This window comes from Myotis yumanensis, unplaced genomic scaffold (genome assembly GCF_028538775.1).
Source record: "Myotis yumanensis isolate MYYU_CA2020_CCGP unplaced genomic scaffold, mMyoYum1.0.hap1 SCAF_5, whole genome shotgun sequence".
Lineage (NCBI taxonomy): Eukaryota > Metazoa > Chordata > Mammalia > Chiroptera > Vespertilionidae > Myotis > Myotis yumanensis.
Window position 1 is genome coordinate 89,542,323 of NW_027223756.1, and position 133,728 is coordinate 89,676,050.

The following is a 133,728-nucleotide window of genomic DNA, read 5'->3' on the forward strand; positions in this document are numbered from 1 at the left end:
CCGATCGCCTCAGGCAAGGGCTGGACTAGCGCCTCCCCTGAGGACTGAAGTTTTCCCACAGCTGATTTCCACCGCCAGTCGGCCTGGTGGTCAAATCCCTCTAGTGTTAACTACAACAATTAAGGCTTGGCTAGAACAAGACTGCGCACAGAGACCACAAGGGGGTGCACCAAGAAAGCATAAAAGATGCGGAGACAAAAAAACATGACAGAAATGGAGGATATGGAGCTAAGAATCGCAATTTTGAGGGCTTGCCATAAATTTGTGCAGAGCCTCACGAAAACTAATGAGACCCTCGATGCTACGATAAAGAAATTAGAAAGTAAGCATACACGGACTGAAATAAAGAATATTATACCCAATAGCAGACCAGAGGAGCACAAGAACCAAACCAAAGATTCGACAAAAAACACCCAATTGGAAAAGCAAAATGAAAAAAGAATCCGAAAGTGTGAAGATAGTGTAAGGAGCCTCTGGGACAGCTTTAAGCGGACTAATATCAGAGTCATTGGAGTGCCAGAAGATGAGAGACAGCAAGATATTGAAAACCTATTTCAAGAAATAATGGCAGAAAACTTCCCCCACCTGGAGAAAGAAATGGACTTACAGGTCCAAGAAGCGCAGAGAACCCCAAACAAAAGGAATCCAAAGAGGACCACACCAAGACACATCATCATTAAAATGCCAAGAGCAAAAGACAAAGAGAAAATCTTAAAAGCAGCAAGAGAAAGAGGCTCAATTACCTACAAGGGAATACCCATACGACTGTCAGCTGATTTCTCAACAGAAACTTTGCAGGCCAGAAGGGAATGGCAAGAAATATTCAAAGTGCTGAATACCAAGAACCTATAACCAAGATTACTTTATCCAGCAAAGCTATCATTCAGAATTGAAGGTCAGATAAAGAGCTTCACAGATAAGGAAAAACTAAAGGAGTTCATCACCGCCAAACCAGTATTATATGAAATGCTGAAAGGTATCCTTTAAGAAGAGGAAGAAGAAGAAAAAGGTAAAGATACAAATTATGAACAACAAATATGCATCTATCAACAAATGAATCTAAGAATCAAGTGAATAAATAACCTGATGTACAGAATGAACTGGTGACTATAATGAATCAGGGACATAGAAAGGGAATGGACTGACTATTCTTGGGGGAAAAGGGGTGTGGGAGATGCGGGAAGTGACTGGACAAAAATCATGCACCTATGGATGAACTCAGTGGGTGGGGAGTGAGGGTGGAGGGTGGGGTGGGAGCTGGAAGGAGGGGAGTTATGGGGGGAAAAAAGAGGAACAAATGTAATAATCTGAACAATAAAGATTTAAAAAAATAAATAAATAAATAAATAAATTTAGAGGCATGGTCAAAAAAAAAAAAAAGACTCTGCCTCTAGACTGTCTTTTATTTTATTTTATTTTTATTTTTTTTAAAATATATTTTATTGATTTTTTACAGAGAGGAAGGGAGAGAGATAGAGTTAGAAACATCGATGAGAGAGAAACATCGATCAGCTGCCTCCTGCACATCTCCCACTGGGGATGTGCCTGCAACCCAGGTACATGCCCTTGACCGGAATCGAACCTGGGACCTTTCAGTCCGCAAGCCGACGCTCTATCCACTGAGCCAAACCGGTTTCGGCTAGACTGTCTTTTAAAGGGTGCCCCTGATTAGGTCGGGCCCACCCAACATAATCTCCCTTCTGATGAACTAACTCCTCATCAACTCATTTGAGACTGTAAATACACCTGCAAAATCCCTTCGCCTTTGCCATGGTGGCACAGCCTAACCTCAGGAGTGGCATGCGTTGTCCTCCCAGGCCCCACTCACCCTCCAGGACGGGGGATTCGGCAGGTACCAGGGTGCGCACAGCAGGGCCGAGAATCCCGGTGTCCAAATTGGAATTCTGCCACAACACGTGATTCTGGACTTTAGAGATTTGGGTCATAAAGTCTGCCACCTGGGAAGACTTAGATTAAAACAGGACCTTTTGATCTTGTCTTTTTTTAAAATATATTTTTATTGCCGAAACCGGTTTGGCTCAGTGGATAGAGCGTCGGCCTGCGGACTGAAAGGTCCCAGGTTCGATTCTGGTCAAGAGCATGTACCTGGGTTGTGGGCACATCCCCAGTGGGGGGTGTGCAGGAGACAGCTGATCGATGTTTCTCTCTCATCGATGTTTCTAACTCTCTATCTCTCTCCCTTCCTCTCTGTAAAAAATCAATAAAATATATTTTAAAAAAATATATATATATATTTTTATTGATTTCAGAGAGGAAGGGAGAGGGAGAGAGATAGAAACATCAATGATAAGGGAGAATCATTGATCGGCTGCCTCCTGCACACCTCACACTGGGGATTGAGCCTGCAACCTGGGCATGTGCCTTTGACTAGAATCGAACCTGGACCCTTTAGTTCCCAGGCTGACGCTCTATTCACTGAGCCAAACCAGCCAGGGTTGATCTTGTCTTCTTAACCTCGCCAAAATACTGTCTAAGGAAAGACCTACTTAAGAAACTTACCTTAATGTTAAATTTTACAACATGTAAGGAAATTTGTGTTCCAAAGCTGGTCTATCTAAACTGTCAACTCTAAGGTTTTCAACTTAATCTGTGTAGATGAAAATGGTGAAGAAAAATATTTAGCTTGGAAACTTGTTATGCTTTCTAAAAATAAGAATGACAAGATGTATGTGTACCATTGTCCACATGTTGACACATACACATACACATACACATACACATACACATACAGGTTCAGGAATAGCATGGGGGGCAGGAAATATTGCTGTGATCATTATGGGAAAATACCTCCTGCTACCCAGGGCACTTAACCTAATCTAGTGGGGGTTGAGGAAGGCCTCTTGGAGAAGGTGGCATTCTAGCTGAGTTCTGAAGGATGTATGCATGCACCAACATATACACACACACACACACACACACACACACACACCCCTAAGGTGGGACTGGCCTGTGGTTGCCTATTCTCCAAATGAGTGAGAGCTTCCTCTGACCATATGCCATCTATGAAAAGAATGGAAAATGAAAAGAGATCCTTAAATTTTGAATGGAATCGCAATCCTTGGAGGCAGGGAGTATTGTGTGAGGACTCTGTCAGCATGTCAGAAGTTTATACATGCCATTGGTTCTCCAGGACAGTGACTTGGTAATAGATTGCCAGGTGGCATTGGTGTGAAAAGGACTATCGGGGCATCTGGTGGCCCAGTCCACCTTAGCTGCTGTTCCTACAGGAATGTGCTGAAACCGTGCAGAATTCCTTTCTGGGCTGGGAGCCATGGGCTGCTTCCTTCGCCCTCAGCCCGACTTCCACCCAGCACCTTATCCTCTGTGTTTTACCTTCTAAATAGCACTCCCTTCCACTCCGTCCTCTCCACCTTCACTGCTCCCATCCTGGTCTAAGCCACCATCGTCCTTTGCCTAAGGCAGGGGTGGGGAACCCTTTTTTCTGCCCAGGGGCATTTGGATATTTTTAACATCATTCTCAGGCCATACAAAATCATCATCAACTTAAAAATCAGCCTGCTATATTTGGTCAAACATTTAATTAATTTACCCCTAATGCCTTGGCTGGGCCAGACCAAATGATTTCACGGGCCTTATAGGGCCCTCAGGCCTGGTGTTCCCCACCCCTGGCTAAAGGATGAAACAGCCTCTTTGCATTCACCCTCGAATCCCCTCCAATCACTTCCCTGCAGAGCAGCCAGAGTCCTTTGCTTCCAAATTCAAAGCTGCTCAAACACCTCTTTGCATAAGTTCCATGCACAATTTCTACCAGTGGGACATGCCAAGACCAAAATTCTTAACTCATCCCATCAGGATAAGCGGTCTGCCCCCTCTGGCCTCTTCCACACTTATCCTGCAGTCCCAAAACATCGGGGGCTTTTTTTTTTTTTTTTTAGTTCAAATGTGCCGCATTTCTTCCCATCTCAGGGCTTTGCACAGCTGTTCCCTCAGACCTTCATGGTGAAAGCCTACATCTTCAGAACTCAGCTAGCATGCCACTTCCTCTGGGAAGCTTTCTTCATCCCTTACTAGCCTGGGTTAAGTCCCTGCGGTGGCAGGGGATATTTTCCCCAAATGGCAAGATTTCCTGTCCCCCATGCTGTTCCAGACCCTGGCCACTCCCCAGCTTCTAGAATCTGTTTGTCCTTAACTTGCATTTGGGAGGGACTTTGTCATAGCCACTATGGAGAGACTGCAATGGAAATGATCCCGTGTGACCTGAAAGACTAGATCAGAAAAGGAGATATTGTCTACGGCTTCTACCTGGCTCAGTCGCTCCTCTCCTCAGTACGACTGTGCTGGGAACCCAGCTGCCATGTGGGGAAGCTCCGGCTGCATGGAGAGGCCACATGCGGGTGCTCCTTGCAGCAGCCCCAGTGGACAGCTAGCAGCAACTGACAGACAGGTGAGTGAGTAAACCTTCAGAGGACTCCAGCTCCAGCCTTCCAGCTACCCACCTGACACCAAACCTGCCCAAACTGCAATTATTGGAGAACAGAATAAATGTTGTAATTCTACATCCCTAACTCTTCAAGAAATGGGGTGGCTTGCCCTAGCCGGTTTGGCTCAGTGCATAGAGCATTGGCCTGCGGACTGAAGGGTCCCAGGTTCGATTCCAGTCAAGGCACAGGCCCGGGTTGTGGGTTCGATCCCCAGTAGGGGGCGTGCAGGAGGCAGCCAATCAATGAGTCCCTGTCATCATTGATGCTTCTATCTCTCTCCCTCTCCTTTCCTGAAATCAACAACAACAACAAATATATATATATATATGAAATGAGGTGGCTTGTTACACAGCCACAGTAACTGGAATATAGTAACTTATATTTGTACCTTCTCTTTAAAGTATCTGTTATAGTTGAGATTTTATGTGTGTGTGTGTGTGTGTTGTGTGTGTGTGTGTGTGTATGTGTGTGTGTTTGATTCCTATCCTTGAAAGGTTAAAAGCTTGAGGAGGGCAAAAGCCTTGTCAGTTTTGTTCACTTTTCTATTCCTGACACCTACACTCATTACCAATGTATTCTCAGCTTTCCCACACCTCTTCACGTATAAAAACAGATGCCATTTGGTCATTGATTGTATGCTCATTCATTTGATAAATGCTCACGGATGGGGCTCTGTGTCAGGAATTTATGATGAAGCATGAAAAGATGATGTCTATAAGGGACTATGACAGGGCAGAGAAGGAGTCAGTTCGATGGTGTTTTGAAGGATGCATAGGTGTTCTCTAGGTAATGAAGAGGTAGAACAAAGCTTCTGGCAAGGGAGATGGTATGTGCCAATGCATGGGGCCAGGAAGCAGGCAGGCATTAGCAGGAGGTTCTGCACACATAGAGTGTGGATGAAAAATTCTTCAGGAAATGGTTCGTAAGGGCCAGGTTCTGATGGCCTTCAATGCTGGGTGCAAATGCTTAGAATTCAACACACACACACACACACACACACACACACACAATAGGAAGACTTTGAAAGTTTGGAAGCAGCTGTAAAATTATCCCAGTTCTTGATAGCACCAGGACTGGGAAAACTGGTTAAGTGGCTCCTGAACTGGCCCAGTGGGGAAGTGATGGAGTTAGGACTAGGGAAATGAAGATAGGAGGAGAGGAACTATGGCAAAAGCCACTTAGCAAAATTCACCGCCTAGGGCCCTGTGTTAGGCGGCCGTGTCACAGTGTTACAGCAACCCGAGAAAGCAGGGGTCCACCAACATTTTTTTAGTAAATATATCAGGTTCTACAAACCTCAGGATCTGTCTCACCCACTTATCCTACTGCTGCAGCGCAAAAGCAGCCAGAGATGATAGCGTGCATGTGTGCCAATAAAACTACAGACATTGCAATATGAATTTCAGGATCTTCACGTGTCACGAAACAGTCTTCTCTTCTGGACTTTTTCCAACTTTTCCAAAATGTAAAAATCATTCTGAACTTGCTTGTGAAGTCGGGCAAAAGCAGGTGGCAGGGCTGCTTAGCACTTAGGTTTCAGGGCTAACAGCTTACACAGCGAGGCCCCGCCCTCCCTGGCACCCAGGCCACGCCCCCCATGGCGGGGCGGGGCGACGCATGCGCGTCCTGCCCGCGGGCGGGGGCGGGGCGGACGGCGGCTCTGACTTCCAACATGGCGCACGCTGGCGGCGGCGGCGGCGGCCCCGGGGGCCGGGGGCTGAGTGGCGCCCGCTGGGGTCGCTCGGGCTCCGCGGGCCACGAGAAGCTACCGGTGCACGTGAGTGGCGCCCTAGCCCTCCCTCGGGAACCCCGTCGTCCGGCCCCGCGCCCCCAACCTGGGCCCCGCCCGGCCCCACCTCGGCCCCTCCTCCGCGCGGCCCGGGACCCCAGACCCCTGACCCCTCCCCTGGGCCCCCTCGGAGGCCGGCCCGTCCCCCTCCCCGCCAGAGACTTGCGTCCCCAGTTCCCTGCACCGACCCGGGCCCATGGGGATCCTCCCCCACCCCTTCCCCTTCCTCGCAGGTGGAGGACGCCCTCACCTACCTGGACCAGGTGAAGATCCGCTTCGGGAGCGACCCTGCCACGTACAACGGCTTCCTGGAAATCATGAAGGAGTTCAAAAGCCAAAGGTACCTGCGGGCCCCTCCCCCCCCGGGGGGCGCCGTCGGTCGGCTGAGCCAGTGGCCGTGCCCCAGCTGCGTGACCTTGCGCAGGTTGCCGAACCTCTGGAAGCCTCAGTTTCTGCAAAAAAAAAAACACCAAAAAAAAAACAACGAGAGAGTAGAGTCTTCCTCTGTGGAGCTGCTATGGGGGTTCCTGGAAGGAGGGCAAGTATGGGGGTGAGGCGAGAGAGGCGAGTCCGACCAGCAAAGAGCCTTTCTGCAAAAGGTTGATTTTTTTTAAAAATGAATTTTGTTCATCCAGGACTTTAAAAAAATAATTTTAAAGCACTGCATTCAAATGTTACTTGTCTTGATTATTGACTGTTTGGGCGCCCTCTCCCCCTTAAATCTTGTCCCCAAGGGGAGTTGTCTCACTCACATCACCCCAGTCTCAGGCCTGTGAGGAAGTTATGCACATAAAATGCTTAGTAGGGGACCTGGCATTTTGGAAGGCATTTAAAACAGATTAGCCGCGTTTGTAGGCACAGAATCAGGAGGGTTAGAGGTCCGTGGGGGACCTCACAGCCATGCCCTTGTGTGACAGGAGGCCCGCGGAGGTTAGGGGACAGTGTCAGGATTAGAACTTGGGTCCTCTGAGTCTTAGGTTCTCGATGATCACATACCTGCCATGCTGCTTCTCTCTCTGAGGACACATGCAGGGCCTGGTTTCTTCCACCAAGGCCTTGATCCTAGCTGCAGCCACAGGGGAGACCCCATCCTGCCCCTCGAATTCTTAAGCGATTCCCATACGTGTAGGGCCGTTGGTATTTATGCATTGTAATCAGTTGCTGGGATCAGCTGCTATGTCATAGTTGATCCCCAATTCATTTAAAATAAGGGAATTTATCTCATCATTTAGGGGGCTTGAAGTCCAGGACTCACAGTCACTCTCCTGCCATTCTTAGCACTGAGTTACAGGTGCTTGGAGTGTTTTGGGGAGCTGTGCTGTGTGACTGTTCTGTGGTTCTCTCCAGGGGCACAGGGAGCCCAGGCCTGGCTGCTTTGGAAGTAGATCACTGTCAGCAGATTCACCCCAGTCACATTAGGGTGCTTTGTGGTCAGTGAGAAGCTGGTTACATGGCACTGTCATAGGAGTCTAGAATAGATTTTACTTTTGTTTCCCGGGACGCCTTTGCCCACTCATGATCTTTATTCCAGCATCGATACTCCTGGAGTCATCCGCCGAGTCTCACAGCTCTTCCACGAACACCCTGACCTCATTGTTGGATTCAACGCTTTCCTTCCCCTTGGGTACAGAATCGACATTCCCAAGAATGGCAAGTTAAACATACAGTCGCCTCTGTCCAGCCAGGTATGCTGCTGCAGTGGGTTGGGTCATCTTGGCCTTAACACAGCCTTCACTGGTTCTCCGGGACTCAGGTCGGACAGTACATCTTGTGTATTGTATTGCTGGAAAACCAGTGACAATCAGTCTTTTTCTAGACATGCTAATCCTAGCACAAATCAAAATAGAAACACCTATACAGGCAGCCTCTGCTTCCCAGATTGATCCATTTGGAGGGGCTGTGCTTGTGAATGTCTGGGAGACATTCTCTTATACTGTTTTATGTCTGGTCATAATAACCGCATCCTCATGGCCGAACTCTTGCCCTGAGGCCTTCCCTGTGAGGGCACCAGGCAGGTCATGCTTGTACTTAGGCATGTGGTCACTCTGATCACCCTGGGTGCCACCCACAAAAAGAAGCAGTTGAGATGTGGGTGTTAATGGCCATTTTTATAATTACCAGCAGAGTCATTGGCTCAGCTCAGGCTGTGGCTTTGGTCTCTTCTCTCGGGGACAGCTTGCTGTCTCCTTTATCTGGAATCCGAAAGCCTGTTTGAGCCTTACTTTTATAAAGTCATTATTGTTTTCCCTACCTCGGCCCTGTTGCCATATAAGGTATAACGTTTAGCTGTGGGTGGCGGGGGTAGGGGGGTGTCCAGAGCAGTGAGGGATGTTTAGTAGTGTCCCTGACTCTACTCACTAGGTCCTCACCCAGTGGAGATAGTCAGAAATATCACCAGACATTGCCAAGTGTCTCCTGAGAGTAAAATTGCCCCTGATGAGTATACTGGTCTAAGTGAACCTGCTCTTTCAACCTCCTCCATCGCTGTCCCGGGGGTTCTAATGGGGAAGGTAAAAATCTACTGTAGGAAAGCATTTTGCAGGTTTCTCCTCTGATGAAGGGGTGTCCTATTAAAGGAGGGAGTCCGATTTGAAAGGAGAACAGTGAGAGGCCTGCATAAGTTCCACCTTCAGTGTGTTGTCGTATTAAAGCTGCGGAGCACATCTCAGTTTTATAAAGGAACTTGGAAGCCTGTGGCTGCTGAATTCCAAAGAGCTTTCATTTCACATTTTCAAATGGAGCCGCAGGATCCAGATGTGGGACTCATGCCTCCAGACAGTAACAGCCTTGGCAGGATTGACCTTTGAAATAGTCACAGCTGGGGGAGGAACCCAAGCCCACTGGCAGTAGTGTGCACAGAGCACTGTGAGTCTGAAGTGCCCTATAAACTCAGGTGTCATTACCGTCATTGCTGAGAAAGAGCAGGATGGACGTTCTGAATCGTGCTCACTCTGTGGACACGGCCTTTCTCAGTCCCTGCCTGTGGGAGTCCCTCTGCTCTGGGGCTGGATCTCCACATGAACTGCCCAGCGGTGGCCCTGCCCAAATCGCCACGGGGCCCTGCTGTTCCACACTCCAGGGAGGGCTCTTGTAGAGAAAACAGACCAGATCAGTCTTGTCTCCCCCTGGCTCCCTCAGGAGACGAAGGTTCATTAACTTGAAGAAAGGCGGGAGAGAACTTAGTTAACAGCCACTTAAAGGGCTTTATAGTCTGGTTTCAGTGGGAAGAAGCCACATCCAGGGCCTGCTCCCTCAGCTGGAGAGGTGCATTCTGGAACACGCCAGCCCACACAGCTTCAGTCAACACTAAGGACCAGCAGGGTTGTTAGCCTCCTTTGTTGGTAGTCCTCAATGCCAGGCACAAATGACATGGCTTCCTGGAGTCCTTTGAAAGCTAGAATAGCTGGAGATCTTTACAGGATTCCCTATACACCAGTGCCCTGGTGACTTTTTAGAAATTGGTTTTTGTAGTCTTCGCTGTTTTGAAGTACAGCTTTATTCTTTTCATTTTTTACTTTTTCATGAATCCTGTCAACTACAGACAAGGAGAGAGTAGCTCTGAGGTGCTGAGGAAGAAAAACAAGAGTGCTCCAGCCTTTGGGGAGCCCTTCGTGTGGGGTTTCTCAGCCTTGGCACCATTGCCTTTGGGGCTGGATTATTCTTTCTCTTGGAGGCGTCCTGTGCATTGTAAGGCTCTGAACAGCATCTCTTCTCCACCCACCTGATGCCAGCAGCACTCCCTCCTCCGGTTTGACAGCTTAAAACCGTCTCCGGACATTGCCAAGTGTTCCGAGGGGCAGCATCACCCCAGCTGAGAACACTAGTCTATAGAGGAGGACTGACGGGCATGTGCCATGATGAGGGAAGCATGGCCAAAGGGGGCCAGGGACCGTGGTGGGAAGAACGTCCCCTTGCTGGGGCCACAGCCTGCTGAGTTGGCACCATTTTGGATCTGGTCATCTGGGCCTCATTTGTCACCTCACCTCTGCAGAGAGTCCCTCCACTGTCACCTCCAAGTCATTCTCACACCACACTTTTTTGTATATTTCAGAGTAGCAAAGGCAGGAAAAAAATTAAAAAGCCACTGTTTCTTGTTGATTTGCCTTCCCTGGAAAACTGGGAGTCCTCCTGGTCAGGCATGACCCTCGTCTGTCTGGTCATGACCGTGGCCTCCTTTTGGCACATGTTGTCGGGGGAGAAACGCTGTCAGTGGGTCCCCTTGAGGGCAGATCCTGTCATCTCAGAGCTGACTTTTATGCTTGGCTGGGATGAAAGCCAGCTAGGACAGAGACAAAAAGATAAACCTTTAGGTGCCGCTTGTAAGAAAGTGGCCCTATTGCATTCAAAGGGAGGCCTGCTTTCCACTTTCTGGGGAGAGTCATTTGGAAGTTCAGACACTTCCTGGCAGATCATCTCTGTGCTTAAGTCAGTCACAGAGTAAGTATAGACATCTCCTCTGTGTGAGGCCCTGAGGTTTATTGGAAGTTCTAGCTCTTGAGGTGCTTGCTGCGGTACAGATGGACAGATAGGATGTATGAGGGAGTTCAGCACTGTAGGCGAAAGGTGGCAGGGGCAGGGCTTGAGGAGGGCAGCAGGAGCCGTGCCTGTGTCTGGGTAGGGATGGGAGTCTCCCTGGTGGTAGGGGTGAAGGCCTGAGGTAGGAATGAGTGGGTGTGCTTGAGAAATGTCCAGAAACCCAGTGGGTTTGGGACATGAAGGCTAGAGGGTGGGCTAGAGAGACAGGAATGTGGGGAGTTGGTGGGGAGTTCAGGAAGGCTCATCAGGGTCTAGGAGGCGTTCTAACTGTGCCTAGACCAGGCCAACCCCAGCTGGCAGAGAAGAGAAAAGACTGGATTGTTCCAGAAGGTTCAGACCAAGAATTGGCAAACTATGGTCCTTGGGCCAAAGCCAGCTTGTTTTTGTATGGCCAGTGGTTTCTGCATTTTCTGAACGTTACATTTAAAAAATACTTTTAATTGTAATATATACAAAACAAAATTCATCATTATAACCATTTAAAAGTGTCCAGTGGTTTCTTAATATATTCACAATATCATACAACTACCACCAATTCCTGAACATTTCTGTCACTCCAAAAAGATACTATACCTCCCAATTCTTCCCTGGCAGCCACTAATCCACTCCTCTCCCTGTGGATTTGCCTGTTCTGGATATTTCATGAAAATGGGATCACACACTATATGATCTTTTGTGTCCGGCTTCCTTCACTCAACATGGCATTTTCAAGGTTCATCCATGTTGTACTGGATTGTCTATGAACCAGAGCTTCATTCCTTCTTAAGGCCGAATAATATTCCACCGTATGGATGGACCACATTTTGTTCATTCAGCTGACGGACACTTGGGTTGTTTCCACTATTGGTGATTTTGACACCTGTTTTCAGTTCTTTTGAGCTGATACCTCGGAGCAGAATTGCTGGGTCACATGGTAACTATGTTTAACTTACTAAAGAAATGCCAGACTGTTTGCTATAGCCACTGTACCGTTACTGTCTGGCCCATTTTTTGGAGCCCTCGTCTCTAGGGATGGTACTCTGTCTTGTCACAGCGGCTCACTCCAGGGGGGTGAAAGGGGAATGTGGTGCTTGAAAATGCCCCCTCGGAGTGGAGTCATGGGGAGCTTCAGGTGAGAGCACAGCCTTCTGTAAAGCAAACCCTGACCCAAGGCTGCTCCCTCTCCCTGCTCCTTCCATCTTCCACTAGGAGGTAATGAGGAGCACCCCCAGAGTGTCTTAGAATGAATTCCACTGCCCAGGAGAAGTGGTGTTTAGAATTGTGACTGCTCTGGATCTGTTGTGTGTCTGCTTTCCTCAGCTCAGACTTTCTAGAGTTGCCTCTGCACCCACTGTTAGGAGCTGTATTGTGTCCCCTTCCTAATTTCCTACATTGAAGGCCTAACCCTCAGTGTGTTAGAATGTGACTGTATTTGGAGATAGGGTTTTTACAGTGATAATGACCCCTAATCCAATCTGACTGATGTCCTGAGGAAATTTGGACACAGAGAGACCCAGGGTTGGGGGAGCATACAGAGAGACAACCATGTGAGGACACTGCGAGAAGGCGGCCATCTACAAGCTAAGAGGCCTCAGGAGAAACCAACCTCCAGACTTCCAGCCTCCAGAACTGTGAGGAATAAGTTCCTGTTATTGAAGGTGTCCAGTCTGCAGTATTTTTTTAAAATATATTTTGATTTGTTTACAGAGAAGAAGGGAGAGGGATAGAGAGCTAGAAACATCGATGAGAGAGAAACATCGATCAGCTGCCTCCCGCACACTCCCCACTGGGGATGTGCCCGCAACCAAGGCACATGCCCCTGACCGGAATCAAACCCGGGACCCTTCAGTCAGCAAGTCGACGCTCTATCCACTGAGCCAAGCCAGTTAGGGCCAGTTTGCGGTATTTTGTTATGGCATCTCCAGCAGATTAGTACACCCACCCAGCTGATGGGCAGTGTGCCCAACAGTCCCCATCCCGCTCCAGAGCCTTTTGGTCAGGGGTTGGTGCAGGTGGGGTGCTGGGTGCCTGGACGATGGGAACAGCAGACTCAGTTTGTTCCTTCACCTGTTCATCTGATCATTCCCCAGCAGTGGAGGAAGCCTGCTCTGTCCCAAGCTCTGTTCCAGGCACTGGGGATATAGTTGTGAACAAAGTAGAGTCTCTGTCTTCATGATGCTTGCCATCTGGTCAGGGTGGGCAGACAACAAAATAAGTACAATATGCTACAGTAAGAGAAAAACAGCAAGAAAGGGGCTCAGAGTGCTGGGAGACGGGCATTTAGTTGGGCACAGGATGGTTCCAGAAGACTGCCTGAGAGACAGCCCCTGCCTGCTGGGGACCTGCAGGATGCCGAGGGTCACTCCTGACGGCCCAGCTGCTGTCAGTGGCAGAGGGAGGCTGTCATCAGAACCACACCCAAAATTCCAGTTTAGAAACATAAATATCACCTTGGGCATCGGTCCTGTCCCACTAAGAACCAGGATTCGGAGTGCACAGGAGAGAGACGTGTGTGTCTGTTTTTATTTGTATTGATGGGAACACACAAATGAAGGGCATGCTTAATGACTGGTCAGGGCCCATCTCTGCTCTCAAGTGACTTGCCCTGGGCTTAATACCAAAAGTCCCGCAGTCCCATGTGGCCTGGACAGTGGGCCCCCCCTTACCGGCAGGGTCCCAGTTTTATACCTGCTAAGAGCAGGTGCTTTTACAACTGAAAACAATCTCACTGAAATGGGCTGACAAAAAGTGTAGGAAGATTTATTTTATAAAGAGGCCAAAAATCCACTCTGAAAAGGATTAAGCAATCCACATTTTATGCATTTCTTGCAAATGCTAATTTTTTAAGTGTAGAGTGTTTCTGAAACCTTCGTGTTCTCTGAATCAGTTGGAAAGGATCAGGCGGAGGCGAGTTCATAAGACTTGCCCAGGAGAGCACAGGCCCACAGAAGGCCCAGGAGGAGCCATCTGCTTGTTCTGTGGGCTCCCCCATCTGCATTCCTCCCCCCAGGCCCGCAGACAGCACCTTTTTTTCTGTATCTAATTGAAATACTTGGCTTTGTGCGAGGTTTTGCCTTTTCTCATACAGATAGTGGCGTTTGGTCTGGCGTTTGTCACAATCTGTTCCTGGTGTCAGGCCGGCAGTCACTTACTGTCATATTGTTGTCAGGAGAATTCGCACAACCACAGCGACTGTGCTGAGAACTTCAAACAGCAGCTGCTGTACAAGGAGGACAAACCCCAGGTGCCCTTGGAGTCGGATTCTGTGGAGTTCAACAACGCCATCAGCTATGTGAACAAGATTAAGACCCGCTTTCTGGACCACCCTGAGATCTACAGGTCATTCCTGGAGATACTGCATACTTACCAGGTAAGAGGCCTCAGGCCACATTTCTCTGCAGCCCTTCCCAGTGTAATCCAATGTCAGGTGCATTTTCTTGTCTGAATTCATGGAATTCTGTAAAAATCTGGTAAGCTCTTGTTTTTGCATTAATTTTTTTTACTGTGGTAAAATACAGATAATGTAAAACTTAGCATTTTAACCATGTTTAAGTGTCCAGTTCAGTGGCATTAAGTACATTCACATTGTTGTGCAGCCATCACTACTATCCTGCTCCAAAACTCTATTCATCTTGTAAAACTGAAACTCTGTTCCCATTAAACACTAACTCCTTATCCCCTTTTCCAGCCACTGGCACCCACCATTCTTTCTGTCTCCATGAATTTTTTTACTCCTCTAGGGACCTCACCTAGTGGGATCATAAGGCCGAATAATACTCCATTGTGTTGATGGAACAGATTTTGTTTATCCGTTCATCTTCTGGTGGACATTTGAGTTGCTTCTCCATTTTGGCTGCTTTGAACATGGATGTACAAATACCTATTGGAATTTGGTTTGGTTATGGTTTCAATATACTCCTCGAGGCAGCTCTGAACCCAAGGAAACATACATCAGAAGGATTAAAAGAGAACCTAAGGGGATGCTCTTGTTCTAAGACGACTTCGTTATTGTTTAGGCCACACAGCTTTTATTTCTGCTGAGTACAGCTGTGCGGGCACTGAGGCCGCAGAGGTGAATGGTTGCTGCTGCTTAGGAGTTCAGTCTAGAAGTGGGAGAAACTTAAGATGATGAGGGTGGAAAAAAGGGAAATGCAAAGAAGTATGTCAGGGTTAGTGGTTGCCAACCGTGTAAGGTCAGGGAGAAGATACTCAGGTTGAATCTTGACAAATGGGCCAGAACCATCGGATAGACAGGTATAGAGAAAGGATGGACTCTCCATGTTGGGAACAGCCCACGCAAAGGCCCAGGGGTCAGAAGGAGACTTAACAGGAAGCACAGGCAGGCAGCGGTGAGGGACATCTGTGTCATGTAAGGGCTTGGACGTCATCCTCTTCCAGACATGGAGTTTCTGACACCTTTTATTTTTCTAAGCAGCAGAACCCACTTTAAAAAATGAAATCTTTTTTTTTCTTTTTTTAAAAATTAAATCTTTATTGTTCAGATTATTACATTTGTTCCTCTTTTCCCCCCCCATAACTCCCCTCCACCCAGTTCCCACCCCACCCTCCACCCTCACTCCCCACCCACTGTCCTCATCCATAGGTGCACAATTTTTGTCCAGTCTCTTCCCGCATCCCCCTCACCCCTTTCCCTCCCAAGAATAGTCAGTCCACTCCCTTTCTATGCCCCTTATTCTATTATAATCACCAGTTCATTCTGTTCATCAGATTATTCACTTGATTTTTAGATTCACTTGTTGATAGATGTGTATTTGTTGTTCATAATTTGTATCTTTACCTTTTTCTTCTTCTTCCTCTTCTTAAAGGATACCTTTCAGCATTTCATATAATACTGGTTTGGCGGTGATGAACTCCTTTAGCTTTTTCTTATCTGTGAAGCTCTTTATCTGACCTTCAATTCTGAATGATAGCTTTGCTGGATAAAGTAATCTTGGTTGTAGGTTCTTGGCATTCATCACTTTGAATATTTCTTGCCACTCCCTTCTGGCCTGCAAAGTTTCTGTTGAGAAATCAGCTGACAGTCGTATGGGTACTCCCTTGTAGGTAACTGACTTTCTTTCTCTTGCTGCTTTTAGGATACTCTCTTTGTCTTTTGCTCTTGGCATTTTAATTATGATGTGTCTTGGTGTGGTCCTCTTTGGATTCCTTTTGTTTGGGGTTCTCTGTGCTTCCTGGACTTGTAAGTCTATTTCTTTCACCAGGTAGGGGAAGTTTTCTGTCATTATTTCTTCAAATAGGTTTTCAATATCTTGCTCTCTCTCTTCTTCTGGCACCCCTATAATTTGGATGTTGGTATGCTTGAAGCTCTCCCAGAGGCTCCTTTCACTATCTTCGTATTTTTGGATTCTTTTTTCATTTTGCTTTTCCAGTTGGATGTTTTTTGCTTCTTCGTATTTCAAATCGTTGGCTTGATTCTTGCGATCCTCTAGTCTGCTGGTGGGAGTCTGTATAATATCCTCCATTTCAGTCAGTGTATGCTTAATTTCCAGTTGGTCCTTTATCATAACATCGAGGGTCTGACTAGATTTCTTAAGGATCTCACTACATTTATCAGCGGTCTCACCAGTCTTTTCGAGGGTCTTATTAAATTTATCAGCAGCTTCTAGAAAGTTCTTGAAAAACCTTAAAAGTGTGGTTTTGAACTCTATATCCAGTCGTTTGCTTTCCTCCATTTCTGTCATTTGTGTCCTATTTCTTTGTCTCCGCATTTCTTGTGCTTCCCTGTGTTGATGGAGTGTCTTTCTGTGCTAGGTGTCACCCCCTTGTGGGCTGTGTGCGCAGTCTTGTTGTAGTGAAGCCTTGATTGTTGTAGGTATCACTGGGAGGAGTTGACCTCCAGGCCAATTGGCTGTGAGAATCAGCTGTGTCTGCAGTGGGAGAACTTCTGTGCTGGAGACACCCCTCCGGGGCAAGACTTGCTTCAGTGGGGCTTTGGTGCTCACTGAGTCTGCCCCCTGAGTGTGTCCCTTATGGGTCCGAGGGGTTGCAATCTGGATGGTCCCACTCTGGCCACGGGGTATACTGGCTCCTGGATCTTTCAGGAGGTGCTAATCTAGCCTTTGCCTGAGACTACTCAGCAGGAGCTCAGCTGTGAAGGAATGCAAGTTGCCCTGGGGCCTTGGGCCAGCTGCAAGTTTGTTAGGTAATTTTCAGATTGCAAAAGCCTCTGTGCACAGCTTGGGTGGGGCGGAGTCCCAGGGGATCATTAGGGCGGAGCAAACAGCTATGGCTGATCGTCAGTCCAGCCCTAAGAGGCTCCGAGTCTCAGTGTCCGGGTAATCGCTACAAGCACCTCTGAGAGAAAACCGCCCTCGAGATGCGAATGATGCCGGACAGTCTAGTCTCTCCCTGTATCAGTCAGGGTCCCCAGAGACTTGCCTGGAACTGCAGTTCAGAGCAGTCGGGAGTTTGAGACTCCCTCCCGATTGAAAAAGCCAACCATGTCCTCAGCCTCCAGCCCTTTCCGTGTCCGACTCCGTACCTGTGCACTTAACTTCCGCACTGCAGCTCCTCTGAGTCCCGGTATGCTTTTCTCTTTCCTTCTAGTTGTAGTATTTCCACTCAGCCAGCCTTCCTGTGGTTCTGGATGATGCCCGTTCTGTCTTTTAGTTGTATTCTTGAAGTGGTTGTGTGAGGCAGCAATCTCCGGTGTTTACCTATGCCGCCATCTTGGTTTCTCTCAAAAAATGAAATCTTCTGCACAACCTTGATAAGTGAAATAAAGAAGTGGGATTCTCTTTAGCATAAGTGTGTACGGTTAGGTAACGTTTGCTCCCTGAAAACCCAGCGGAGCTGTTTTGACACAACAAACTTTGGCCAAACTTTTGCTAGTGGTGCTGGCGGTGTGCATGACCCCATCTGGCTCATGTCTAGTGTGTAGTGCTTGTACTGCAGTAAGAACTTGCTTCTCACAGATGAGCGATTGCAGTGGCAGCTGTGAGCATTCGATTTGGGGGTGGGGGCAGTGATGTTTGGGCTCATAGGAGCTTATGGGTCCTTCACAGATTCCATGGTGTCATCACAGCTTAGGGGCTGGAAGAACCATTATAGAGAGGAGACTGGGAGGTGTCTGTTCTGTTGATGGTAATGGGGAGGCAGAGAAGTTAGTTTTATTTATCTAAGGTCATATTGATGGGGCACGGACTCATTCAGAGAAGACTCAATGGTGAAGGTACAGCTTGGTGTCCTCCAACCACAGCCACTGGGGGTTGGTGCCTGGAACTCATCCCAGAGTTATGACTCCTCACATCTGGCCCAGCATCTGCATTTCAAACAAGTCTCCTGATGACCCAGACCCGAGGCCGTCCATTTCTTCAAGAGGAGCTAGGAGCTGAATTTTTGTGTGAGTTATCTTGGTTTTAGAACATGGGCTTGGATTTTTAAAAGACACTGAGGCCCAACGCAAGCAGCTCTGGTAGATTTGGCAGTGTGTTCCTGAGTTTGATGTCTGTTAGGTCTTGGTTCAGATCTTAGCTCTGCCACCTGCACCCTCAGAACCCTTTCCCTCACACCCCTGAACCTCAGGTTCTAATCTGTAAAATGGCTGTAACACTGGTGGTGCTGACCCCTGGATTAAATGCAGCTTTAACTAAGGTCACCGACTCACAGTGCTTGCCTTGGGTTAGCTGTAGAGAGCTGGTCCCATCATCCACCTGCATACAGCTGTCCCGTGTGTACTGGGGGGAGCACAGCCAGTCCTGCCCCGATGTGACGCTTGACATTCCTAGAAGTGACCTTGCTCTGGAAATCGCACCCACCACAGGGCTTATGGGAAAACAGGGTCAGGGCACAACACTGGGAAACTGTTAGCAACACGTTAAAAAAAGGCACCTACTAAAAATGGTAGCACCATTGTAAACATTAAATGGCTAAGAATGACATAAATACCACAGCACTTGACCTTGGAAAGCCTTGTGGTTCACTCGTGGGTGTGGGAAGGTTGCAACCTGTACTGTGGGTCACTGTGAGATGTTGGGAGGAGGTTTCCTGAAATGGCACGGACATTGTAACTCCCGACGGGGATGGCCGGTTGCTCCGAACAGATGTTGAAGGGGGGCAGGTAGATTCCCACACTACTCAGATCAGCTCGGTACAATTATTCTGCTCTTGCCCAGGGCTTCTCCCACATAAGCAGTCGTAAAATCCACACTGCGCTCAGATGATTCCTTAGGACATGTGTCAAGCTCAAACAGATGCGTTTTCAAAACAAATGTTAGAACAGAACTGACCATTTCTGTGGGAACATTCCCAGAACGTGTGTCCCTAAGTCAGGGTGTGCGCCCGTAACGTGGTCATAGATAGCACCACGTTTCCCTGTGCCAGCCTTCCTCTCCGCCTTACGGTTCCCACGTCCTCATTGGAAAAACCAGTCCTCCTCATCTTTGTTGAACTGATGAGCGAAGTGGCACTGTTTGACGTTGTTTTTCTTTAAACATCACCTAGTGTGAACATGGTTTCATGTGTACAGAGGTGACTTAATTCTCTGAACTGAGTGGTCTTTGCCCATTTCCCCTTTGTCTTTCATGTGTCCTGGTGGCTTTGGTGGGGGCGAGGCAGTTATTTTTCCCCGTCTTAAACAGGTGCTACGGCTCAGGATTGAAAACCAGCTTCCCTCAGTGCAGCAGGCCGGGAGGAAGGGAGACATGGCTTGTTCCCCTTTGTAGCTGTTGAGTAGGCATACTGATGGGAATGCCCTTCGCTCTGGGAGGGCCCCGGCCTCAACACCTCTTACTTGGTCATATCCTCAGGTGTAGAGTTGACGGGAACTTATTTTTAATATTTGACTTGAGTTTTGCTCTCAGCTTCCTGCCCTCCCAACCCAGGTCCCTGCCGGTCTTTATGTTGTTACTTTGAGCTCTGAGTCAGGCCATCTTTCTCCAAGTGTGGTGACTCTGGTGAACCGTTTTGTTGGCCTTGAAGTGCCTTCCCTTCTCTTTACCCTCTTCCCTTGAATGCCCAGCACTAGTTCCACACTTCCCTGCCCAGCAAAACATGCTCCCTTGCCCTTGGGAGGGCGGGGACCATGTCCTTCCATGGCTGTGTCCCTGTCCACATCCCCCCACTCTCCTAGCACAGGCCCCATCCAAGGCCAGGGCTTAGGCTGTGCTGTGAACTGGGTTCAGACACAAGCACATAGCACTGTTCTCCAGGCAAGGGGGCCCGATACGGGGCACCCCAAGGTGGGCCCCTCTCTCCCAGCAGCCGTCCTTCTGTCTCCTCCACAGTGGTTTGCCTGAATGTCACAGCCTAAGTACCTGGTTCCTTGGCTAATGACTCATTTTCTTTCTCAACAATTGGCAGAAGGAGCAGCTGAGCACAAAGGGCCGGCCCTTCCGAGGCATGTCTGAAGAGGAGGTGTTCACCGAGGTGGCCAACCTCTTCCGGGGCCAGGAGGACCTGCTCTCAGAGTTTGGACAGTTCCTGCCCGAAGCCAAGCGGTCCCTGGTGAGTACAGAGCACCCACCCAGCCTGGGGGCACCTTCTCAGCCAGGGCTGCGTGCCTCAGTGCAGCCTCCAGAGCCAGGTCAGACTTGTCCAACCCCCGGACATACTGGCTTCCCCCAGGATACAGACTCCCAGGGAGGCTCCCATCACAGGCTCCACCTCCATGTCAAGTGGGAGTAGATCCTGAAGAGGGCTTCTCAGTGGACAGTGCCAGATGGCAAGGGCTGCTTTGGTAGGTGGAGACCAGAGGAGGGGACCTTGTATTCCTCCTGACCTTCAGTCCTGTGACAAGGACCGCAGAGCCACCTGCCTTGTAACCAGGGCTCTGTGGGCAGGTGCGGGGGCGGGGGGGGTGGGGGGGGGGGGCGGGTGAGGCTGAGTCTTAGCAATGACAGGAGGCAGAGAGCAGAGGAGGGACGGGGGACAGCGACTATGAGGATACAAACTGCATTGTTAGTCTGTCTCCCCCTGTTGTGGCCCGAGTTTTGCTGGACTGCCCTTTCCATTTCCTCTTTTTCATGAACATAAGGTGCTTGCTTTTGTTGTTGTTAATCCTCACCCGAGAATATTTTTCCATTGATTTTTTAAAAAAATAGATTTTTATTGACTTCAGAGAGATAGGCAGAGGAAGAGAGAGATAAAAACATCAGTGAGAGAGAATTGTTGATCAGCTGCCTCCTGCATGCCCTACACTGGGGATCGAGCCCGCAACCTGGGCATGTGCCTTGAAGAGGAATCTAGCCGTGACCTCCTGGTTCATAGATTGACGTTCAACCACTGAGCAGCACGGCCGGGCTCCTGTTTTTTTTGTTTGTCTTTTTAATTATAGCCTTCATGGTTGATGTGAAGTGCATCTCATTGTGGTTTTGATTTTTATTTCCGTGCTGGCTAATGATATTGAACTTTTTTTTTCCATGTACTTATTGGCCATTTGTGTATCTTCTTTGGAGAAATGTGCATTCAAGTCCTTTGCCCATATTTTAGTTTGTCTCTTTGTCGTTGAGTTGTAAGAGTTCTTTATATATTCTGAACACTAGATCCTTATTAGATATTTTCCTTCATTCTGCAGGTTGTCTTTTTTTTTTTTTTTTAGTGTCCTTTAATGCACATAAGTTTAAAGTTTGCTCAAGTCCAATTACCCATTTTTTCTTTTGTTGCTCATGCTTTTATTGTCAAATCTAAGAATCTATTGCCAACTCTTCTGAATTCAGGAAGGCTTTTCCGTGTGTTTTCTTTTAATAGTTTTAGCTCTTATATTTAGGTCGTTGATCCCTTTTGAGTTAGTATTTATATAGAGTGTGAGGTAAGGGCCCAACTTCATTCTTTTGCATGTGGAGATCCAGTCACCCCAGCACCATTTGTTGAAAAAACTATTCTTCTGTTCCCATTGAATGGGCTTGGCACCCTTGTTGAAAACCAGTTGGCCATGGTTGTATGAGTTTATTTATGAACTCTCTATTCTAATTCATTAATCTCCATGTCTTCCCTTATGCCAGCACCACACTGTCCTGTTTACTGTAGTTTTGTAATAAGTTTGAAAGCCTTAAGTGTGAGTCCTCTAGTTTTGTTCTTTTCTAAGAATGTTTTGGCTATTCAGGGCCCCTTGTAATTTGAAGATAAGCTTTTCCATTTCTATGAAAAAGGCCATTGGGATCTTGATAAGGATTGCAATGAATCTTTCAACGGTTTTGGGAAGTATAGCCATCTTAACAATAGTAAGCCTTCCAATCCACGAACATGAGCATCTTTCCATCTATTTAAATCTTCTTTAATTTCTTTCAGCAATGTTTTATAGTTTTCAATGTACATGTCTTACACTGCCCTGGTTAAACTTATTCCTAAGTATTACTATTTTTTGATACTAATGGACAGGAAATTTTCTTAATTGCATTTTTGATCGTTCATTGCTAGCATATAGAAACACCACTGCTTTCTTGTGTGTTGATTTTGTAACCTGTAGTTTTTCTGAATTCATTTATTCGCTTTGTTTCTGTGCATTTGCTAGGATTTTGTGTGTATCAGATCATGTCACCTGCTAATATAGTTTCCCTTCTTCCTTTTCAGTTTTAATCCCCTTTTCTTTTTTTTCTTTTTTTGGCCTAATTGCCCTGGTAGAACCTCCAGTACTGTGGTGGGAGCAAACATCTTTGTCTTGTTTATGATCTTAGAGCAAAAGATTTAAGTCTTTCACCATTGAGTGTGCCGTGAGCTGTGGATTTTTCATGAACGCCCTTTATTGGATTGAGGAAGTTCCCTTCTCTTCCTAGTTTGTTGACTTCCCCTTCCTCTTTTCATTTTTCCTCTCTGTCCTGATGACGACTTGGAGAGTGAGCACAGAAATAGTACACACACACTTCACACTTCATCACCACCTCACACACACACTCTTCATCACCACCTCTCGTGGTTTCTGCTTCTGAATGAAGATGCTGTGAGGGCGGTCTCAAAGGAAGGAGATCAGGGCAGGAGTCTGGGTTTGGATGCCTTGAAGATGCTTTGTCTAGTCAGGCAGACTTCCAGTACGTGGGCTGGGGCTAGTCGCACGTGCCGACCCCCCTCCCCCCGCCCGTGTCACTGTCTCCAGGACACTTAGTGATATCCCTAAGCAAGGATGCCACCAGGAAACACTTCCTGATTCCAAGTTGGAGGAGCTCTGTGCCTATCAGCGGGGCTGATATTAAGTGCTGGAGCTGCAGCCCATCCTTTCAACCTGCTTGGAGCCCAGTGCATCCTCACTGAACCCTGTGAACACAGCCTGGACCATGGCACTTGCTTAGCCTCCTTGGGCGCTGTAGGTGGGCTTGGCCAGTGCCTCCTGGGCCTTGTTTCCTTCCTGCCTCCTGCTCAGATGGGGACACGACAAACTGTTGTTCTTCAAGTGCCTTCTGCAAGGCCCGGCATATGCTCAATGCTCCATCTTTCTCTTCTCGGCAAAAGTCCCTCCTCTTCCTTCTGCATTCCTGGTAGTTCAAGCTGCATCCTGTCATACTCTGAAGCTCTGTCTTTCCCCCTTATATGCTTTGTAGACCCCTTGGGTCTCATCCTCTTGGATCTGGACCTTGCATCTCAGCCTTGGCAGCTTTTTCCTTGAATTCTATCTTCGCAGGGAGATTGACACACAGTAATGCCCTGACTGGCCTTCCCAGAGCCAGCCGGCCGCGCTGAGTGGTCCAGGGACAGCGTACCTTCCTGGGAAAGAAGGTCTGGCTGAGTCCCAGCCCACTTTCGCTACTCTGGCGGAGGTGAAGGGGCTAGCGATACGTCCTTCTCCACACCCCCGGGAGGCTCGAGAGAGCAGCCCTGCCTTAACCAGAGATAGTGGGTGCAGTGCCTGGAGCAACAAGGGCTCATGATTGCACACCTTGGTTCTAGTCTCACTTTGCCACCTTCTTGCTGTGGGAGCCTGGCAGGTCACTTTGGGAACCTCTAGGAAGTGACCCTCTCTTCCTGGCCAGAGTGAACCTGGGTCTTTGCTACTGAACCACCCTGGCAGTCAGTATAACGGGTGGAGAATGCTGTCCATTGGGGTTATGGGGGGCATTGCACAGCAGACAGTAGGTAATTGATAAAATTGTCTGTCTACACTGTTTGTTCCAACTCTTAGCAATTTTTGGGCAAGGGTGGTCTTAGTTCTCATGAAATTTCATCTTGATGATGATGCTTTAAGCACTGGTGGATGGCCAGTGAGTGGAGGAACCTCTTGTCCTCTCATGGATGTGGTTGCAGCACCCCCTGGTGAGCATGACTGGAAATTTACAAAATTAGGCATAGATAAAGCCCGTCCTAAAAAATTAAGCATTTCCCCCAGAAAACTGCCTGCCCATCCATTTTTTTTAAATGGCATTTGTTATCAATTCAGTTTTTTAGAGTGTACTAGGTGATTAGAGCTACCTTATATAGTTAGAAAGATTGAATCAATGTTTAAATGATTAAAAACACCCATGTACAATTTGTTATATAAAGTGAACTTTATATTATGGTCCTTTGTATTAATATTTGGATTTCTATTAAAATTTCGGGAAAAAGAAACCAAGATGAAATTTGATGTTGTCCTAATTAAACCTGACTGTTTGGCCTAGGTCAGAGCTGGCAGATGTTGTCCTGTGAAGGGCCAGATATCTTGGGCTTTGCAGGCCAGGCATCCTGTGTTGCAAAGACTCAGTTCTGCTACCCTTTGGTGTGCAGGCCGGCGCTCTATCAGGAAAGCAGCTTTGGACTGTATGTCAAGTGGGTGTGCCTGTGTGCTAATAAAACTTGATTTACAGAAACAGGCGAAGAAGCATGGTGAATATGCCAACCCCCAGCCAAATGGGCTTTGGGTCCATGTAGCTCAAGTGTTCATGAATTGGAACTGTTAACTAATGTTAGCTAATGTTGCCCTTCGGCTGGGCAAGCACTGGGTTTCCCCGTTGGCCCCCAATCTCCGTCCCACTCAGTGCATGTCATAGTGCCACTGCCGGTCTCCTTTAGGAATTGGTGTTTTCACCTATTCTTACAGCCACAAAAGAGATGAGAGAGAATTTTCCACTTAATATTCTTAAGAGTAACTGACTCTTTAGATGACTATTCTCCAAAGAAGTTTTTCCCCTAAGGGACAAGTGTAGCCTGTAGTTAACGATAAGATTTTATTACTGTCATTATAATTATTATAAAATAGGTGCTCATGAAAAAAATCAAGTATCAGTAAGAGTATCAAGTATGAAGAGTAAATTTCCCTTCCTCTCCTCAGTTCCCCAGTCACTGTCCTCAGAGGTCAGCACCCACAGTGCCTTACATTGAGTCCCTCTAGAAGTTCCCACTGCATGTGCAAACAGATGTTTATCCTTTTTTATTAATCCTCACCTTGAGGATATTTTTTCCATTGCTTTTCAGAGAAAGAGTAACAGGTAGGGAGGGAGAGAATGGGAGAGAGGGAGGGCATGGGAAAACATCGATGTGAGAGAGAGACATCGACTGGTTGCCTCCCACAGGCACCCTGACCAGGGCTGGGGAGCGAACCCATAACCGAAGTGTGAGGTACGTGTCCTTGACCTCTAGAGTTGAACGCATGACCCTTTGGTGCTCAGGCCGGTGCTCTAACCACTGAGAACACTGGCTAGGGCTATCCTTTTTTTTTATTTTTATTTTTTTAATGGCATCCTGTTTATTCTGCTTAGATTTTTTTTCTTTTCTGTTTTACGTAACAATGTATCATGTACGCTGTCTCAGGCAGAGACACACAGATGCAGAGCTCACTCTTACCTGGTAGATGCTGCTGGTTTTTTTTGGGTGCAGCATGATGTGCTCACCCAGCCCACACTGTGGTGTCTCCCCATCCAGGTCCCATGTTGGGGTGGGAATGACAATGTGGTGAGTGCCTTTGGAGTGCCTCCCCAGCCCTGCCCACATCCTGCAGGAAAGCTGCAGTCTGTCCACCTTCCTCCACCCACTCCAGCTTTCCAGCACATTCACATAGATGCAAGTTCTCCCAGAAGCGTTTTTTGTAAATGTTGTTAACCCCCAGTAGATACCCCACTTGGGAGAAACAGCCCTAACCTGTTCATTGATGGCTGGTGTAGAGCCTGCGAATACTGAGTGCTGACACTGCTCATTCATAGGAAAGAACACAGACTTGGCTGGAAACCCACCCCCATCCCCACCCCGTCCCCGCCCAGTGACCTGGAGGCTGTCAGCTGCTTCCTCTTGCTGTTGGGGCTCTGTGCGTGCCATTTCCCTTCTGGATGCACTTGAACACCAGACCCTCATTATTGGTGGTCCACTGGGTAAGCCCCACACCCAGGCCCAGCTCCCGTGTTTCACCCTAAGGCCTCCCTCGCCGGTCAGGACCCAGCCTCCATCGGTGCCTTCTGTGAGCCTTCTCCCAGCCTCATGGCGTTTGTCACACTGTCATGATCTGGGTACACGGGTCTCTCCCCAGTAAATGTGAGCATCTCGAGAGTTGGGATCACCTCACATGTGGACAGAGCCCCTGGCCCATGGCAAACAGTACTCTCTGGAGCTGAGGGCCGAGCTGAAGGCTGTTGCAGGCATGCGGACAAGTAGAGAACCAGCACTGATGGGCCCGGCCGTGTCCCCCCAACGCTAACCACCTCCTGTGTTTGTGTCCTTAGTTCACAGGAAATGGGCCCTGTGAAATGAACAGTGTCCAGAAGAGTGAGCACGAGAAGAACCTGGAACACAGCAAAAAGCGCTCCCGGCCCTCACTCCTCCGTCCTGTGTCAGCACCGGCCAAGGTAATCGCCAGCCTCGGGTGTGGATATACGTGTGTGGACACACGGCAGCCTTGCCTTCTCTGTACATGAACTGGGGAGCAGCATTCGCAGGCCCAACCAAGTAGGCCTGGGGCAGGAGGCTGAGTCTGGGCCCTGGTCTGGCTTGAAATGCCCTGGCGGTGGGACCTTGGGAAGTCAGCTCACCTCCAAGGGTGCTGCTCCTCTGTTTCCCTGGATCACAGATAGTTGTGAGGAGTGTCACCTCCTCCTCGAGAAACCAGAGGTAATGCTCACTCTGCTCCTGGGCACCGTCACGCCTCTTTGATGGGCAGGGCCCATGTACAATTGTGCAGGTTGGTCCCTGCATCAGGTGCCCTGCTGAGGGGTGGAAGGGACTGAGGTCTAGCTCCTGTTGCTCTCATCACCCATGATAGTGATGTTCTCATTCCATCATTGTTTGTGCATTTACTAGGTGACTCTCTACTGTAAGGAAGGACTTCCCTTTTCCCCTTTATTTAGTTACCTGTGTCAATATAAACTCCGGGTTATAATCCATAACTATTAGTTTATCTTGATGCCCAAACTGTCCCAAAATGGGTCAGTACAGCCCTTTCAGAGTGGCTCCTGTGTTCCCTTGACACGTTTCCATCATTCTTCAGGCATCGGAAGATGGTTTTGTAGCCTCAGGAGTGTAGCCAAGTTTAGGTCCTAGTCTAGCTTAGAGACAGAAGTCTTCCAGAGCCTTAAAACCTGGGCCTCTGTGGGATCCCACCAGTGCTGTTCTCTTCCTGTCCCTTTCCCATCACTGCATGGCTCACAGGATAAAACGGGCAGGGGAGGGGTTTCTGATACTGTGTCCAGTGGCATAGCTCCCTTGCTATTCCAACTTTATGATATTCCTGCCTGTTATCAAAAGCCCTAAGCTGTTGAGACTTAGATCCCAGATTATGTATGTCTGGGGCAGTCCTAGTCCTAGTCCTGTCACTAGGTCGTGGAGGTGAGTGGTTCTGAGACGGTCATCCACAGGAGTCCTGGGCAGACCTCATCCAGCACCCAGTGACAGTTCCTGTCAGAACTCAGTGCTGGCCGTGCTGACTCTGACAAAGATGGATGCACAGAGCACTGACAAAACGAATTTCTCTCCACAGAAGAAAATGAAACTGCGTGGTACCAAAGACCTGTCCATCGCTGCCGTGGGGAAGTACGGGACTCTGCAAGAGTTCTCCTTCTTTGACAAGGTGACTGGTGGGACTGGGGTTTGCAGAGCGAGAGCTTCTAGGAAGGGAGCAGGGGGAGGAGGGGAGCTCTTGAGTGGGTCTGGGAGGAGGGGCAGGCACCAGCTTTCACCGTGGAAGGGAGTGTGGGCCATCATTGAACAGATGGCAGGTGGTGCGCTGTAGGCGTCAGAGCTCGGGGCCGAGCGGATTTGAGAACACACATCTTCCACGCCCCAACTGTGTGACTTTTCTAAAGCAGAGCTCATGCCGGGGCTCCCATGGGGTCAGTGGCCTGAACCAGCGAGATGGCCCATGCTGTCTGAACTGTGAATGCTCACGGAGAGCGTTGCCATGCAGTCATTTTAGAGCAAGCCCATGTCGGTGACTCATGTACCTAGTGATGGCCAAGCCAAGTAGGCACAGGCCAGGGTTGGGCCCAGCCCGCAAAGCCTCCTGACGTACTCTCCCTGCAGGTGCGCAGGGTCCTGAAGAGCCAGGAGGTCTATGAGAACTTTCTTCGCTGCATCGCACTCTTCAACCAGGAGCTCGTGTCCGGCTCCGAGCTCCTCCAGCTCGTCAGCCCGTTTTTAGGGTGAGCAACACTGCGCAGGCTCTCCACAAGTTTTGCTTCTGTGAACTCTGTCCACCTTTCTTTGGGCTATTGTTTTGAAGATGATAGGTACTTTTTTTGATACTGTCTTTAAATGGAAATTGTTGTGGGGATTGTTATAGATTCACTGGCAGTAGTAAGAAAGAACACAGATCCTAGGACTGGTTCCCCCCATGGGAACCTCTGAAGTCAGCACCACAACCAGGATGGGCAACCCACCCATCTTTGCAGGTTTCCCTATTTCTAGTTCGTGTGTGTGTGTGTGTGTGTGTGTGTGTGTGTGTGTGTGTACAGTTCTATCACCTGGGAAGGGAGTGTGTCTCACTACAGTCACGATACTCAGTGGCTCCAGAATCACAAGGATACTGTGCTGACCTTTGATACCCAAGCCTGTGTCCCTCTTGCTTCCTGCTCCAGTCCCCGCCACAGCTCCTGACAACCATCTCTGTGCTCCATCTCTAACACCTACACGACAAAAATGTTATATAAATGGAATCAGGATCAGCTCTTTCTACCCAGCATAGAGCCCTGGAGAATCTCACTATGTAGGCTTTTAAAATTCTAACAATCAGAAATTGCAGGAAGAATGAAAGACTGACTAGCATCCCAGCCACCCAAAGAGAAACACTTAACCACCAGCTTCCAGCACATGCTGCTCAGTGTGTGGGCAGCCCCAGGTCCGGGCAGCCGCTGGGAAGGTGGGGATGTTCTAGGACAGCAGTCGCCAACCTTTTGGACCTCACAGACCACCGGTTGGTGACCGTTGTTCTAGGAGGTGGACACGAACGCCGAGTTTGTGCACAATGAGCGTTAGGAAAGGGGGTTGGCCAGGTCCCAGCATTGCCTCCCCCTCACCTGCCCTGTCACATTGGGCGGGTTTCTTCTTAGCCAGTCTGACCTCAGTTTTGGAAAGCTCCATGTGGGCTCTGCGCATAAGACCCTTCAAATAGAATTCATAATATGGTGAGTGTGCATTATAGACAGCTGTATTAGTGACCTATGTAGCCCCAGTGAAAACCCCAGGGGAGGAGCCTGCCTGGCTGTTATGGCAGGATCACTGTGCCAGCTGTCACAGTGACTGCACTCTCGCAGTAGGCCTTGACACTCATTTAAACATGAATCCAGGTGACATTGGGGTGGATTGCGTGAAAACCTATCAACATGCATGGTGGTTACATTATGACTTTTGAGAATGTGTCCATAGAGGGTGCTCCTAGGAGGAGGAACAGAGCTTGGCAGACTGATCTTCAAGGGCCAGGGGCTGGGACTCCCTACCCCACTCCGGCATTGTGCAAAAGAAGCCACAAGCAGTGTGTCAGGATGGACATCGCTGTGCCAGTAAAACTTGATTTACAAAGACAGGAGTGGGCAGGTTGGCCAACCCTGGCCTCTTCCAGTCAAGGAACGTTGCCGACCCAGCTTCTGCCAGTCTAGGTTGTCTTTTCCAGAGTGTGCAAGTGGTGGGCCTGACTGGTGACAAAGTTTTGGGGCAGATTCACTCCCAGGTGGGAACTTTATGCACATCTGGTGCTAGGTTCCGCCTCCTGCCTCTCTCCCTGAGCTTGCATTCTGACCATCTTTAACCACGGATGTCTATATGGAGCCATTCTGAAATCTCTAGATCACTCCCAGAAAGCCCTGGGGATGTCGACTTACCATTTGTTTTTATTTCTGAAGGAAATTTCCAGAACTTTTTGCACAATTCAAGTCCTTCCTGGGGGTGAAAGAACTGTCATTCGCCCCACCCATGAGCGACAGATCTGGGGATGGAATAAGCCGGGAAATCGACTATTCATCTTGTAAGCGCATTGGATCCAGCTATCGGGCGCTCCCCAAAACTTATCAGCAGCCCAAGTGCAGTGGGAGGACGGCCATCTGCAAGGAGGTAGATCCCTGGGGCTTAGGTTGGCTTGTGTGGTGCATATACCCCCTCCCGCCCCCTCCCCCCAAAAAAACACCCATCATTCTCATATATCAGATAAAAGACTGAATGTCAGCCCCCTAAATGTTGAGTAATGGATGTGCTGGGATGTGGCAAAACAAAATACCTGAGCAGAGGTGAGTTTCTTACCCTGTTGGCAGTTTTGGTAAGCCACGGAGCCCACGGCACCAGCGTAAGGTTGGCACATGCCATCATTTTGCTGAGCCTGCTCTGTCCTGGGTTCACTGCCCTCAGTATGTTTTTGTTTAGTGTGACAATTGAATACATCTTCAAGGTTAGAGGACAGCCTGTTACTGTATATCCAGAATTCAAGAGTGCCTGCTGGGTTCAGGGATCAGCAAGGAACCGCCTATGGGCCAAATCCCAGGCCAAAGCTGGTCGATTGGTTGTGTTTGTCAATAAAGTTTTATTGTCACACAGCTACGCCCATTAATTTGCATATTGCCTGTGACTACTTTACTAAGACTAAGGCAGAATTGAGTAGTCCCCGCAAAACTTGAAATATTTATTATCTGGCTTTTTAAAATATATATATATAAATATTTTTATTGATTTCAGAGAGGAAGGGAGAGGGAGAGAGAGAGAGAAACATCAATGATAAGAGAGAATCACTGATTGGCTGCCTCCTGCACGCCTCCTACTGAGAATTGAGCCAGCAACCCAAGCACGTGCCCTTGACTAGAATTGAACCTGGGACCCTTCAGTCCACAGGCCAAGGCTCTATCCACTGAGTCAAACCAGGTAGGGCTTTAATATATATTTTTATTGATTTTAGAGAGGAAAGGAGAGGGGAGAGAGATAGAAATATCAATGATGAGTGAGAATCATCGATCGGCTGCCTCCCACATGCCCCACTCTGGGCATCGAACCCACAACCCAGGCATGTGCCCTGACCAGGAATCGAACTGTGACCTCCCAATTCATAGGTCAACACTCAACCACTGAGCCACACTGGCTGGGCTCATTTTTACAATTATTAAGGCAGATTTCCATGTCTCAGGCGACTGAGAAATCACTGACAGTCTCCGGTCCCAGTAAGCATCTGGGCCAAAACGAGGTGGGAGCCCAGGCACGTGATGCCTGACTTGTGGCGTAGGCAGATTCATGGAGTGAGCCCATGGTTAGGTTAGAAGCTCTGATTCATAAATGCATTGTGCTGGGGGCATTGCCCTGAGAAGGTGTACTTACTGGAGGTGTAGTTCTCATTGGTATGTATGTGCATGACATGTCCCTCCTTCTCTGATCTTCCTGTCCCGACTCTGGTTCAGGATCAGTGGTTGCTTGGCACTTGCTTACTCTTTTATTAACTCTACTAGAGGCCCAGTGCACAAAATTCGTGCACTGAGGGTGGGGGTGGGGGGTCCTTCAGCCCGGTCTGCACCCTCTTGCAGTCCAGGAGCCCTTGGAGGATGTCCGACTGCCGTGGAGGCGGGAGAGGCTCCTGCCACCACCAATGTACTCGCCAGCTGTGAACCCGGCTTCTGGCTGAGCAGCGCTACCCTTGTGGGAGCACACTGACCACCAGGGGGCAGCTCTTGCATTGAGTGGTCAGTGCGCATCATAGCGACCGGTGGTTCTGCTGTTTGGTCGATTTGCATGTTAGCATTTTATTGTATAGGATGACTTGAGAAGCCAGTCCAGTGGGAGTGTGCATTATCTGGCTTTTTACAGAGAAAGTTTGCCAACCCCTGAAATACTATGATTTGTTCACTTGATCACATTTACTGTTTGTATGATAAGGGAATTTCCTGTAAAATCAAGGTGATATTTCTTCTTATATTTTCTACAATGAACAGTACTGTAAACAGTTCTGGCAGCCAGGGCTTGTTACCTGGGGTAACATCTCTTCTTGATGCAGGTGCTGAATGACACCTGGGTCTCATTCCCGTCTTGGTCAGAGGACTCCACCTTTGTCAGCTCTAAGAAGACACCCTACGAGGAACAGCTGCACCGCTGTGAGGACGAGCGTTTTGAGGTGTGTATGTTGGTGCTGCAGGGTCCTCTGGGTGGCCCTGAGTCCTGGCCAGGATGGTGGTGACATGGGGTGTGCCTTGTCCCCCATTCTCCATGGCACTATCTTCACTCTCCCCTGCTCATCTCCCTCTCCATCCTGGGATATATCCTGACCCTTTTTTTTTTTTAATTTTGTTTTAGTGCTTAAAGTATTACAAAGAGTATTACATATGTCTCCTTTTTTTTCTCCTTGACCTTCCCCAGTGTCTTGTGTCCATTGACTATGCTTATATGCATGCATACAAGTCCTTCAGTTGATCTCTTACCCCCCTCCCCACCCTCCCCGGCCTTCCCGCTGTAGTTTGACAGTCTGTTCGATGCTGCTCTGCCTCTGTATCTATTTTTCTTCATCAGTTTATAATGGTCTTTATTATCCATAAATAAGTGAGATCATGTGTTATTTTCTTTGATTGACTGGCTTATTTCACTTAGCATAATGTTCTCCAGTTCCATCCATGCTGTTGCAAATGGTCAGAATTCCTTCTTTTTTACAGCAGCATAGTATTCTATTGTGTAGATGTACCATAGTTTTCTAATCCATTCATCTGCTGATGGGCACTTAGGCTGTTTCCAAATCTTAGCTATGGTAAATTGTGCTGCTATGAACATAGGGGTGCATATATCCTTTCTGATTGGTGTTTCTGGTTTCTTGGGATATATTCCTAGAAGTGTGATCACTGGGTCAAATGGGAGTTCCATTTTTAACTTTTTGAGGAAACTCCATACTGTCTTCCATAGTGGCTGCACCAGTCTGCCCTGACCCTTCTTAACCTCCCCACTGCACCCCACCCCCATCTGCTCTTGAATATCAGGGATGCCAGCACTTTCCAACAGGGCAGGTCCTCACAGATCTCTTTTCTGCCTTGCTTTCCTTCAGGCTGGCTAGGCAATGTATTGAATTTAATTTCTTTAATTAAAATTAAGTTAGCTTGCCTGGCCGGTGTGGCTCAGTGGTTGAGTGTCAACCCAGGAACTGAGAGGTTGTGGGTTCAATTCCTGGTCGGGGCACATACCGGGTTTTGGGCTCAACTCCTTGAGGGGGGTGTACAAGAGGCAGCCAATTGATGATATTACTCTCTCGTCGATGTTTCTGTCTCTCTATCCCTCCCTTCCTCTCTCTCTAAAAATCAATAAGAACATATTTTAAAAATTTAGTTAGCTTAAGTTAATTTTTTGAAAATTTTGCTGACATGGAGGGTAAGAAATGACACAGCAATCAGGTTCCCTTCCCCAGTGGTAACAGCTCATAAGTCGCAGTCACAAAATCACAGCGAGGTCCGTGACATTGGCACCATTTGCCCCGTTGGACTGTATTTGTGTGTGCATATGTGGCGTGTGCATGTGTTGAATTGTGCATACATGTATATTCAGCTCTGCGTGTTCCCACCTTTGGTGGTTCCTGTGTTCACCACCACAGCCAAGATACTAAGCGGCTCCCTACCACTAGGACCCCTCCTTCTGCCCTTTATATCTGAACACCTCCCTCCCAGGCCCGCCCAGCCCTGACCCCTGGCAACACTGACCTGTGTTCATCTCTCACTGTGGCACAAATGGAGTCACATGGTATGTTCCCTTTGGGGATTGGCTCCCCCTGCACATGCCCTGAGGGTCATCCAGGGGCTAAGTACACCACAGGTCCGTTCCCCTTTTTTGCCAAGCAAAGCTTGCTCTCTATGCCTGTGCAGGGGGTCAGCCAGCAGTGAATGGCCAATGGCTCTCAGTCCCTCAGCACCAGGTCCTGCATTTGTGCCTCTCCTGACTGGATGCCAGCTCAGTAATCAGCCTCACTTGCTCAGGGCCCCACCTTCTAATGCCCGTCACACCCCTCAGACGTAGAGTTTGTTAGCTCTGTCCAAGCATCCCTTCTGCCAGCCCAGGCTCTTCCCTAGGGCCCCACTGACCCCTTCCCGCCTTCCTCTCCATAGTTAGACGTCGTCCTGGAGACCAACCTGGCCACCATTCGAGTGTTGGAAAGCGTGCAGAAAAAACTGTCCCGGATGGCACCGGAAGACCAGGATAAGTTCCGGCTGGACGACTGTCTGGGGGGCACGTCGGAGGTGATCCAGCGTCGCGCCATCCATCGCATCTATGGAGACAAGGCTCCTGAGATCATCGAGAGCCTCAAGAAAAACCCCGTCACTGCTGTCCCGGTCGTTCTCAAAAGGTTTCCTCAGCTCTGGCCCCTGGGCACTTGCTCATTAGTCTTGTTGGTCACAGATGCCATCACAAGGTGGGGAGGGGGGCGGGGGGGGGTCCCTGGGGCCTCAGGGTGCCTTACTGAGTGTCTCAGTCTTCCTTCGTTTTCCTGTTCCCCTCCCGAGAGGAAAGCATGGTTAACACTTGTCCTAGTCCTTTGGCCACCACACACATTATTAGGTCGAAACATGAAGAGTTGGACATGTATCACAGCTTGCCTTGTACTTAGTATTGTGTCTTAGGAACTTTTCCATGGTAGTGAACAGGTATGAAGTGCTGCCCTCAGTTGGGTGCTATGCTTGGCCCTGGGGTTGCAGAGCTGAGCGAGACCCACACAATCCCCTCATGGGGTTCACAGTTGAGCCAACAGCTACATGGAATACGGTCAGTGACAGAAGCCAGGACAGGGAGGAGGTTGGTTCTGTGGCAGCGACATTTGAGAAACCATAAAACTGTTCACATTGGTCCTCCAGGACCATGGCTCCCTCCTTCCCTCCTTTACTCAATACAGACAGGCCTGGCGCTGGCTGTCCCACTGTGGCACAGATGGAGTCACATGGTATGTCCCCTAGTGCATGGCTAGTCTGTGGATGGAAGACAGGCTGGTCCTAGTGCAGGGATGGCTCAGGCGGGTGTCACAGGCTGTTCCCATGCTGTCCTTGTGCTGAGCCCCTCTGGCCCCCACAGGCTGAAGGCCAAGGAGGAGGAGTGGCGGGAGGCCCAGCAGGGCTTCAACAAGATTTGGCGGGAGCAATACGAGAAGGCATACCTCAAGTCCCTGGACCACCAGGCCGTGAACTTCAAGCAGAACGACACCAAGGCCCTTCGCTCCAAGAGCTTGCTCAACGAGATTGAGAGTGTCTATGATGAGGTGAGGCCCTCCTCTGCGCCGGGTCTCTGCCTGTTTCCCAGCGTGTAGGCGGGCTTGGTGGCATTGCCCTCATGGCCGTGTAGGGGTGAGGATGGAGGTTCCTGCAGCACAGACCAGGGCTGGTCAGGGAGGACTGGGGCTCTTCCCTCCTCCTTCCCCCTGTGGGCCTTGATGGACCTTCCTTCAGATGCCTGATGCCAGCAGCTTTCCTTTCTCCACAGCCAGTGGGTACCAGATAGCATTTGAACCCCCAGAAGGAACATCCCATAGAACCCTTGCTCACACACCTTCCTATGCAGTGCTGTTATCCAAGTCTTAGTTTCCTCAGTGAGGAAATAGGCACATGACGTCACAGGAGACCAGAGCTCTGAGCCCTCGGGCTTCCCCTCCAGCAGCTGCACTGTGTCCTCTTGCCAGTCTTGGACCGTCTAGGCTCATGGGCCCAGAATCACACAACTGAGGCCGGGCTGGGCTCTCAGGCTCTGAGAATCTGGGCCTTTGAAAAATACATGTAAGAAGTGGCCTGGCAGGGGGGTGGAGGCCCTGGGGGGCAGTCAGGGATGTTGCGGGTGCTGCTCTCAGGCTGTGCCCAGGAGACAGGGACAGAGCAGCATCGATGGCTGAGCACTTGCCTGGGCAGGCGCACTTATTCCCTTTTATTCTTCACATAAGCAGCAAGCGTCGTACCTCCTCTCATCGTATGGAAATTAAGGACAGAAAAGCCAGGCCACTGGGGGTGTCTCCACATAACTGGAGACCACCCAGGGCTGCAGCCCTAAGACCCTGCCCTTCAACCTCCCTGCCTCTAGGGCACCCTCCCCCCTGCAGGTCCCAGCCCCTAGTCCCAGGCCCTACTCTTCAGCTTGTCTGATCTCCTCACTTGAGGAAGGACCTCGAAGCCTGCAACCTCTCCCCGCCAATGGGGGTCTGTGGTACATTGTCAACTTGGGGGTGATGATGTAGCCCAACAGACCCACCACTGACCACTGAGTTCCTGGCTCTTCCCTTGGGGGCAGAGGGGAAAAGGGTGTTTAGCTGATGAGGACCAGGGCACAGAGTGGAAGGCCCCATCTCCATTTCCTGCCAGTCACTAGTTCTGTTTGAGGAACAGCCTTTGCCTCCTCCCTCCCCCTGCCCTGCCCTCAGGAGGTCCCACCTACAGGGATGGCATCCACACTCGGTTTTTCCAAGAGCCTAGACGTCCCCCGTCCCCCACATGCTCAGGCGGTCTGGAGGAAGTAGTCATTGTCTAGGTTTTCTGGAAGAAAGATGATTAGCTAAAGACAGGAGAGGGGTGAACCCAGGGACGTGGTTCTCCAGGGAGAAAGAGTAAACAGGCTCATGCAAAGGTCCTGCACTCCTGAAGCCTCAGAGGAGGAAGCCATGTGTGCTCTGCAGGCCTGCATGCCAGGAGCTGGAGTCCTCTGCTGACCAGTGTGGGAGGGCCTGGTGGGGGTGGTAGAGTTGGCTGTGTTCCTGTCGCCATATTGTTCTAAACTGGGTGAGGAGAGTGGTTGGAGTGAGCAGGGAGGAGGCCTGTGCAGCAGGGTGATAGGAGAACTGTGGAGGGACTGGTGGTGGGTGGGAGGGGGGCAGAGGCAGGGTATGGGCCAGGTGTGAAAGGCTGAGGGAGAAGAGGCTGACATGTAAGTAGTCCCAGGTCTTCATGGTCTAGCCGAGCATCCATGAATGAATGATGGTGGGCAGAGAGGCCCGGGGTCCACCTTGAGCCTTCCTGACCCCCACAGAGAGCTTGGATTGGGCACCTCGGGTCAGCTGGAATTTGGTGACCAGAGCACTGCTCCCCTCAGATCCCCTGGCCCCTAGGCACTGCTGCAGGCAATGGTGGTGGGAGGGAGGTTGGCCCTGTTCTGGTCCTGGCGCTGAGCAATGTGACACTGTTAAAGCTGAGGGTGCAAATCTTGGGTTCTCCCCGCGGGTTGCTTTCTGCCTGACATTCATCCTGTTCCCAGCACCAGGAGCAGCACTCAGAGGGCCGCAGCGCCCCCTCCAGTGAGCCACACCTTATCTTCGTGTATGAGGACAAGCAGATCCTGGAGGATGCAGCCGCACTCATCAGCTACTATGTGAAGCGGCAGCCGGCCATCCAGAAGGAGGACCAGGGCACCATCCACCAGCTGGTGCACCAGTTTGTGCCCAGCCTCTTCTTCTCCCAGCACCTGGACCTAGGGGCGTCTGAGGACTCTGCTGACGAGGGCCGGGGGAGCCCCCAGGGGCAGAGTGTGGAACCTGGTGACCGGAAGAAGCCGGCGCCTGGGCCACAGAGCAGCCCCCCGGTGGAGAAGGGGCCCACTGGCGAGGGCACCACCCCTGAGCAGCAGCCACCGCCGCCACCACCACCACCACCGCCTTTACCACCACCACCACACAAGCCCATGGATGACGTCTACAGCCTCTTCTTCGCCAACAACAACTGGTACTTCTTCCTGCGTCTCCACCAGACCCTGTGCTCCCGGCTCCTGAAGATCTACCGCCAGGCTCAGAAGCAGCTCCTGGAGTATCGGACGGAGAAGGAGAGGGAGAAGCTGCTCTGCGAGGGCCGTCGGGAGAAGGGCAGTGACCCCGCCATGGAGCTGCGGCTGAAGCAGCCCAGTGAGTCCCCAGCCCCTGTCAGAGCCCACGGATGACATGCAGGTGCTGGGAGACGGGCAGTGGCACCAAGGGTTTCAGTTCACAGCTTATGATCGGAAATGTCCCCTTGTGTTTTTTTCTGGCTTTTCATTTTGAAATAATTACAGTATCTCAAATGAGAAGTCACAAAAATAGTAGAGTCTCGAACGCCCTTCCTAGCCTCCCCAAGCAGTAGCACTGCTTCTGGCTGTGGTGCCGTGGTAGGAGCAGGAAACCGGCATCGCCAGGCCACAGCCACAGCCACAGCCCTTCTTGCCTGCCTCCCAAGCTGGGCCTCGTGCAACTACTGCCAGTCAAGCTTCCATCCTGGAGTCGGGCCACCATTAAGAAGCCCGTGGTGGGAGGCAGACCGTGGGCTGCTTGATTCTATGGAGATTCTGGATTCGCCCTGGGGGAGTCTTGTGGGTACAGCCCTGTGTGACCTGTCTCCGCCCTTAGGTGAGGTGGAGCTGGAGGAGTACTACCCAGCCTTCCTGGACATGGTGCGCAGCCTGCTGGACGGCAGCATCGACCCCACGCAGTACGAGGACACGCTGCGCGAGATGTTCACCATCCACGCCTACGTCGGCTTCACCATGGACAAGCTGGTGCAGAGCATCGCACGCCAGGTGAGCGGGTGCAGGATGGGCAGCGAGCAGGGTGACAGGAGGCCTGACACACGGGGCGACAGCACCTCCTCAAGATTCCTCGCCAGTCCCCAGCTTTGAAAACCTGCCCTTCTATCACTCTCATGCTGTGTGGTTGGTCCCATGCCAGCATCTTTCCTTTTTTTTAACCAAGGTAGAATTCACATAACATAATGTTAATAACCATTTTATTTTATTTTTTTTACTTACTAGAGGCCTGGTGCACAAATTCATGCACCAGTGGGGTCCCTCGGCCTGGCCTGCAGGATCGGGAGAAACCAGCTTTCTGACATTCCCCGAGGGGTTCCAGATTGCAAGAGGGCACAGGCCAGGCTGAGGGACCCCACCGGTGCATGATAGGGGCCAGGGAGGGAGGTGGAAGGTTGGCCTGCCAGGGAGGGACAGTGGGAGGGCTCCAGGGCGTGTCCTTCCCATCTCGCTCAGCAGCAAGCTAACCTACGGGTCATAGAGACTAATCTACCAGTCAACTGTCTGCCCCCTGGTGGTCAGTGCACATCATAGCGAGCGGTTGAGTGGTCTTAGCATATCATTAGCATATTATGCTTCAATTGGTTGAATGGATGACCAGACACTTAGCATATTAGGCTTTTATTATATAGGATTTTTTAATTGATTTTAGAGAGGAAGGGATAGGGATAGAGAGATAGAAACATCAATGAGAATCATTGATCGGTTGCCTCCTGCACGTCCCCCACTGGTGGTCAAGCCCAAAACCTGGGCATGTGCTCCGATTGGAAATGGAGCCAGTGACCTCTCAGTTCATGGGTCAACGCTCAATCACTGAGCCACACCATCAGGGCATGTTAACCATTTTAAAGTGAATAATTCAATAGCATTTAGTACATTCACAGTGTTATATAATCTTCACCTCTGTCTAGTTCCAGGACATTTCTATCACCCCAAAAAGAGACCCTGTCCCCGTTAGCAGTCACTCTTCATTCCCCTTTGCCAGCTCCTCCTGACTACCACCAATCTGCTTTCTGTCTATGTGTTTACCCATTCTGGACATTTCATATACATGGAATCATACAGTATGTGGTCTGACTTCTCTTACTTGGCATGATGTTTTCAAGATTCATCCACATTGTATCATGTCAGTGCTTCATTCCTCTTTACCGCTGAGTAATATTCCATTGTAGAATGGACCACATTGTGTTCATTCATTCATCCATGGATGGGCACTTGCGTTGCTGCCACCTTTTGGCAATTGTGGATAATGCTGCTGTGAGCATGAATTTGAGTCCCTGCTAACAAACCTTTTGTGAGGGTGACTTGGCATTGTGTAAAGAATTTTGGCCCCCTTCAAGGGGTGTGGGGCGGATATCAGTGACGTTCCTCAGCACTCAGTGTCATTTATAGTAGCAAAACACTGGCAATAGCCAAATGTCAAGGAGAGGAAATGAGTCATAAAATATAAACAACAGCCCAGACAGGTTGGTGTGGTCCTGGGACATGTGTCCTCCTGGTGGTATTCTTCAGCTTGACTTTTGTTTCCTGATTACCAACTAAGGCTGTTCACTTAAAGTGGAAGAGAAGCCAGTAAAATAATGTTATTCCTCTCCCACCCAGATACAGTCATTGGGAACATTCTAGAAACGTCATTTCCTTCTAGGTTAGAAAAACTTCTCACTGAAGTAGAACACACAGGAAAGTGCCCAAATCCTAAGTGGGTGGCCCATGGGTCTTCACATGTGGATGCCCTCACCCACAACCCCTCCCAGCTACTCCTCACCGTGGGCACCCACTGCCCTGATTTCTGAAGCTGAGGTAGAGTTCCTGTCTTGAGCTGTGTGTAAATGGAAGTAGACCACCCGTCAGGCATCAGGCAGTGTGATTCTGCAGCATTCCTTCTTGCAGTTGTGGCTCCTTCATCCTGGCCTGCTCCAGGGAACAAACTCCCCTCTGGGCCCTTGGAGCAACACTGCTTGTCTCCTGGTGGACATCTGCGAGTTTCCTCCACTCCCATCGGTGGGGTGGAGGCAAGCCCGCCGGCTGCAGTGGAAGCTTTTGGTTTTCCAGTGGGTACTCTGTCCTGCCCAGAGCTGGGATTGGCGGCCTCTCACCTCTCCTGGGCTGAGGGGCAGCAGGATCTCATCGTGTTTTACATTGCATTTCCCTGGTGGCTCCTAAGGTTGGCACCTTTTCCTCCATCTGTGGCCATTTGGATGTCCAGTGATGGGGAAGCACGCATGGGACCTTGCACACAGCTCCAGGAGACAGTGGCTCGGGGGACACCATGGGCAAGCACTTCACCCCCCGAGCTGTGGCTTCATCAAACCCCACTGGACGCGCCCTGGGCCAGATATGCTCACAGGGCTCTCCCATGCTGACACCTGTAACTTACCTTAGCGGGGGTTCTCAACCTTCTGGCCCTTTAAATACAGTTCCTCATGTGGCGACCCAACCGTAAAATTATTTTCGTTGCTACTTCATAACTGTAATGTTGCTACTGTTATGAATCGTAATGTAAATATCTGATATGCAGGATGGTCTTAGGCGACCCCTGCGAAAGGGTCATTCGACCGCCAAAGGGGTCGTGACCCACAGGTTGAGAACCGCTGCCTTAGAGGGAACATACCCACACCCTTTGCCCTTTTTCCATTATTATTAGCGTTTCTTGTTTTCAGTAACAGCAACCACTATTTGGGGAACTTGCTGTGTGCCAGGCACCATATGAGATCCCTGATACTCGGGGCCGAACTCAAGGCCCTGCTGCAGCCAGTGGTGGCAGGGCTGACTCACACCAGCACCATCCGACCCTGTGCCTCCGCTATCTCTGTATTCATCTCTTCTTAAACCTTATGGTTTTAGATGTTTGTAGGAATTGAAGGCATTCATTGTGTTTATTGCTGAAAATTTAGGGAAAATAACCTTCCTCCATCCCACCACTTTCAGATAATTACGATCCCCATTTTGGAACATTTTCTTTCGCATTTATTCATCTGTTTCTCAAACCCAAGCAGGGTTTGCTGGTCTGGTCTAGTTTGAACTGGTCTGCTTGGCTCTGGACTGGTCTGCTCTTGTCTGTCCTAGTCTGATCTGGGCTAGTTTTTCTGCTCTGGTCTGCTCTGCGCCCTGTGCCGAGGTACTCGCTCTGCATGGCCCATCTGATCCTGGCCTTCATCCCCATTTCATGGACTTGACCATGTTGTCTTTGGGTGAGGTGGGGACTCCAGCAGGCAGTGTGCTCAGAAACTGCTCGCCCCTTCTGAGTGGCACACGCTCCAGGCACCCACCAGCTTTCCTCCCCACCAGCTGCACCACCTCGTGAGTGACGACATCTGCCTGAAGGTGGTGGAGCTCTACCTGAACGAGAAGAAGCGGGGCGCCGCCGGTGGGAACCTGTCCTCCCGCTGCGTCCGCGCCGCTAGGGAGACGAGCTACCAGTGGAAGGCTGAGCGGTGCATGGCTGATGAGAACTGCTTCAAGGTGAGAGACCAGCCATGTTCAGTCCCATATGAGGCTAGGGGTGCAAGGGGAATGCCCAAAACAGGAGGGGCCGGCCATTGTGTTCTGGCCTGGGGGGCGGGATTGGACTGAACATGGCTTTTTCAGCCAGTCTGATTACATGTACTTCCTTGACTGGGCCTCTGGATGCTGGTCCTGGCCTCAGGGGGCACCACGGGGCCCATGAGGTGGGTACCCAGCACCTGATCCCTGGAGGAAGGGTCTAGGCCCAGAGGCTGGCAAAGGTGGTTAATTGATGAGCTTTTGACCTCATCCTGTGTCAGCTTGGACTGTTCTGTGGCTCCAGGCATTGTCCCCCATCTTCCCCAGGTGATGTTCCTTCAGCGCAAAGGGCAGGTGATTATGACCATTGAGCTCCTGGACACCGAGGAAGCCCAGTCGGAGGACCCCGTGGAGGTCCAGGTGAGGACGACGGCCCTGTGCACACTATGGGCCAGGGGAGGCCATCGTCAGCATCGTGGAGTTCCCGCCCCACGGGCCGCGTGCACAAGCACAGGCCACAGGCCTCCATGGCAGCCGAGGGAGGGCCCGAGTTGCAGACAACCAACCCCTCAGGAGTCCAGGGTGTGTCCCAGGGCAGGACCCTGGGTCCTGATTCCTCCCACCTGCTGTCGACACTGAGCCATCCCAATTGAGCCTGCGGCCGGCGTGGTCACCTGAGCCGTGTGACCTCTGCACTCTGTGTATAAAGCTCAGGGCTCCGGGTCCCGAGCCTTAATCACCAGGAGAACATCCGCCCGGCCACGCTCTGAGTCACACATTCCACTAGACGAGACATTTCCCGTGTTGGTTTTCTGCTCTTACAAGGACACCAGGCATTGGGTTTAGGGCCCACCTTACTCCAGTGTGACCTCACCGTGATTACTCTGTTTCCAAATGAGGTCACACGAACAGGTGCCAGGGGCTAGGGCTTAGACATGTCTCTTTTGGGGACACAATTCAACCCACAATAGTGAACAGCTTGTCCCAGTTTACCTGGGACATTCCTGATTTTATCGCCAACGGATCACATTCCAGAAATTGCTTGTTCTCAGACAAACCACAGCGATTGGTCCCCTGACACGTAGCTGTGTCAGACCCTTGCTGGAGTCAAGCAGTATGTAACCAAATAAGTAAGGACGTCGAAAGGAATCATATTTCAAAAAGGTGTTGCTGCTTTTTTGACCTTGAGTCAAACAGCCAAGATCTGTGGACCAGGAGCTCTGGAGCATCATGTCCGCTCAGGAGCTCTGTCTGGAGAAATGGGGAGGTGCAGTGACACTCGGCGCCCTCACACCGGGCCGGTAAGCCCAGGCCTCCTTCCCAGAGCTGGGGGCTCACCAAAGCCGCAGGGGCTCCCCTCCCAGCATCCTCCCTGCCGACCTCAGGACTCCCCCACACAGGAAGCTCCAAGACGAGTGAGGGTGGAGGCCTGCATACCTTGTACCTTCCGGGAGTTTCCAGCAAATGCGGTTTTATTAAGCTCATGTCTGGAGGAGCCTCTGGCTTTGACAGGGCGGTGAGCAGATGGTCACTGGACACCACCATGCCCTACTGCACCTGGGTGGCCCCTCCCAGCCCCACGTCCTGTTCACTCCCACCTGTGACCTGGTCTTTCCCTCTTTCTGCTGCTCACATCCAGATGTCCATTCTGGACCTTGCATTCCTCCATGAGGGGGTCCCCGTTCCCTGTGTGAACTTGAATAGGTTGTTACACAGCAGGGACTTCTCCACTTCAGCACGGAATGCCGTAAAGTGTCTCATTGTAGCTGGTGTGCACGTCCCGCCCCAGCTGCAGCATGGTTTCAGTCACACATCAGGGTCTCCAACAGCCACCATCCCTAACACATCCCCAGGAGCCCTGAGCTCAGGGTCCTGGCTGAGGAGCCCTTACGCAGGAAGTCACGGCCATGTCTCCTCCTGTCCCCTCAGCACCTGGCTCGGTACATGGAGCAGTATGTGGGGACCGAGGGTGCGTCCAGCTCCCCCACCGAGGGCTTCCTCCTGAAGCCCGTGTTCCTGCAGAGGTGAGAGGAGCCACAAGGAAACCCTGTGTCTTTAATTGAGGCTAAAGAGTTTCCTTCGTCTGGAAACACTAATTGGGCACCTGATGTGAACAAGGTGTGGCTGTGTCCTCCTGAGGTCTGGGGTGAGCAGAGCAGTCGTGCAGTCATCCCGGGATGAGGGGGCTGCCCTGCCTAAGGGAGCAGAGGGGTTGGGAGGAGGGGGTGAGGCCCTGGAGGGAGAAGCTCCCGGAAATGGCAGCCATCAGGCCAGAGACGGGAGCGCCAGCATCATTAGACCCTGGGCCTGGGCCTGGGCCAGGCAGGGCCAGATCTCCCCTCAGGCCAAGCTCAATGGGGACTGTTGGTTGGTGTTTAGATGTGAGTGGGGACCCATTGCCAGGTGGGGGCCAGCCTGGGGGTGGGGTCCCAGGCCCACTGATAGGAGGGAGATGGGACCAGGTCTGGGAGGGTGGAGGTAGGGAAGGGGGTTCTGGGTGAGGGGCTCCCTGTTGGAGGTACATAGGAAGCAAGCGAGAGGAGCCAGCAGGGCTGGCCAGGCAGCCCCTCCCAGGGTTGCTAGCACCCCTGTGTGACTAGAGTTGGTTTTCTCTGGACTGAAGGGTTTGGGTAGTGGGTCTTTGCTTCTGTTTGCATCTCCCTTACATTTTTCCTGATCTGCAAATCCTCCTGTGACCCTCAGGAACCTCAAGAAATTCCGCAGGTGGCAGTGCGAGCAGGTGCGGGCCCTGCGTGGTGAGGCCAAGAGCTCCTGGAAGCGGTTGGTGGGGGTGGAGAGCGCCTGCAACGTGGACTGCCGCTTCAAGCTCAGCTCCCACAAGATGATGTTCATCGTCAACTCCGAGGACTACATGTACCGCCGGGGGACCCTTTGCCGAGCCAAACAGGTACGCCTCCCACTCTGCCCTGGGACCCTGGGTCAAGCCCACAGCCATGTATCAGTGCCCAGCTAGGGGCGCCCGGTCTCTTGACTCAACCCCACCCACCCCCTGCAGGTCCAGCCCCTGGTCCTGCTGCGGCACCACCAGCACTTTGAGGAATGGCACGGCCGCTGGCTGGAGGACAACGTGACCGTGGAGGCAGCTGGCCTGGTGCAGGACTGGCTGATGGGCGAAGAGGATGAGGACATGGTGCCCTGCAAGACACTCTGCGAGACGGCCCATGTGCATGGCCTGCCTGTGACCCGCTACCGCGTGCAGTACAGCCGCCGCCCTGCCTCCCCCTGATGCACCTGAGCAGCCATCGCAGCACAGTTTGGTGTGGTTGCTTCCTCAGGCCTAGGTGTCCGTCGAGACCATTTTCCTGAACCCCCCGAGGGAAGGAGAGCATCCCCCAGCCTTGCTGCTACAGGCTGCCGCTCCAGAGAAGGGGTTGTGTCAGCTTGTGGCCCCACGCTGCCATCACTCTCAGCTCCCCAGCCTCCTTTGGGCCAGTCCTGTGCCAAGCCTGAACCCCCTGCACTTGAACTTGGGGCTCAGTCCCCAGCAGAAAGGGGAGGATCCACCCACTGCCTGAGGAGCAAGCAATTATGTTCACACACCTGCTAGGCACTTACATCACCTGTGCCAAATCTCTGCTCGGGGCTGCGCTGGTCATTTTGTGCACAGGGCATCTGGGAAAGTCAGTGACCAGCCATGTGAGGGCGCACGTTTGGGAGGGGCCGGCATTCAAAGGCTCCCAGCGTAAAAGGAGCCGGGCAATGCCCAGATCTGACAGTGTGGGCATCAGCTTGGCCAAGCACCAGTGCTCGGATCCTCGTTATTTTATAAGCAGGAAGAGCCCTGTTAGCCAAACTGTGAGGTGTGGTGTGGGCAGGAGCATCAGAATGGCCCAGAAGACCCCACTCTGGAAAAAGGACTGCCAAACCCTGCATTGATCCAGCAGCCGGACTCTGGGTCTGTAGGGGACAGGGCTCGGCCCCACACCCACCAAGCGAGTGGCCCATGTGGGAGGGCTCCAGGGCGGATCGTGTACCAAGATGGACACTCCAGAAGACAGGTGCACACACCTATTTATTCCTCTACGCTCTCTCAGTGTTGGCACTTTCCAACAACCACGTCCCAAGGCTTCTAGGGACTGAGAGCCTCTTCATTCCCACCCGACACGGCTGTTCCTGCAGCTGCCACCTGGCGTGTGTGTGAGGGGCTGGGGCGACTGTCCCGTGGAGGCGTCCATGGCTTTCTGGGCCAAGAATGCCAGGCAGTTCAGGCTGGGGACCAGCTCCCTAGAACTCACTGCACACGAGAAGCCCGGGCCGGGCCCTGGGAACATCTTACCGAGCGGGATCCGCTGACAAGTGGGCCCGAAGCAGTCCCCGTGCAGCCTCTGCCACCGCAGCCCTCGCCCTCCTGCTGAGCTGTGCCAAGCCCACGGTTCCCGCACGTGGAGACGTGTTTCTAGAAGTTGCCTGTGGAGCTCAAGGTTTGTGAGGCCTTTGACTGTGGGCCAAGGCTTACTTATCCCTCCTGGGGTCTCCCTGCCCTGTTTCCTCAAGTGTAACCCAGGCACTTTGTCTGATCCCTTGTTTTATAAGAAGGGAACTTACCAGAACTGCACCAGCCCCGGGAGGCAGCCCCTCTGTGCCTCAGCGGGGGCCTGGGGTGTTTGCCAAACCCCTGATCCCCTACCCTGCATGCTTCTAAGGAGCTCTCTCGTTTTTGAAGAATTTCTCTTCTGGGGCTTGAACTTCCTTCGCAGCTGTTTTGAATGTAGTTTCCTTTTCTATTTATTTGCACATTAAAGTGAACAATTAAATATTGACCTGAAGCTGTGAGCTCCCATCCGTTGTTTCCTGTTAGTGAATCCCAGGCGGCTTTTCCCACACAGTGAATTCAGGCAGCGGGACCCACAGGGAGGTCTGCACCTGTGCACAGTGGTCCCCAGACCTCCCAGTTACGTTTCCCGCGGGGGGTTCTCCGTCCTCACACCAGAGCATTTTCTAGAACATTCCAGTTCAGTTGTTATGTTCAGTAGAAATGTGAAGTGTTTCCTTCTAATGTTGTGCATGCAAAAACCAATTACAACACCCGGTGTCTGCTCGGAGTTTTCTCTGCCTTGTGCGTCTGATGCCAAGTCCTGAGGCTCATGGGAGGTGAATGGGACATGGCGGGCGGGCGGCGGGGAGCGGGGGGCTTTGCTTCCCCAGCCCCACAAAACCACCCTCCATACTCTACCTCTGGGGCCACACCCTTCCACCTCTTGCTTCTTTCCCATCACTGTCCTCTGAACATCTCTAGGACCCCCTCCCACCTGGCTTGCTCCCACCCTCCAAGGATCAGGGGAGCCCACACCTCTGCTCAGGGGCCTTCCCGCTGCACCATGTACCTGCCTCCCCTCAGCCATGCCCAGTGCCTACCACCAGGTTCCTGAGCTCAGTTGGCACTGCCCTGCCCACCTGGCCAGTCCTCTCCCAGAAGTTGCCCACCTCCCTGAGTGGCTGTTGCTGCCTCCCAGGGGCCCCTCCACCCATGTGGGGCCCCTCATGGTCCCCACCTCCCCCTCCAGAATGTCAGGGGTAGCAGGCAACTTGGAGAAGGAGGCTCTACTAGCTTGGATTTGTGGCACCCACCATTCTACTTGCTGTCTCTGGATCTGACTAGGAACCGTGTAAGTGGAATCATACAGTATGTCCTTTTGTGTCTGGCTTATAGTGTCCTCAGCGTTTATCCATGTAGCATGTGTCAGAATTCCCTTCCTTTTTGAAGCTACCTTCCTGCTTTTTTAAAAACGTAAGTTTTTATGGAAAGTGACACATGTACAGAAAGTTCCAATAGTACAAAGAAGCACACGAAGGAGTCGGGGCCCAAGTCCCTCTCCCCAAAGGCAGCTGCCCCAGTCACTTACCGTCTCCTCCCCCTGTGCTCCAGCCGTCAGGACACGGGGGTCGGGGTGCCACCCTCAAGGCTGAATCCCAGGGCCAGGGGCCACAGCAGCAGGAGCGCTCACATGTGATCGGGCCGGGCGCTGGCTGCTCTGGGCTTCAGCCAACTGGCCTTGGGCTTCCTTCTGCTGGACCCCCACCCCCAGCTTCCTGATTGCAGGCAGAGGGCAGACACCTCTGCATCACTTGTCACCCAGTTGGGACAGGACAGCAGCCGACACCTCCCTGTCTGGGGTCCCTTCTTTCTGCTGGCACAGGGTTGTCTCCATGGTGGGGGGGAGGGGCCGTCAATGGGCAACCCCTCCCCCCCCACCCCTGCCCTGCCTTGCTGGTAATAGCCCCTGTACAGATACCTTCCTGCACACGTGTGTCTGCCATAAATTCCAAGACACGGAACTCCTGAGTCAGACCACCCTTCTGGGGGCTCCCAGTCTGCCCTGGCCCGGTGTCCCATCCCCAGCATTCCCTGCACAAGTTCCCTGGAGGGTGGCAGGGGTCCCCATCCTGGCTTTCCTGTGCTGAAGGCATCATCAGTTGTGCACCATCCAGAGACGTAGGCATGGGCTGAATTTGTTACTGGTGGAAACCACCCCGAATGGGAGAGCTCCTGGCTGAGGCCCTGGCCCAGTGGGAGTGCTCTAGGCCTCAGTCCCCCCTCACCCCGGGGCTGGGGGCAGGGACTCAGCATCTCAGCCTCTGGCCATGTCCAAACTGCTCAGTCACTTCCTGCTGGTCTCTGTGTCCCTGAGAGTGATGAGATTAGGGTGGCTGTGCCAAGACACCACATCTGACCCCCTCTACCACCCCCACTGCCCCTTGGGGTCCTCCTGCTCCCAGACACAGGCCCATGGCCCAGACCTGACCACACAGAACTGAGGGCCCCGAGGTCCTGGCTCCTCAGGCAGGACTGTTGGAGGCTTCTCTAGGCCCTGGAGGGGAGAGGGGGTGGGGGTTGGGTGCAGGAGAGAGGAATACGCTCCCTCTGAGCCTCAGTTTCTTCATCTGCACAGTGGCCCCATCAGAATACAGGAACATTGGGGGGGGGGGGGCGGCAGAGGAAGGAGGGTTCCTGGGAGATGGCTCCGGTGTCCCGACCTGGGCTGGCCTGCTGCCTCCCTTGGCCTCAGATGTGGATGTGTGTGACCATCTCTCCCAGTCAGGCTGGGGTGGGGCCAGGGCAGGAGCAAAAGACGCTTGGAGAACTCAGGACAGACATCGCCCAGAGGTGGCTGCGCCAGGCTCCCCTGGACACTCAGGGCAACACGACAACAGGGCTCACGCCTCCTCCGCTCTCCCCAGCAGACCCAACTCACAAGGCGCCTTCCCCTCTCCCCCTCTCGGCACCTCACTTGGCACATGCCCAGGCGGTCGTGCTGGGTAGTGGGTGAGGAGGCGAGAAGGCAGGGCAGACCTTATAGAGGACCTGGGGCTTGGGCACATGTGGTGGGACAGGGGGTTCACCTGCTCTGACCTATGACCTGAAAGACAGGACTCTAGTCTTGCCCACCAGAGAGAGACGAGGTTTCAGGAAGGCCAAGAGCTCCTGATGGAGGACGTGACCTGGAGGACTGGCTGCTGTGAGAACGGCGGCTGTGACTGGCCAGCAGGAAGTGACCACTTAGCCCACACAAGCTTCCTGGTCTGGACAGGGGGTGGTGGGGCTGCTGCAGCCTGAGACTTCCTCCCCATCTCACTGGCCCAGCACTCGTACCCCGTGAGGCACCTCTGCCAGACAAAGTGGCCCCAGCCACCAGGCCACTTAGGTCATCCGTGGGCCTCCCACAGGCTGGCTGAGGGCAGGGGCTGGTTTATCTCACTGGCCCTGTCCGCTCCCCCGCCTCCACTCAGGAAGCTGGGGGTGGGGGTCCAGCAGATAGGAAGCCCAAGGCCAGTTGGCTGAAGCCCAGAGCAGCCGGCGCCCGGCCCCGATAGCATGTGGGCGCTCCTGCTGCTAGGGCCCCTGGCCCTGGGATTCAGCCTTGAGGGTGGAACCCCAACCCCCAGTGTCTACGATGAAGGCTGGAGCACAGGGGAAGGAGATGGTGAGTGACTCCAGGTGCTGCCTCAGGACTGGGGGAGCATGATAGATGGGCGGAAGGACACGGGACTGGGGGGCCCTCCAGCTCAGCCCTGAGCCCATGGGGAAAGGGTTTCCATGTCCAACTCTGTCCCACCAACCTGGGGGGGCTCCTGTGAGCTGGGGCTTGGGCTGTAGCCCCTGTGGGGGGACCATCCAGCAGGAGGGCTGGTTGAAAGGCAGGAGATGACGCCTCCATCCCCGTTCCCTCCCCCAGATGGCCAGCTGGAACCTTGGACCAAACCCCAGGGGGCAACAATTTGCATGCCTCGCACCTTCCCCGGCAGGCCCTATGCCAACCGCAGCTACACTCTGGAGCTTTCGGAAAGTTCACGGGCGCTGCTGCTGGGCTGGGTGCCCACGAGGATGGTGCCCGCTCTCTATGGGCTGGTCCTGGTGGTGGGGCTGCCTGCCAACGGCCTGGCACTGTGGGTGCTGGCCACGCGAGTGCCTCGGCTGCCATCCACGGTGCTGCTCATGAACCTGGCAGCTGCTGACCTGCTGCTGGCCCTGACCTTGCCACCCCGCATTGTCTACCATCTTCGGGGCCAGCGCTGGCCCTTTGGCGAGGCCGCCTGCCGCCTGGACATAGCCGCACTCTATGGCCATATGTACTGTTCTGTGCTACTGCTGGCTGCCATCAGCCTGGACCGCTACCTGGCCGTAGTATACCCACTGCGGGCCCGTGCCCTGCGAGGCCCGCGCCTGGCCACTGGGCTTTGCACCTTGGCCTGGCTGGTGGCGGCCACCCTGGTGTTGCCCCTGGGGCTGCAGCGGCAGACCTACAATGTGTCACAATCGGATCATGTGCTGTGCCACGACGCACATCCCGTAGGTACCCAGGACTCCTACTGGCGACCCACCTTCGTCTGCCTGGCCGTGTTTGGCTGCCTCCTGCCCCTGCTGGCCATGCTGCTCTGCTACGGGGCTACCCTGTGTTCACTGGCCGCTGGAGGCCAGCGCTACAGCCACGCACTGAGGCTGACTGCGCTGGTGCTGGCCTCGGCCCTGGCCTTCTTCGCGCCCAGCAATGTGCTGCTGCTGCTGCACTACTCGGACCCAGGCTCAGAGACCTGGGGGAACCTGTACGCTGCCTACGTGCCCAGCCTGGCACTCAGCACCCTCAACAGCTGCGTGGACCCCTTCATCTACTATTACGTGTCGACTGAATTCAGGGACAAGGTGCGGGAAGGGTTGCTCCGCTGCTTGCCAAGTTCCACCACGGTCTCCAAGGAGAGGGGCAACCCGGGGACAGGCACCAGGTCCTCATCGCTCGTCTGACAGCCCCTCAGGAGGCAGAGCAACAAAGAGGGGTTGTACTGGGTTGAATGGGTCTCCCGCCAAATTCATGTCCCTCAGGAACCTCTAATGAGCTTGTTTGGAAATAGGGTCTGTGCAGGTGTAATTAGTTAAGATGAGGTCACATTGGGGTAGGATCAGCCCTAAACCTGTCATGACTAATCTATATATAAAAAAGTGTCCGACCGTCCGACGCACACTGACCACCAGGGGGCAGATGCTCAATGCAGGAGCTGCCGTGAGGCACACACAGAAACAGCACCACGGACCTGGTGCCCACAAAGCAACACTCGGCTTCCCCCAAGTGGGACACAGGCCCTGCCACCACCCCGGAGCAGCAGCCCACCAAATCACAGCCACTGCCGCCGAGACCCCATGGCGCAAAATGCAGCCCACAGCCCAGCCCAGCCCAGAAACATTACCGTGGGCGCCAGGTAATGAGGTCACATAGCAACACCCGGCTTCTCTCCCTAGCAGCTAACCTCCTGCAGTTTCTTCAGCCCAGGAACACGACTTGCTTTATAGCCAGGTGCAATCATTTTACACTGAAACCAAATGTCTGTGAAGAGTTTTCCTGTGCCTCATCTCATTTGATCCTCACAGAAGTCCTGGAATAGGTAGATGGGAGACTCGGTGGAATCCTATTTTCTTTTCATTAGCCGGAAAATGGAGATTTAGAAAGCTTAGAAACTTGACCCGACTGAAAAGAAGAAATGGTGGGCCTTGAAAACGAGGTCAGGTTTTCTCACTGCACAGAATATAGTCAAACACTGCTGCAGTTAAATAGTTTACCCTTTGTTCTCCCTGCATGATCTACAATAATAATCTGCTTCATGTTGATATTTACTGCTGGGTTGCTGAGGCCCGGTGCACAAAACTTTGTGCACTCGGGGGTTGAGGGGTCCTTCAGCCTGGCCTACGCCCTCTGGAAGTCCAGGACCTCTCAGGGGATGTCCACCTGCCGGCTTAGGCCTGCTCCCCGGGGGGGGATCAGGCCTAAGCTGGCAGTCAGACATCCCTCTGGCAGCCCGGGAGCCCTCGGGGGATGTCCAACTAATGGCTTAGGCCCGCTGGTTCCCATCATCACCGTTGTGCTGGCCAGCCATCAGCCGGCTTCTGGCTGAGCGGCACTCTCCCTGTGGAAGCACACTGACCACCAGGGGGCAGCTCCTGCGTTGAGCGTCTGGCACCTGGTGGTCAGTGCGCGTCATAGCAACCAGTTGTTCCTCATCATTCTGCTGTTAGGGTCAATTTGCATATTACTCTTTTATTATACAGGAAAAGGCTAAGTTGACTAGCACATGCACGATAGATATAAAGCTCTCGCTGGCGCCAATTGCACGCGTGTGTTTCGATCTGTCATTGTCAATTGTGAATTTGGTTGACACGTCTATTATACAGAAAGGGCAAATAGCTATATTAAAATATTTCTTCTAGCTGAACCAGTTTGGCTCAGTGGATAGAGTGTCAGCCTGTGGACTCAAGGGTCCTGGGTTCGATTCCGGTCAAGGGCATGTACCCTGGTTGCGGGCACATCCCCAGTAGGGGGCGAGCAGGAGGCAGCTGATCGATCTCTCTCATCAATGTTTCTAACTCTCTATCCCTCTCCCTTCTTCTCTGTAAAAAATCAATAAAATATATTTTTAAAAAATAAATAAATAAAAAATAAAAAAATAAAATATTTCTTCTAATTCATTTCCTTTTAATGTGCACAAATCCATGCACCGGGCCACTAGTGTCCTTCTAAGAAGACACAGAGACACAGGGAAGAAAGCTGTGTGACCATGGAGTCAGAGACTGTGGCCACAAGCTAAGCACAAGGGTTGCTGGCAGCCACCGAACCCGGGAGAGCAGCCTGGGAGGGACTCTCCCTCAGGCCCTCCAGAGGACCCAGCCTTGCCCACAACCCGATATTAGACTTCTGGCCTCCAGGATTGAGACAATAAATGTCTGTTGTTTTAAGTCACCTGGTTTGTGGTACTTGGTTCCAGCAGCCCCAGGAAACCAAAATGGGCAAAATGCAGATTCCCAGGCCCGCCAGCTCCCCCGTGTCCAGGTGGGGATGAGACAGGCTGATGGTGCCCTGGACCCATCCAAGAACCCCTCCAGGAGAAGGTTCAGACCCTCCCACCCTGGCGGCCCAGGCAGGGGGAACCTGGTTAGAGGTTCTTGTTCTCAGAAGCCCAGCTTCCAGCTCCAGGGTTCAGGGTGTCTCCTGAGCAATCACTGTGGAAACCGCCACTCTGCTCCCCAAAGCCTCATGCAACCCATCACTGGGAGCCACAGGCTCAGCCTCCTGCTGTCCCCTGGCTGCAAGATGTCACCTCTTCCCTTTCACCTGACTCCTGCTTTCTAACTCCTCATCGCCGGGACGAGGGGGGAGGGGAACTAAAGGGGGGACGCTGTGCACCTGGGGGCAGGGGGCTTCAGTCTCAGACCCCCACCCCCAGCTGTTCTGAACTGAGTGGGAGGGAGATGCCACACAGGAAAGGCAGCAGCCACTCTCCCCTTCTCTCCGGAGAGCAGCCTACGTTATCAGCAGCCACTGAGGTAGCAGCTGTGGGGTTAGCAAGCCTCCTAAGGCACAGGGGATGGGGGTCATCCTGGATTCACATTGGGCCTATGTCTCTGGTCTGGGGGACAAGGAGCTGGTGAGGGGGCAGCCCAAGGACACACGGACACACACACACACACACACACACACACACACTCTCTCTCTCACACCTGGGGAAGTGTAAGATCACCAGTAGCCTGGTGTGTGAAGTACTAGCTTTCTAAGATGTTACCACTGGGGGACTCTGGTGGGGGCACTAGGAACTCCGTATGGTGTCATTTCTTACAAATGCGGGGGAATCTTGGGGTGCACGTGTGCAGCACCCTCCCCCCACACCTGCTCTGGAAGGTTGGGCTGTGGATGAAGGAACAGAGGCCTGGGGGGCCAGATGGGAACTGCGGCTCAAGCTTTTGGGGCTGGCCCCCACGAGGCGACCATCGAAACGAGCTTTTATTATACCAGCAGCCTCTAGTGCGTGAAATACGGGGCTCGTCCAGTGAACTGTCCCTTGTAGATGGGCGGGGGCGGGGGGTCAGGGGCATGGGACAATCACTGCTGATGCTGCACCAGAGACCTCCTGGCGGGGCAGCCACCTCGGGCCCTGGAGGGGCTCTGTGCTGCTCTGAGGGTTGGTCTGAAATAAATACCACGTGGGGGTCGGGTGGGGGTGGGGAGGCAGGCGGATGGGAGAGGGTTACAGAAAGGAATCAGAGCCCAGCTGGAGTCCTGGCAGGAAGGTCTGAGCTTGCAGCTTCAGTGGGTTGTGGAGCTGGGGCGCCCCCCTCCCTGGGGCTGTGGAGGGGGATGGTCCTCCAGGTGGGGTGCCAGGGAACGTGGGGTTCAGGGGTGAGGCCTTGACAGCAGTAAGATCTAAGTGCATCTGCCCAAGACTAAACATCAGGCGCCCCTGAGGCCAGACTGGGCGGAGTGTGTGGGAACTGTGACCATCCTGGTACAAGCCGGGGTCTGGGGAGGTGCTCGGGGGGCCTGGGGGCCCGGGTTCCCCAAAGGGAGGCCAGGCTTTGCATTTTGGAGAAAGGCAGCCTGTTTCATTTCAAAGATGCCAAGGAGAGCACGGATGCGTCCTTGATTTATCCAGAGTCCTGTCCTCTCAGAAACAGCCCTTGGGCCATGAATTCTTCCCGGAAACATCCCTTCTCCCTGGAGCAGAATGTCCAGCTGAGGGAGCTGCTCTGGTCCGCAGAAAGGGGGCGTCAGCCTTGGGATGGAGGCTGGGTGCCCCGAGCTCCAGCTGCAGCTGTGGAGTTGGGGGACAACGGGCCTCCAGCCACCGCCCAAGGCCTTCCCTCTGGTGGAGGTGGGGGCTGGCCCCCCAGGAGGCCAGTCATCCATGGGGCAGTCAGGTCTCTGCGGTTGGGGTTAGAGGGTTCATTGGGAGGTGGGGCCACCTGGGCCGGCCCACCAGCCACCAGGCAATCAAGGGAGCTCTGCAGCCAGTGGCCTCCTTCCCGCGGGGTGGACAGGAACAGGAAGCAGCCAGATCCGGTCCAGCTCTGAGCATTAGGAAGAGAAGCCGCTCTGACTGGTGGGGAGAGAAGGAGAAAGAGTGTGGGCTGCCAGGTCTTGAGGGGCCCAGTGAGCTCTTCCCAGACCCGGCCTCCTCTGCAGGCCTCCACCTCCGCAGGCCTCCACCTCCGCAGGCCTCCACCTCTGCTGGCCTCCACCTCCACTGGCCTCCACCTCCACAGGCCTCCACCTCCACTGGCCTCCACCTCCACAGGCCTGCACGTGGCTCAGCCAGCTGCCCCGCCCATTGAGACAGCAGCACCTCCCATAGGGGGCCCAGCCCCACAGGCCCCTGCCCACCCAACCGGGCCACCAAGATGGGACAGGGCTTCACAAATCGAAAAGCCACCTGAGGGCCTCAACTCAGCAGTGAAAAGGAACTACTGACGCACAAAAACCACACGTTGGATGGAAAGGGAGCTCTGCTGAGTGAGAAAGCCAATCTCAAAAGGTTGCCTACTCTACAGCTCCGTTACATAGTATTCCCAAAATGGCAAAATTACAGAGGGAGAAACCGATGAGGCTGAGGAGGGGAGGTGGGGGCAGTGATGAGGGTGGCTGTGAAATGGGGGTCCTGGAGGTGTCAGCTGTTCTGTGTCCTGACTGGGGTCGTGGTTACACAAACCCACACATGAGGGGAACGTGCAGGCTCGGTTGCAAATGAGGGCACGTGGACATGGTGACAGAGCAGTAAGATGGGCGGGCTGGCCCTGGCCGGGTGACTCCGTTGGCTGGAGCATCATCCCACACACCGAAAGGTTGCGGGTTCGAGTCTCAGTCAGGGCACATACCTAGATTGCAAGTTCAATCCCCGGTTGGAGTGTGTGCAGGAGGCAACCGATCCAGGTTTCTCTCTCGCATCGATATTTCTCTCCCTCTCTTTTCCTCTCTCTCTCTAAAAAATCAATAAAAACATTTTTTAAAAAGTTGAACAAAAATCCCCTCTCCAAAACAGAAGTGAAAGCAGACCCCTTGGGAGGCACTGGAGAGAGGGGTCAGATCCGAAGGGGGTGCCAACACTGGGAGAGTTCAGTGTGTGTACAACAGCTACAGCCTGGAGGATGGGTGAGGACGAAAAATGGAGACACACACCTTCAAGGGTGATACATTTTTGGCAAAGCGGTACAATAGTCGCCCCAAGTATAATGAAAAGCTTAAGGATGTATATGGTAATCCCCACCCGGCCCCAGAGCTACCACTAACAAAAATAAGGCTAAAAGGACACTCGCTAAATTAAAATGGAATTCTAAAGAAATACTTAATTAATCCAAAAGAGAGCATGAAGGGAGGGACAGATGGGACAAAACAAAAATATTCCAGCAGTAGCTCTGAACCCAGCCTTGTCAATCATTACGTGGAACGCAGGTAGAATGACGCACCCCGGAAGCTCTTGCGGGCTTTGCTGAGTGGGGTCAGGAGCAGCCTTTGCCACTGGTGTGGGGCGGCTAAGACTCTCTTGGAGGAAGTCAGGGCTCAGAAGACAGAGCCTGAGGCCTGTTGGTGCACCAGCCCCAAGCACCTGACACATCGCTGAGCTACTGAGTTTGCTGTAAGTCACCCCAAAAGATAGGCCTCCTCCAGGAAGTCTGCTCAGGAGCCCCCTCCCAGCCTCACCCCACAGCACTCTCGGGTCTGACCACTTCCACTGGGGTGACAAAGGCTCCCTCCCTGACCAAACTCCACGCTGGCTCCTCTGGGCTCTTTTCCAACTAGGTCTCTGCTTTTGGACTGCTGTGTTCATCCCGGTTTTGTCCAATGGCAAGAATCCACTAAGTGGGTTTAGCCCGAATCCCCACCGTCCATATCGGATCACCCTCACACCGGTCAGGTGCCTCTCCCGCCCCATCCACACCCCAGGGGACAATGTCTGATAACCCGCCTGCCCTAAGCAAGAATTCTGTTGTGTTGGTTTAGCCAGATTCCCTCTTACCCCTGATGTTTCCTCTTAGTAATTTTCCATCCACTCACCCACCACCCTGCTCCCTGGCTATAAATCCCCACTTCCTGTATTCGGAGTTGGGTCCACTCTCTCTCCCCACCGCAAGACTCCCTCTACCTATCTCGATACCCACCCACCCCCCCCCCCCCCTTAAATAGAGCCTTCCTTGTGTTGTGAGTATTTTCTTTTTCTTTTATTTTTTAAAATATGTTTTTTATTTGAGAGAGAGAGAGAGAGAGAGACATCAATGATCCGCTGCCTCCTGCATGCCCCCCACTGGGGATGGAGCAGCAACCCGGGCATGTGCCCTGACCCCTGACTGGGAATGGAACTGGTGACCTCCCGCTCCATCCACTGAGCCACGCCAGCTGGGCATGAATATTTTCTTGGACAGGGTCCCAAGCCCAGTGGGTCTCAGGGACAGGTCTGTCCTGGTCTAGTCCTCCCTGGGAAGGGCTCTCTCAGCCTCACCCTGCACAGACAGGCTGTTCTCTGTGTGCTGGATGAACATGGGTGGGGGAGACAGGATCCCCCACTTATCCTGGAAACCCCAGAAGGCTGACCCCTCCATTGTCACTCCCATCTCTGCCTGGATCCAGGGCTAGTGGAGGAGGTGGGGGCAGACCCAGCGCTCACCTGTCCTCTGCCTCCCCCTCCAAGTCCAGGGCCTCCTGGCTGGCTGACAGGGGCCCAGAGTCCAGGGGGACCGGGCCATAGTTGTAGTTATAAGCAGAGGCTGGCATCGGCTGCTCTGGAAAGAGGGGGGACTCAGTAGGTAGAGGGTGCTGGATGGAGGGGGACTGAATGGCAGACAGCCCAGCGGGACAGGAGAGGAGATGCATGGCCCAGAGCAAGACAGGAGGTGAGAGGTCATGAGAAAGGGGAAGGGACACAGGTCAGAGGTGGGGAGATGCAGGAAGGGGCGGGGGAGGAGACTTAGCAAGACTGGGAAGGAGATTCGGAGGCCCAGAGGCTAAGGAACGAAGATGGGGGAGGACAGGAAGCCAAAGGGACAGAGAGATGGGGGGGAGGAGAGGGGGGAGATGGGGCCACAAATAAGGGGGAAAGTTGAAGGGAAGGGGGAGAGACAGAGGAGCCTGGTTCCGCAGGGGGAGGAGAGACACGGATCCATGCGGTGGGGGAGGGCGGGAAGTGAGGGACAAAGTAGGAAGCTGGGAAATGGAGAGGGGAAATAGGTAAGTGGGAGGAGGGGGCTCAGATGTGTGTGTGTGGGGGCGGGGGGGGGGGGGCTCAGACAAACAGGAACAAGGGAAAGAGAGGTCCTCGCCAAGGGAGTGGTAGCAGGGTCTGCTCAGCCAGGCAGTGACCAGAAGGGAACGGGAGGGGAGGGAAGGAGAGGGGGAGGGGATAGGAGTGAGTGATGCAGGACACGGGCGGACGGTGGACGAGGTGATGGAGAGAAGGGATAGGTGCTGGAGAGAAGGGGCAGGTGCTGGGGAGGAGGGGGAGGTGCTGGTGAGGAGGGGCAGGTGCTGGGGAGGAGGGGCGGGTGCTGGGAGGAGGGGCAGGTGCTGGGGAGGAGGGAGAGGTGCTGGGAGGAAGGGGAGGTGATACGGAGGAGGGGCGGGTGCTGGGGAGGAGGAGATGGAGAGAAGAGAGCGTGACAGGCATGGGGTGAGGCACTCCTGGGGGAGGCAGGATCCCCGAGGCCGGGCGCACGTGGGTCCTCACCGAGGGAGCAGCGGCCCGGGGGCGCGGGCTGCAGCCTCAGGCCCCTGCGGCAAGCGGCCTCCTGCAGGCGGCAGGCGCTGCTGTAGACCACGCCGTCGGAGCCGCACACCGGGTCCCAGCGGGCGCTACAGTCCCGGGTGCAGTCGCAGCGCGCGATGGTCGCCTCCTCCTTCGGGTCAGCCGCGGGGCCCCCGCTCGCCAGGAGACCAGCCTGGGGAACGAGGCCAAGTCGGCAGAGCCCAGGGCACCCCAACTCCCCACCGGCCTGCGTCTCCAGCGTGCCTGGGTAGGGGACGGGTCCCTGGGGGCAGGGCCACCCCTCTCCGCGTGTGGGGGCCGGTGCGCTGCAGTTACTGGGGGCTCTGAGCCTTAATCTAGTGTAATTTCGTTCAAATATTTGCATAGTGCTTACTAAAATAAATTTTAAAATTTAAAAGGTTTAAATTAAAACCAGTTCAAGACGTTTGGGACCTCCGGCCCCGCCCAGACCTTGTGGAGGAGCCGGAGGCAAGGGCTCTCCACCCGCCCTGGTCTCACCTCCCCGCTCAGCCCCGCCCCTCAGCCCACAACTCGCGCCTTTGACAAAGCTGGGGTGCTCCTGCCTCACCACGCCGACCCCCCTCTGCCAGGCCAGCCCCCTCCCCGCAGATCTCAGCTCCCAGCGGGCGGGGCCCCGCGCACTCACCAGGGCCCTGGGCCGCGGAGCGCTCCACTTCGTTGCACGCGGGCCCCGCGCACAGCTCCCGGGCCAGCGGGCTGTGCACGCTGACGTTGTAGAAACGCGTGGCCTCAAAGGCTGCGGGGCGAGGGGGATGGTGACCATGGGAGAGGGTGACAGGTGAGGGGCTGAGCCGGGGTGCGGGAGGGCAGCGGGCCTACCGGGCTCGTAGTAGTCGTACACGGAGATGGGCAGCGCGGACGTCCTGCCCACCACGTGCTCGCGGAGCGCCCGGAACTGCACGCAAGTCAGGCACTGGCTGGAGATCTGCGGGGCAGCGGGCGGCTCGGCTCGGGCTCGGGCTCAGGCTCGAGCTCGGCTGGGACCACTCGGCCCACGGCCTGAGCTCCGGCCTCCATGCTCCTTGGCACCCCAAAGCGTGGACCCAGACTAGCTGATTTCGGGGTACCCAGGAGAAGTGAAACAGAAACCTGGTCCCATTTCAGTTCGTGGGTCCTTTTATTCTCCAGGGAAATAAGTCTCAGCTGGCCTTTCAGCGCCCCAGTCCTGCAGCGGGCCCCCCTCGCTGTGTGTGACATTTAGTTCCTTCACAGCGTGTGTGACATCACCTCTGTCTACATCCAGAGCGTTCATCACCCTAAAGGCGACCCTGTCCCCAAAGCAGTCACTCCCCATCCTCCCCTTCCCTGTGCCCCTCCCTCATGCCCTGGCAACTGCCGCTCTGCTTCCTGTCTCTATGGGTCTGCCTGTTCTGCGCATCCTATAGAATAAAAGCGTAATATGCTAAGTGTCGACCACTCGACAAGGCGCTATGATTCACACTGACCACCAGGGGGCAGATGATCCAACCAGTAGGTTAGCTTGCTGCTGGGGTCTGGCTGATTGGGACTGGGTGAGAGGGCCGGACACGCCCTGGAGCCCTCTCTAGGTCCCTCCCCAGCTGGCCCCAATTGGGCTGGGCGAGATGGCCTCGCCAGCCAGGCCGAGGGACCCCACCCATGCACGAATTTGTGCACCAGGCCTCTGGTTTCATATAAATGGGATCACACACTATGTGGTTTTTTGTGCCCGGCCTCTCTCAGCATGTTTTTGAGGTTCATCTGCATTGTAGCCTGCGTTAGTGCTTCATTCTTTTTGTGGCTGAATACTATATTCCATCCACCCCCAACTTTTCCCACCAAACCAGCTGGCTGGGGCACACCATCAGCTACAGCAGCTGTGCCTGATTACTCTCCCGGTTTCTTTCTCATGGTATGAGATAGTTGGAGGAATCACACTGGACCGTGACCACTGTGCCCTCCCCAATGTGGGTGCTGAGGAGGCCTCTGCCCACCGCCCCAGCTGGCAGTACCTCATCAAAGTAGAAGAGAACTCTGCGTCCGGCCACCTCGTACCTCTTCAGTGCCACATGCTGGCCACGGAGCAGCTGGTGAGGAAGCCAGAGGTCAGGGTTCCCCCAGGCCCTCTGCCTGCAATGCTTGCTTCCTCCCCCATCTCTTTGGGGCCCAGTGTGGTCAGTGGGAGATAGGCCTGGGGAAGCCGGGGCCCCAGAGGCTGGGGAGGTTGCCCACTGTCATCAACAAGTCCCTATAGGCAGGGTCCAGGGGATGACAATGAGCACTCCCCAGGCCCTGGGGACCCCCCAGCCCAGGAGAGGGCACCCAAGGCAGCCCCTGTCCCTAGCGGTGCCTCACCTCTTACTGCAGCCTCTTCCCATCTGGCTCCAGCCCCGGGTCAGGTCTCCCTGTGGCTGAGCCCTGTCACCAGCTCCTGCCTCACCTGCACCATTTAACCCCCTCCCTCCAGCCCCCCTGCCCGGCCTGGGACCTCTTTTCAGTTTTTTTGTTTGTTTGTTTTTATTGATTTTAGAGAGGAAGGGAGAGGGAGAGAGAGAGAGAAACATCAATGATGAGAAGCCCATACCCAGATGGCACACATAGTGGGTTCTTTCTAACACTAGCACGCCCCACACTGGGGATCGAGCCTCCTGCATGCCCCACACTGGGGATCAAGCCTGCAACCCGGGCATGTGCCCTGATGGGGAAGCGAACCATGACCTCCTGGTTCATGGGTCAACACTCAACCACTGAGCCACCCCTGCCCCAGAGCCTCTGTGCTGGTCTCCTCCTTCCCCTGGCACTCCTTCCAGTCCCCCTGGTCACCCCCTCCCCACACTGTAGACCACCTTGGGCCCAGGCAAGACAGTCCCCCACTTTGTGCACCTCCCCTCCCCCACAAAAGAGGACATGAAACTGGTCTCTCTTAAAGCAAGTCTGCTGAAGCCCTCCACTGCATGGCCGGCCAGCCTGAGGGGAGACTCACCTAATCAGAGAGCCCCCCGCTTCCCACCGGCCCCTCAGCAAATGGCCAGCCCAAAAGCACCAACTCTGCCCAGAAAGTGGGGGAAAAAAACCCATCAACCAACCCATTTTAGGAAGTGCTGGGAATTGCCACTCTGGGCAGGACCACCAACAAGAGACCCCCTGGCCTCTGCCTACCAGAGCCGCCTTACCTGCTCCAGGCTCTCCATGTCCGCCCGCAAACCCGACAGCAAGGGCACCTCTAGGACAGCCATGTTGGAGGACCCTGCATGCAGCCACCTTCCGATAAGAGAACAGGCTCAAATTCAAGGCCCCTGGTGGAATTCACGGCCCCCTCCGCCCCCCACCACCCACGTGGCTGACGTCCTGGCCTGGTCCTCACTGGCAGGCCATCTGCACACACACGGTTTGCCAGTCACCCGTCAGCCCCTTTCATAGCTGAGACACGGAGGCCATAAGGAGGGGGCCTTGCTGAGGGTTCTGGGCCTGAGGGGAACCTAGTCACTCAGTGCCAGACCTCCGTTTCCCCTTCTTTGACACGGGATGTGGCTCTGGCCTCTGGGGCCTGCTCCCCTGTGCTGGGCGTTGGTGACAGGAGGGAGGCTGACATTCAGAGAGGAACCTGCAGACTGCGGGTCCGAGGGGACAGGGTGGCCACCACCCCTGGGAGGGTCGGGAGGCTCCCTGAGGATTCAGGCCTGAGCGAGCCCATACCCAGGTGGCACACATAGTGGGTTCTGACACTGGCAGGCTGGGGGCCCAGGTCAGGGCAGGTGCCACCACTGGGCTCCCAAATCATTGGTGTTTGCAGCCAATGCCATCTCTGTCAGGGGGCTGGGACTGACACAAGCACAGGGCAGAAGGCCTCACCTGGTGCACACCTCCAGGGTCACCTGGTACTCCTGGTGATGCAGGTCGGCTGCTGGGTCGTCATCATCAGCTGAGGATGCTGGTGCTGGGGGCCGGGGCCGCTCAGCCTCGGGCTCCTGGAGATTCACGAACAGCTGGAAGGACGGCTTGGCCACCGGGTCTGGCACATTGTAGCTGACATCAATCTGGGGTGGGTGAGAAGACGGAGTCTTAGGGCTCTGGGAATGGAGGTGGGGGCAAGGCAGGGACAGGTGGGAGAGGCCAGGATGACGATGACAGTGACATTAGCAACGGTTCTGGGGACTACGGTTACTCCATTTAGCCTTGAAATTCCCAAAGCTGTTTAAACAGACCATCATCCCTTTTTTACAGGCCTTAAGCCAGGTCTGCCCGCCTCCAGGACTCTCTCTTCTACCTCCGCTGAGACCACGGTGCCATCTGGGCTCCCATTTTAGAGATGGGAAGGCTGAGGCTGCAAAGGTCTCCAGACAGACTTGCCTTCTCCCCACTCTCCAGAGCCCGTGAGGCCATCCTGCCCCAGCCCAGAGCTCAGCTAAACCTCAGGACCTGGTGACAGAGGGACTATAGGGAGGGCCAGGGGGAACCCAGTCAAACGGATCTTTCTGGAGGGACCCGATATCCAAGGGGACACGTGGTCACCTTCGTTGGGCCCTGCATATGGGGTGCTGACAGTCTGTCCTGGAGTCTCTCTCACATACCCACCCCGCATGCTGAGCTCAGAGCTGTGGCCCACCCCTCCCAGGGTCCCGGGTTCCAGATGCCCCTGTGAGCACCCTCACCTGCATCAGGCAGCAGCCTTCGCCCTTGGCGCTCACAAACAGCCCGGTGGGGAGGCTGGGGATCTGGGGAGAGAGGACACCGTCATCCCCCCGCAGACACATGGGTGGGCAGGCAGCTGCCCCGACTCCCAGCCCTGGGAGCACCTACCACGGCTGTCTGCAGGACCTTCTGGTTGGCCCTGTGCAGCTCGAAGGTCTCCTGGTAGTCCAGGTTGGTGGAGGCCAGTGAGATGGTGAGGTTGACGCTGCCAGCGTAGGACAGGATGGCATACTCTGCCAAGGCCTGCAGAGCCACACAGGTGTCCTGGGGACAGAAGGGGAGGCTGCCCTCAGCGCCACGACCAGGCTGGCCAGCGGCCCCTCGGCTCCCCCTCCTGGACGGTGCTGACCCTGCCCAGACCCGAGCCCCTTTCTTGGCCCTGCCCAGCTCGCCTGAGTGGAGGAGAAGCCCCCGAGGGCGTTCCGCTGCTGGGACAGCCACTTCACCACGGGCAGGGCCGTGGCCACATCCCCCAGGAGGGTGTAGGTCAGCAGGGCGTAGGCCGTCATCTCCACATCCGCTGAGACCACTGCAACGGGAGAGGTGGCCGCCAGGACCCAAACCCCAGGGCCCACAGCAGGCAGCGGGGGAGGGGCTGGCAGTACCTGCCTGGGGGACCCCGTCGCTGAAGCTCATGAAGGTGTCCTTGCCCCGATCCTGGGAACCCGTCAGGCTCCAGTGGGTGACCCCGTCTGCAAGGCCAGGACGGATGAGGGCCACACCCCAGGGCGTTCAACCTGGCATCCCAGGGTGGGCAGCAGGGCACGTGGTCTCAAGAAGAGGCCCAAAGACTGGGTCCCAGTGGGGGGATGCGGGGACAGGAAGGGCCTTGGGGCTGTCTCAGATCTGGCAACTACGTGACAGACCCCGCCTTCCTGTACCCCTGGCGGCATCACTAACCAATGGCCTCCCTCCTGGCTAAGCCCTGATGTGTCCCAGGAAGCCACTCCCCACTTGCAAAGGCTCCGTCCTGTGAGCTGTAAAAGGCCCTCAAACCCTGAACAAACCAGGCACCCCCGCCCCCCATCCCTGCATTTAGTCCCAAGTAGACACCAAGGAGCCAGCTGGCTGCTCTCAGAGTTTTGCTTTCTAACTTTTTTCCCCTTAAGTAGCAAAAACAACTTTCCAGGGGATGTCTGGAGCAGAAAAGCCAGGGTGGAGGCTCAGCCCCAGTGCAGCTGCTGGGAATATGCGGGGAGGCGGGCGTGGGGGCAGTGACGGGGAGGGGACTCGGTGTGGGGGCGTTCAGAGAGGTCACAGTCAGTGGTGACTGGCACTCCCGGACACAGTGGGTAATCATTTTGTAGTTGGGGAGACTGACACCCTGAAGCTCACCCAGTGATGGGGGCGGGTGAAGACCAGCCCCTGCCAGGGGTGATTTAAGGAAGCCTGGGGGACCCTCTGCTGGGGATCCCTGAGCAGTGTCCTCCCTGGGGGGATGGGGGTCAGTGTTCCCTATTTCCTGGGGGGAGAAAGTGATGCTCCGGCTCAATCCACGTCATCAAATGACGCCACTAGGAGATGCAATAATAAGTGAATAATCCCACAAACAAAACCAAGTGAGCACGAGATGCCTCCTTATTCCGAACTGTTCCCTGGGCACAGTGGGTGGCCCCGCACAGCGGCCACTGGGGTGGCAGGCGCGGGACACCTACCCTGCGTGATGGCCAGGCTGCGGAGCTTCCGCAGGGCCACGGCGGCTGCCGGGCTGCGGAGCAGGGTCAGCGCGTAGGCAGTCAGGGCGCTGGTGTAGGGGTCCGAGGCCAGGGCTACGCTGGACTCCAGGAAGCGCCGCGCTCTGGCAATGGCGCCCCTCTCCTCCTGGGGGAGGGGGTGTGGAAAGTGCAGCCCTGAGAGATCACTCTGCCCCCACCCACCCCCCACCCAGCACCCCCACCTGCGTGCCAGGGGACAGCGCTGGATGGCTCACAGCCCCTTGCTTTTATGTTGGTGCCAGCATTTCCCGAATGAAGTCCGAGCACAGCAGATCAACCCAGAGGAGCTCTGGGGACACAGGCAGAGCGCTGGCCGCCCACCCACCTCCCCTCGTCGCCACGCTGGCCTCTGAGACCCACTGCTCGGCTTTTCTCAGCTTCAAGGCCTCGAATCAACAGTTGCCTCCTCCAGAGAGTCCACCAACCCTGCTCACACTCACCCCCCCACCCCCACCCCCCAGTGTGAGTTGCTGGAGGACGGAAACCTAGTTTATTGTCCAGTGATGGGCTAGGTTCAGGGAAACTGCCTCAAAATAATGGTTAAATGGAGAAATGAGTGATTGGAAGCATTTAAGGATTAGCAAATGAGCCACGTGTTCCCGCGGGCACCGGGGGAGCCGTGGAGTTAAGCTGACTCTGCTTTAGTGTCATGAAGATCGCAGAAGGCAGCTCCCCCCAAGCTTCCCATCTTCAGACCAGGACAGAGCGTGGGGCTGCTGTGAAGGTGTGGTGTCCAGATGCACCCTGTACCTTCCGGGGCAGGTGCCAGGGATGACACAGCAGGGGACCCAGACCCAGGCCTGGCCCGCACAGGCCAGCAGGGGAAACCCCTCCCCTGTTCCTCCCGCCTGATCTCTTGGGCCCCTGCGCTCACCTCCGAGGCCACATCCGTCTCCAGAAGCGCAGCCACCACATAGGCCGTCAGCGGGACTGTGCCATGGATCCCGCCCTGCAAGAGGATTCTCGGCTTCACTCCGACCAGAGGGGGCAGCCCTCACCGCACGGGCCGGCCCGGCAGCACCGGGAGCAGGCAGGGCAGGGCCAGGGACCGAAAGGAGGCCCGGAGGCCGCTCACCTGGATGTCCTTGTTCAGAATCCTGCCTGTGGCTGGGAAGGAGCCGTCCACCTGCTGCTGCCGCACGATCCAGCCCTTGGCGGCCGCCAGCTCCCGGGGGTCGATGAAGATGAAGCTTCGCGCCTGGGCAAAGGACTTCAGGACAAAGGCTGTGAGCCTGAAATAGGACCAAAGGGGCTGGGGGGTGCAGAGCAGGGTCGCCTCCCACGTGCCCGCTTAGGGACTGGGGCATGCTCACTTCCTCATTGGTTAGACAGGTGAGCCCAGTCTGCCCGTCCAGGGCTGCTGAGAGCACTCAGTGGAAGTGTGTAGGCACCCAGCTGGCCCAGCGATGGCGCCCACTCTCCTTGCCAGACCCTCTCTCTCCAGCACCCAAGCCTTCCTACAAACTGGTCCAGTCCCACCGCCCCTGCCATGTGCATCAATGGTGGCCTGGCACACAGGAGCACCCGCTAAGTGAGCAAGTGAATGAACGAAAGAATGAATGAACATGAAATGAATGCACGGGCGCACAGGAAACCATCTGTAACTGATCCCGGGTTTTAAGGCTTCGAGGCTGGATCCTCCCAGTCAAGTATTTAGGGAGAAGCACTAAGAGATTGTCCGTCCCGATGGATACCCGGCTCTGTGCTGAGCACGCCCACATCCTATCCCACTGTTTCTTGGATCCCGGTCCTGGATGTAGAGTGAGGAAACAGGCTCAGAGAGGTTGGGCACCTGGTCTAAGGGCACACAGTTCACAAGAGACACAGCCCCGTTTTCCCAGCTGCAGGTGGATGCTGCTGCCGCTGCCTGTGCTTCCTGTAGCCTCACCCTAAAGGGCTCTTCACAGGGGAGGGGGAGGGAGAGGCCTCTGAGTGTCACGTCGCAACCACAGTGGACCTGGCCTTGCTCACTGTGTGCGTGTCCACAGGGGAAGGTGTGTGATGAGTCACAGCTCACTGTTTCTGAACAGCAGAGGCCCCTGGGGGCTGCTGGGGCTTGGCCAGCTTCTGAAGAAGGAGTCAATGGCTCTGGCCACCCGGGGGCGGTGTTACCGTGGCTGTGCATCAAGGGCTTTCAGCAAGACAGGGCCCTGGGACCAGAACTGGGACAGTAGACAGGCTGCTGGGGGATGGGAGACTGGGCAGGTCACCAAGTGTGGGCCCCTCTGGAGCCACGTGGGCGACTCCGTCACCGCAGGGCTCAGCCAGGCGTGTCCCATTGCCCCGGGCCTAGGCACCGCGGTTGTGCAGTGGACGCTGTCGGCTTAAGGACAGGGCATCTCCACACCCAGGGCTGCTGCAGGTGCCACCAGGCTGGTGCTTTCGGAGGAGGGCCCCTGGGGACAGTTGGGGGTGCCCTACAGTCTCTGTAAGCCCCAAAGTGGCTGGGGCAAATCCACAGACTGTCATGGTCCGAGGATCCCAGGGAACAAGACCCGGGTCTGCCCAGCCCCCCACTGGGCCTGCCCTGGTCACTCCAAAAGTCAGAGGGAGCCCCTTGCCAGGGAAACCGGATGCCAGGCCACTCCTCCCGAGCACCTGACCCAGACCTCTCCAGCATCCCTTCCTGCTCGGGGTCCCCATCCTCAGGTCCAGGGGGCCCGAAGGAGGCCCAGAGCGCCCAGACCTGTTCCCAGGAGGCCAGAGAACCGGGGGTTCCAGGTCCCAGGGGCTCCGGGTCCCAGGGGCTGCAGCCACAGCAGCAAAAAGAGTAACAGTAGCTCCCACCACCCCCACCGCACCCAGGGCCAGGCAGAGTCTCCACTTGCCAAGCAAGCTCGTTGTCACCCTGGGGTCAGGCCCCGAGTCCTGGCCTCGCCGTGCTGGACGAGGCCCCCTGTGGCAGCGCCGGGCATGGGACTCACCACATGCTCCCTGAGGCGTCCCGCTCCCCGAAAGCACTGTAGGCGCCATCCCGGTGCTTATAGGTGAGCTGCCGCTGGTAGCCTGTGGGGAGAGCAGAGGTGACGGCATCCTCTGCTGAATGGCCTGGCCCGGGCCGGCCCATGTCCCACCCTGGGAGCCACAAACCATGCCACAGCCACATTGGGGATCCTTGAAACTGCCCGGTGACAGCAGGGCTGGCCAATATGCACCATCTCGGGGTGACGCCCTCTGTCCCCAGGAGTGGGGACTGTTCCGCCTGCCCGATGGAGGCGCCACAGTGACCAGAGCAGGAGAGTGATGGGGACAGGAGGGAGGGAGGGAGGGAGGGAAGTCAGGCAACTACGGGGGCCTCCAAGCTGGGCATCAGGTCTTATTGCGAGGCCAGCAGGGGGCATGGGCAGTGCAAGCCCTGCAAGCGATTACAAACTGAACAGATCATGAGACTCAGCAATTCCACTCCAGCGATCTTCCGCGTGTCTTTACCCAGCCCAGGAATGGGACCATGTGTGCAGCACCATCTAAAAGTCCCGAGCTGGAGACTGCCCCATGCCCATCAACACGCACATCGTGGTCCCTCTACACAGCAACGGGAGGTGAAAGGACCCCGCGTCCCCCAGCTCAGGGAGCGACTCTCTCTCTCTCTCTCTCTCTCTCTCTCTCACACACACACACACACACACACACACACACACACACACACACGGTGCAGGCAGGCACACGCTGTGGATGCCCTGGTCAGAGTGCCAAGAGCAGAAAACTAATCTGTGTTACTCAGGGCAGGAAAGTGAACCCAGGTCCAACTCCGATATTTTATAGGACTTTTTCTATTCTAAATGTTTTTTTATAATATTACTAGAGGTCCGGTGCATGAAATTCGTGCACAGGAGGGGTCCCTCAGCCCGGCCTGCACCCTCTTCAATCCAGGACCCCTCAGGGGATCTCCAACTGCCGGTTTAGGCCTGATCCTAACTGCTCACCTGCCTGCCCGCCTGATTGCCCCTAACCATTCTGCCTGCCTGCCAGATCACCCCCTACCTGCTCTCCCCTGCCAGCCAGATCACCCCTAACTGCCTCAGCCCCAGCCACTGTGGCTTTGTCTGGATGGACGTCTGGAAGACGTCCAGTCTACCCAGTCTAATTAGCATATTACCCTTTTATTAGTATAGATTATATTGCTCTTGTTGGTTAAAAAAAAATCTACATTTTTAAAAGATGCTGTTCTTTCCCCTGGCTGACTACCAGCACTCAGAGCCTTGTCCTCACAGGTGTGGCCCCAGCTCCTGCTGACAGTGGCCGATCAGGTCACCGGAGGGGCCTCACTCAGCCACTTCCTCCCCTCCCCCCATCTACTGTGCCTGGCGTTCGGGCCACCCCTGCAGTCATGGCTGCCTTCCTCCCCACACCCTCAACCTCGGCAGTTCCCCCAGTACCTTGTACCAGGTGATCAGTGGTCTCCCTCTCCACTTCGGGGCTGAGCTGCCGGGTTTTCTGAAGATACTTCAGGACAAAGACGTTGGGGGCAAAGTGGATCATGTTTTGCTCTCCACAGCCAGAGGGCAGCCGCAGGAGGCTGCTGAGGTGGCTCAGGGTGGGCCCCATGACGTCTCCTGGGGAGCAGGAAAGGAGAGCTGGGCTGGGGGCCGGCCTTGCCAGGGTCCTCGCTGTCTTTGGGGCAGCTTTGCAGAGATGGGAGCCCACCTGTGGCCTAACAGTGGCCACCCCCACCTCCGAATGCTAGTGCTGCCATTTGAAACTGGACTGCACCCTGTCCAGTCAGCCCACCTGACCTACCAGCTCTGCTGGCCACCTCATACACACCTCCCTGTGTTCCTTAGCTTGAACTCAGGTGTTCTTTCTCTGCCTTTTCATTACACTAAATGCTTTTTGCTTTCTGGTTTTTAAAACAGGTACATTCAAGGCTATGAATTTCCCTCAAAGTATGATTTTGCTGCACCTCACAAATAATAATGCATCAATACAGCCATTTAGAATTCTAAATCACTCTAAATATTTTTCTGACTTTTAATAAAAAAGGTGATTTTTAAAAATTGATTTTAGAGAGAGAGAGGAAAGGAGAGCAAGAGAAAATCAATTTATTTTTCCACTGATATATGTATTTATTTGTTGATTCTTTTTTTAAATATGCTTTTATTGATTTCAGAGAGAGGAAGAGAGATAGAAACATCAATGATGAGAGAGAATCATTGATCGGCTGCCTGCTGCACTCCTCTATTGGGGATCGAGCCTGCAACCCAGGTATGTGCCCTGACCGGGATTGAACTGTGACCTCCTGGTTCATAGGTCAACGCTCAACCACTGAGCCACACCAGCTGGGCCATTGGTTGATTCTTGTATGTGCCCTGACTGATGGAACCCACAACCCTGGCTTATGGGGATCCTGCTCTAACCAACTGTGCTACACGGCCAGGGCCGTATTGTTAATAAAAGTTTCCATACATGTGTGGCTTTGTTGGTGCATTTTAAATTATTTTTCTTTTATTTCTAGTCCTTATTCTCATCCCTTCAGCACTTCTTCTCTGCCCTCTGCCCTCTTGTGCGAAGGCACTGGCACGCGGGGCCAGCTTCCCCTCCTCTCCACCTCGGCCCACGTGCCTCCTCACCTACGCCCTTCACCTCCATTTGGGCCACTAACCCTCCCAGCCACCTCTAACTTAACCTTGTACTTCAGAAATCATCAACTCCAATACCTTCTGATCCAGCCACAACCACCAACCTCCCTGAGCCCCAGGGCTTCCACTCTCTGATGTCAGAGACCTAAGACCCCCTCAGTCAGGTCTGTCTGCCCCCAACTGGCCTCTCCCCCTCTCCCCACCCTTCCAGCTCCCAACATTAGATGGATCACACAGTGCCTACTTCCCACTCCCATGCCTGAGCTACAGAAGACAAGCCACAGCCCTAGAGACTCCGGTCACAGCCTCTTGCCCCTGTTCAGCCAACGTTCTAGATGCCAACAACCCCCCTCACCACGACCCCCACTCTCCTCCCTGTACCTGCCTGGTTTCACCTGGCTGTTTGGCCTTCTTTGCACATCGCCCCAGCTCCACTGCCCCTGGAGTTTATGGCCTGCCCCTTGGGGTCACCCCACACAGGGCTTGGACCGGGTAGGTTGGACCTGCCTTCTCGGCCAGACAAGGAGCTCCTCAAGGGTAGGGTTGGGATCACCTCTGGGACTGTCCCCAGAGCCCAGCATGGAGAAGGCACTAGAAACTACTTGTCAGGTGAGAGTGGGGGTGTGGCTGGAGGCCCCAGGGGCGCAGGTTCCCAGCAGAGCCCAGTGTGACCTGAGCCTGAAGTAGCCACCTGGCCCTCTGGGCTCCTGCCCCATCCTCCCGAGCCAGGCTGCGGAGCAGACACACCTATGAGGGAAGCGGCCGCCCGCTCCGAGCCAGGGATGGCGCTGTGTGGGACCCCCAGGGTGAAGGCCTCGCTGTAGCTCTCATCCACCTCCATCTTCCTCCAGAGGCGGAACTCGCCCATGGAGCCCCAGCCGGTGGAGAAGCCAATGAACTGGATGTCTGGGGCCTTGGGGAGGGTCCAGGTCATGATGACAGACTCGTTGGATGGCTCTGGACCATACCCAACCTGCAAGAAAGAGGCCAAGAGGTTATCCTATCCATTGAATGGCCAACAGAGACACAAGCATGGCATCCACAGGTTCTGAAGTGACCAGGCTCCCTGGAACCTCTGGGCCTTTGCACGTGCTGTTCCCTCTGCCAGGAACATCCTTCACCCTGGTTGGCCCAGTGGCCTATGTCCCTCCTCTAGGAAGCTGTGTTAGCTGTTCTTTTCCTATGGCCCCCCTCCTTGGATCAGAAAGTACCCTGAGCCCCTTTTGGACCTGTTCACATCCACTTTCTTTCTCCCTAACCACCCACCACCGCTCAGCTCCCAGTTCCCCAGGCGCTTCCTCTGCCGTAGCTCTTACCACAACTCCAGGAAGACTGTGAGAAACTCGAGGTGCCGCCCTGTGTCCACCCTCCCTCCTCCCCAGCCCTCCTCAGAGCCACACACAGAGCGGGAAGCAGTACAGGTCAAAGAACCACGCGGTTCCCATGCCCAGCCAGGCCAGCCCAGCCGTGCCTGGATGAGCCCGCCGTGCCAGCTGATCCAAAACGTTCGGAACTCATCCCAGGAGAGGATCTTGGCCGTGTGTGTGCCGGCCACGGGCTCGCCCATCTTGCTGGTGGAGATCCAGGACCTGGTGTTCTGGTGTCCCCCCAGGACGATCTCAACCATCCCCGCGGCGTCTTGGGGCCCGGGGGACAAGGCCACGCGGGCGTCGTTGTGGGCTCGCACGGCCAGGTCGAAACGAGTGAGGCGCTGGGGCCGCCGCACGTACTGGAACTCGTACTTGTTGGGCGTGGAGATATGAACTCTCTCTGGATGGAGGAAAGGAAGAGGGGGCATTGTGGGTCGCCTGAAGGCCCCCGCCTCCCTGTGCCTGCTCCTGGAGCCGAGAATTGGGACAATGGGGAGTGGGTCTCACTGTGGCTCGGCCAACAGCACAGGAAAGAAGAAGTGCTCTCAGGAATACTTCCTGCAAAAGATGCACAAGACCTGTGCCCTGGGAACTGGAAATGCTGCTGAAACTAAGGAAGACCCAAGTCAGTGGGGAGCCAGGTATGTTCGTGGGTCTGAAGACAATATTTCGAGATACTAATCTACAGATGTGATATCATCCCAACAAAACCCCAGCAGGGTCTTTGGAGAAATTGCAAAGCTGATTCTACATGGAAATGCAAGACCTAGAAGAAGCAAAACAACTTTAATAAGAAAGAATCGAGTTGGAGGACTCACCCCATACGACACTGAGACTCTAAAGCTACAGGAATAGCCCGGCTGGTGTGGCTCAGTGGTCGACCATCGCCCTCTGAACCAGGAAGTCATGGTTTGATTCCCAGTCAGGGCACATGCCTGGGTTGCAATCCCCCCGCCACCCAGTAGGGGGCATGCAGGAGGCGGCCGATCAATGATTCTCTCTCATCATCGACGATTCTCTTTCTCCCTTCCTCTCTGAAATCAATAAAAAAAAAATACGCCTCCTGCACACCCCCCACTGGGGATCGATCCCGCAACCCGGGCATGTGCCCTTGACTGGAATCGAACCCGGGACCCTTCAGTCCACAGACTGACGCTCTATCCACTGAGCCAAACCAGCTAGGGCAAAAATATATATATTTTTTTTAATTCTCAAAAAAATAAAATAAAGCTACAGGAATCACAAGAGTGTAGCTTTGCTGTCAACATAGACAAATCCTCAATGGAACAGAACAGGGAGTCCAGAAATAGACACACACACGTCTGAACAACTGACTTTCAACAAAGCTGTGAAGGCAATCCCACAGAGAAAGAAAAGTCTTTTCAAGAAATGGTGCTAGAGCCCTGGCCAGTAGCTCAGTGGGTTAGAGAGAGAGAGAAACTTACTTGTTGTTTCACTTATTTATACATTCATTGGTTGATTCTTGTACATGCTCTGACAAGGGATTGAACCCACAACCTTGGCATATCGGGATGGCGCTCTAACCAGGCATAATGCTAATTTAAGGGGCGTCAAGGTAGACCCAGACCCCCACCTTCTGGAACTCACTTTAATTTCCCATGTCCTCCTCTGCTGCGCCAAGGTCTGGGTCTCCCTAATTCCTCAGTGCCACTCTAACACCCCTTCCCTGGACCCGGGGCTCTACTCCTGCCCACAGCCACTTTTCTCGTTGGCATCGACAGCCTGCAATTGCGTACATTCACTTCCTGTGCGGCAGGTGCCCAGCCCTCACTCTGGTTTATGGTTGTCCCCAGACAGAACATCTCAGTTCTCTGCTGCTGGGTCCTCAGCCCCCAGGGAGGGGGCTGTCTACTTAGCAGCTGGAGAGCTGCAACACTGCAGGGGTAAGGGCCAAAGTCCTCAGCGGGGTGGGCCCGGGGACTCACCGTTGGGACAGAAGAAAGCACTGTAGGTGTACGTGCGGGGAGCTCCTTCGGGCTGAAACAGAGAAATGGGGAAACACTGTTGGGTGGCAGTCAGGAGAGGGTGCAGTGCCCTCCCAGGGCAGCGGCTCCAGCTCTGGACACTGCAGGGTGATGCCAACCTCACAGGCACACAGACAAGGACTGGGCTGTCCACCTCCCAGGCGCAGGTGGGGAAACTGAGGCTCCCGCCCCCTTCCCTGGGCTCTAGTCAAACAAACTCACCAACCAATCCTGGACTTGTCATGCTCCCCACACCCCCACTGGCCCTCCTGGCCACCCTCTTCCACCGGCTGCCAGCCCAGCGTCCCTCTCGGGGTGGGGAGCACTATGCCGTGAAGGCTGCCGTGACCTAAGGCCCCAGAAGGGGAGGCCTGCGTCTGCCAAGCACAGGTTCCCCTTCCCACTGTCTGTCCAAGCACCCCTTGTCTCCTGTCTCTCCCACCCGTGCTCCCCCTCTGCCCCTTCCCACACAGCTCCCATGTAGCGGGAGACAGCGTGAAAGGAGGCACCCAGAACTGAACCCAACAACATGCCCCTCAGAGTTCAGTGTGACCAGCACAGCCCGGTGGGCCTCTCAACTCTCAGCACCGCTTTTATTCCACAAAACTAGTAAGTTGGGGCCACGCTTCCCTAGAGAATCCCAGGCTGATTCGCCACAGCCTGCTCTGCGCCGCGGAGAGGGGCCCGATGCTGCAGCCTTCTGGCGAGGGGCCCCTCACCTGTCCAGGCCCCCAGGGCCCTGCTGAAAGAAACCAGGGAGTTCCTAGGGAGCCGAGCCCTGACCCGGTGCCCTGGGCGAGGGCGTGGGCTCACCTCCACGATCACGCTGCGCCGGATGTGGTCCCTCCCGGCGGGGACCCTGTCGGCGTAGCTCTCCTCGGCCTGTTTGCTGGGCTTCCCGTCCCGGCAGCAGCTTGTTTCTCCGTAAGCCAGGACTTTGGCTGCAGAGATCTGAGTGCTCAGTGCTGCTCTCAGAGCAGGGAGCTGTCCTTCCCCCCTTGTAGCATACATGCACATGTATGTGTGTGGGGGCACATGTGTGTCTGTGCATACGTGCGTTTGTGTGCATGCGTGTGTTTGTACATGCATGTGTGCACACGTGTGCTACATTGGTTTGGCGCCTTAAGAACCCGGCTCTAGCAGGTAAGGCCTCAAGCCCTACCCTCAGGGGCCGCCTCCCCCGTGTCCTGACCATTCCCTCTGGCCTGCCTCCCCAGCTGCTGTCCTGCCCCTCAAGAGGGCCCTCCCCGCACCTGCTCCCCGCCCCCGCACCTAGCCCATGCCTATGGGCAGGGCCTGGGCCCCTTGGCGGCCTGGAGGGGGTGCCCAAAGAGCAGGGCCCTCACCTGTGATGTTGCTGAGCCCCAGGTCGCTGAAGGACAGGACCACCCAGATGGGCTCCGTCTCCCCAGAGGCCACGCACAGCTTCTTGGTCAGATGACGTTTGCCGGGATGCCCGACAAACCGGGTGCCCTTGGGAACGGAGATCTGCACATACACCTGCAGGGGGTGGGCTCATGGTGCCCGGAGTCTGTGCGACCCCCAGCACACCCCACCACCCGCCGCCACCGTCAGCCTGCCAGCCCTCCCCAAAAGCCGTGCCCTCCTTGGAAGCCCCCTTTCCAGTTCTAGCCAGAACCAGTACTCGCAGTGTCCTGCTGGGAGCCCCCTTCCCCCTCAGCTCCCCACATCCCCCAGGTCTAGTTCCCCCTCAGACCAAGACCAGTTCGAGGGCCACCTCTCCACAGCCACCGGGGCATCGAGTGACGAGCCGCCCCCCCCCCCCCCCCCCCCCCGTGCAGGCCCCACAGAGCAGCCTCTGAGACTCTCCAACCACCGAGGTCCACAGCATCCTAACAGCTCTGCGTGCGCATGCGTGTGCACCATGTGTCTCTATAACCCAAATCTAGGACAGGCTCTTTGCTCCACATCGGCTTGTCCGGCCAGCAGATATGAAGTACCTCGTGGGTGCAGGTGCCCTTCGAGGAGCTAAAGAAACAGAACTGAGCGAACCACTGAGCCTGTGGGAGTGAGCGGGACCCGGCTGAACTCGCACACCCAGTTTATAGACAGGAAAACTGAGGCAGAATGGCTGGCAGTTTAGCCAAGCGAAAGCCCAGAGGGGCCTCTGAGGAAACGGAGGCACAGGTGTGTTGAGACCACGGCCCAACCCCCAGCAGCTTCGGCGCCCTTCAGCTCACAAATTCCAACCCCTCCCGCGACAGATGTCCTCATTTTTCAGGAAAAGCCAGGGATCTGTTTGGGAGGAGTAACGTCTCTTGGTTTCCACAGTGTCTCTGGTTTGGGGCCACAGCTCACATCTTCTGTTCTCCGTGTGAAATCAGCCAGAAGCCTGGGGGGACACTGTGCACCTGGGCGGGGCCTGGAGAAGGCCAGCCGTGTCCCTAGCGCCCAGCTGGCCAGGGTGAGGCTGACACCGAGCTGGACCCCTGACCCTGTGCCCCGCTTACCGCTCCGCCCCGGCCCCAGTTTACAATCGCTGCCCCCAAGAGCTGCCTCTAACCATGGGGAGCCCTCCTCGCCTCCCTTCCTCTCACCCTCCAGCTGGCATCCAGGCTGAGACGGGGCTCAAAGATGACAAGGTCAGGGAGGATGGGTGCCCCTGGCCTCCTCAAGCTGCACCAAATCAGAGCCCCTCCAAACATCCCTTCCCCACTGTACCCCTACCAGATCTTGGCCCTCCAGGGTCCCTCCACCTCACCTGCTGTCCTTCCCTGTCACCAGGTTCTGAAATCCCCCAGCCTCCAAGGTCAGCCTCCTCCAGGGGAGCTGCTATAGGTTGAACTGTGTCCCCCAAAAAGATATGTTGAAGCTCTAACCCCCACTACCTGTAAACGTGACCTTAGTTGGAAATAGGGTCATCAAATTACAATGAGACCCTAATCCAACATGACTGGGGGCCTTCCTTATAGCATTTGGACACAGACATTCACAGCGGGAAGGTGGCCACGTGAAGACAGGGGCAGAGATGGGAGCGACGTGGCCACAAGCAAGAGGAACACAAGGGCTGCGGCAGCCACCAGAGGCCAGGAGAGCCAGGCGACACTGTCCCTCAGAGCCTCTAGCACAGCGGTTCTCAACCTTCTGGCCCTTTAAATACAGTTCCTCATGGTGTGACCCAACCATAAAATTATTGTCGTTGCTACTTCATAACTGTAATGTTGCTACTGTTATGAATCGTAATGTAAATATCTGATATGCAGGATGGTCTTAGGCGACCCCTGTGAAAGGGTTGTTCGACCCCCAAAGGGGTCGCGACCCACAGGTTGAGAACCGCTGCTCTAGAACGCGCCCACTCTGCCCACACCTCGACCTTGGACTCTGGCCTCCGGAACTGTGAGAGGATAAAGTTCTATTGGCTTAAGCCACCCGGTTTGTGCTACTTTGTCACGGCTGCTAAAGAAACTGATACAGAAGCCTTTTCCATTTCCTCCGAGAGGGAGCTGTGGCCCCCACTGCACACCACCCCCCACCCCCGACGGGTGTATGCATTTCAGTCCAGAAATAAAGGTTGATGCTGCAGCTGCGCCTGTTTATGTACATATGATGGCATTCCTGCTACCACAGCTGGGACAGAGACCACTATGTACGCTCAGGCCCTTTACAGAGGACCACGTAGGCCTGGAGTCAGACCAGGTGGCTCCGTGGCATCTGCACCCCCACACCCCTCCGCCAGACACACATTCCCATCCGGCCCCGCCCAGCTTCCATGGCTGGTGAATCAGAGGCCGATCCCATCCTGCCTCTGCCTCCTCGACAACACAGATGCTCTCCCCGCAGTCCCCACCCTGTGTCCCCAATATCCCAGATGCTATTCCCACGGCCCCAGGATGGCCCCGCTTCCCATACCTCCCCGATATCCCAGATGCTCACCCCACGGCCTCCCCAGGATGACCCCATCTCTCCCCTGCTTCCCTGATAGCAAAGATGCTGTGCCCCCTCCAACATCCCCCTCCGGTCGACCCCACCCTCCCGCTTCCTGATATCATGGGTGCTGCCCCCGCAACAGGAAGTGCTGTGGGAGGCGGGCTCAGTACCTCAGCGCAGGTACCCATGTAGTTGTAGATGCTGAGCGGGATCTTGACCTGCTCCCCCCGGACCACCTGGGGGGGCAGCGTGAAGTCCACAAAGAAGGGCTTGAAGGTCTTCAGCAAGGAGGGCGTGGCGATGCCCAGGCCCCACGCCGAGGACAGACCCACAGCCTCGCCCACCCAGCTGGTGATGGAGTCGGGGACCTGCACACGGAACGTCTCCTCGCCAGACGGGTCGCTGCGGAAAGACGAACAACCTGTGGGCCCTTCTCCGGGGCCAGGCTGCAGCGGCGAGGCGGGGACAGATGACTCGAGCCACACGGCACAAGCCCAGGGAGGTACCCCCTGCAGCTGGGGGAGAACCATTTAAGACACCACGAGCGTGTGACAGCAGAGGGCCGCCCTCTGCCCCGACTCGCTGTGATCAGAAATCTGAATGGCTCTCAGGACGAGAGCCCATAGGGACACAGGCCCCCAAATTACGGGTTCAGAGGTACAAACTTTAGCAGTTCATGCTCGGCCCAGTTTAGGGGGGAAGAGGGGACCAGTCTCTTAGGGCATGCTGTGAGTCCCAGAAAGGTGTGTGCACATCCTGACCCCTGTACCTGTGAATGTGGCCTTATTCGGAAACAGGTCTTTGCAGCTGTTAACATGAGGTCATGCTGGGGTAAGTGGTCCCTAACCCAATAGCAGGCGTCCTTATAAGAAGGAAATTCTGATACAGAGGGGAAAGGCCATGGGGAGACAAGGCAGACACGGGCAGAGGGCCAGGGGGAGACAGGCAGACACTGGGGTGATGTGGCCGAGCCAAGGACACCTAGAGCCCCAGAAGCTGGAAGAGACAGTGAAGGATCCTCCCCCAGAACCTCCGGAGGGAGCTCAGCCCTGCCGAAGCCTTGCTCTCCGACTTCTGGCCTTCAGACCGTGAGAGAATAAATTTCTATTGTTTTAAGCCCCCGGCGTGTGATCATGTGTTACCGCAGACCCAGGAAACTGATACAGTAACCCCCCAAAGGAAAGAAAGAACATAAAAAGCCTTACCAACAATTTTAAAATTGATCACATGACACAACAACATTTGGGGCATATGTAAAATACGTAATTCAAACGAACGCCACCTGTTTCTGTTTACCCCTCTGACATGGCACTAGGAGGTTTGAAATTACATATCGGACAGCACTGCTCAAACCCAGGCCAGATCTTCCCTGCCCCCGCCAGGGGCACGCTGATCGCTCTAGGATGGCTCTGGGGACAAACCCTATTGTGTCCTTTGCAGTTCCAGGATGTCCTTTGGCGATTTGCCTTGGCATCTGGTGCAAAAGAGCTCGTTGGAAAATAAAACCTTTAACCCGAGGAGAAGCCTGAGAACGGAAGCCGGAACCGCACCTGGGCTGGCAGGGAGCCAGGCTGCTGCTCCTCACCTGCCCGTCCACCTCTGTCCACTTCCGGAGCCTGACCCAGGTGGGCCTCGCGGGGCAGCCAGACACCCCAGGCTGCAGCTTGCAGAGACCACACTGCCCGTCAGGCCCCGCAGTGCCTGCGAACCTATCGTCCCTTCTGTGAGGGTCACACGCTCAAGCCCAGCCTCTTCCCAGCTGGCAGAACTTTCATGGCTTCGTATGGTCACAGCCAACAGAGGGGGAGGGAGCACCCAAATCTCAAGTCTCAAATCCCTGGTTGCAACCCTGTGTGGCTCTCCACATTCCCCAGTACAGCCCATGCCGCCTTCACCCCCACACCCCCTCCCCTAGGCCCTCCCAGCTCACTCCAACCTGTGGAAACCCACCACCCCTCCCCGCCCCCAGCTCTTGTCCGTGCTGGTCCTGCCACCTGGACACCTTCCCTTTCTTGTTTGTCCGTCTTGTGGGACTCAGCTCGGGCTCCACCTGCTCTGGGCGCCTCTCCAGCTTCTCCAAAGGGCTCCTCTTCCGCCTCTGGAGCCCCGTGCCCAGCCCGTCATGAGAACGTGAAGCTTCGGTAGGATTGGTGCCAGGACTGGTACCACATCACCCCTTGTCTTGGTACCATTCCCGGCATCAAAAACATCACCTAGCACCCAGAAAGCAGGTACATAACTGAATGATGATGGCCAGACAGTGCATCTTAAAGTCTGGGTTCCCAGAGCAAAATGCAATCATCTGATCTATTCTGACCAGGAGTTAAGCCTTCCCACAATGGGCACACACACATCAGTGGAAGCAGCCCGGGGAACCCCAGCGGCGAGCTCGGTTCTGCACGGAGCGCATGCCATGTGCCTGGTGCCACCTTGTGCCTAGAAGGGGGACCTGGCTCAGGAGGCGGCCCCCCGATAGCCTGGGGGTCTGAACTTTCAGGCCACCACTACCTTCTGCTAGTGCCATTGGGGTCTCATACTGAGCATTGCAAGAAAAAAGCCGATGGCATCCGGCAGGAATTTGCCAGGGCACTGCTGCTTCAAGAACTAAAAGGAGGAAACGGTGGGAAGGAAATGTGCTGAGAAAAGCAGCCTGTTTTTTGGGCAGGAGTCCGAGTCCCCTGAGGAGTGAGGAGGCGGAGGTAGGTGGGGTTGAGTTCATGTTCCAGGGAACTGTAATCGTTTTAATGAGCTCGTTATGCAAACAGGGCGGATAGAATTACCCCAAGAGGGAGCGGTGAGAGGCACAGAGCCCTTACATTTTATAAATGTCATGGGCAGATGTCAGAGGCTGCAGCAGGATTCAGGGCTGACTTCATGGCTTTGGGTATTTTTGTTTTGTTTTTTATATATATTTGATTGATTTTTTACAGAGCGGAAGGGAGAGGGATAGAGAATTAGAAACATCGATGAGAGAGAAACATCGATCAGCTGCCTCCTGCACACCCCCCACTGGGGATGTGCCCGCAACCAAGGTACATGCCCTTGGCCGGAACCGAACCTGGGACCCTTGAGTCCGCAGGCCGACGCTCTATCCACTGAGCCAAACCAGCCAGGGCATGGCTTTGGGTTTTATGTGTTAGAAAAAGATGCCCCAGGTCTCACTCAGATGTGGGTGTCGAGCGAGCTGCAGGCGAACCCCCTGGGAACCCCCTGGACTTATGTGAATGCCTCGGCGCGGCCCACAGAGACGGCGAAGGAAGGGAGTCTTCCTGTACCTGATGTTGAGACAGTGCCAAATCCAGGTTTCCGGGAAGAAGGTCCGTCTCCTCTTCTCTGCTCTATGGGGGAAAAAAGAAGTAATTAAAGTTTCATGGTCATAACTTCATTCTGTTACCTGGACGGTTAGCATTCTACTCCATTAGGACGTAACAGGTTAATTCTCTGACTCAGCAGGGCTAACGTTCTACTTGATTAGGGCTAGAAGTGAGGCACCAAAGGCTTGGCAGAGTCACCTTAAAATGAGAGCGCTTCAATTCTGCATTTAGAAGGTAAGCAGGGCCGCAGGGACGACCCCAGACCCTCCCCTTGGGCTTGCCCTGTTTTTCTGCAGCATCACATGGAGCTCTTCTCCCCCGCCCCCGCCCCCCCAACCACTCCCACTTCCTCAGAGCGCCTTTCCTCCTCGGTCATCCTCAGAAGCCTCACAGTCCACCTTCTCTGGGGGCTGAACCTTCACTTAAAAATAACGAGAAGCCCAACTCGAAATTTAGCAAAACGGCTCAGAATTAAAAAATGGTCACATTCTTTCAACCTGCTATACCTCTCCTGGGAATGCACCCTGGAAATACCCACAAACACCTGTGCCAGACAGACAAGATGGAGCAGTTCCTGGCAGCCCTGTGAGAATTAGCAAACAGCTGGGATCTCCATCAGCAGGGGGCTAGTTAATCACATGACACCACATCCATACAGCAGAACATTATATATGTCCGTGAAAAAGAGGGAGATAAGCATATATCGTATGGACTGATAGGGACTGTCTCCAAGACTTGTTGTTGACTTAAAAAGGGGAGGTACCAACAGTATTATAGTCTTCTCCCATTTATGTTTTTTTAAAAATCCTTATATATGCACCAAAAATTCTAGAAGGGTATCTAAAAAAATTATCGGCCATGGTTGTCTCTAAGAAGGGAATAAGAGACTCTGGAGATGGGAGACTTCTGCTTCACTGTATAACCTTTCATACTGTTTGAAAAAATTTTAACCACAGGCACATGGTTAAAAAAACATCTTGTCCTCGGATTAAGAATGTTGCCGTAGCCGGCTTGGCTCAGTGGATAGAGCATCAGCCTGCAGACTGAAGGGTCGTGGGTTTGATTCTGGTCAAGGGCATATGCCTGGGTTGCGGCTCCATCCCCAGCGGGGGTGTGCAGGAGGCAGCTGATCAATGATTCTCTCTCATCATTGATGTTTCTCTCTCTCTTCCTCTCCCTTCCTCTCTGAAATCAATTTTTTTTTAAAAAAAGAATGTTATCCAATTACAAAAAGGCACAGAACACCTGCTTTTTAAGGCATTTCCTGTGCCTTTTGCATTGGGATTTACAGTTACCCTTTTGTGGTTTGGGATTCAGAAGGCTGCTTCCAGGCCAAGCTCTCGAGGCCCCTGGGGCAGTGGCTGACTGGTGGAGCCTGAGGGGCAGGTACTCGCCTCCCTCACCCAAACCACATCCCAGAAATGCCTCTGTGTGCATCCAAATGACCACAGGAGGAGCCTGATTTGGAATTTGGAAGCTAAGATCCTGTGGGCCTGCCCTACTCCTGCTAAATGAGTGGCCCAGGCAGGAAGAACCCAGGGGACCCAGGCACCCAGGAGCCACTGCAGAGGGGGCTGGTGCATCAGTTTAGGCAGAGAAAGCTTGAAAGGTGAAGAGGGCTTTCATGGGTAGGCCCACCCGGGTGGAAGGCCCTCTGGTCCATTTCTGGTTCAGAAAAAGGGCTGAGGAGCCTGGGGCCCATCCTCAGGGTCTCCAGAGAGACCCAGATGCTGAGGGACTGCTGACTACATCACCCCATTCCTGGCCCCCTTTGGCTGTGTGCCCTCTCTCAGAGGAAGAGGTGGGAAGAGGACATCCAAGGCTTGCCTCCCCTGTCTCAGCTCATATGCCCTTAAACCCAGAGAGTGGGGAGGCAAAGTCTTCAGGGCACCCTTCCCCTTCCCGAGCTGGCTGGCTGACCCGTGATTGAGAACCTAGTGGCAGAAGCAAAGGAATGAAGAGGGTGGGAGAAAAAATAGGTAGGCAATAGGGGAGCAGAAAGGAAGGGATAAAGGGGGAAATAGGAGAGAAGAGAAAACATCACCTCCTGTAAAACAAAGGTTTCCATAACTCCAGGGACAAAGCCACAAATCTGAGAAAGATATGTGAATGCCTCTCTCTCAGTAATTGATAAGTTAGCAAACAAACAAACAAAAGATGAGTAAGGATATGGAGGATCTGGATATCACCATCAGTAGACTTGACCAAAAGTATGCCTAGAGAGCCCTATACCCAATGATAGGGGTTAGGATATTCAAATAGACATGAGCATTTACAAACACTGGCAATATAGTCAGTCTCCAAAATAAAAACCAGACAATGGATATCATACAGACCATGCTCACTGGATATGATTCACATTTGAAAAAAATTTACAAAACACATTAAAAAATCACTTGAAATTTTTAAAAACTTCTGGACAATTCACAGCTCAGAAAGGGAATATTCTGAGCTATAATGAAAACACGTACAGAACAATTCAGGTGCAGCCAAAGCAGTACTCTAAGGGAAATTCATAGCCTTCAAAAAGCTTAAACATTTAGAGTTAAAATAAGAAAGATTGAAAAGTAATTATTTGGTTTCAACTTGAGAAGGTAGAGATTTTGAGAGGAAGGAGGAAGAGAAAGAAAAGGAAGCAAGGGAAAGAGAAAGGGTAATAGAATTTTCTAAGCAGAGTCTCTGAGAGGTGGAGGATCAAGCCCCAGCTTCCCTCCCTGTCCTGATCCTTCTCTCCTGATGGACCTTCCCCTCTCTACAACCCCAACCCATGCACTGGGATGTGGCTAAAAACGGGGAAGGGTAGAGCTGAATGCTCAGTGCCCAGCCCACTAGGTAAGTGGTGCTTTTGTCCCCAAGAGGACAATGGGTGATGCCTGAAGACATCTGTGCTTGTCACAACTGGGGGAAATTGATGCTACGGCCATCAGATGGGTGGAGGCCAGGATGCTACTCAACACCCTACAGTGCATGGTCAGCCTCACCACAAAGAATGATCTGGCCCCAGCCTTTTTTTTTTATTATTAGTTTTTCTTTTTCTTTTTTGGCCACAGCCTTAGATGTCAACAGGGTGAAGTTAGAAAACCCTGCTCGAGGCAGCAGCAATTACCTGGGAGGCTGCCTGGAGGATGCCACGGCCATCAGGCTCCCTGTGTGGGGTTGGAAGGTGTGGACAGCCTCGTCGGTGTATAGGCCACCATCCTGCCGGTGGTTCAGGCTCACCAGGTCAGTCATCACCACCAGTCCTGTTTCCTAGACAACAGACAACAAGAGACCCAAGTGGGGAAGTGGATGTAATGTCCCCAACAGTTGTCATCACCCTGAGTTCACTGACCCAACATTGCTTCCGTGTCATGGCCCTGCCTGCAGCAGGCTTGGTGACATGGACTGAGGTGGTCATGGCACCCAGTGACCATCCAGGACAGAACAGAGGAGAGGCCAATACATTTGTGGCTCAGACAGGCAACTCCCCAGAGACAGAGAGCAGATTGGTGGTTGCCAGGGGTGGGGAAGGGGAAATGGGGAGTGACTGCTAATGGAGATGAGGTTTCCCTTTGGAGTGATGGGAATGGTTTGGTACTAGATAGAGGCAGTGGTTGCATCGCATTGCAAATACACTAAAGGCCAATGAATTGTTCACTTTAAAATGGTTAAATTTCCTGTTGTGTGACTTTCACACACACACACACACACACACACACACACACACACACACAAAATCAACTATTGTAGTGCCTGATACAGACCAAGGGCCAGTGACTGTCACAATTATCTTCATCACTCTGCTAATTATTGGAACAACTGGACTGAGGGGAAGCCCCGTCCTGGTCTGGCTGACTCTGCTTTGTGCACAGAAATGCAAACCTAGTTACTCTGACTCAGAAACAGCACCTCCTAATTCCCAAAGCTTCCAGGACCCAGGGGTTCAAATCGCCCGGCATTCAACAAGCATGTAATTGAAACTTCATTTGTTCCAACATAGGTCTATAGGTATAGAGAGATATGTAATAAATATATTTTAGCTAATATAGCAAGATAAGTCATTTGTTCAAATATACTACATGTGTTTTATATATGTAGTTTTTAAGATAATTTTTAAAACTATTACAGAGAAAGGTTAATTGTGAGATCTAGGTGGTAGGTATACAGGTATTTATAAATTTGTTCAACTTTTCCAAATGTATGGAAAATTCCATAGTAAAAACGGTGTGTGTGTGTGTGGGGGGGGGGGGGGGTGCCTTTTTAAAACGGGAAGAAAAGCACCTTCCGATGGGACATGCATTCGAGTGGAGACCATCAGCATGTAAGGTGGGCTCCCAGCCTGACCTAGACTGACAGACCTAGACTGACACTCGTACACATGGCGGCTGCCGGCACCAGCCCCGCCCTTGTAGCCAGGAAGGAAAGGGGTGGACGGGAGCTACAGATACCATTGCCTGAACCCACCACCTGAGAACACAGCCACCTACTCCCCTTGTGAAGGTTTTCCTGAACATCACTGCTCCCTATCAAGTTCAAGTTGTCAGTCCGTGCTGAGAACCGTTCTGCTCTCATCTGCCTTGCACACTGGCAGAGACTGGGGGCGGGGGGGGGGGGGGGTGCGGCGGGGGGTCCGCTTATGAGCTTTCACTGGGGAGAGTGGCAAACAAGTTCTGCAGCAATGAGTTTAGGAGCCTCCACCCCCACCCAACTCTGTATCCCCAAGACCCTTTGTTTCAAAATGAGAAGAGCACAGAAGTGGGTTCCAAGACCACCCCTCCTTACGGCGAAGGCAAACCCGGAGTCCTTGGTGACGCCCCAGAGCCAGGGGAAGACGAAGGAGCGCCGGCGGCGGCGGGCGGCCAGCCCAGCCCACCAGAGGGGTCCGTCCTCCCACGACACCCTGAAGGCATCAGACACGTCGTAATCTTCCAGTTCCTGGAAAACCTACAGGCAAGCGGGGAGTGGGGGTCAGTCAGCTAAGGGTTTCTTTTCAGCCCAAACTGGCTCCCATGGGGCTGGCGTGCTCCCGTCTCAACCTCCTTTCCCATACATCACTGAAGACAAGCTTAGGGGACAGGCACTGGTGGTGTCAAACACAATATAAAGGGAGCCCTTTAAAACGGAGCCAGAGCGGCCATGCCAGAGGAACTGCCTTGCACGACGTATGCCTCCAACACTTGGAATGTGAAAACCGGGCAAGATAACCTGTGGACGAGGCCTCAAGCAACATTGTGCCCCCAAGAACTGTTTGCAAAGGTAACAAGAAAGCAGTTATTATAACTACCAGACTGATGACTACTAGGCTGAAAAGATTTAAAAACCGTCTAGAATTAGCATCACTACGTTATGTTACCTGCACCAACAGAAATGCCTTCCTGGGGTTCCCTTTCTCATAAACACCCTTTGCCTTTGTCCCCTAACCGGGCACTATTTGGGCTTCTACCGGAATCAGTGAGTCCCTCGTAGCTCTTCTTATTGATCTAGAATAAATGCTTGTTGCCCCTCACTTTGAAATTCCTCTTATTTTTAGGTTGGTAGTGGCATTAGCCCATTTTAAAGATGGGCAGACTGAGGCCGGAGAGGTGAGACCTGGACAAAGTCACGCCGCAGGGGTCTTCTGAATTTGACTCTAAGGTCGTTCAACTGCACAGAAGCAGCGACAAGGGGTGGTTCACTGAGAAATGAGCCCCATGGAGAGAGGGTATGTGGATTCACACCGGGCTCTACACTTGCTGACAAGCAAGCGACCCCTGGGGAGGTACAGGAAGCCGGCACTCACCTGGGCGGGAGTCAGCCGGAAACCAGACCTCAGCAGGTAGACGCTCTTATCAACCACAGCGACACACACGCAGCTGCCCCTGGCAGCCCTGACCCGCAGGTCCACAGCCTCCCCGGGCTGCGTCTCATTCGCTGAATACGTCAGTGAAACCTGGGCCCAAACACAGCAGAGGAATCAGGAGCTTGGCCCAAACCTCCCAAACCGCCCCTTACCCTCTCCCGCTGCCTAGAAGCCTTGGTCCTCGCTAGCCCAGCCAGAATCCAGGTGAGGACACAGGGGAAGGCAGAGTGACAGGAACCAAGCTGGTGCAACCAGGACATTCTGTGCACAGGACGGGAGGGTGGGCATGGGAGACAGGCGCTGGCCGAGGGCATGTGCGGTCAGGTGTGCAGGGTGCGGGGAGAGGGCAGGCTGAGCCTGCTGTTGGGGCATAAGCCCTGTCCCTTAGGTTGGAGCCCAGTGGGGTAGAGAACAGCTTTTCCCTGTGTGTGCTGGATGCAAATCCCCATCTGGGTGACTTCTGGAGAAGCTCCAGCTAAGATGCAACTTAGGTTCCGGTTATTCCTGAAGGCAGGGCAGCCCTTACAAGTCCTGCTTGTGGCGCCACCATGTGGCAGCTGTGCACAGCCCGCCCCGCATTGACACCCTGGGGTTCCCAGCCCTGGATGGCGATTGACACCCTGGGGTCTCCCCAACCCCCACCCCATTGGGATCCCGATGTTCTACCTGGTTTTCAAAGAAAGTCTCCACAGTGAACTGGACGCTGTCGGCAACCCCTTCTCCATTCTCCCTGACATAGAAGACCAGCAGGCGGCTGAGGGGGACCATGCTGGGGGTCACGGCCAGTTGGAGAGAGGTCATGCATACGCTGAGCTCAGCAGCTGGGGCTGGAGGGAGCTCTAAGACAAGTCAAAGGTGGGAGAGGTGGGGAGCCAGCACTCCACGGTGGACCCCCCAATGCCCAGGCTGCACAGCGCAGGGAGGGGCTGGCTCAGGCCCAGTGCTGGGGGTGGGGGAAGCAAAGTCCCAGGTGAACAATGCCTAGAGCCCCACTCGGGCCAGCAGCTCTCACCCAGGGCGATGCTGCCCCCTAGAGGCCATTCAGCAATGTCTAGAGACTCTAGGGACATTTGTGGTTGTCACAACTTGGAGGTGCTACTGGCATCTTAGTGGGTGGGGCTGGCAAACTGATCAACACCCTGCAGTGCACAGGGCAGAGAAAGATCCACCTTAAACACCAGCAGGGCCAAGGGTGAGAAAGTGACTTAGCATGAGAGAGAAGACCCTGTCTTCCTGTCTATCTATGAATCTATGCATCTATCTACCCATGAGTCTGTCTATCTATCTATCTATCTATCTATCTATATCTATATCTATTTATCTACCAATCCATAAATCAATTTGTCTATCTGCCTATCTATCTATAAGTCTATCTATCTATGAATCTATGTATCTACCTATGAATCAATCTATCCATGAGTCAGTCTGTCTAGCTGGATGTTTGGATATCCATCCATCCATCCATCCATCCATCCATCCATCCATCATGCTTTTCTCTTCCCTCCCTTCCTTCCTTCCTTCCTTCCTTCCTTCCTTCCTTCCTTCCTTCCTTCCCTTCTTCCTTCCTTCCTTCCATACATCCATTGGTCTGTCCTCTATTCACCCATCCATTCCTCCATCATCTGTCTGTCTGCCTGCCTGTCTGTCTATCTATCTATCTATTTATCTATCTATAAATCTATCCATCTATCTCAGGGATTCTCACCCAAGGTGACTTTTCTCCCTAGGGACACGGGTGATGTCCGGGATTGTTAGGTTGTCACTGCGTGTGGATGGGTTGTTACTGACATCTGGTGGGGGGAGACCAGGGATGTTGTTTCACACCCTATGGTGCCCAGGACATCCCACCACGAGGATGACTTGCCCTCGAGCTCCCATAGTCCCCACTTTGGAGATCCTGCTTTAGGCAAAAGGGCTGTGAAAAGGAGGAAACCCTGGGACAGAGGTGGGTCTGGTGAGGAGCACATGGAGTCAAGGAGAAGAAAAACACAGGACTCCCAGGTGCGGCCACAGCCTGGGCAGAGGCTGAAGGGGGCCGGCAGGAGGCGCCATAGCAGAGTGTGGGCCAGTGCAGGGCCCCGCCTACTGCCGCCTGCCCCGTCCCCTGCGGACACACAGTAAGGACCTCCCCACCTGGAGCCGCTGGCCACCCTCCCATCCTGGCCCCAGCCCCGTCTCACTAGGGACACGTGCCCTGCGCCCTGAGGCAGGCTCGCCTCTTGGCTGTGTCTAGTTACCCCTTCTCTCCGGGGTACCTGTCCCCATCTCCATGGCCGAGAAGGAGGAACGGAACCTCCAGCCTGCAGCCAGCTCACCTGTCTCCGAAAGGTGTGTTAAGCGAATCGGCTCCTCCAGGGCTGCCCGCCTGCTTCTCTGCTGGGTGACGCGGGCAGGCTGCTGGCCGGAGAGCACGATGTTGCCCCGTGCAGCCACCTCGTAGTGCAGGGTGAGATTGCAGGCACACGTGGACGTCACGGGAAAACGGGCTTCTTCCCCAACCTGCGGGAAACAGACGGCGTGCCTGGCCCTGCTGGTACCCACAGCCTGGCACCAACGCCACGGCCCACCCTGGGAGACGGCCACCCAGGGGTGACAGGGTGGCTGGGAAGGCCTAAGGTGCTGGCCTTAGGGCAGGTCACCCGTGTCCGGTCCTGGCTGTGGCCATGTCCGCCTGGCAGCCTCACTGCTGCCCTACAAGCGAGGCTCTCGTGCACTGAAATGCCATCCTGGGAGCTCTCTGTGAGGCGTCGGGTAGTAAAGATTTAACTTGGTCCAAAGAGAGGGCTGGCCTTCGCCCTCAGCTCCTAACAGGGGACCTCCAAGCCCCTGAGGTGTCCTGCCGAATACGTGTCTTTGTTGACCTACGGTCTTGGGCCACACCAGCTTCACCTCTGGAGGGGCTGAGACTGAGGCCAGCCATGCAGTGGCCAGCTGTGTCTGTGAAACTGACCCCCCATAAAAACTCTGGATGCTGAGGCTCACATGAGCGTCCTGGTGGGCAGGACACCAGGCATGTGGTCACACATTTTTGCTGGGAACGTAACACAGTCTGTGACTCTTGGGGAGAGGACGGTGGAAGCTCACCTTCAGGATGTTCCTGGACCCTGCCTCTTTCTGGGCTGACTTTTTTAAAAATATATTTTATTGATTTTTTATAGAGAGGAAGGGAGAGGGATAGAGAGTTCGAAACACTGGTCAGCTGCCTCCTGCACACCCCCTACTGAGGATGTGCCCGCAACCAAGGTACGTGCCCTTGACCAGAATCAAACCAGGGACCCTTCAGCCCTCAGGCTGATGCTCTATCCACTGAGCCAAACCGGTCAGGGCTGGGCTGGTTTTAATCTATATCTTTCACTGTAATAAACCATAACTGTGAGCATAACAGCTGGGAGTGAGTCTGTAACTCCTCCTTGAAACTGAAAAACCTGAGGATAGAATGGGGACCCCCAAACTCTGCAGTTGGTTTCAGGAGGGAGGGAGTCTTAGGGCATTTCCCTAACTGAGCAGGTGCCAGTGCTGGCAGTGGGCTGGCCCTTCTCATAGCACATAGGCATTCGATCCGAGGAAAACCCCATCGCTGGAGGGATGGGGGCTCCAACACCAGCATCAGCACTGGCCCTGCGGGGGCGTGTGCAGGCCCCTGGAGGCACAGGAACAAGCCCACCGGAAGCCTTACCTGCAGGGGGCGGGCGGGCGGCTGCAGCTGCAGGTAGCACTGGCTTGGGGAGTACCAGCTGCTGAGAGACAGGTAGCTGGGCAGGTACTGGGTCCCCACAGGCTTTCCATTGAGTGCTGTCACCTTGGCCTGAGAAGGAGAGAGAGGGTGCTTGGTCAAGGCCTGGGTGCCTGGAGTAGGAAGCGAATCTTGGGGATGCGTCTGCCTGTCCAGCCGTGTTGCAAGACCCTCTCAGGCTCCAATTTCCCCTTTGGGGAACCCCCTCCCCGATTCTCAGTCAATGGCGTTTAGTGTGGCTAGCCTGTTCTTCCCAGCTCTGTGGGAAGAACCAATGGGGTGTTGGGGGTTGGCTAGGGAGGGACAGGTTGCCCACTTGGCCACTGGGTGACAGTTCCACCACCTATTAGGGAACGCCGCCCCTCCCAGGCTCGCCAGCAGCCAGGTGGCTTCTCAAGGGAATCAGCTGCATGGGGAGAGGGCAGTCAGGGGAGGGCCCGTTGTGCAGGACAGCATCCCAGGGGCTCTGGACCAGCCCCACCTGCAGCTCACGGCCCTCCTCCTGCCTGCCCCAGGTCCCGGTGGCTACACCACTATTGCTCCTTGAGGGCTGGCACCTTTACTGGATGCTATAAGAAGGTGGCTAACACAAGGGAGACCTCAGAGGGGGCAGTTTAAGGCCTGTGTGTGGTGCAATATACAGATCTTGTAACACAGAACCCCATATGTTCACGTTGATCAATGTCACTCCAATCAATTTGATAAAAATGAAAATACCCATGTGTGATAAAGAATAAAGACATCGGCAGCTTCGGTCCCGCTCCTGGGAGGTAGCCCCTAGCCCCCTGGAACATCCCGAGTGCTGTGAGCTCATTGTGCATGGAGGGCCCCGACAACACATGTGCTAACGAGACGACTCGGGATGGGAACAGCCACACCAGAAAGACCAACCATGTGATTAGAGGGTTGGGGGTCTGAGCCACGTGATCTCAGCCTGACCTCCAGGGAGGGGAGGTAGCGGGAGACTTTGTTGAGTCTTAGGGCCCATCATTCAATCAGTGGCACCTACATCACGAGACCCCAACAAAATCCGTGGACACCAAAGCATAGTGAGCGCCCCTGGTTGGCTGTTCTTTGTGTCTGTCATTACATGTGGGTGTGCCAGGGTCCCGACTCCATGGCGACGGCACAAGAAGCTTCAAATTTGGGACCCTCCTGCTCTCGCCCTATGACCTCTCTCTTTACTTTATCCTAACTTGTATTATCTATAATAATAAAAGCATAATATGCTAATTAGACCGGATGACCTTCCTGACGAAGCCGGGGCTGCCAGGGAAGCCCGGGTCCCAGGTGCCTGCCAATGGCCATAGGGAAGCCGGTGCCGGCAGGAGCCGGGAGAAGGAAGGCCTACTCTCGCACAAATTTCATGCATCGGGCCTTTAGTTCTATTATAATAAAACTGTAATGGCCAAAGGTATGAACTTCCAGTTACAAACTAAATAAGTCCTAGGGATGCAATGTGTATCATGGGGACTATAGTTAACAGCTGTGTATTGTATATTTAAAAGTTGCTGAGAGAGTAGATCTTACAAGTTCTTCTCATAAGAAAAAAAATTGAAGGTGTGTGTGGTGATGGATGTTAGATAGACTTACTGTAGTGGTCATTTCATAATGAGTACGTATATTGAATCACTGTTATACATCAGAAACTAATATAATGTTATATGTCAATTATATCTCAATAAAAATAATTAGATAGTGTTTAAAATTGGTTCTGCTTTAAAAAAGAAAGAAAGAAAGAAAGACTTTTTCCTAAGCAGTATTTGGTAATAGAATAGAATATCTTTCCAGTAAAGTAACATTTTTGGAAAAAGCTAATTTTTTTTATTAGTCCTAAGCTGAGGATAATTTTTCCATTGATTTTTAGAGAAAGTGGGAGGGAGGCGGGAGGGAGAGACGGAGAGAAAGAGAGAGAGAAACATCAATGTGAGAGAGACACATCTATTGGTTGCCTCCTGTATGCTCCTTGACCCAGGCTGGGGATTGAACCTGCAACCAAGGTACATGCCCCTGATCAGGAATCGAACCAGTGACCCTTCAGTGTGTGGGCCAATGCTTTCACCACTGAGCATACCGGCCATAGTGAAATATATACTAGTAGCTATGAGAGAAAATTATTTGGCTAATTCTGATATTTGAGTCATTTGGGGGCTTTGCAGCTACTTACTCGTTAAAGGACTAATGGAAATAAAGGAATGTCTTTCAATTATTAAAAATTAAAAAACAGCCCCAGCCAGTGTTCTCAGTGGTTAGAGCGTTGGCCAGTGCACCAAAGGGTCATGAGTTCGATTCCTGGTCAGGGATATGTAGCTGGGTTGCAGGTTCAATCCCTAGCCCTGGTCAGGGTGCATGCAGAAGGCAACCAATTGATGTGTCTTTTCTCTCTCTCTCTCTCCCCTCCTCCTTTTCTCCCTTAAACTCTGTCTAAAAACCAATGGAAAAAAATATCCTCAGGTGAGGATTAACAAATAAATAAACAAACAAACAAGCTTGTAGTTGTAAGATAGTGGGCAGCAGGAACAGCCAGTTGGTAAAAAGTGTGAGTGACCTGGGGACCCCCAAGCTTATGTCTTTGGTGGTTTAAAATCTTTAAGGATATGTTGTTCTCTGGGGACACAGAGACCACAAGTGTCTTCAGCTCCCACCTACATATTTATTCTCAGCTACCCCCTGTCCTCACCATCCCAGTGCCATGGGGTCGTCACAGAGCCGGGACCCCCTCTTCCATCTCTCCTGCTCTTCCCTCCTCTACCCATCGGACACCAAGTCCCACTGATTCTACCTCAACAGCTCAGGCTTGGTGCCTTCTCATCATCATTTCTCATGTGCCCACCTGGGGTGCCCCCACCACCTCCCACTGTGGGCACTGGAGCAGCTGCTGGGGGTTAAAATTCAAATCACTCTGTCCCCTGACACTACCTTCTGGGTAAGCCCCAAGCATCCCTGGGAGCTGGCGGTTAACCTCGTTGGCTCCCTCCTCCATATCTTTCTGAAATGGCTCAGCCTGGCTGGGTACTTGCAGAACCCAATTGCACTATGGTGGTCCTCTGGGCTTCTGCATATATTGTTCCGCCTCCCAGAAGCAGCCTCCCGCCTCGCCCTGGGACAGCCGAGTGATCTGTTCCCACGCTGGGTTCCCCCATCAGACTGAACTCCCTCAGGGGAGGGGGCCTCCCAGGTCCACCGAGTCCATGCCTGCTGGCTGAATGACAAGGGTCCGGGGACTCACCCACCTCCAGCCACACATGCTGGGCGGACGTGGGGATGGAGGGGATTTCAAACGCCACCAGCCCTCCCCGGGATACGGATTCCGTGGTGTAGATGTTGTCCTTTGGGGTCAGCTCCGCCCTGATCTGGACCGTCACCCCCTCGGCCGGGCTGCCATCTGGGTAGGTCAGCTCCACCTGGAAGGGGTCACCAAAGAGTCAATGTTGTTTAGGTGTCAGGGCGGCAACACTCCCCAAAATGATCTAGACTTGGCCTGTTTCCCACGGGAACCCCAGCCAGCTTCTCTGCAGAAATAGACAAGCTGATGGTAAAATTCACAAGGAATTGCAGGAGGCTCCAAGTAGCCAAAGCAACCCTGATAAAGAACAAAGGAGAGCCCTAACCGGTTTGGCTCAGTGTCTAGAGCGTCGGCCTGTGGACTGAAGGGTCCCAGGTTCGATTCCGGTCAAGGGCATGTACCTTGGTTGCAGGCACATCCCCAGTAGGGGGTGTGCAGGAGGCAGCTGATGGATGTTTTTCTCTCATCAATGTTTCTAACTCTCTATCCCTCTCCCTTCCTCTCTGTAAAAAAATCAATAAAATATAAAAAAAAAAAAAAAAAAAAGAACAAAGAAGAACTCACACACTGCAATCAAGTCACTACAAAGCTATACTAATCCAGAGAGTGGAGGTATTGGCATGAGGATAGACATGGAGACCAAGGGGGACAGAGCTGAGAGTCTAGAAATGAACCCACATATCTACTACGACCAAAGGATCTTTGACAAGGGCGCCAAGACCATTCAGTGAGGAGAAGTATCGTTTCTTCAACAAATGGTGCTGGGACCACTGGCTCCCCACGTGCAAAAGAATAAAGTGGGACCCCTCCCTCCCATCCTACATAAAAGGTAACTCAAAGTGGATCCCAGACCTAAATGTAAGAGTTAAAACTACAAAACGCTCAGAAGCAAACAGGGAAAAAACCTCACGGCCTTGGACTTGGCAAAGCAGACACAAGATGCAATCAGCCTGTGCCAGCCGCTGGCCTCGCACCACGTCAGAGTACCAACAGGGCGGGCACTGCGGGGACCGTTCCTCGTGACTCCCCGCCTTCACTCGTGCAGGAGGGTAGAACATGTGACGAGAATGAGGGGCTCAGGAGACATGCATGTTGTGAAAGAAACATGGCCAGGGGGCCTGGAGCGACCCTGGAGCAGCCCTTCAGCTGGGCAGGGATTTGGTGCTGGGGTGACAGGGGCTTCGGCCTGTGTGATTCCCATTAACAGCTCTGTTCCTTAACCCAGATGGGGAGCAATTCCCCAGCTGTACGTGAAATGTTCCCCTTTTCCTGAATGGACCCCCAAACCCCTCCTGCATTCATGTTCTGGCCATGCATGTGGTACTTCAGCTTCTCCTCCAGCCGGGACCCTGCAATCAAGGGGCACAGGAGCTGTGTCTCCATGCGTGGGACATGGAGGCAGAGATCCTGGCACAAAGAGAGAAGGGCGGTCCCAACGTGGAGCAAGAGGGGGACACAGTGTAGGACAGACCACCGTGATCCTGTGGGTGACTCTGGGAGGCAGGAGGGTACAGGGCTATGGGTGGTGGGTAGAGAAAGGGGTCAGGGACAGGCCAGGTGACATCAGGCCCTGCTGGCTTTGCTGCCCCAGCTGCAATTGGTTTTTCGGTGACTCTCAGGCTGGAGCGGGGTGGAGGCAGGGCAGGGCCTGTGACCTCGGACGGCCCCTGCTGGCCCCAGCGCTTACCATCCCCATGTAGGACAGACCCGGCTTGAACTGCTTCCTGGTGGCCTTGGAGTAGCGGATGTCCACCAGCTGCTTCTGGACAGGGGTGGAATCGTCAAAGGCCACCTGCTGGCTCCCATCCGTGGCGGTCACCGCGGCCCAGATGCTGACTGTGCCCCGGAAGTGCTCAGGGATGTCAGTCGGGATCATGTCCCTCACGCAGATGTGAAAGTCCTGGGAGCCGTGAATCTGGAGGCAGGAGACAGGCTGTGCTCGCTTGGGGCTGGAGTGGCTTCGAGGGAGGACTTGTAAGCACACATCTCAGGTATAGGGCTCTCCAGCCACCTGTAGGGCCAGGGGACCCTCGGCCACACACGCAGTCTATGCTGTGGGGATGGATCCCTGCTGGGTATGCAGCTGTCCCTGTCCGCTCTGCTGGGCAGAAGGTGAGGCAGTGGCCCTCCAGCCAGGCGGCAGGGCAGGGATCTGAACCTGGCCAGCCCCACTCTGGTGCCCTCACTCCCCTCCTGCTCCCGGAGCACTGGAGCACGGAACTGCCCCCAGTCAACCCTCATCTTAGGAACCCCCAGGGCCTGGCCGACTCACATTCAGAAACATCTGTGGAGTTAACTACTCAGTAATGAGGGAATTGAGGAGGCCACCAGCCAGCAGCCTCCAGGGAGAACAAAGGGGACAGAGAGAAGCTTCGGGTGGGGGTGGGGACCACGATCATAGTGCAGTTGAGGCCGGTGCAGACAGGGCTCAGTGGTGGGGGACCCCACGAAGGCACGGGATCTCCAGGATGTGTGTGGAGGGACACACTCACAAACATACAGAACAATGAATACCAGATTATAAAACTTGACATACCCAGGAATGGGAAATCTTGCAGCCACTGTGGAAAAACAGTCTGGAATTTCTCAATTGGCGAAACACAGAGTCACCGTTGAGAGAGGGAACAGACAAGCAGACCTCGGCCAGATCGTGTGGGAAGAACACTGACCCACAGTCGGCAGTCGCCGGCCCAGGAAGCCAGCCCCTCCTTCACAGGTCAGGCTTCTTGCGTGAAGTCAGACCCCTCTCTCTAGCAACCAAATCACACCCGGTAACAGTGGGCCCCCAACGGCCAGGACTTTCTTAATAACTGACAATTTCCCTGATTTTTGCCCCCACTTCCAACTCAGGACCAACTGGAGAAAGCCAAGCCTGTCCCTAACCCATCATATTGGATGCCCACTGCTCAGTAGCTGCCCACAGCTCCTCTGGGCCACCAGCCTCTACTGGGGCACACCTGACGCCCCCTGCTCTTTTTTTCACTGTAAAGCTTGCCCACATCTCCCCCTGCCGCTGAGTCTCTGCCAAACGCCACTGACGGCTGATTCCCTTTCCACAGCAGACTTTGTCCTTATCTAAGTGGTTTTCATTTAATTCCACAACCACTCGCCCCAGGAGTGCCACACCCAAGAGAAATGAAACATCCCCCACACAAAACCTCGTCAATGAATGCCCAGAGCAGCACTGGCCACAGTCACCAAAGAGTGGAAACAACCCAAAGTCCATCGGCGAATGAATGGGTCAACGCCCTGTGGCCCATCCGTTCTGTGGAATATTACCCAGCCGTTAAAAAGGAGCGAAGCACCGACACGCTGCAGCATGGGTGAACGCTGAAAAAGCGAGGCGAATGAGAGAATGCAGGCACAAAAGGCCAGAGTCTATCACCTCATTGATATGAAATGTCCGAAACAGGCAAATCCACAGGCATAGGAAGTGGGGTCGTGGTTGCCAGGGGCTGGAGAAGGACATGAGAAATTTGGGAGGCTTGGTGGAAATATTCTAAAACAGCGGTTCTCAACCTGTGGGTCGCGACCCTTTGGGGGTCAAACGACCCTTTCACAGGGGTCGCCTAAAACCATCAGAAAACACATATATAATTACATATTGTTTTTGTGATTAATCACTATGTTCAATTTGTAACAAAATACATTCTGCATATTAGATATTTACATGACGATTCATAACAGTAGCAAAATTACAGTTATGAGGTAGCAAGGAAAATAATTTTATGGTTGGGGGTCACCACAACATGAGGAACTGTATTAAAGGGTCGTGGCATTAGGAAGGTTGAGAACCACTGCTCTAAAACTAGATAGTGGTGATGGGTGCACAACTCTGTGATTATACTAAAAACCACTGAAGTGTACACTCTCTGTGGGTATTTGAATTGTGTGGTACATGAATTATACCTCAATAAAACTGTTTTTTTAAAATTTACATACAATATCCTGGGAGAAAACACATCAAAATATCAGTAACGGTGGTGTCGGACCGTTGGAGAACAAGTTAAGATTATTTTCTTCCTTTTTAAGAATGTTCTAAAGTCTCCATGTTCAGCCCACAAGAATTTTATCTTTGGGGAAATCCCCACTGTATACTGTTTTAGAAATTCAAATAAAATGGATGACAATAGAGCGGAAGCCGAGGGCAGACGCTGTGGGAAGGGACCCACTGGGCGGACAGCATGAGGTGCTGCTCCTCACCTTCATGGTTCTGAGGACGGGGCACCCCATCTCCTGGCTGTAGTACCCCACGCCATTCACGGTCATGTTGATTGTCAAGGTTCCGGAGACGGGCTTCCCAAAGGTATACCTGGAACAAAGGGACAAGGGTAGCTGATGTCACAAGCAGCAGGTGGTCACTGGGTCCAGCAGCTGGATGAGAGTGGAGGTGTCCAAGGCGACCTAGTGGCTATTAGCGGGGGGTGCTCAAGGATGCGTGCCAAGATCCTGTCCTTCACACCGGGATGCTTCCCCACCCTGTAGCCGAACCTTCCAGCCCTTCCTGCCGCCCCGAGTCAGGACAGATAACCTCAGGGTCCCGCAGTCCTCAGTACCAAGCTTCATGTTTGACAGAAAAAGCGACCGAGAGTCAGAGAGGAGCCCTGGGCCAGGATGTGTGAGACAAGCCCTGGGGTTGGTGACACCACTGGAGCACGAGGAGGCCTGGTTCTAAGTGCCCTTACGAGCTCAGCTGTGAACTAGGGGCTTGACTTCTCTGAGCTCCCGCTTCTCCACCCCGAGGGTGGGAATAAAACTACCACCTCAGGGAGGTCGGTGGAATTTAAATGCATGTATGGGATGCCCGATGCAGAGGGGACACCTGCTTACCAGGGCAAGGAGCAAAATGGGAGACTGTAGTGAAAAAAAATAATGCCAGGCACTTCAACTATATTCTAAACTGGAAAACGTGTGTGTGTCCAGCACATCCTTGGATTTTAACACACACACGGGCCAGAGAGCAGCCTGAGCCAGGCCACCACCTCCAGCAGGCAGCAGAGCTGGGGCAGGACTAGGGGCTTCAAAGGAGGCCCAGAAAGGGACAGTGTCTCTTGATGACCCTGGTCAGCCCCACACTTTGGCCTGGGTCAAAGGCCCAGGTAACCCCCTCTAGAAATCCCTCTTGGGTCATCCCACAGCTGTGGGGCTGCCGATGGGTAGGGGTCCAGTTTGGGGCAGGGTGCCTCTTAGGGGAGAGGTATGTTCCAAAGGGGAGGAGCAGGCCCGTGGGGGAGGGGCGTCCCGCAGGAGGAGGGCATGCCTGTGGGGGGGACCCCCCTTCTCACCTGGCCTGCACAGTGCCAGTCTCGCAGGCGTCCACATCCCGGATGTAGCGGGGTGGGTCAATAAGGAGCTCGAACTTGGGCAGCGCTGAAGGGAGAGAGCAGAGCGGAGGGAAGCAGGTGGCCCCACCCCCGGCTGGCCTCAGAGGGATCCCGGCCGCCACTGCACGCTTACACTGTTAGAACCCATGCCACCCTGTGCTGAGCACTGGCAGCTCTGGGGATTTGCCAGCCACATCCATTTCCTATCTTTGGGGGACCAGCACCCCGTTTCTCTCAGGGGTCCACGTGCCTTGAGTACAGTGAATCCCATCCCATTCCAGGGGTGTGCCAGTGGCTCCTGGACCAACTAGGGGGCGTCCTGAGGTGCTTGTGATGGAAAGGAGCTTCTTTTGACCCTATGACTCAGCCCTGGGAGCATCCAGCCCCCGGGGCACCCTGTGCAGCTCACAACTCGGGGAGGAGGGACCAATACCCGGGAGCAGCACAGGAAACTCGGTCCCACCTGCTTGTTACATGAGCCAAGCCGATAAATTCCTTTTCTTTTCCCCTGGCTGGTGTTGCTCAGTGGTTAGAGTGTCGGCCCAGGCACTGAAGAGTTGCAGGTTCAATTCCCAGTTAAGGGCACATACCTGGGTTGCAGGTACGATCCCCGCCCCAGGCATGCAGGGCATGTGAGGGAGGCAACCAATTAATGTGTCTCTCTCACATCAATGTTTCTCTTTTTCTCTCTCTCTCCCTCCCTCCTCCCTTCCACTCTCTCTAAATGGAAAAAATATCCTCTGGTGAGGTTTCACAAAAATAAAAATAAATTCCTTTTCTATTGCTTCCTGAATATTCACTGGGCTTCTGTTGCTTACAACCCACACCCTGACCTCCACGGCTTTCCTCCCAGGATCTTCCTTTGGTTAAAAAATATGTTGATATTGATGTTAGAGAGAGAGGAAGGGGGAGGGACAGAGAGAGAGAAACATCGATGAAAAACATCCATCAGCTGCCTCCTGCACACCCCTCACTGGGGACTGAGCCTGCAAGCCGGGCATGTGCCCTGATCAGGAATGGAACTGGGGACCAAGATCTTCCTCTTAAAAGGAGAAGCCCTTGACCACGTAGGGGAGATGTTAGCACAGAAGCAGAGTAACTGGCTCTGGCAGGTTCGCTCCCTCGCTCTTGTCACCTGAGCACTTTCCTTAATGGCTCTCTCAGCCTCAGTTTCCCCATCTGTAAAGTGGAGATGCCTCACGGGGTCAGAACAAGGGAAAAATAACAAGAGGAAAAGAAGGACTTAAAAGGGAAGGAAATTCTGACACATGCTACAGCATGGATGGACTTGAGGACGTGCTGAGAAAGAGCCAGGCACCACCGGGCAAACACAGTGTGACCCCACGTACGCAAGGTCCCCGGAGGAGTCAGATTCACAGGGACAGGAAGTAGTGGGGGTGCCAGGCGCTGGGGAGGGGAAGAAGGGAGTTAGTGTTTAATGGGGCAGAGCTGCAGTCTGGGAAGATAAAAAAGTTCTGGCGATGGATGGTGGTGATGTTTGCACAACAATGCGAACGTACTTAAAGCCACTGAATTGTCCATTAGAAATGGTTAAGGTGGTAATTTTATGTTACTTACATTTTACCACCAGTTTTTAGAAAAGACATAACAGCCTGGCCAGTGTTGCTCAGTGGTTGAGCTTCGGACCCAGGCGCCAAGAAGTCGCTGGTTCGATTACTGATCAGGGCACACGCTCAGGTTGCAGGCTCGATCCCCAGGAAGGGGTATACAGGAGGCAGCCAATGGATGGATATTTCTCTCATTGATGTTTCTATCTATTTCTCCCTCTCCCTTCCCCTCTCTCTAAAAATAAATAAAAACGTATTTTTAAAAAAGAAAAGAAAAAACATGACAAAGGCCAGCCTTCCACACTGTGCCGGGCCTTCCCGACCCTCCACGCCTGGGGCTCCTGCCATCCGCCCCCTCAGCATCTGTGTCATCCCTGGGTCGGTGGTTTCTCCCAGATCTGAAGTCCTAGGATCCAGGATTCCCCCACTTACCATACTTCTGGACTTCAAAGGACTTGTTGTACACGTGGCCTTGCATTTCAACAAAAATGAACCATTCTCCCAGCACCGGCTGGTCGGACAACGGGAAGGTCATGTTGGTGATGCCTGTGTCGAGAGAGACACCCCGAATCCTGGGGCAAGTGCGTGTGCAGGGAGCTGGCTGGGCCCTGCGTCCAGCGGTGGTGAGGTCAGGTAGAGGCGCTCTGGGGACCCTGTGCCTCCCCTACCCCAAGCAGCCCCTGGGGAAGCCGGAGGGGGTCTGAGGCTGGGGGAGGGGGCCCCAGCAGAATATTCACCCCTGCAGGCTCAGGAAGAGTGGACGTGGGAGGGGCCAAGGGCCGCGCAGGGGCTTGGAGGCATGACTCCATGCAAACGCCGTGGCCCATGCGCCTGCCGGAGGCCCCGAACCCCACGTCTGGCTCAGAGGCACATGGAGCCCGGAAGCCCCCCCACCCCAGCAGGACTCCGGGTCTGTCACGTGTGCGCATTTCCCGGCTGAGGTGGCACAGCTTTCCTCAGCCCCTCCAAATGCCACCTATCACCTCCCCTTTCTCGGGGCTCCACCTCCCTTAGGGTCAGAGCTAGAAGGGAGAGACCAGTGTCACAGAGAAAGGAAAAGAATGCCAGCTTCTCAGCCAAGCAGAGCCTCCGACTCCTTGCTGGGGAAGAGACACCTGGTGCCGGGAGGGTGCTGGGTGGGAACTGGGGTGGGGGGTGATGGCGTGGAAGACCTTCAGTGGGAGGAAGGCTGGGGTGCTGACAAATGAGGCCCCAATGTTCCAGAAAGGTCCCCCGTACAGGCAGGTGTGCCCGCTGGATCCCAGGACACAGGCGGAGGGTCCTGGACAGCCCACATTCTGTTTCCCTGAAGGATTCTAGCACCTGCTACCCGGAGGTGCAGCCCCAAAGCCAGAAGGAAGAAGGGGAGAGGATGGGGGGGGGGGGGAGAATTACCACAGCAGACCGGCTCCACGTGCCTCCACTCCATCATCCTTGAGCCCCGGGGGTCCTGCGGGGACACACGGTGAACTGAGGCGGCTGGCATGTGCCTGGCGTTTGTGTGGCCCTTCTGAGCCCTCTCTCCAGGGCGGGACAAGCATGAAGGGCAGGCCCCATATTAGCCATTTATACGGGAGCGAACCAGAAAGAGCGTGGGATATAGAAGGGACCTGTCTGAGGACAACGGGGTGCAAGGGGGGGGGGGGGGGCTGGGCCTGTCTCACCATTCAGGGACGACCATTAGGACTCTGGGTGCAATCTACAAAGGGACAGGCAGACACACGCTGGCCTGCCCCACAGTGGACCCGGGGACCAGGATGGACCAGGTCCCTTCCTTGCGAGGCACTGGGCAGGCGGGGAGCGGTGGGCGGGCAGTGGGCGAAGACAGACCAGGCCTTGCTGAGAGTAGGCTAACCAGGCGAGAGTCAAGCTGGGCAGGGCAGGCCACTCACCAGGATATAGGCTTCCAGCTGCAACACAGACAGACAGAGGCAGTGAGCTACCCCCACCCAAAACCCCCAGCCCTCCATGCACGTTTGGTCTTCGCCCACGCAGGGCCTGGTCCCTTGGGACACCCACAGTTGCTGTTATGAGTTGAATTGTGCCTCCCCACCCCACCAAATTCATAGGTTGACATCCTGGCCTCTAGTTCCCCAGAATGATTGGGAGATGGTACTTTGTAGAGATAATCCACTTAAGATGAGGTCATTAGCATAGGGCCTAATCAAATAGGATGGTGTCCTTATAAGAAAGGATGGTTTACCCTGGCCTGATGTGGCTCAGCAGTTGAGCATTGACCCAGAAACCAAGAGGTCACTGGTTCAATTCCCGGTCAGGTCAGAATACATGCCCAGGTTTCGGGCTTGATCCCCAGTAGGGGGAGTGCAGGAGGCAGCTGATCGATGCTCTCATAGATGCTTCTATCTCTCTATCACTCTCCCTCCCCCTCTCTCTAAAAAATCAATAAAAACATGTTATAAAAAGGAGGAGGAGAAGGAGAAGGAGGAGAAGGAGGAGGAGGAGGAGAAGAAGAAACCAACCCTGCCAACACCTTGATCTTGGACTCCCAGCCTCCAGAACGGGGAGAGAATACACTTGTGTTGATTAAGCCACTGAGCTTACAGCACTTCGTCACAGCAGCCCTAGCAAACTCACACAGTTGCCATTAGCAGTGAGGGTGGCATGGCCAAGCCCTGTCTCAGGGCCTCTGTGCTCCCTGCTTCCCATCACGGTCCTGCCCTCCTTCCCAGACTTGCTTCTGCCTCTAACCAGGGACGGCTCCTCCAGGCAGCCCTCCCGAAACAGGTGCTTTCATGTCTGAACTCCCAAACACCTGCCTGGGGCCTGGCGGCAAGCCGGTGCTCATCCATATCAAACCCAACAGTCGATGCCAACTCTGACCACGATGAAGAACTCACCGGTGGAGGTCGCGGCTTGCACCGCTGTGTTCCTGACCTAGGCCGCGTGCCTTGCCTGATGCCCGTGTGGCTGACCGCGTTAGCTCAGGGCTGCCTGTGTGCCCGGGTGTGCCCCAGCTGAGCCCCGAGGCCGCTGGAAGCCTTGCACTTTAGATTCAATTTCTTGTGATGTTTGTCCTTGGGCCTCACCCAGCGCGGACCCTTGACCAGCCTCCAGAGGAGAACGGGCAGCCACACAAACCAGGGCTCTTCCCTTCTATTGTGAGTGCCAAGCCCTTCCCGGCAATAACTGCACACGAGGCAGATACCAAGGGGCCGAGCCCCAGCCCCTCCCCAGGGAAAACTGTGGGCACAGGCCCCCTCGGTATCTGGGTGCAGGAACTTAGCCCTGTCCGCTCAGAAAGCAAAACACGTACACACCCAGGGCCTGCCACGCTGCCCTGGGAACCCGCTCTGCCCTGGGAACCCGCTCCTGAGGTCCAGCTCAGCCTGAGGAAGGACGTGCCGGTGGAAAAGAACAGGCAAGTGCATCAAAATAGTCGATGAAAAGGCACAGAAACTTGGGGTGACGAAAGTTAAGGAAAAGCCGTGTGTACCCACAGAACTGCCCTTCTAGGCTGGCCACCAGCCACTAGGAACTGTGCAGCGTTATTGTCCAGAATATGAGCCCCACAGGGGTGGGGCCCCCGTATGCTCTGCTCAGCGACGTGCCCCGAGCACTCAGTACTCGAGGACGTGCACGTAGCCCGTGCCCTACACATGTCCTCTCAGGGCTCCCTAAGTGGAAGTCGCCCGCAGACCACGTTCACATCTTTGCTGTGCACACGAGTAGTGTGTAGTGTACGTAAACCTCTTCCTTCACAATCAATGCTTTTCTGCAAGCTCCTCCGTGCAGCGAATGCCAAGGAGAAGCCGAGGAAATAACGGAGCCGGGAAAATCACCACTTTGCACTCATCACAGCGAGTTTTGTTTCATGTAATTTTGGAATCGTCTGTGGAAGCTAGAACTGGCAGTGAGCGTCTGATGGGTAACTGGGTATGCAAAGAACCTCGGGTCCTCACAGATTACTTATTGACCACAAAGGGGAAAGACAGACTTTTGGTGGGAGCAACAGGGCAAACTCTACTTAAACCACTGGCTGCACTTACCATCACCAGCAACCAGACACACCAATATAATTTATCATTAAAATATAACTGATCATTAAAATAATCTTATAAGTGCATATGTATATAGGTGTATATACAGAGAGAGAGAGAAAGCACATAAGTGTAGCAAAATGTTTGTAACTGGTGAATCTAGATCTGTGGTTCTCAAAGTGTGTTCCCTCGTCCAGCAGCAGCATCAACTGGGCACCTGTTAGAAAACAGATTCGTGGGCACCTCTCTAGAAATCAGGGAATCAATAACCGGGTCAATAACTCTAGGGAGGGCTCAGCAATCTGTTTGAGCAAGCCCCCCCAGGGCAATCAGACACACACTCAAATTTGAGAACCACTGTCCCAGATCAGGCCAAATCTGGCCCTCTATCTGTTTGTGTAAATAAAGCTTTATTGGCACCCAGCCACACCCATTTATTCACATACCAGTATGTCTCTGACTAAGTCTATGCAACAACAGCAGATCTGAGTAATTGAGACAGAATCCTTCTGGCCCCACGGACACGAACATATTTACCACCCGGCCCTTTCAAGAAAGTTGGCCAATCCCTAGGCTGAATAAAGGGCACATGGGATTTCTCTGTGCTGTTCTTCCAACTTTTCTGTGCATTTGACGTTATTTCCAAATAAAAGGTTAAAAGAAAATCAACGCCTTCTTCCTGTGAATATGTTCATTTCCGAGGAGAAATGATGGGTTTGATGTGCGGTTATATTTTCTTTCTAATAATGTTAAAAGCAGGGCCAGTAGGATTTCAAATGATAACCCGTTGCTACTTAAATCCTTCATAAGCCTGCATAGAGGGCACTGGCCACTGCCTGGACCATGGTGCTCCCTTATGGGGCATCTACCATTTTTTTTTAAATATATATTTTTATTGATTTCAGAGAGGAAGGGAAAGGGAGAGAGAGCTAGAAACATCAATGATGAGAGAGAATCATCGATCAGCTGCCTCCCGCACACCCCCACTTGGGATTGAGTGCACAACCCAGCCACATGCCCTTGACCGGAATCGAACCTGGGACCCTTCAGTCCACAGGCCGATGCTCTATCCACTGAGCCAAACCAGCGAGGGCCCCACCAGCGTTCTTGCCTCCTCCTGTCCCACAGACTTCCCCTGGGCCTCCCAGGAGAAGTGGAGGCCCAGGGAGGGACCAAACCGGAGGTAAAAACTGTAAGAGGACAGAGGAGAAAGGCCAGTTGCTGACGGTGGCCTGGCCAGGGTGTCTCAGGGATGTGTGTTCTGGGCACAGGGTTTAGAAGCAAATCTCACCTCCTCACTGATGGGCCTCAGGTCTGGGGTGACGGTGAAGACGCTGATGAGCACTGGGAGGAAGGAGAGAGACGTGTAGCAGCTCCAGGCTACGGCCAGCCCTCCCCCGCCCGCACCGGTGCCCACCTCGGTGCTGGGGCCTGTACACTGGCTTGTCGGTCTGGATGAACACGGAGGCCCCCCGGGCATCCACGCTCACGGAGGTCTGGTTGTGGAAGAGGGTGCCCTCCTCTTCCTGCCGGCTTCGGCCCCACACCTTCAGGAGGGCCTGGCCCCGGAGGCCCGTGGGCACCTGTGCGCAGAGCATTGGAAACGGGGTGTCACCCTGGAGGGGACCTAGGTGTTGGGAAAGCAGCGTGGAGGTCTAGGGTGGGGGTGCTCACCTGTGGTGACTGTGCCCCTCTAGGGGACGCTTGGCAGTTTCTGGAGGTGTTTTTTGGGTGCCACAGCTGGGGGTAGGGCATCTAGTGGGTGGAGGCCAGGATGCTGCTCAACAGACTAGAGACTCCCAAAAGGGTCCTGGATTGTCGCACTTAGAATAGCTCTGGGTGAGCATTTCTCAACTTGGGTTAGGGGTGGGGGAGGATTCTGCTCCCCACCACCCCTCACCCCAGAGGACACTGGCCGTGTCTGAAGATGTTTCTAGTTGTCATAACAGCGATGAGGGTGCTGCTGGCCTCTAGTGGGTTAAGACCCCCTGGCCCCCCTCCCAGAATTACACGGGCCTTCGCTGGTCTCCTGTACAAACCCACAGCATCTATCCTGGGAGGAGGCCCTCCTTGTGTGCGGTGGCAGGGGACCGCACACGCTAGTAACTTCAACCCCTGTCCGGGGCTGCCCTATTTTCTGATACAGCAAACTGTTGCCATCTGGGGCTGGTTTGTTCTCTGGGGCGGGGAGGTCCTGGGCACCTGGGTGTTGAACGGCCTCCCTGGTCTCTACCCTCTAGATTCCAGTGGCAACCGCCCACCACCGTTGTGACACCCATAATGTCTCCAGGCATTGGCATTGCCAAGTGTCACAGAGGGAAGGGCGTAAACATCCTCCGTAGGAATGCTCCTTCGAAGGAGGGGCTATTACTGCCCTCCGTGCCACCGCACGAAGGACACAACCGCCTCGGACTTCATTCTGACCACGGCACGGGGCACATTATAATTAAGAATGAGTCTCAATTTAGTCCATTCATTCAGGGACCCCTTTGAGCATCTGATAAAAGTTAGGGACCAGCTAACTCAGTGAATGCCTACAATGTCAGTGCTTATAAACCCCTGGAAATCAAGGACTCCGGTTTCAAAACTGCGTCAGAGAATTACCTACAGTGTAGTTTCGTATGGGAAATAACTTTTAAATAACAATATTCAATGCCGACAAGGCTGTGGGAAATTTGGTCTCTAATGTATGGCGGGCGGTGCTGTGGGAAGGCAATGCTGCATCTCCTACCACCCTGGCCAGATAGCTGTGTTGGTTAGAGCATCATTCCAATGCACAAAGGTTGCAGGTTCGCTCCGCAGTTGGGACACATACAAGAAGCAACCAATGAGTGCATAAATGGGTGGAACAACAAATCGATGTGTGTGTGTGTGTGTCTCTCTCTCCCTTCCTCTCTCTCTAAGTTCAATCTATCAATAAATAAGTTGTTTAAAAACTAAAATAAAACAAAGCAGGACTGAGAAACAGGCCTAGATCCTGACCTGGTAACTCTTTTTCAGAGTGTTTAGCCAAAGGCAGGCATCCGGCACGCTAATAGCTTTACACATAAAGATGATCGCAACCTTTGGGTTACATTATCAAAACCCTAAAAACAATTTTTAAAGATCTAAATACGTACAAGGTGAGAGCTTTGTAAATTACTACAGTTGACCTTTGAACACCTGAATTGCAGGTTTTTTTCAATAAATATTGGCCTTCCATATCTGTGGGTTTTGCATCCGTGGATTCAACCAACCACTGGGTGAAAACAGAATTTTTGATCTGGGGTTGGGAATCCACGGATGCAGAAGGCTGACTGACTGTATGCATTATTCTACGCCATCCTATCTAATAAAGAAGGAATATGCTAATTGACCCTCACATCATCACAAAGATGGCGGTGCCCACAGCCACAAGATGGCCAGCAGGGGAGGGCAGTTGGGGGCGATCGGTCTGGCAGGGGAGCAGTTAGGCATCAATCAGGCTGGCAGGGGAGTGTTTAGGGGGTGATCAGGCTGGCAGGCAGAAGTGGTTAGAGGCAATCAGGCAGGCAGGCAGGCAGGCAGGCAAGTGGTTGGGAGCCAGTAGTCCCGGATTGTGAGAGGGATGTCCGACCTAAACTGGCAGACGGACATCCCCTGAGGGGTCCTAGATTGGAGAGGGTGTAGGCTGGGCTGAGGGACACCCTCCCCCCCACCACCCCCCCACCACCCCAGTGCATGAATTTCATGCACTGGGCCTCTAGTTTTATAATAAAGGACTTAAGCATCCTCGGATTTTGGTGTCTGCAGGGAGTTCTAAAACCAATTCTTTGCAAATACCAAGAGAATGACTATAGTTAAGTTTTGGGGGAGTCAAAAGTTATACACAGATTTTCCACTGCTTCGGGGGGAGTGGCACTGGTAACCCCCTCATTGTTCAAGGATCAACTGTACATAAAAGGGATGTAATAAGATGCTGTTTACAACAGGATGCAAAATACAATTATAGAGACTTTGACACATGAAAATATGTTTATACAATGTGTTTAGAGAAAACAACAGGAAACACCATGGTGTATACCCTTTAATTGCAACTATGAAAAAATGTGCTCAAGGAGACAAGGATTTGCAGGAAATGTGAAAAAGTGAAAAGTATAGGGAAGGGGCTTATGGGTGACTTCTCCTTGTCTAAATTTTTTCCTCATCAATCATTGTTTTTCTCAGTGATTTTTCTCAAAACACATGCAACATATCTTGTTCCATCCAATTCAATTTATTCCCAAGGTAGGGTTTATGATTTCAAAAGTTCATAGCTTACCTTGAGTTTGATTGTCCCTTTATCTAAAAATTGAAAATAAAACAAAAACGGTTAAATCAGAAGCTGTGTTTTCCTGCCCAACCTCCCTGGCCTGCAGCCTTACAAACAGGGGTTTCTCAAGCCAGAGGGATTTTCTGTGAACAAGCATATACCCTGGGTCACACTGGTCTGGCTTGGGCTGGGCTGGGCTGGGCTTGCCAAACTGGCGAGAGTTGAAGGCCGGAGGGAATGGACAAAGCTGAGCTATTCAGGGGAAAGTTGGCCGGCTTGCATACTTGATTCACTTCACCCCTGGCCTCTGCCCAAGGTAAGCTGTGAGGGGAGCAAAGAGAAACTCCAGGGAAGAGGAACGGGAGAAAGAAGAAGAGACTGAGGTTCCTAGTGGACCTTGCTCGAGTGAATCTGACTGGTCTCCCATCGTCTCTCTTCTACCCAAATGGAGTCATTTGCTATTCTGACACCTCTCGGGACTTACTGGCCTTCAGGGCTTATTTAGACATCTACTGTTTCTGCCTCCCAGAATGAATCCCCCCTCCCCTCTCCACCCCACCCTGCCTTCCTTGCTAGCCAAACCCTGATTTCCTTGTAGGAACCCCTGACCAACTCCCAGTCCATGTCATCTGGTGGAGCTCTGTGCAAATCTACATAGGCCTTTGCCCTTATCACAGGGATTGGCTCAGAGTTGAGCACATGATGACCCACATAGCCAACCAGCACAGGCCTTGCCCCTGCCCACAGGGACTGGGTCTGAGTTGAGGATATGACCCAAGATGCACCACTCAGAGGGAATCCTGGGAGCCCCACCACCACTTCCTCTGAGCTTTGAGGAGACAGGGGCCCATCCAGAAGTGTGGCCAGGAGATGGCCAGTAATGTCCGTGGACTTTTCTAGTTATGAGAGGCCCTAAAACTCTGCCACTGAAACCAACCTGAGTTGGGTTTCGGGGACGACCCCTGGAGAGGAACAGGGACTGCCTGCACTCCTCCTGCCCGCCCAATCCCTTCTCCTCGTTTCCACTCCTGGTCGGCCTCCCCGTGTCCCTGCAGAGGACAGGGGCTGCCCCACTAGAGCCCCAGCACATCCTGTCTCCTGTGGCTGCATCCTGCCCATGCTCCCTGTGAGGAATGAGTCACCCGCCCTACCAGACTGGGAGCCCCTGAGGCAGGGCCAGGAGGCCAGCGCTGTCTTTCTCTGCAATTTACCAAGGAAACTGTGGGAGAGGCTGGCTGAGGGCCTAAGCTCCGCCCAGCTGGGAGCCCAGGTCTGGGTCCAGCACCCTACAGGGTGGGGTGGGGGAGAGGGGGCAAAGCTCAAGAAAAGGTCTGATATGGGCCCATCCCACCTCTAGCCAAAGCTGACACGAAAGGTGCCTGACTCCATCCATATCTGCACCCATAGAACCTGGACTCGGATTCCCCATTCTGGGGAGGTGGCTGCCCCTCCGGGGCCTTACTCTCTTCATCTGAGAAATGGGGAGAACTCAACCTGCCTGCCCTCCCTGCCAGGGTCCTAGGGAGGTGGGATGGGAGGAAGCAAAGCAAGGCCCACCCTGCCCAAGCCCTGAAGGCCAGGAAACGGCTCCACTGTGCGAAGGAAGGGGAAGCCCCCATCAGACAGCCCGGAGACCTACCCAGCATGGCTCCCTGGCTCCATGCCACTGCCTCGCCCTGGGCCACCAACTGAGCCTGGACCATGACTTCCCTTGGGGAGTTAAAGATGGTCACGCTGATGACTTCCTCCACCCCCGAGCGGAAGACGGAGGGCGCTGTGATCAAATAGCCCCTGCAGGAGAGGAGAACCGTGGTGAAGGCCAAGGACTGTCTGACCCACCCCTGGCCTCACTGCCACCCTGGCAGGGTCAGGTTGCACCCCAGGCTCACTCCACCTATTCCTCACCCTGAAAGCACGGTCACTTCATGCATCTGTATTCCCCTCAAATTGTGGGCTCCTGAAAACCATGGACTGGCTTGTTCACCCCTGAGGCCCTCACTGGGTAACTGGCCTCTGAGGCCCTCACTGGGTAAGCATCTGGCCTCTCTGAATCCAGTGCCACACCTCCCTTCGACCTCTGCATTCTGGCCCCTGGCCTTTTCTCTGCCATCGGACATTTGCACGTGCCAAGCGCACAGTCTGAAGTGCTCGTCCTGTAGGCTAAGGGGCAGGACTCTACTCCATCCTCACAGCCGCTCTGTGAGAAGTGTGCGCATCTCCCATTTGCAGAGTCAAAAATTAAGTCCTGGAGCAGCCAAGTCATGTGCCCGCATCAGTGAGACACCAGGATTTGAACCCAGACAGTCAGACTCCGGAACCCAGTGGGAAGAAGTAAGGAGCTTCCCACAGAGTTAATTTTAAGAACGAACCCCTAAAACCAAACTGAATGACCCAACACAGGAAAAGCTTCTCGAACAATGGAATCAAAACATCCCTCTCTCTTTAAAAACCCTCAGCTTGACTTTGCAGACAGGAGAGCTGATCTTGCAGAAGGAGAAAGAATGTGCACCAGGTCACAGAGCCAGCGAGGAGAGGGCCCTGGGTGCCTTTGTGGCCTGAGTCCCAGGCCTCCCCACCCGCGTTCCTGCCTCCTCGTGTTCTGCAGCTTTCCACCGAACATCACAAAAGCTCGTCCATAACCACTGGACCTGTTCACAAGGCAACAAGTGCCCAGAGCACCAGCAGCAAAGGCAGTACAAGTCCAACTGAGCAGAACTATGGACACTAGAAAGAAAGAGGCAAAAGGGAAAACTCTGGACTAGGCATTTCTCAAAATCCTCTCTGAGACAACCCGACACCCACATGCAAAAGGATGAATTTAGACCCTTATCGCACATCGAACGCTAAGATGGATTCAATGTGGGTCAGACACTAAATGTAAAACTATAAAAGCACTAGAAGAAAACATAGGAGGAAGGCTCTGTGAACTTGTGTTAGGCAAAGATTTCATGAATAAGATACTAAAAGCACAATCCCAATGCTTCAAAGAAATCACTGATAAACTGGACTTCATTACAACTTCAGGAGAAGTCTGGCATATCGAAAGACACACGGGTTCCCGCAGCACTGACCCTAGGAATCCACTGTGCTCTGTCTGGCTCAAACAATGACCAGAGTTCACGCAACCTGGATTCCTACATGGACTGTCCAACTGCAGGACTGACCACAGCCTGCAAGGATCTCGGGGACTTACCATCTACTATATGACTCCAGCACAATGAGAGTGGCCAGAGACCCTAACTTCGAAGGTGCACTGGCCAGACCCAGCAATGACTGGAGTAGTGACCATGGGGTCCCATGTTCTGTCCGACTCCAGCACCAACAAGTGCCTGCCAACTGGATTCCCGAGTGCAGTGTTTGGCCCCAGCCACGCACAGAGCTCGTATTGACCCTGGGTGTGTAACTATACCTTCCGGAGCATGCAGTAACCCTGGGTCTCATGGATGTCCAGATCCAGCACTGACCCGAATGTGTACTGACCACGGATCTTACGTATTCTGTCTGACTCCAGCACCCAACAGAGTATGCAGTGATGCCGGGAACGGACATGAACCATCTCGAGCAGGAAGACCCTTGCTTCGTATGTGATGTGTCGTGTGTGGCTCCTGCACCAACAAGACCCTGAGCTCCCCTGTGCAGTGCTGGCCTCAGTGCACAGCGCATGCAATGATCCCGAGTCCTTCACTGTGTCCAGAGCACACAGTCACCCGAGGGGCGAGCTGCTACCCTCTAACTCCAGCACTGACTCGGGCGCGCAGTGGCCCCGAACCCCCACGGGTCCTGTCTCGCTGCTGCACTGGAATGTGGCCTCGTTCAGGACAGAGTCTTTCCGTCCAGCTCCCAGCTGATCCCGGGGGCCCCCACCTGGCGTGTGCTGAGTGTGGAAGAGCACCTGGAAAATACACAATCCGCATGTTTGTTTTCCGCTGTCGCCTGTAGAGCCCTCATCCAGGTCCCCGTTAGCATCTTCACCCAAAGGCCCAGAGGACCTGCTGGGACCAGATGCGTTTTCCCTGAGGGCCAGGAGCTGCGCCTGGCAGTGTGATCGCCAGCCAACCACTGTCGACCCTGGCATCTGAGCCGACACTGGCTTCTCGTTCTTTAGACCTGGGAAAGGTGGTGTTTGGTAAAGCGCCGTTTATTTCAATGAGGCCTGTGGCCCGCTGGCTGAGAGTTTGACATGCTTGGGTAGACGGTGTTGGTCTTGCAAATCCATGCTGCTTTCTGGGGCTAGAGATTTCTCCTGAAAAAAGCCAACAACGTGGGACAAAATCCAAGGCTTTTCCTAAAACGAGATCCTTCAGGATGGTGGGCCGAGGCCTGGAGGCCAGCTGATCTGGAACCGCAAGTCAGTTGCTGTGTCTCCCGGCGTCGGGGTTCCATTTCACGCAACAGTGGTGAGATCCCAGGGCTAATTCAGTCAAACTCTGTTTAAAACCCTTCAGCGAAGGGCCTCTGGTCCCTCTAAGGCAGGATCTCTCCTTTAGGGCTGTGTCATGCTGTGTGAGGGGGGCTGATCTGTCCGTGGCAGTGTCCCTAACCCCTACCCAGTAGGTTCCAGCAGCACTGCCTGCCCCTGGATGTGACAAGGCCCAAATGCCTCTGGACAATGCTGAAGGGCCCCGAGGGGACACAGATCGCCCTCTGGCTGAGAGCTGATATTCTAAAAGGTGTCCATCAGCACAAAAGTCTGCTGGGTTCCAACTTCACAAGGTCCAGGGGAGGGAACCCCATTGCTCGAAGCCAGCGTGCTGTCTTACTTCTCAAACTGTGATCTCAGAGGAGCAGTGCACCCCACGCTAGTCCCCTGGAGACCTGATTCTGGGAACTCCTGAAGGAGGACTGCTTGCAAAGCACCTCGGAAAGGCCGAGCTGGACCAAGCGGCTGAGCTGGGGCAGCAGGAGGCAGCCCCCCTGAACCCACAGCCTTGCAGGGCTGACCCGAACTTGGCAGGTCTGGAAAGATTCCCTACCCAGCCAGCTCCTGGGAAAGTCTCCTGAGCAGCCAGTGAAGTCACCTCCTCCCATGTCAATCCCCCAGAAGCTCTGTAAGTGAACTCCAAGAAAAATGTGGAAGCCAAACAAACACTTCCTCCCCCACCACCACGCCCTGCCTAGGAAAACGAACTTTCTCCCATTCCTCAGCCAAAACGCGAACCTCTTACCTTCATGCCAGGGGCAACTTGAAATCGCCACCCCAGACGACAGCCACGGCCACCCAAGGGGGCAGCGTCTGCAGCCCGAGCTCTGGGGAGTCCCTGTACCACCAGGGGCCCCTGCCGAAGTCTCAGAGCGCCCCCTTTCCCAGTCCGACCCGTATGTACTGGGGGACAAGAAGCTAGGTCCCACCAGCGCGGAGGCTGTGTGGCCTTGGGCGGGTCGCTACACCTCTCTGAGCCAGTCTCTGGGACTCCCACCCCGGGAGGCGGCCAGCCTCCTCGGTCGCCCGGGGCTACTCACGGGGCCTGGGGGCGGGCGGCGTGCACGCTGTCCCTCGGCGACAGAAGCAGCAGGAGCCTGAGCAGCGGCCCAAGCAGGGCGCCCCACATTTTCGGGCTCCGCGGAGACGCCGCACCAAGGGAGGGGGCCGGGACGGGGTTGGACCGGAGCCAGGGTCCGAGCGACCCTGTCCCCGCTGCGCCGTCGGGGACCCTTTGTTCGCAACCCCCGCGCCGTGCGCCCGGCGCCATGCGCCCTGCTCCGCGCCCGGCCAGGCTTGGGCAGCGGGGACCAGCCCCCTACCCGGACCCGCCTCTGCCCGGCCCGCCCCGCGCGCCCCGCCCTCGCCCCGCCCCTGAACTCATCCCATCCACCGACTCTCCCCACAACCTCCCGGACCCGCCCCTTGCGCGGATGCACCCCCAGACCCGCCCACCCCCTTCCCCTCGTCTACCCGAACTGTCCCCCTCCCCAACCTGACCCAATATCCTCCCCAAACTCGCCCCCTCCCTGGACTGTACCCCCATCCACCCTGCCGGTCCGCCCCCCAGCCGCCCACCCATGGCACGGTGGACCCGTCCCCATCCCTGCACAGGGGTGCTTCGTCTCTGTGCCCTCTTCATCCCCCGCTATGCTGGGCCCGCTGTGTCCTCCCCAACCCCCCCTTTCCCCACCCACCACCTGGAGGCTGAGGAGTAGAGCCCTTTGGAGAAGCTAAGGCTGGCTAGAGGGCCACCCTTCCAGACACCGGCCCCTGATTGCCGTCCTCACTTCTGCCCTCGCAGCACCGCAGCGTCTGCAAATCCCCTGGGCCAGCCCCTCCCTCTCTCAGTCTTCTTTCCCCTCTGCACCCCTGCTGTGTGCACCCCTTCCTCTTTGAGGGCAGGGTGTCCCCTCCTGCCCCTCCCAGTGTCACCAGCTCAAAGATGGTCCCCCTGTTGTAGGTCCCTCTGGTGGGGACAACGCCTTTCAATGTCATGTTCAAGTCCTCTCCCCTCTCCCTCCAGTATCGCCCACCCCCAGCTGGCCTGCGGCCTCTTTAGTGTTTAACGGGACCAAGTCCAAACTTGGGGCTGCCTAATGGCCCAGCCTCATTCACTCTAGTTCCTCCTGCACACTGTGCTGACCCCACTGCCTGCCTTTGTTCAAACTCCGCCTCTCCACCCTCCTCCGCTGCCTGTCCAACTCCTGCTCCTTCCCAGAACCCTCTCTGCTCCCAGCCTCCCCCAGCCTCCCCCATAGGCTTTGGACCAAGCCCTGGGCAGGCAGTGGGACACACAGCATCTGCCACAGCAGATGATGGAGGGGGCAGTGCAGGAACCGGCCTAGATGAGGGAATAGCGGGGCAGTGGCGGTGCTGAGAGACTAGAAGGAGGTGCCAGCCTACAGGCACAGTCCCCACGGGCACCAAGCAGGGTCTTCTAGTAAACACCTCATAGCTCACGTCAGCCCAGCCCCCCCAGGGATCCCCAGACCAGAGGGGAAACAGACATGCCTGTGTGCAGGAGCAGCTGTAGGGTGTGAAGCTCGCTGCCTAGGAGGACACAGCTACCCTGTCACTGGGGGAGCAGCCAGTGACAGTAATGAAGTTAAAACTTCATGTGACCTCTGACTCCACTAACAGGAAAAGGCTGTGACCAAGGTGATGCAGCCAAGCAGCTGCATCGTTAGGGGCCGTGAGTAACCAGAAGCAGCCTGCATGACCATCCACGGACAAGGTGAAGGAGGTGCCACATGTGAGCCCACAAGTGAGGTGCAGAGAGATGGGAAGGGGGTGGACAGAACCATGGAGAAGAATGCAGGGAGGGAATTGCAACAAGACCCAAGGGCTTTCACCTCCTGTGGTCTGGGGAGCATGGCCAGGTGCTGAGGGTGGGGGTGGCTGTCCTCACCCTGTGTCCCCGAGGCCCCAGCGAGTGAGGACTAGAGCTGCTGACTCGGTGGAGGAGCAGAGATCTCTGCACACAGCCGTGAGCGCCCACTCCCAGGGCTGTGAGGGAGGCTCCTCTTCTGGCCTTACCTGATCTCAGCAAAGAGCACAACAGAGCAATGTCTTCTCAAGGACTTCCAGGTGTCCAGAAAAGGGCATCAGCTCGCAGGGAAAGTTGCTTGGGAAAAGGATGCAAAAGCTGCTGAGAATCTCCGAGGAGCAGGGAAGCACCTTGGGGACGCCTTTACAGATGGAGAAAAACCGGGCGGATCTGCCCAGCACTCTCCCTGATGCACGTGGAGAGGAACATGCATTCGCCCTCCTGGACAATGGCTGTAATGTCTTGGTGCATGTGTGTGTGTGTGCGCGCACATGTGTGTCTGTGTGTGTGTGTACACACCATACATGTTCTTGGTCCAGTAGAAGCATGGGAGGAAGAGCACAGGATGAATTTCTGTAACACATTACCATAAGTTTGATAGCTTAAACAATAGGACTTTAGACAGCCCACAGGATGGGACAAAATATTTGCAAAGCATATATCTGGTGAGGGATTACTATCCAGAATATGTAAAGAGTGCCCACAATCCAACAACAAGAAGCATATAACCCAATTCAACAACGGGCAAAGGCTCTGAACAGACATTTCTCCAAAGAAGATATAAAAATCGTGAATAAGCACATGAAACATCACTAATCATTAGGGAAAATCAAATTAAAACCATCATGAGACACCAGTTCACACCTACACAATGGTATTATTTTTTTAAAAAATAGACAATAACAAGTATTGGCAAGGATGTGGAGAAATTGGGACTCGTGTGCACACCGCTCATGGAGATGTAAAATGGTGCAGCCACTGTGGAAACAGTCTGGCAGGGCCTCAAAAAGTGGAACATAGAATCACTATATGATCTAGTTGTTCCACTTTGGGGTTTATGCCCAAAAGACAGACTATAAATAAGCACTGGAGAAGGCCGAGAGACATGAAAACATGCTCAAAGACACTAATCATCCAAGAGATGCAAATCAAAACAACAATGAGGTACCATCTCACACCTGTCAGAATGGCTATCATCAACAAATCAACAAAGGACAAGTGCTGGAGAGGATGTGGAGAAAAAGGAACCCTCATGCACCGCTGGTGGGAATGCAGACTGGTGCAGCCACTGTGGAAGACAGTATGGAGTTTCCTCAAAAAGTTAAAAATGGAACTCCCATTTGACCCAGTGATCCCACTTCTAGGGATATATCCTAAGAAAACAGAAACACCAATCAGAAAGGATATATGCACCCCTATGTTCATAGCAGCACAATTCACCATAGCTAAGATTTGGAAACAACTTAAGTGCCCATCAGCAGATGAGTGGATTTAAAAAACGATGGTACATCTACACAATGGAATATTACACCGCTATAAAAAAGAAGGAACTTTTACCATTTGCAACAGCATGGATGAAACTGGAGAGCATTATGCTAAGCGAAATAAGCCAGACAGAGAAAGATAAATATCACATGATCTCGCTCATGTGGGATATAATGATCAACATAATTTGATGAACCAAAATAGATCCAGAGACAAACGGCAGGGGAGGTGGGGAGGTTAGAGAGCAACCAAAGGACTTGTATGCATTCATATTGGCATAACCAATGGACACAGACACTGGGGCGGTGGGGGCTTGCCCGGGGTGGGAATGGTTGAGGGGGGGTGAGCAATTGGGGATAAAGGAGACATATGTAAAACTTAAGACAATAAAAAATAAATAAATAAGCATTGACTAAATAGCAACTTTTCAGCAGAGAAAAGGCACGAATTAGGTGTAGGGTTGCCAAAGTTAGCAAATAAAAATAGAGTTATATTTGCATCTCAGATAAATGACCAAAAAATGCAGTGTAAGTATGACCCAGTAATATTGGGGAGGCCACTCACTAATCTGCCCTGTGCTCCCATCTGGCTCCTTCTCATCTTTCAGGTCCCACCCAGGGGCTCTGTCATTGTGAGGCTCCTCCTCCCCCGCCTCAGGGGCTCCCTCAGCTGGGTGGCTGTGCCTCCAAGTGAGTCCCTGTAATGTGTGGTCTGTACCCGCCCACCTCACCTCACCTGGAAGGTCGTGCACTCAACCACCACACCTGGGGGCTGTCTGCACCTGCCAGCCTCACCTGGGAGCCGTGTGTCTGTGGGGTGAGTGTATGTGTGTCTGTCCTAGCAATAGGGTGGCGGTGCCATCTGCAGCCCTTCTTACCAGTGACCAGAGCCCCTGGCATGGCTTGGAGTCAGACACCTCCAGGCACCTTCATCAGTCTCTTAGGCTGCCACGGGGGCCCCACCATTTATTCACTGGAGGCTCCCATGAGATGACAGCAGGGACCAGCCTCTGATGGCACTTGGGCCAGTGCTAATGTTTAATGAGAAAACGGAGGCCCAGACGATTCAGCCCTAAATGGGGGCCTTGGCCGCTATGTCTTCTGGGCAAACAGGCTGGAAATAAAGCACCACAGTGAGTGGCCCAGCCCGCCTTGGCTCCCCCAGCCAATTCTGTCCTGGGGAAGATGCCAACTCGGTGTCAGGAATGTTTTGGACACACCCTAGGCCAGGAGGGACTGAAGGGGCACCAGGCCGCTGGCAGCTCCAAACGTACAGTGGGGGCCCGAGCGGGGCTCCCACCCTCTGCTCCCCACGGTGGATTCACTGGCCCTGCAGGGAATGGGTCTGCAGGAGGCAGAGCCTGGGATGGTGCATGGTCAACTGCATTCCAACCCAAGGGAGGTGGACAGCCCCCAGGTGAGGTAGACAGGTATAGACAGCCCCCCGGAAAGGTGGACAAGTGTAGCTAGCCTCCAGGTGAGATGGCCAGGTGTAGACAGACCCAGGTAAGGTAGATAGCCCCCGAGTGAGGTGTACTGGTATAGGCAGCCCCAGATGAAGTGGACAGGTGTTTACAGAACTCCAGGTAGGGTGGACAGGTGTAGGCCAACCCCAGATAAGGTGAACAGGTGTAGAAACCCACAAGTGAAGTGACTACTTCCTCCCTTTCTTTCCTTCTCTCATCCTGTGTCTATGGACACCACCCACCAGGTTAACCAGGTGCTCAGAGATGGACCAGGCTGCCTAGCCCTCAGCTGCTCACAGTATTTAGGAAAATCAGTTCTAACAGGTGAGTTCTGGAACTTCTGGCGGCAGGACTTACGTCACAGGGCACCCGTGAGGGCTAGAGCCTGATTCAAGGCCAGCCTTGAACCCAGGGAGTAGCGGATAGTCCACATAGGGCACCTCTTCCCATAGTGCAGGTGGGGGCTTCCCAGGTGTGGCACTGGGGCCAGGCAGCCGGAAGCAGGAGGGACCAGCTCCCACGCACTGCTTTGTAGGAGGAGACGTTTCGCTGCTCCTTTGTGCAAACCTTCCAAGATTTCCTCCTGGCTCCCTAGGCTACATCCCACCGGACCTTGGGCACTTGCCCTCCCACTGCCCTGTGAGCCAGGTGGCTCACTCCCCCGCACCGCCCCCCCCCCCGCCCCCCAGCCCAGCGCTGGTCACTTGGGCTTTAGCTCCGGGGAGCAGACCTCAGGCCTTGCCACCTTCTTCCTCTCCCATGGCACCATTCACTCATTTCCTTTCTCTCTCTCTATCTCTTTCTCTTCTTTCTTTTGTAAAATAAAATTTACTTCCCGTAAAGTTCACCCACTCAAAATGTACAATTCAACAGTTTTTAGTGTACTTACGGAGTTTTGCAACCATCGCCCCAACCTAATTCTAGAACATTTCTATCACCCCCAAAGGAGATCCCGTCCACATGAGCAGTCACTCTCCATTCCCCCTCCCCCAGCGCCTGGCAACCACTAATCCGCTTTCTGTCCCCGTGGGTCTGTCTGTTCTGTCCACTTCATGTAGATGGAATCATGCGTCATGCGGCTTTGGGGACTTGCTTTGTTCACTCAGCGTGATGTTTTCAAGGTTCATTCCAGAGGCACTCTTCCCAGCTTATCACACTTGGTGGAGAAAACCAGCCGTGTTTCTGCTGAGGACAAGGAGGGGCCTTAAAGCCCCTGATGTGAAAAAGACCAATAACAACGACAACAGCATCCTATATAATGAAAGGCTAATATGCAAGTTGTCCCCTTGACCGGGAGTTTGACGGGGAGTTCAACTGGGAGTTCGACCAGGGGGCAGACGCTCAATGCACAGGCATGGAAACATGGAACAGACTGATGAATCTCAGAGGGAAGGGGGAAGGGGTGAGGGCAGGAAGAGATTAACCAAAGATCTTATATGCATACTAGAGGCCCGGTGCACGGATTCATGCACCGGTGGGGTTCCTCGGCCTGGCCTGCGGGGATCGGGCTGAAAGTGGCTCTCCAACATGCCACAAGGGGTCCTGGATTGCGAGAGGGCGCAGGCCAGGCCAAGGTACCTCTAGTCAATAATAATAATAGTTGACTTTACAGAGCCAACACCATGCACTGGGTAGGAATTGTGTGTTTTGTTTTTTCTCATAACCACCTTGAGAAGGACAGCTGTTGTCCCCAGTCCTCTGGGCACTCACTGGTACCCAGTGACAGAGCTGTGATCTCGCCGTCCCCTCTCCTCCCTTGCCCACAACCCCCAGCAAGGAGACTCCCTTCTGCCCCTGGCTTTGCATTGTCAGCCTGGGAAGCTGTTCTTAGCAGCCTTTGCATGGCCGCTTCCTTCCTAGTGGGGGGATGGCTGGCAGCCCCCCTGCATCTGGAATTGGGGGAGCATTGCCCAAAATGGCAGCATTGGGACTGTAACCAGGCAAAGATTTTGGCCCCAACTTAAATGTTCTCACCCCCCACCCCCAAATAAAATAGATAAATAAGGCACTGTTATTCAGTCTGATGTACTAATCTTCCAAGTGTTTTTAAATCCTCTGTTGGTATCAGTGCACAAACGAATCTTTGCATTTCATGTTGCACTATAAGTCACCCACTGACTGTTTGTTAAGCCAGATAGTATAACTGAGGTCCCAATTTAGATCAACGATCCTTCTATCAAGAGTCAAGTCTCTAAGAGAAAAAAACCCCTTCTTTGCCATGAATAAGCCACAAATGACCTATTTTATAATATGAAGATTAATTTACTGCTATAAAAATTTTATCAGTAAAAAAACAAGCACTATTAAAATTGTGGGGGAAGAAGTTGGCTTCTGTCGTGAGCTGAGGTGTGTCCCCCTCCCCAGATGTAAGTCCAAGTCTTAATCCCTGCCCGGAACCTGTGAATGTGGCCTTTGTTGGAAATAGAGTCTTCAGTCCCCAGGGCTCGCGGCTCACATGGATGCCTCACTGTCAGATGAGATGCGGGGAGACGTGAGAATCACAGGAAAGAGCTCAGAATGAAACCCCTCAAGTAACTTCTCCCCAGCGTGTCTTCCTCCAGCCACTGGATCTCAGGCATTTAGAAAGCACAGCACATAAAGGTTCCTGTCTCTCTATTTGAGGGACACAAGTCATTTTGCATAAAATGCCTTAAAAAATCTTTAAGAAAGATTCTGCTTCGTAATTGCAGAGTCACTGCAAAGCGCTTTTGCTCAGCCACTGCCCTGGTCCCCCTTGGAGCCCCACATGTTTGCCCCCCACCCTGACGCCAGTCCGTGGCCGTGTTCCTAGCAGCCTCGTGTCCCCGTGCCCCTGGAGGCGGCTCTGGGAGGCTCTGCGGATGCTGCTGAGTGACTGCATGAATCGCTGGCCCGAGGCCAGGTCAGCTCTGGACCCAGAGGCCACAGGCTTCTAAGCTCTTCGGGGGGAGATGTGTGGTGCTGACAGGAAAATATGTGTTTGGTTTGTAAGTTAAGCGAACTCCCTGTGGAAGTGATTGAAGAGACAGTAAAATGGAAACCCGTGTGGTCATGATGTTGGCAACGCTCCTGACTTGGCGTTGCTCGGCAGCAGGGCGGGCGCCGTCCTCGGGGGCTCTGCAGAGAGCTGATGGACGTGACCTGCGACCCTTTCGCCTTCTGAAATCATCAAGCATCTGCTGAATGAGCTGTTTAGGAAAGGGTCCCGGGCCAAGGCCGTGGAGGGAGCGGGGTGTGGAGTGGGGGGTGGAGAAGGCCCTTTGCATCAGAAACACACACGAGTCATTTCTAATCAATCAAAAAGAGGAAGAGAGACCAAATGCAGTTAATGAATGCTTGAACCCCATGCTGTGATGAAACACTTTTAGGAGCTGGGCTGGGCCACGTGAAGCCATGGAGACGCCTGAAACGTCCGTCAGGAGAACGGCCGAGTGAAGACGGTAACTTCTGCGCGGGGAGATAGCAGGCCACTGACAAGAAAAGCAGAGGAGCAGTAGATTGTTATGTGAAAGAAACTGTTGCAAACATAGTCAGTATTAGTCTCCTCTGGCTGCTGTAATGAATTACCACCTGCCTGATGGCTCAAAACAACACCAATGTACTTTCTTACAGCTCTGGGAGCCAGAAATTGGACATCAGTGTTACTGGGCTAAAGTCGAGGTGTCAACAGGGTTGGTTTCTTCTGGCGGCTTCAGGGGAGAGTCCGTGTCCTTGCCTCCGTGTCTGAGGGTGCCTGAGTTCCTTGGCCCGTGACTCCTTCCTTCCGGCATCACTCCAACCTCTTGCTTCCGTCGTCACATCTATGCCATCTGTGTGAGACTGCCCTCTGCTTCCCTCTCGTAAGGACACTTGGGATTACACTGAGGACCCGCCTGCAAACACAGGGCAATCTCCCCTCATCTCAAGACCCTTAATGTCATCGTGTCTGCAAAGTTCCTTCCCCATAAACACACCATTGAAAGGTCGGTCTGATCCCTGAGGCAGCGACTAAGTGAGCAGTGGTCAGGGCATATATGCAGCCTGGAGACGCTGGACAAGGGGACGACTCACATCCCAGGAGGACAGAGCAGGATGGTGTCTCGGGATTTCATCACGCTACTCAGAAGGGTATGCAATTGAAAATTTAATGTTTATTTCGTTGAATTTTCCATTTATTATTTTCAGACCACGCTTGACCAGGGAAAAGTGAAACCTTGGAAAGCAAAACCGCGGTGGGCGGAGAGAACTTCTGTCCAGGGAGACTCCCCGCAGGGAGAGGGCAGCCTTCTCCAGGAGTCTTATTTTGCCCAAATGTTAAAAGTGAGAGGAAAACTAAGTAAATGACTCTTCCCCAGGGGGTTCCCACCAGAACCTGCAGCTCAGCACTGGGAGGCGGCAGAGAGCCACAAAGGGAGAGGAAAGGTGGAGGCCGGCCTGGGTCCCTTGTGGTGGGGATGGATGGGCTGGACCCAGGCATCTGCACACACAAAGCAAATCCAATTGGGGCCCCCAGCAAGGGCGCCCGGCCTGTTCCAGATCCACAGTGGCTGTGCTCACGGTGCAGGCAAATGCTCTAAACCAGTGGCTCTCAACCTTCTGGCCCTTTAATACAGTTCCTCATGTTGTGGTGACCCCCAACCATAAAATTATTTTCGTTGCTACTTCATAACTGTAATGTTGCTACTGTTATGAATCGTAATGTGAATATCTGATATGCAGAATGTATTTAGGCGACCCCTGTGAAAGGGTCGTTAGACCGCCAAAGGGGTCAGACCCACAGGTTGAGAACCGCTGCTCTAAACTGACCAAGGTCAGAGGTTCACTGAACTAATCCTCAGACATCAGCGTCTCTGCGATCACCCACAGGGACTTCCGGAACTGCCTGCACCCAATCAGTTCCAATTAGCCGAGAGGCAGGAATGTGGGCTGGGGCTGGAGCCCGGGGGGGAGCGCTCTGCGGAGAGGAGGCTGCGCCTGGGCCGCCCCAGGAAGCAGGCCACCAACGGGAGGAAGAGAGGGATCCCGGGCCTCGTGATCAGTGGGGGGCTGCCAGGTGGCCTAGCAACACCCTCCTCTGTAACTAATCCCGTCATTCAAAAGCTACGTTTCAGCAGGCCAGACAGAGAAAGGAGAGCAAATACTGCAGGGTTTCCCTTCGATGAGGTCCCTAGAACAGGCAACTCCATAGCGACAGAAAGTAGAATAGAGGTTACCATGGGCTGGGGAGGGGGAGGAGGGAGTTCGTGTTTAAAGAGCAGGGAGTTTATGTTGAGGAAGATGGGAACTGTGGGTGTCGATGGTGGTGATGGTTACACAACAGTGTGAATGCATTTGATGCCGCCTCTAGTACACTTAGAAATGGCAGAGACGATAAACATTCTGCAGAGCCTATCATACTGCATTCTTTCATGGAAAAGACCACCACACACTGGGCGCTGGGTATAGAAGCAGCTTCCTTGGAAGTGGCTGCCACGGTCCCTGTCTGTAGGGGGTGCGTGTGCAGTCCGGGGAGGTGGCCCCATTTATCCCACGGTCCCGGGAGCACAGACTCTGCTCCACAGCCCCCCGCCCTCTCCCCCCTTCACCGTCATTCCTCAGGGTCCGGGGAGCCTGTGGTTTGCCGGCGTGTACCTATCCCGGTGCCCTGGCCGTGGCAGGTGCTCGGAGGTGTCTGAACCTGACTTTACGAGAGGTGACCTGGTCCAGATCCAGATCCAGATTGTTCCTTCCATCTTGTTCTGATGGTGGCCCAGTCCAGCCCTAACCGGCCATGACAAGGCATTCTCCCATGTAGGGTCCTTTCTTCCCCAAATCATCCTGGGTACCGGCCCGTGGAGGCCACAGCTCCTGCCTGGAAGTGGGGCCGCCTGGGAGGAGTTTGAAATGCACTTTTTGTCCAAGCTCACTAGACAATCTTAGGCCAGAGGAAACCCCCAACCATGCAGTGAGGGGTCAACCTGGGAGAAAGGGATGGTCCCTGAAACCAAAGCCATAGCATCCTCTTGTTCCCATGGAAACCCCTCCTTGCCTTTGATTGGACCCTAGGGCCACTGCCACACACAGCTTTAACCAACAGAGACTTACTCTCCCCCAGTTCTGCAGGCTGGGGCTCTGAAGTCAAGGTGTCAGCAGGGTCATGCTCCTTCTGGAGGCTCTAGGGGAGGGTCCTTCTTGCCTCTTCCGGCTGCTGGGGGCTCCCAGCATTTCTTGTCTTATGGCCACGTCACCCCCATCTCTGCCTCTATCTTCACAAGGCCTCCTCCTCTTCTCTGTCTCAAATCTCCCTCTGCCCTTCTCTTATAAGGACCCTTGTCATTGGATTTAGGGCCACCTGGATAACTCAGGGTGAGCTCATCTCAAGATCCTTCACTTATTGCATCTGCAAAGACCCTTTTTCCAAATAAGGTCACAGTCACAGTTCCGGGGTCCAAGTTCCATGTGATGTAACTTGCGGGGCGGGGGTGGGGGGGGGCAGGGGAGGGGGGGTGGGCGGGAGGCACCAGTCACTCCACTACCGCCTCCAGGCACATTCTCTTTGAAGACCAGGCTGAGCCTTATCAGTTCTCTGAGCAAATCTCATTCTCTTTATCTCTTGTCCAGATTGTGCCCCAAACAGACCCAACCGTCTCAGGATGCGGAATTCTCCTGGAAGACCAACAACCTCAGGATCAAAGCCTCCACCACAGGCAACCAATGCTCAGATGGTCCCCGTGACATAGCTGGGCAGTCTGGACGAGGCCAGGCGACAGTCCAGAGTGCAGAGCGAGCAGGTCCAGGAGAGCTGGGACTCACACCTGCCCCGGATGATGTGGTGCAGCACCAAACTCTGACGCTCTAGCATCCTTGACTCAAAAAGGTGCCCACAGCCTGGCCAGCGTGACTCGGTTGGTTGGAGTATGGACCCGTACACCAAAAGGTGGCAGGTTTGATTCCCGGTCAGGGCACACACCCCGGCTGCCAGTTTGATCCTCAGTCGGGGCCAGTGTGGGAGGCAACCAATCGATGTGTCTGTCTCACATAGATGATTCTCTTTCTCTCTCTCTCTCTCTCTCTAAAAATAAAATAATAAAATTGGGGGGTAAAAAAGATGCCCACAATACTGCAGATGAAAGGGAGTCAGGTTATAAATGTACAATTCCACTCCACTTTGTCTGAAATTCTATCAGAATTATATGCTCCAAAATGCAAATCATACCAGTCTCTCACTGGTAACCATTCTGGATGATTTGTAACTCTCCTGTGACTACTTGTCAAAAGAAGTGCGCCAAGATATGATAAATACTAAAGGACTAATTTAATCTGTGAGTGATGATACTTTATTTTTTTAAGTATGCAAAGACATGAACAATTTCACCTGAATTGATGATGATGGACAGAATTGACCAGAAATTAGGGACACAGGGAAGCTGGTGAGCCGGGGGGAATTGCTGCCCCCTACAGGCCTTCAGAAGAATCTCCAGCACCAGGACCAGAAGATGGAAGATGGATCCATTAAAGCCAGACAGCCCGCCCCCGGTGACTCAATGTTTGAGCGTTGACCTATGAACCAGGTCAGGGAACATGCCCGGGCTGCAGCTCAATCCCTGGTGGGGGGGCGTTCAGGAGGCAGCCAATCAATGATTCGCTCTCATCATTGATGTTTCTATCTCTCTCTCCCTCTCCCTTCCTCTCTGAAATCAATAAAAATATATATATTTTAAAAAGCCAAACAGAGGGGCTGAGTAAGACTCCTCTGTGAAGTGCCCTGATTTCTGCAAGCCGCCTTCCTCATCCCCTCCTGGAAGGCGTGGCCAGCAGTGGTCCCTCAGCGATGCTTCCCTCCCCGCCCTCAGCCACAGGCAGGGGCACCATCCACGTTGGTCCCCTTATTCACCTCTCGGCTGACCCGAGGGCCACCTCCCACGCCGGGACTGTCACACAGGCAAAGGTTAAAAGGCCATAACAGACCCACTATTATGTGCTCACCATCCAAGTTAAGGATTGGCTGCTCCCGGACGGAAACCTCCTTTCTGAACGTAACCGTAAGTTTGAGTTGTGACAATGGTCCTTTTCTTTTTCTTTTTTTGTCAGCTCCACCACCTGTCTGTGGAGCCCTCACGGCCTTTTCACGATTTTGAAAAACCTGAGAATCATTCACACATAGCCCGGCTCCACCGTCTTCCAGCTCCCGATGTTGCCGTTGAGTTTTCGGACACCACTAAAGTGGGTGCCTGCTATTTTTCTCTGCAAGTTTGAAAATCTTTAATCCTTACTGTTGTGAAATGTGTGCTGACTTGTCCAGGGGACAGGCAGCTTCTAACACAGCACCCAGTGTTCCACTCCCTGGTCCTCACGGCCCTGTGTTACCCCCTCTCCTCGGTGCTTCTCTTCTAAGTGATGGAACATGGCACCCTTGAGGGGGTGTCACTTAGGGTTCTAAAGATGACCCCTCCGCCTTGCCCTCTGACTCCGTCTCCTGCTGACTTTGAGTACATACGCTTCAGTGTTGGAGATACGGGGTGGGACGGAGGGTGGCCTCCAGCCAAGGACAGCATTGGCAGCAGCCAGCCGGGGCACTGGCCCTCAGGGGAACAGCCTCGGTGAGAAACGGAATCCCACCAAGAGGGGAGGGGAGCTTGGACGCAGGTGAGTCCCCTGTGGAGCTTCGGGTGAGGCCCTGGCAGGCGCCTGATTGCAGCCTCCTGAGACCAGGAAGACAAGGCCCCGCTGAGCCGTACCCAGATCCCTGACATCTGGCCCTAATCAGTTTGGCTCAGTGGATAGAGCATCGGCCTGCGATCTGAAAGGTCCCAGATTCGATTCCGGTCAAGGGCATGTACCTTGGTTGCGGGCACATCCCCAGTTGGGGGTGTGCAGAAAGGCAGCTGATGGATGTTTCTCTCTCATCGATGTTTCCAGCTCTATCCCTCTCCCTTCCTCTCTGTAAAAAATCAATAAAATATATTTTTTAAAATAAATAAATAAATAAAATAAATGGACATCTGCTGTTGTGGGGTAATTTGTTACACAGTATAAGTGGCTAATATACCTCCGTGTGGGCCTTTTCTTTATTTCCTGGGCTGTGCCCTCAGGGGCCCTCTGCAATCTGGTATTATTTCTTTTACACTTTCCTCTTCCGTTTCCTCTGTCCACAATTCCCACTGGTGGGATATGGAACCTCCTGGATAGAATCTTAATTTAAAAAAAATCTCTCCTATTTCCCATTTCTGTTCTTTTATTATTATTATTGTTTAAAGTACTACATATGCCTTCTTTTTCCTGATTGACCCCTCCCACTCCTGCCCCCCAGGACAAGCCCCCACCGCCCCAGTGTCGTGTCCATTGGTTCTGCTAATATGCACGCATACAAGTCCTTTGGTTGATCTCTTACTCTCTCCTCGCCCCCCTCTCCCCCCCCCCCCCCCCCCCCCCCGCCTTCTCTCTGAGGTTGGGCAGACGGTCTGTTCAGTGTTTCTTTGTCTCTGGATCTATTTTTGTTCACCAGGCATTTCTGTTCTTTTTATTGTGCTTTCTGGGAGATTTTTTCTTTTCTTTTTTTAATATATTTTATTTATTTTTTACAGACAGGAAGGGAGAGGGATAGAGAGTTAGAAACATCGATGAGAGAGAAACGTCAATCAGCTGCCTCCTGCACACTCCCCACTGGGGGTGTGCCTGCAACCAAGTACATGCCCTTGACCGGAATCGAACCTGGGACCCTTGTGTCCGCAGGCCAACGCTCTATCCGCTGAGCCAAACCAGTCAGGGCTCTGGGAGATTTTTTCACCATTTTATCTTTCAACCCTACTATTGGATTTTTCTATTTTCCAAGACCTCACATTTTTTCAGAGTATCCCTCCCGTTCTTATTTTATAAATGCAAACATACACCCACGTCTCTAAGTATAGTTTCGTTCTCATTCCCTATTTGGTTTTCATGGGACTTTTAAGAGACGCAGAGATCCGAGGGATTAGTCTGTACTTGAGAATGAGACATGGAACGCTGTGTGTGCGTGCGTGCAGGCAGGAAGTGGGGGTGAGGGTGCTTGGAACGATGGAGCACATGGGCATTTTCATTGACAGCCCCCATGTGACGGGGGTGGAATCTTTTGCTTTGGGGGCAGTTTCTCACGGGAAAAATGCTCCACGCTGAAGCCTCCGAGTGGGACGGAAGGCCGACTTCTGGCTTCCTGCAAACAGGGTGGGGAGAGGGGCGTGCAGGCAGCACAGCTCAGGGTGTGGACTGTAACTGGACCCCCGATTTCAGCCCCAGGTGTCCACTGGCGAAACTTGTGAAGTTTCCTCGGACAGTGAGCAAGCTGTGTTTCTTGTAGGAGAGCAGGCGGGATGGGCACCTGGCAGCACAGTGCAGCCCAGGGGCCAAGGGCCAGGCTCCTCCCCTCTGCCCGTGTGTCCTGTCCGTTCCCCTCGGGCCTCCTCCCAGTGCAGGGACCTGGCAGCTCTGATCCCTTCCCCATCCAGCGGGATCCTAGGAGGCACAGGCAGGTAAGGGGGAGGCAGAAGGGAGAGAGAAGCCACTCCCTTTCCAGCTTCTGCTGGAGGTCCCAGACAGCAGACAACAAAGGCTCTGGTGACTTGCAAGTCCTGTGGGTGTTTTCCAGGGCAGTGGCAGGAGCTCCGGGTGTGGCTGGTGGTGCAACAGTGAGAGGATGGGCTGGTGGCTCCACCTTCCCCCTCCCCCTGCTTCTCGGCCCTTCCAACAGGTCCCCGTGCGAACAGCCCACCTGCTGGGCCTGCTCTGGGTCCCCCACCACCCGCTCACTCCTCCTTATATTTATTCATAGTGGGAAATAACGTGACATTTGACATTTTACCCTTTAACTGCATGGTTCAGTGACATTTAATACACTGACAATCTTTTGCAACCATCACCACAATCTAGTTCCAAATTTTTTCTCCACCCCAAACAGAAACTGTGTTCACTGAGCAGTAACTTCCCACTGTCCCTCTGCCAGCCCCTGGCAACCTCTATGCTACTTTCCGTGTCCCCGAACTTGCCTCTTCTAGGGACCGCATGAGCAGAAGCGTACAATCAGTACTTGTCCGTTAGGGTCTCTCCCTCCGCATGACATTTCCAGGATTCCTGCAGTGTAGCCCGTCTCGGTGCTTCGTTCCTTTTTACGGCCGAATAGCATTCCAGGGGGTGGGGACAGCGCGTTTTGTGGGTCCATCATCTGTGGATGGACATTTGGACCGTTTCCACCTTTTGGCTACTGTAAATGGTGCTGCTACACTCACTCACAAATGCCTTGGAGTCCCTGTGCTATAGACTAGACGGCTGTGCCCCCACAGAACTCATGTTAAATCCCTAACACCCCAAAGTGATGGCACTGGGAGGTGGGGCCGTTGGGTGATTAGGTTATGATGGTGGAGTCGCCATGACTGCGATGAGCGCCCTGAAATAAGGGACCACAGAGCACTTCCTCGCCTCACCCGCCGTGTGAGAACACCGGGAGAAAACGACCACCTATTAACCAGGGAGAGGACTCTTACCAGACACCAAATCTGCCGATGCCTTGATCTTGGACTTCCAGCCTCCAGAACCACGAAAGATACGTTTCTACTACGTACAAGCCCCCTCCCATCTCTGGTATTTCGTTGTAGCCGCCCGGACAGTCTAAGACAGCCAGTTTTCACCTCTCTTGGGTGTGTGCCTCGGAGTGAACGGCAAAGGTGTGTAACCACAGAGGGGGAGGTGAAACTGCCGGTCCCGGAAGTGATGATGCGGTGGTAAACTGTTTCAGGTATGTGTTACCACCCCTCTCCTTACTGGGAGAATCCGAGTTGCTGGTAAGGCGTTTTGGTGTGATGGCAGATTTGGGGGGGGTGGGGTGTGAGGGAGGATAGTGGGGAAGTGGGAGGTTACAACTTCCCCACACAGAGCAGGTCACTTCCTTCCTCCTGGGCACCAAAGAGCTGTGTCACTGTGATGGCACTGCCTTTGGATATCAGTTCTTGGCTTTAACAGTTTCCCTGCCGACTCTCAGGGAGGATCTGAGTGCCGTCCTGGTTGCGTTTTCTCATCTCCTGTCTCCTGTGATGGCCTCGCTCAAGCCCTCCTTCTAGAAGCTGTCACCAAACTGACTGAAAACCGTAGTTTTTCGGATTCTGGATGTGACATTCGTTCAGTACAAAAAAATGGAAAGTAGGAAGTATTCGAGATCTTGCACCCTGACACATGTTGACAGTTGGGCTCAAATTAACTCATGAACATTCTCAAAAAGGAAAAAAAAAAAAAGAGGAAAATGTAGACCAGGAAGGGGAAGCTCCCTCGTCTGTCCCGCCAGCCACTGCTGCTGGCGTTTTGGTGCTCAGTTCCAGCCAGTGTGCTTGTTCTAGAAGACTCTGAAGGCTGCCTTCCAGTGGAGCACTCCGCCCAGTGCCTCACGTGCCCACCTCTCCAGCAAGAGTAGGCGAGTCTTCTTTCTCTTGAGAGCAATTCACAAAAAGCAGAACTGCTTCTCAGCCCACACCCGCTTATTCAAGATGGTGACAGCTTTGAGTCCTGTAGGAAAATATTAAATATGTCCTTTCACAAGTTAGATTTCCTACTTTCTTGTTCAGATCAAGGGGAGGCAAACCTCTTCTGGGCCGGACGGTAAGGATTTTAGGCTTTGCAAAACAGATGATCTCCAAAGACGCAACTCCGCCATTTGCAGCATGAAAGCAGTCACAGACACATGCACATGAATGGGTGCAGCTATGTGCCGATAAAACTTTATTTACACACACAGAGGAAACAAGCTGGATTTGGCTTGAGGTCTATGGTTTGCCAACCCTGATGTATATCTTTTTCAGAATTTGTGCTAATTTTCAGCCCAGGCATAGTTGAGAAGCAGCCACACAGAGCTGCATTTCCAGTCTTTTCTTCAGAAGTTGGGTTGAGGTCAATGAATGAAGCTGAGAAAGATGGTGTTGGCTAGGCAGGGGGAAGACTGGGCCTGAAGCATCAGAGGTTCTCCCACGGGAGTCAATTCTAACACCCAGGTCACTGGGCAAGGTCTGGACATGTTTTGGGATGGGGGAGTGCTGCTGGCATCTGGTGGGTGAAGGCCAGGGATGCAGCTCCCCTCAGCGCACAGGAGGCCCCCCCCAGCACAGAGCGATCTGACTCTAAAAATCAACAGCCCAAGGCGGACACTGTAATGTAAACATGAGCACGATCGTTTAGAAAGCCTGCTCGCTCGAGTTCCGTTGTATGGATTTCTTAATGAAGATGTCATACACGCAGATGAGAAAACTTTTAACCGAAATGTTAAAGGAATGCGAAATGCAACAATAACAAGCGTCCCGCCCACCTCAGGGTCCCCAGCCCCGACCACCCCGCCCTCCCCCCAGAGACATTATCTTTCTTGGTTTTTACTTTTAACACAAATTGCTCTGTGCCCCACATATTTTGACCTACTTTCATTTTTAAAAATCTTGGCAATCTTTCCACATGATTCATATAAATTGTTCCTTAAATAGTTTTTAGTTCCCAGCACAGCCGCGTGTATCTGACCCACCATCACCATCGCTCACTCCGCAGCACTCTGGAGCCCCTGCCGAACGGAAGCACACAGCACGCCAGTGCCCACTGGGCAGGGTGGAGCAAAGGTCTGCATCCAGCACTATGGGCGTGAGTGGGGCAGGGGGCCCCCTGCAAGTCCCTGAACACTAAGGGACCCCAAACAAGCTGCAGTTTTTACCTCGGTTTAGGGAAATTCTAAAAACTAGAAGGCAGAGATTATAACGAGACTGTGGTACTAATCCGGCTCATTAAGACTAACGGAAGGACCGGGGTCCCTGGGGTGTCTGTCCCTGTCTGTGGACCCAAAGCTTTTGCACACAAATGGGGGGAACGGGCCAGGGGATGACGTTTCTGGGACTCAGATACAGGAGCTCCATGGGCATCCCTAATGAGGACGTCATGGCCTTGGAAACATGGGAATGAAAGGGTCGGTGTGTGGATGGAAACTGGAAGGTTTAACCCACCTGTGGGAGAG

At 53.7% G+C, this 133,728-nt stretch overlaps 3 protein-coding genes across 3 annotated transcripts; 2 read left to right on the plus strand and 1 right to left on the minus strand.

Annotated features, from left to right (window-relative positions):
• The first annotated feature begins 6,119 nt into the window (after nt 1–6,119).
• On the plus strand, nt 6,120–46,823 carry SIN3B (SIN3 transcription regulator family member B). The gene is made up of 19 exons (XM_070416333.1): nt 6,120–6,240; nt 6,486–6,592; nt 7,784–7,937; nt 13,937–14,137; nt 20,089–20,232; nt 26,343–26,465; nt 27,593–27,682; nt 28,135–28,253; nt 29,949–30,156; nt 32,072–32,188; nt 34,152–34,390; nt 35,110–35,293; nt 37,267–37,906; nt 38,384–38,553; nt 41,848–42,021; nt 42,370–42,462; nt 43,972–44,066; nt 44,746–44,950; nt 45,059–46,823. The coding sequence occupies exons 1-19, from the start codon at nt 6,136–6,138 to the stop codon at nt 45,287–45,289; spliced, it is 3,399 nt and encodes a 1,132-aa protein (XP_070272434.1). The 5' UTR covers nt 6,120–6,135; the 3' UTR covers nt 45,290–46,823.
• Nucleotides 46,824–49,876: 3,053 nt separating this feature from the next.
• F2RL3 (F2R like thrombin or trypsin receptor 3) lies at nt 49,877–52,992 on the plus strand. The gene is made up of 2 exons (XM_070416336.1): nt 49,877–49,985; nt 50,238–52,992. Exons 1-2 carry the CDS (start codon nt 49,877–49,879, stop codon nt 51,299–51,301), a joined length of 1,173 nt encoding a protein of 390 aa, XP_070272437.1. The 3' UTR covers nt 51,302–52,992.
• Nucleotides 52,993–54,281: 1,289 nt separating this feature from the next.
• On the minus strand, nt 54,282–115,294 carry CPAMD8 (C3 and PZP like alpha-2-macroglobulin domain containing 8). The gene is given in 43 exon segments (XM_070416334.1): nt 54,282–55,416; nt 57,976–58,090; nt 59,032–59,224; nt 59,226–59,242; nt 59,717–59,827; nt 59,911–60,016; nt 61,062–61,136; nt 62,223–62,310; nt 62,902–63,086; nt 63,702–63,764; nt 63,850–64,005; nt 64,134–64,270; nt 64,347–64,433; nt 65,397–65,562; nt 66,331–66,405; nt 66,532–66,688; nt 68,381–68,462; nt 69,833–70,009; nt 71,780–72,005; nt 72,504–72,802; nt 74,349–74,400; nt 75,201–75,328; nt 75,734–75,887; nt 78,446–78,677; nt 81,551–81,613; nt 84,696–84,838; nt 86,351–86,512; nt 87,348–87,497; nt 88,074–88,246; nt 89,723–89,906; nt 91,084–91,212; nt 94,374–94,544; nt 96,114–96,341; nt 98,630–98,738; nt 99,712–99,796; nt 101,751–101,864; nt 102,714–102,768; nt 103,211–103,228; nt 106,608–106,660; nt 106,734–106,899; nt 109,596–109,618; nt 111,226–111,377; nt 115,047–115,294. Coding segments are annotated over 43 exon segments (5,511 nt in total). The 5' UTR covers nt 115,277–115,294; the 3' UTR covers nt 54,282–55,394.
• Between the last annotated feature and the right edge of the window lie 18,434 nt (nt 115,295–133,728).

Bases quoted from the DNA above. Each gene is read 5' to 3' on its own strand.
- SIN3B (XM_070416333.1), top strand. From the start codon at position 6,136: ATGGCGCACGCTGGCGGCGGCGGCGGCGGCCCCGGGGGCCGGGGGCTG. The intron at 32,189-34,151 runs GTGTGTATGTTG...TCCTCTCCATAG, and splicing joins GTGAGGACGAGCGTTTTGAG to TTAGACGTCGTCCTGGAGAC. The intron at 38,554-41,847 runs GTGAGCGGGTGC...CCTCCCCACCAG, and splicing joins TGCAGAGCATCGCACGCCAG to CTGCACCACCTCGTGAGTGA.
- F2RL3 (XM_070416336.1), top strand. From the start codon at position 49,877: ATGTGGGCGCTCCTGCTGCTAGGGCCCCTGGCCCTGGGATTCAGCCTT. The intron at 49,986-50,237 runs GTGAGTGACTCC...TCCCTCCCCCAG, and splicing joins GAGCACAGGGGAAGGAGATG to ATGGCCAGCTGGAACCTTGG.